At 36.6% G+C, this 144,179-nt stretch overlaps 3 protein-coding genes and 3 non-coding genes across 6 annotated transcripts; 1 reads left to right on the top strand and 5 right to left on the bottom strand.

Annotated features, from left to right (window-relative positions):
- Positions 1-13,396: 13,396 nt before the first annotated feature.
- Positions 13,397-24,395, bottom strand: LOC145788542 (uncharacterized). Its single transcript, XM_082600303.1, has 6 exons — positions 24,329-24,395; positions 22,616-22,759; positions 22,016-22,132; positions 19,719-19,837; positions 18,714-18,837; positions 13,397-14,997 (listed from the first exon to the last, which is right to left on the bottom strand). The coding sequence occupies exons 1-6, from the start codon at positions 24,393-24,395 to the stop codon at positions 14,375-14,377; spliced, it is 1,194 nt and encodes a 397-aa protein (XP_082456429.1). The 3' UTR covers positions 13,397-14,374.
- Positions 24,396-51,168: 26,773 nt separating this feature from the next.
- On the bottom strand, positions 51,169-51,241 carry Trnak-uuu (transfer RNA lysine (anticodon UUU)). Its single transcript has one exon. It is a non-coding gene; the product is annotated as a tRNA-Lys (tRNA).
- An 18,599-nt stretch (positions 51,242-69,840) lies between these two features.
- On the bottom strand, positions 69,841-140,206 carry LOC145788541 (uncharacterized). The gene is made up of 28 exons (XM_082600302.1): positions 140,107-140,206; positions 138,025-138,096; positions 131,165-131,320; positions 130,875-130,934; positions 130,195-130,286; positions 129,805-129,941; positions 129,358-129,487; positions 128,184-128,363; positions 128,001-128,091; positions 127,359-127,565; positions 126,862-126,982; positions 126,390-126,552; positions 125,948-126,079; positions 125,415-125,510; positions 123,807-123,938; positions 123,488-123,554; positions 122,850-122,954; positions 117,840-118,013; positions 90,918-91,024; positions 90,248-90,376; positions 81,689-81,773; positions 80,830-80,976; positions 80,382-80,461; positions 79,743-79,807; positions 79,241-79,407; positions 78,991-79,044; positions 72,730-74,656; positions 69,841-72,672 (listed from the first exon to the last, which is right to left on the bottom strand). The coding sequence occupies exons 1-28, from the start codon at positions 140,129-140,131 to the stop codon at positions 72,420-72,422; spliced, it is 5,154 nt and encodes a 1,717-aa protein (XP_082456428.1). The 5' UTR covers positions 140,132-140,206; the 3' UTR covers positions 69,841-72,419.
- Positions 86,154-86,225, bottom strand: Trnad-guc (transfer RNA aspartic acid (anticodon GUC)). The gene has a single exon. It is a non-coding gene; the product is annotated as a tRNA-Asp (tRNA).
- Positions 86,314-86,385, bottom strand: Trnad-guc (transfer RNA aspartic acid (anticodon GUC)). Its single transcript has one exon. It is a non-coding gene; the product is annotated as a tRNA-Asp (tRNA).
- On the top strand, positions 103,304-109,875 carry LOC145787050 (uncharacterized). Its single transcript, XM_082598767.1, has 4 exons — positions 103,304-103,543; positions 105,281-105,512; positions 107,748-107,848; positions 108,098-109,875. Exons 1-4 carry the CDS (start codon positions 103,333-103,335, stop codon positions 108,877-108,879), a joined length of 1,326 nt encoding a protein of 441 aa, XP_082454893.1. The 5' UTR covers positions 103,304-103,332; the 3' UTR covers positions 108,880-109,875.
- Positions 140,207-144,179: the final 3,973 nt, after the last annotated feature.

Raw genomic sequence — 144,179 nt, 5'->3', positions numbered from 1 at the left:
GTTGGTAAAAAGTTTACTAGTTTGCAAAGCAATGCAGTGGACCACACCTTCACCTGGCCATTCAACGTAAGTTTTCAAACACAATAAAATCAATAATCCGCTTTGCAAACCTTATCACAAATATTATCTGTTAAATTATGGATAAAAACATACAATCGGATAGTGTTGTATAACGTTAAACTTTCTTGCGTTCGTAATATCGATTAATATTTGCAAAAACAATATGGGTCTGAGCAAAAGTAGGCCTACATCATTGTCAATGTTTACAAGTGACATGACACGACTTTCCATGTGTTGTTATGTTTAGTGATTAGAGCATGGAAGTTTGTAAGCCAATACGTTCGAATACATATGAACACTTCCCAGAATCTCTATCAGATATGTAATCTTTTTCTGGAGAGTTAGTAAGTTTTTGAAACGTGTCCAATCTACACTAAATAAACAAATTGCTAGCTTGTGCATGCTCTTGCATGAAGCAATCTACTAAGCAATAACTTATTAGAAAAATATACAACCTTTTTGTTGTGAGAAAAACAACAACAAAAATTCCTTTTGCTCTTTTGGTGTAGGCAAAGTATGTTTTCTTCAAAAAGCAATGTACTGTTTGTTGTATAGTCTTCATTAAAGGTTAGGAGATCAGAAGGGTCAACGATGATGATATAATGTAGTTGTGGATGGCAGTGCTGCAACAATATGTGGTTGCTTCTGTATCGAAACATCAACAAAACTTCTTCTTGACGAATATAACAGATTTGTTTTTGAGACGTTTCATGATTTACAAAAATAAAACACTTTTTTTACCAAAGAATAACAAATTCGTTGCGATGTCATTTGATATGATTTTGGAATTATCCATGTTTGCAGCATACTGCGCTTATGTTTGAAAAAAAAAATAGAACTACGGCGTACAGCAATCATGTTGGAATCTTATTTTAGAAGTTATAATCGCTTGTTAGTTTCCCTAACATCTCATTAACGTTTGCTTCCCCATAAATATCTCATTAACGATGACTTTAAAACGTCGCCAAATCTTATTTCATCCAAAATAGAATTTAAATTAAGAAGAAAATGATCAAATAACAGGAGTTTAAGTGACACAGTAATTGTTTTTGTGAGCATCACTATTTTATAAGACCAGCAAGCACGCAACATATCCAAATCATTCTTATATTCCTAATATTAAAACGTTTTTATTGTGTTAGTTACTGCTGCATGACCGATCGATTTGGAAACATTTAGATAACAATTTGCAACTATTTTCAAACATTAGTATGCTCCAAGAAAATGAAGGGGTGTACCAACAAACATCAATAGGATTGACCCATGATACAAGAAAAGGATCCACGGAGAATGCAAACTCATATGCAAAAATAAACAAGTGAATAAAAAAATAACTTGAGAGGTTACTGTTATTTTTTATTCATTTGTTGATTTAATCATATGCTTCCTTGTTCAAATCCGGTGAAGCTTTTTATGCTTCTCATGATTGTGTCCAATATACAGACTTCACCGATAGTGCAGTGATACCAGTATATCTTTACTTTCTCAGATGTTTTAGAGTAGTAGGGTCACAATAATATTCTGAAATGCTGTAGCCTACCGAACAATAGCAACTTATCATCAGAAAAAATTCTGAGAAATTAACCATGAGATAAATGTAGGCTACTGAATTCGAGTTGAAACTTCCATACTTTAAATAAGAAACTAACTTTAAAACACAAGTTAACCAATTTTTTAAACTTAAAAACCAGTTTATGATATAAAAGAAGTACCACCGTGTTTTAAAAAAAAAATTATAAATGGCTTTTTAACCTGAAATCAAACTGTTGGTCAAAAGTTTTATGTGAACACCGTATTGTACGTTTGTCAGGAAAAGGGTTGATACGCTCATGCTTTTGAAGAATTTGTTTTTTCGTATTTTTCCGCATTCCATTCTCAAGTGTTAAATGTGTACTTTAATGGATTTTATGTTTCAATATAGTGGAGCTAATTATTAACCAAATTGTTTGATTCCTAATGCAAATCTTAAAATATTATCAAACACAAGTAATTCAATCAAGACCGTTTACATTGTGGTGAATGTAAAAAGTAAACAAATATCCGGTAAATGAAACCATAATTTTAGAAACATTTGAAAGTGAAACAGACAATATTGTTCGGTGGGACTTGAACTTTTTTATTAATGGATCGACACGGTCTTCATAACTTCAACAAAACACTGCAAGTTGGTTTGTAACAGGTTGATGCATTTGCATCTAATCCAGTGCATGTTAGAGGAACGCTTGTTTTTTGGGGAAAAATCAATTTTTTTCTCAATGGTTTTACTATTTTCCTCTTCTTTGTGGTAGTTTTTTTTTATATTTTAGCAATTGCCTTGTTTCGGTATCCTGAAATGTGATAATAGCGAGCCCGAACTATGTTTTCAACGGCCCTGTTCACTGGCACATAACTTTCGATCAAATTCAAACTTTCTTTTATTGTCAAATAAGCATAAATATCGCAACATTTTTCTTGAAATGATTTCTGTGTTGCAATAATCAGATAAATAAATAATTTATAGACAAAAACTGAAGTGTAGGCCTATTTGTGTTATTGCATTAATCGACGCGGTAGGTATATGATGCAGTTGTTTAGTCCTTGCGGTTAGTGCGAAGCGAGAAAGTCACTGGAAAATAGATTAAAAGGTGTAACCGACACGTTTCAAGCGACCTTCTGCGTTATCACAGTACCTGCCTTTTCCGGTTTTAAAGATATTGTGAAGTCCAATCATTATAATAACGTCACATAAGTTTTCTGTTTATTTTCTTTGCATGTCCCGTTTAAAGTCGTTAAGTTTATTAGATCAATCTTATTTGAATAACAAATTTTCTATCAGCTTACACAAAACGTAAAATGTCGATTTCAAGACAGTGACAATCACTTTCCTTTGACAAGATTTTTACCACCTTTTATCATTGCAAAGATCAAATTTTATTATTGCTTATTTTACGTTTTCTAACCGTCTATTTCTTCCCAATGATACCCAACAATCCGCGCTCCGTTTCAGTTTGACTTTTGCAAAAATTCAAAATTTAGTTGTGATTTTTTTTTAATTTTCTGTCAAATTGATTGTCATTTTGTCAAACGCGTCACGCTTGATTGCCTTCTATACAATTTTTGCTGATGCTTGGCGATTGTTTTTGTATAAAACCGATAAATAGCAAAACTCTCATAAAATATTAAAACGTTTGACTCACAATTTTACAAAAAACAAGCAAACCCAAGTTTTGTCTTAAAATTTATAGAGTAATAAACTGTCAGTTCCTTTTAAGGATCGCACCTCTAGATGGACGTGCAATATGCTTGATGTAAAATTTATAATGCAAGAAAATAAATTGAAACCATTTTCTATAAAAAAAGTTTCTTTTTTGAGAAACGGCAATGGTCCAGTGAGCTGTTAATAACACGCAAAATTAGAAAAATATATTTAGCCTATAGGCTGCTAAAACGGCCTCAGGTTTTTTAAGAAGCTGACCTTCTTTGTGCATTTGCTGTTGCCACAATGCAGTCAATGCTGCACCAGAAGCAGGCAAACTTGACTGAATGCGAAATTCGAATCTATGGAAAAGAATCAAACATTCGATTGTGAAAAACGCAAAATTGATCTTGCATCTTGGGCTTCAGAATACTCGGTTACAGTATTTAAGACAGCAGTCCTGGGTGACAATACACAAACTAAGAAACTCCCCTTTCCGAAAACACCCGCGATATAAATCAATGGATTGCTTCTGACTGGTGAAACATGAGGAAGCACGTAACAACCCAATTTTGAAGTGAAGATTGAAGGTATATTTGCGTAGTCTGAAGCTTTCATGAACCAATATAGGCTATAAAGAAAAGCGTTATTGCATTTAACAAGCTCACAGCGCTTTGTCATGTCGTCAGAAAGTGCAGTGAACAACTTAACGGAAATAAAATCGATTGCTTTGCTTTGAGTTGGAAACAGAAATTCTCTTGGCGAAACCGAAAGTGCTTTTTTGACATTAAGATTAAATCAACAAAATATTTATGAGTAGGCTAGATGGTTCGAGAAATGTTTCCAATCTTTCGATGTAAAAGATTGCTCTAATCCTTTTTGCAGTCGCAATTATTAACAAGGATTGAAACTAAGAAACCCTTTCTCGTATGACAAGCTCAACCAATAAGGACTTCCTTTTGCATCATTTATTTACAAGAAACACGACTCAGGAAATTCATCCAATCGGAAAGGTAGGCGTTCTTGTACAACTACAATAGGCCAATATAATCTGTGCTGCTTGCAATTATTAAATGTTTGAAAGTTTTAAATAAATTTAGGTAGTGCAACGCAGTTTGCACAAAACAAGGAATTTTCTGATTGTGCAAGTCCAGTTTCATCACAATCAATGAGTTCTTCCGGTATAAAGTGGCTGCACCATTTGTCATCTTCTACCTAGGCCTTCTACATTTTAAGAAAATTTGTACCGTGCATAAAATTGCACCCTTGTTTGTCACCCCAGAGCCGTAATAGATAATTTGATTTGATTTTTGACAAAGACCTTACTTTAACAAATTCCGTAGTTAGACCTTGTTAGCTAAATTTACCAGACCGGTCAATGTAGATATTGGCGAGGTGTTAAACTTTTTTTATACAACAAGCTATCAACGGAATTTTACATAATGAACCACTTATGTAATGTGGTTCTCCGATGAAGACTGTCACAATAAACAGGACTTGCACTGCACCTTGTAAACATGTCACTTCTCTTGCTTCGTTCTTTTTCATTTAAATATTTTATTATTTTCTACCGCTGTTTATGCATAATCTTGTCAGTACATCAAAAAAACGTGACAATGCACAAAAACCATTACTTATTCATGCCAGTTCAAGCAATTCTTTCAGAATTTTAACATTTTAAAGTCAGTGATAAATATAAAATGAAAGCTATTAAAGTTATACAATGTCAATTATTCAAGATGGTGTTTTATCAACGAGCTTTTTGTTTGGACGTGTACGAAGGTTCAAAAAGCATTAGATTGACAGAAGATTGGCACGTTTTTTCTGACATTTGACTCCATGCTTTTTGCTACAACGTGCAGAGGCAGCTTGACGCAAAGGACAGCACAATAATGAATGGGGCTGTGTGAAAATTGGTCGACAAGTTTGTTGTGGAAGTCAACGTGTCATCAAGTGTCACTACAATTATGTCGAACTCTCATTGACAATGCCCACTAGTCACTATATTAGCTACTTTGCAAATCATAACAAGTCAAGGTACGGAATGACCGTTAAAAGTACTCACTAAGAAAGGCTTGTCTGAGCATCCACTTTATCTATTATGCCGTACTGCAGCTTATGAATATCTTTTTGTATTTTTAAAGCAATTTTTAAACTTCACGTGGTTTTCGACAATGATGGATTGTGCAAGAAATCGGTAAAAATCTTCTCGAAAGAAATGCATCTTTGTAAAAATCTATCCAGAAAAACTTTACTCTGAAATATCTAGCGGAAAAATTTACTCTAATTAGTATTTCCTCAGAGAAATATTTCCCCATTAAATAGCCTACTTTCAATTTTTTATAGAAGAGGCATAAACGAGCAGTTTGCCAACGATGTAAAAAAAATAAATCTCACCACAAAGTTAACAATATAATGTCATCTCAAGAACCTTTACCTGCCAATCTTCGAGCACCACTTACCGTGCAATTGTAAACACCGGCAGCTAAGCGATCCGTTGTGTTTTTCAAAATTGTTAGGTTTGTCGGTAATTGTGCACAACAAAATAAACATTCACAAAAGCTTTATATCCGGTAAGAAGACCTCATTTATTCAGCAAAGAGATAGTGCTAAAAATTAGACTATATTTTGCATTAACCTACGCTAAACACTAAAATGCCGGTTAGGCTTTTTCGAAACAACCAGATACTTGTATGACGTCATCGGCTTATAAGTTTGACCGAGGTTCCCAACCGGCATGCATACCTGGTGCAGGTTAAGAAGAGTGAACACACCGGAAATTCAAAATCATGTCTATCAGCGTTTTTTTACCACAAAAGGTTTGAAAGGCTAATTGTTTCGTAGGAATATTGAGTCTTGTATTATTGGATTTGTAACCGGTTTAATCTAGATATTACTCACCCAGCTTCCTAACAGTTACCGCAATGACTAGCCTCGATCGCCGCTTTTCGTTGGTGCAAAGCACTTGTTTCCTGATTTTATTAGAAGCTAAAAGAATAAATTTAGATAATAATAATGATGATCATGTTTTAGCTAGCGTACATTGTGATGGCGTACAGGACACTGTGATTACATTTTTAACATAACCGACAACAGGAAGCAGCGAAGGGACACATAGTCATAAAACTCAAACCATCAAATTATATTGGAACCGATCAATGGTACTTCACTTTAAAACATGATTTGACAAGTTTACTGGACGATGGTAAATAATATTTGCCAATTCGTTTTTAGAATGAACCTGAAGAATGAAATACCTTGCAACAGTTTGATCTTCATTCCGAATAAAGCTATGTGCAATTTCGAATCGAACGTTGGTTTTTGCAATAAAAGTATAAAATCAAGTAGATCTGTGCCGAGCAGAAGGCGATGACAAAAAACAAACAAACAAACAGACATGTAGCGTGCCACACATGTTGAAATAATTATTTTATCAAGAATGTTGTACTTTTCTTATACCTGACTAAACAAAGTGCATATGTGATATCCAGAGATGTACGTATACGCCGCAAATTCTACGCCACATACTTGCGGCGTAGACTTTTTGTTTACGCTAACGCTTACGGCCACATTTTTTGATAGTTTGCGCTTGTGGCTACGCCGTAAAGTTTTCGCGGTTTTTAGCGCATAGCGTCAACGCATACTTTTTAATGTAGGCTATTTTTTTCGTTACAACACGCCAATACCTTCCGGCGCTGCAGTTGAAAGAATGTTTTCAATGGGCAAAGACATATTGGAACCAAAACACAGCAAAATGTCAGATGACCACTTTCAGATGCTTGTGTTTCTTCGTGGAAATTCAAAATAAAACTTGTTTGTTTCGAGTGGTTTATACCGTGTGAATGTTTGGCACCTAGCAAACAAAATTAATTTACGCTAGTGTATGCGCTGACGCTGACGCCGCCAACTTTTTTTTACAAGTTACGTTGACGCATACGGCGTATGGTTTTTCGAACGTTTGCGTTTGCGCTGACGGCGTCAATATTTTTTGTATGCGCGTACATCACTGGTGATATCATTCCAAGCAGGCGCTGGAAAATTTCCTAAAACAAGCGGTGGAAACAGAAGCTGTTCTACTCGGGTACTATGACAAGCCCTGCACTTGCTACTAAATCCCTGGCATAACTTCCAGAATGTTCAATTATCTCAGATCTAGCTCATAGCAAAGTCCCATTTTCCAGCGACATATTTGAGCTTATTTTCGGATCCAAGAATGTTTCCTCGTTAAAAGTTGTAGAACGTTTACCTGAGGTTGCAAATTTACAAGTTTCTGTTTGAATAAGTTTGGCTTACACCAATTGAAAATAACGTCTGGATTTTGATAGCAGCACTTTGTCACTAATATAGTTCCTATGATTGTTAACGTTCAGTTCATGTTCAGATGTTTAATCTTACTCAATTGTTTAGTGTAGCCTAAAGCTTAGTTTATATTTTAGTAAAAAAGCTTTGCTGCGACCGTCAACTCTTGAAAGAAATGACTAAGAGGGTGACTCCAACTTACGATTTTTATTTTTGCTTTCAAACTGGTGATACCTAACATCAGTCATTTACCAATTTGGTTTCAACAATGACCAGTCTAATACCATCGCTTCCCGAAAGATCCGGTGGTGATTTTTGAAAGTTAAATGTTGTTTATGCAAGATGTTAAGTAGCCTACTCCATTTAACACAGCGCAACAATTAAAGTTTTCACATTGTATAATTTTGTGCAAAGAAAATCACCACATTTACTGTCAATCACTTTCCAGGTGACAACTGCAGCTGTACGGTATTAAACAAGTTTGTTTCTTTTTTAAACATCTCAATAACAATCACTTTCAAAAAACTGATGTTGGTTTTCTTGAATAAGTGACTATCCTTTCTGTAGACCTAGTTACAGTAGTTAATGTTTCCCACGGCGATTTTATATTACACTCTACGATCAAGGCAGCAGTGGTCGAGTGGTTAGCGCGTTGGGCTCGCAGTCGAGAGCCTGCATGTTCGACTCCAGCCACCCGCACTTGTTGTTGTTTCTCTGGGCAAGAAACTTTACAATAATTGCCTCTACCCAGTGATCGATTTCGAGTAATGGGTAGTACCAAATTTAAGTCATAAGTAGAGTAGACAACGGAAACAGACATTGCCGTCGGCTGCAGCGTGTGTCAGGTGTACGTCGGAAGGCGTACACCGATGCATAGCGCTCAAGTCCGCTTTCCCGCAATGCAGGATAAAGATATGAAAAACAGATCATGCAAATGAAGAGAGCTCAGCATCCAGGCAGACATACTGTCTGACATCAGGCTTCATTCAGATTTTTCTTGCAAAAGAGTTTTTAGCACTGTTCGGTATTACCCTTTTAAAAGAAAATTAATTGAGGATTTATTAGCAAATTTATTGCAGGATTGTTAGTAGTGTATACTGTATATCTTTGCGAACTGTTGAACATGTCGATTGCTTATGTTTAAATATACTTTCTTTTCAAGGAAACTAAACCCGTTTTCTTGATAAAATCTAAGATTGAAAAAGCATTTACCTTCGGCAATTAATTCTTGAATGAAGCGTAACTAAATTGTAAATATACAACACCAATAACAATTAAGCTCTCCGCAGGAAAACACCTTGATTTTCATCAGCAAAGATTGAGCCGAAGATATATTAATTACACAATCTTGCCGAAATGCTGCACGTTGTCAAGTATAAGCGTGAGTTGAATCAGCAAAATGTGTCCCACACGTCAAGATTGTGTTTGAAAAAGGAAAAAAAAAACACTGAATAACATCAACAAACATGAATATGATTTGCCATTTTTTTTATCGTTGGCTACAGCATAGAATTAATTTGACATTAGAAATTTAACTGTTGTTGTTTTGCAATGCGTTCTCGCCTTGTGGATTGAGACTAAACAAAATAAAAATATGAAAAAGAAGGTTTTTACTGCATATACCGCCAGTAAACACATTGTTTTCTGCAAAGGTTTGCAATTACTGTTGTAATATGTTGCTTTGAGTTATTTCAGTCAACAATTTGATAGTTGCTTTGCTGGCAATGTAGCGATTTTGGAATTAACAAGCCCAGTCATGTTTTTAGCCCACAAATCTCCTGGAGAAGAACGTACCTTGTGTAGCACGAAGATGTGTCTTTTTATCCCTTTTTGTCAAGCGCTTCTCCCTTTAACAGATTGTTATAAGGTATTGAAAGAACGAAGCGATTTACAACAGGGCGTTTGAACAAATCTAGTTTTGGTGCAATTGACTCTGTATTCTGTCTGGAGGTAGACCAGTGTTTCTCAACCTTTTTTGGCCCAACGCCCCCTTCATGAACTGGCAAAATTTTACCGCCCCCCAACAAAAACGATTAATTATGAAAAGCAAAAATAAAACAAAAAGTGCTATTAATACTACAAAAAGTGCTCTATGCCAAGCAAAAAGCCAAGCAGAGCAAATTACATCAAATATAGGCTAGTTATCAGTCTCTAAAACCCTTACAGCCTGTTTTACCCTAAAAAGGGGACCATCAGAAGGTCCTTATTCAGATAGAATTCTATTTCTATTAGATTAAGGGCCTTTTGATGATTCCCTTTTAGGGTGAAACAGGCTGTAAGGGTTTTAGAGACTAATATACTATATATTTGATGAAAAGCAAATATATATTTGCGAGCATGAAAACAGTAGGCCTATAGGCCTACTGGTAGTCAGTGTGACTGTGAACCTTGGGTTTGGTGAGAAAGTGCCAGTTTCTCTACATCCGGTGTAAAACCAGTGAGAAACATTCGAAGATCACCTCTTATAGATATGTCAAGTGGGTTAATATGTAGCAGAACAACACAGCTGAATCCCTTTTCCACCAGGTATGAGGTAGGAAATGCTACCACGACGATACGAGCTCTTTGACGAAATCGTTACGCTGGGTTATAGATAGGTTAAACCAGAATGCACCCTAATTATCAAAACGCCCCCCTTAATCCGAAGTAATCATACCGCCCCCCCTGAAAAACCAAAACGCCCCCCAGGGGGCGGTACCGCCCCCGTTGAGAACCACTGAGGTAGACCAATGCGAGATAAAGACTTCGAAGAATCGCCATTTCAAAAAAATTTCCGAAATCTGCCTTTCGTTTTGCTAGTGGTCAAAAGAAATTGGGGTAAACCAAGTGAAGCAAATCACTGTAAATCTTTTTCAAGTAAATTTTCTGCAACGTTGTGAGAAAAATAAAGCTTTACAGAAAATTAAGCTTGCCACAATAAACAATGACGAATTTGTGCTCAAGCTAACTGCCTGAGTGATATTTACATATTTGTCAGTGATGGCTGTATTTTGTAAATATAGCTACACGCTTGCAAGCTTGTCTTTCATCAAGGTGGAGTCTGACGAACACAAAATACAAAGTGATAGTGAAGTCCAGAATTTGTAGTTACAACATCCGTTTGCATCAATAATACTTCAGCGTAATTATTTAACTTGTTTCTTGTAATATTGAAGGGCTTCCGTTGATTACACGAATTGTGAAGCAGTTTTCAAAGAAACTTGATTGGAAGTGAGTCATTGTGTATAGGTCGATAAATTCATAAATTTGGTCTGTATGTCACGTGACAAATTCGACTAAGCCATCCAGTGAGTTGCAGAGTATCGGGTCTTTTTGAAAAATTCGTTGTTAAATCTCGTTTAATGAGCGTCGTCGGCAAAAGAAAGTTTTTCAAAAATAGATAAATAAAAATGTGTTGTGGCAAAAGGTTTATGAAATTTCTAAAACTAAATCTGCGTAGTTAGATCGAAAAACATTTCTACCCAACAGCACCAGCCTCATTGTTTTTAAGTACTTTCTAAATACAAAATGTCCAACTTATATTGATTTCGATCTCTAAATTATATAGTAGAGAAAACAATGGGTACTGTTGTTTCAAGCAAATCTCGTTTGATTGAAACGAAACGACATTGTTACTAAAGGATCAATTCGTGATAAAACCAAAGCAAAGGAATTTCACCCAAAACAAGATTTCGAATTTTTTTTTTTTTTTTCAACGCCGATAGGCCTGCTAGAGAATCAAATTCTCTTTCAATAAGTTGTTAGTTTGATCAAAATCAAATACTAATAACAGCAGTAAAAATAGATCGTTGTCCAGATAAAATATGAGATGGCTGAATTTGAAATTTGACACATTGTATTATCGCGTTCTGGCCAAAGTTAACCTTACAAGAATCGGATACAATATTGAACAAATTTGTCATTGGTTAAAAGTAGACTAAGCTGTTCAATTTCTTAATATAGAATTTTGCTTACAACTGATACGTGTTTTCTTTGCTGAGCTCCAGGTCGTTATGCCCTAACGTGGGTCACTACAAAACACACAAACTCGCTTATGACTTACAAAAGTGCATTAACGCATTTGAGCGTCACCACTTGCATTTTAGCACTTAGAGTGTGACGTAACGGTTAAAATAGACCCCTGTGGTGCTTCATTGAAAATTGGTTTGAAACAAAATGTGTGGAGGATAAAAGCAAAATCTCGGAGGGCATCAGTTTTTATCAGTAGTGATATCTTCTCTACACCATGTAGGTGTATGACTCATTGATGGTCGTTGAAACAATGAAGCCGTTCTTTATAAAAATGCCATGGTCCGGTCTAGGCTTAGCCTAATAGATTCATATCTTTTTTATTATCCTAATCCAATGATTAACTACTTTATTGATTAGCAGCTAGTGTAGTTCAGGCTTGAATTTTCAAAAATTTAACAAATTTTTTCGCAAATCGAAAAAATTTTCAAATTCAAAAATAAACAATCCGATTATGTTTTATGTGTTACCCTGATTTGACAAACAATCAAGCGTAGCAGTTTTTGAAACGATTATGCTCTTTTGGCAAAAAAAATATAATTTTCATCAATGAAATGGAAAGCGTTCAGTTTGGATTAAATCAAACCCCACATGGACCAGGAGCAAAGACCAACCAGACCAGGGGTTCCCAATCTGGGGGCCATGGCCCCTTAGTGGACCATGAGCCTTTTTCAAGGGGGCCATGAAAAAAATTGAAAAATAATAATTTTTTTAATTTATCATCTTTAAGTCCACTCCAACACTATATAACAAAACAAGTAAATTATAATTTAATAAAAATACTAGTACATTTTGTCCAAATCTTCATGAAATGGTCTTTACCGGTTAAACTACTGCATAAACAAATTTTTTAATTAAAATGATGTTTCTTAATTTGTTCAAAAGGTTCAGAAACCAGGGGGGCCATTGATTTTTCAAAATTTTCAAAAGGGGCCACGGTGTTAACAAGGTTGGGAACCCCTGAACTTGGCATTAATTTTTCTGTTTAAGTTAAATCGATCGATTGATTGTGGGAACCTTTCTCACCGGACTAAAAATAATTCTTCAGAAACTTAACCCAGGCAGTTTCGCATAGGCCTACTTGCCAAAGCTTTCAACCACTGACGCAGGTCCGGCCAAAGAGGTGGACAGAGTAAAGTTTTGGTTTTGCTGTCGATGAAATGAAGAAGGCAAGCGGAAACAGCCAAGCTGGTCAGCTGCAAAGATAGCCAGCAGATGACGTCATTTTTCTATGGCCTTAAATATCAATGCTCTGATACTTCTTATTTATTGAAGCATGTATAGCCTAGTTTTAAAAGTACCCAAGTCTTCTTTTGGTCGATTTGACGTTAGCAGTGGGAAGAAGGTTTTTATACCAAACTTAATTTAATGCTTCCAGCTTGGAAAAGAGTCCCGAAGCTTTCTTATAACTGGCATGAGTTTATCATGCCATGTTTATCAACAATGTTTATTAACAATGTTTATCATTATTAACTTATTAACAATGTTTTAACAATTATTAACAATGTTTATCATTGAGACCGACTGCTGTATCAAAACTAATCTTTGGTGACTTATAGAGACTATTATATGTTATAAGTATAGGCTACTATACTGTATAATTTCTCTAACAACATATAAAAAAGCTCAAAGAATGCAAGGCTTAAAGAAAGGTTAGTGAAAAAAGAGTTTTAAACAATATTTTTCTCAAAAAATAGAAAGAGGTTTTCCACGCAAGTTAAACTTTATCTTAGATCCGTTTAAATGTTTTTATTTACGTAATTACGCACAAAACGTATCACACCTTGGATGATAAAGGTTTGGCAAGGAAATGAGATTTTTGTAAGTTTAGTGAGAAATAATCTTTAAGAGTTAATTAATGAATTAAACTTGAAACTTTTACATCCGCATTATCACCACTATGTAGTATGTATCCCATGTTATATGGTCATGTTTTGATTCGATAAAAGCTTATAATTGATTCATACTCGTATATTTAACACATATATAGCCTACGTTTGCTATGGCAGGTTTTTATTTCAAAAATCAAATTCACAAATAACAGTTTGTTATAAAAATACATACATGATCAATTGCCACGAAAAGTATACGTATAATTGTATATTTCAAAGTTCCACTGCAGAGTAGAAAAAAAAATCGTTTCCCAATGTTGCTTGATTTACTGCGTTAGCCTAAACAAAATCAAACTTAGATAAAATTAATGCCTTTAGTAAGCAAAAGGTGGCAAAACAGAATGCTGTATTTTATATGAAGTAAAGAGAAAGTGTAATTTCTGCTTATTTCTGCTTAAAAGGCGTGTTTTCAAAACAACGTCGTATCAAAAACAACGTATAGAAAAGAACGACCTACATGGTTGCAGTGCAGAATCTATTTGAATCCAAAAGTGGAAAATCCCTTTCGATTAATGTCAGTCATCTCCTGTCTTTGTTTATTGTTTGTTTCAAAGAGAAAAAGCCATTTCATTAACAAGGCGGTCTAAGTTTATTTTTAATTATTCTCCCAAAGACATGATTGTCGATTATTATGGGTAGTTAAATATCTGATTACATACCAGCTAGGCGACTTAGTAAAATAAAAGGAAAAGGAAACAATGATCCCATTTAAAGTAACATTGAAAAGGAGCAGATGATTTTCCGAGCAAATATGAGTGCAGTTATTGCACTGCAGTCCTGATAGATCTATCAGAGTGTTTACAGGGTGGTACAGAATTAGCGGTCATAGTGTATACCCGTCCTTGGGAGACAAGTACCACTTTGTGCTCGGTTTAAAAAAGCCTACATTCTCCTAAGATAATGCAAAGAGTTCTGTAAACAAATCGAGATAATTGCAGCATTAGTTAAACTTTCGGTAGTCTATTCTCTGTTCAGTTGTGATCTCGGGATACATTCTGGTCATTATGACAGAACAATTGTCCGCAAAAGGTGTTCGCTGCTTTTTCCTTCGCTTAAAGTAGAGTACGAGCGACACCACGAGGATTATAATTACAACAATTACCACCGCGACAGCAATCAGCGCTACTTCAGTTGTTTTTGAAGCCACCTCAACATCTCCATAGCCAGACCCAGTTTGATCCATGGCTAATGAGGTCCACGACGCTACATTTTTACCGATTGAGGGTGTCATATTGTTAGTAAATTCTGTGGTAACAAATAAAACATTTGTTGGTATTGTTGTTGTTGGTGTTGCTGCTGGTGTTGTTGTTGTTTTGTTGATTTGTTGTTTTGTTGTCACAAATGACGTGAAAGTTTGACTTGTAGTAAAATCTTTCCGCATCAGTTTCGTCGTGAAATCTTCAAGCTTTGGACCTGTTGTTCTGGCATTGTGGTGCATAGGTTGCGATGTTGCATGGTCGGTTGTCGACACTTCTGATACAAAAGTAGCTTTGGAACTTGCGACTGTTGTTCTGTCTGTAGTGGTTATCACACCAGCAGGAGCAGCGTACGGTGGATAAATTGCTGAAACAAATTAAAGCGAAATCTTTAAACAACTACCAGCGGGTGAGTCGTGGGCAGTTAGAAAAGCTGCTGAACAAGTTTGGGCAACTTCAAATATTAACAAGAGTGAAATAATAAATACTAAATTAAGGCAACCGGCTGCACCAAAAAGATCCTTTTTGCAAATAATTAAAACGTTTTTCTTACCGTTTGGGTAAAATGACTTACTTTAAATGGCTAAGCGGATAAACATAAGCAAAGTTACAATAGAAAAAGTTTGAAAACGGAAAACCCCAGAAAAATCTTTAAAAAAGGAAAAGTGAAACAAAGTGTGGTCAAAAAGCTATACAACTACTGTAGTGTATATAATTCACAGCATCAAGCTTTGATTGGAAAAATGTAGCATGCTCTTTCTCACAAGAAAAAATTCACGATAAAGGGGTTGCTATAGAGAGCTGGCTCATGTCCCAAAAATGAGACGTGGTTTTCTTGAACAGATTAAATTGGTAAAACAAATTTAGATTTGTGCATGTCCGATCAGGTTTTACTTTCGACAATGTAGCCGAGGGGGGGACTTAGACCAAAATTTTTGCTTTAATCCTCTTAAAGTATGAACCAACATGCAAAAACATCCAAAATCGTACTTTTAACACTGAAGAATAACATTTACCCCCTTGAACATGGAGTTTGAAAATTTTGGACATTTTAAAATGTTTTACTGTTTGTGGTAGCCTACCTAAACTGACTACTTTTCTGATATAATAAACAAGTGACCATTGCTTCGCTGAAGTCTTCTAGTGTCACATCAGGTTTTGATGCAATTTTTCAAGGCAGACTTGCAAATTTATTGTGTAGGTGTGAATATGGGAGTGCTGTGCATTTATTAATTATTTTAAGCTAAATTCAATGACACATGTCATTCAACAACTCAAACATATTTTTATGTTCTGGTTAATTAAAGAAAACTCTTCATATCAATAAATTAATAAAAGTAATAATGTCATTTAATATGGCAACACTGCACGAAAATATCTGTAATCACTAAGTAGTCATATCCATGGGGTACGTTCAAAGGGACAAACGACGGTCCAGAAGCATAAACTTTGACTTGTTGGAATTGTCATATCAAGGTCCATATTTTCAGCCTATTAGAGCAACGAGTGATAATTAATACAATCCTACTTTTCGCCAAAAACCCTTCTAAGCCCCACCCTAATATGAGCACATTTTATTGATATGCAAGGGATGAATGAAATTAGGATTTTCCTTCCAGAAATGATTTGAAATTGCAACCACAAAGCATATTTAGATATCTTATCATTTTTAATTTTGAAATCGTCAATCAGGAAGTATGAAAAGAAAATCCGGAATCAGAAATTGGTCTTTTTTCATAAAACACGATGATTGATGGCGATGAGGTATATCCAGTGGTGGATTTCCAGAAGATTAGCTTCCGGAGCGCTAGTTATTTAGGCTACTTTCCAAATGCGCTAGGTGCCGTAGAAGAAATTCAGAAATATGTCTTTATAAGACTTTGAAAAAACACACTTGATGTACGGTACCTAAAATGTTGCTAAAGTAATTATCATGGTCTATAAATGGTATAGCGTTGTTCAATGCAAATATTCATATTTTAGTGAAACAATAATACAAAAAAATACAAGTTATAGCCTAGAAAAAAAAAGAAGAAATTTGTTTTTAGTTTTTTTCACTTTTAATTTTTTATTTTTCAAGTTATAGCCTACAATTTTTAAGACACTTATCGTATTCAAAATCATAAAACCTCTGGCGACTTCGGGTCTCAATTGCCGGGTTACGTCCATGGCGTAATCAGGATCCAACATACTTCGCTGGTTAAAAGTTTCTCAGTGGAAGACGGATCATTCGTATAAAGAGTAGGTCTAAACTTGAAACAGTTACAGTGTGTAGAGAAGCACGGTCAGATGTCAGTATGAGGTTCATTTGTGAAAATCCGCGCTCACGCTCGCTCGATGAAATTGCAAGGGATTATAGTGACGTTTTCAAATTTTGAAGACTCTGGGATCTTTTTTTTTGTAGTTATATATTTACGAAGTCCTCTCACAGAACCTTCGCGTTCATCTAAGCGCAATCTCTTTGCCACTTCATTGATTTCGTTTTCTCCGTGTGTCATTACTGTGTCCTCTGGCCAAATAGTTGAATCAAGTATTTTTCAGCTGTTAATAAATGACAAGTTTGTTGAATTCAACAAGCAATCTTGGATGGAATTTCCTAAGTGATTATACACCCTTCTCTATTGGGTGGAAAATACTACCCTTTGGTAGGGTGGAAATGACCATCTTTCCCAATAGGCTATGGGGTGGAAATGAAAAAGTAGAAGTCGAATTTTTAGACCACCCTAGATGTGGTTAAAACTACACTTTTTGATTTACTTGTAAAAGATTCGGGGATTGATTAGCGGGCTATTTCTGCAATTGTTTACATGTAATTCTACACCTTTGAACTCTAAGTTTTCTTCAGCATCCTTAGCAATGCCATAAAGTCGTCCGGGTTCGTTCGTTCGTTCCTTGGTGTTTCAAAATAATTTTGCAAGATTATTAATTTTGTTATCTGCATCTCAAATAGTAGCCTACATGCTCTGTTTTACAGTTCAAGACTTAGGCTATTTCGGATAATTCTTGCGAGTATTCGTACATCAAAGTCAAGTCTAACAAGAAATCCGTGGATGTTGTCTTCGACAAGAGTCCTTGATATTTCGCACGTACCCGAGAATCTCTTGTGTCGCTAATAGCCCCCTTTTTGAAAAATTCGACAAGTGCTGGGAAATCATTCCAGACGGCACTAATTTTGCGGAAACTCGAGGCTACCCAACGTGTGTCCAGTAGGCCTACCCTTCCGATTTTCAACAACTGCACTTCAGCAGCCGCTGTGCATTCACCCAATTCCCTGCTATTGTTAGGAGAAGCGTGGTAAAGGCTATAGCGTTTGTCCATAAAAAATGGAAATCGATTCAAATTACTGACTGATTTTACAGCATGAAGAACCGATAGTTCCAATCTATGGTTGCATAATACCACACCACAATGTCTGGAAATTAATCACGAAGCCATTTTGCTACACCATTTTTGCGACCTATCATCACAGCCGCGCCATCGCATACAACACCAATCAAACAAGAAGATAAAAATGTTGTAGACATGCCGTATGATTTTAGGCAGCTCTTCAGGGAATCATAGATGCTATTCGTCGTAAGAATAGCGAGCTCAACAAGACAAATACATTCACAGGTTCGCTTCCGTCAAGACTGGTACGAAGATATATTATCAGAGTGAATACCCGATTTAACGTGTTCGACTTATCAAGAATTATGGATATAGGCTACTTTTACTGAACAGGGCAAAGCATAATAAGAGTATAAAACATTTGAGCTTCCGGAGCGCCGTTCCGGAGAATTCAACTTTTTGATCGAGCTTCCGGAGCGGCGCTCCGGACCGCTCCGGCTGAAATCCAACCCTGGGTATATCAAAAACTAATACGTGCTGCTTTTTCTTGGCATGAAATTTGATATGAGCCATTTCTGTTTTGACACAAATAGCTTGACCTTCAAACTGGCGGTTGAAAGGCGTTGGTTCGTTTCTCCAGTAAAGCTCGGTGTCTAATTATAATACTTTCGATTTGAAGACCAAATAGTTTTTTTTTTGTAACCTGGCACTAGAAAATGTTTAGTAATTATTTTGAAATCATTATCATCTTCTTACATCTACATTCCGCTCCCTGTCCAGTCAAAATCACTTCATCTATTAAGATATTCCCACTTTTTCCTAACTCCGTGTCAAATGCTTCAAAGATTAAGACTCCACTTGTTGGAGCAGGTAGCGGTATCTAAAAGGTAAAGTAGGAGAGTAAAAAAGTAAATTGATAAATACATCCATTGTCTTAGGCCATTGTCTTATATAGGCCATTGTCTTATGTATACATCTTATGCATACATATGTAGCCATCATCATCATATGTATACATCCAATGCAGTTATTATTGACTAAAAACCTTGATAGGCTGTTTGACCATTATTGTGATCATATCAAGGTTCTTGTTCAAATAGAAAACCATTTGATGATCCTATTGCAATAAGAACCTTCTGATGATCCTAATAAGGGTGAAACATCCTGTTGAGGTAAATAGTGATTAACAATTGCTTCATTTGATATAATTCGCTCTGCTTGGCTTTTTTTGCTTGGCATTAAGCACATTTTTATAGTAATAGGTTAATAATATTTTTTGTTTAAATTGATAAATAAATAAATAAGTTGTCGACTAGATTTGATGCTGTAACCCTCTTCTCACATGCTGCCGTAAATATTGAAATAACGATATGATAAACGGCGCCACTTTTACAAGCGAAACAAATATATTTGTCTGGACAAGATACGACCAGTTCTTCAAATTAAAGCTCATCCTCATTATTTTTAATAACTAAGAAGCGGTTTACTTTTAGTAGGGTAATATTACTTCAAAGAGGCATTTCACAAACATTAAAAATTTAAGCCGTTTTTTTTTAATGTACATTTTATAAAGTCATTACAATAATATACAGCATAGGCTACTAATTCATTACTTTTTGTAATTATAATAATAATACTTGCAACTGTGGTAATGATAATGTTATATAGCCTATTTAAATAAAAGAAATGGCTATAGTGTAGTTTGATTAGTTAAAGTGAAACAAAATGCTCTCTATGTGTAGGAATGCTTCAAGTTCTCACCGTTGCATTCTTCCAAACGTTTCCTTGGTGTCCTATAAGATTCCATAAAACTTTTGAGTTTTGTTTTATTTTTGACCTTGAACGCGCCAAATGTACCGCTAGGTGTCCCATAGTCTTTCCTATAAGGATAATATTTATTTTCATGTGATTCAACTCATGTGGCTTAAAAAATCACGTTCTATAAAAAAAAAGTATTATAAAGAGTATACATAAGAACAACAAATTGTGAAATTTTTAAATAAATATTAGCATCATTTTCGCTTAACAACCAAACCTAACATCTTGGATCGCATCGCAGCATTTAAGAGGGCCTAAGTTGGGGTGCAGGCGCTAACATGTTTTACACGACTGTCTCTGTTACTCTTTTGTCCTGGTTTACTTGAAAACTTACCAATCTCTGCATTCATCCAACCTGCTGACCTTTATAAAAAGAAAGCCGCCATATAGGCTACTTTGTTCGTCTGGTAAAAACGTTTTTGCACTTGCTTTATGTCAAACTTTACATTTCACATCAAAGAATTTTTCTGGTTACTGCTCGCGAAACATTTTGTGTTGTAGTGTTAGCTGCATTTGAATCGATACGTTTATTTAGCTATCACGACGCTAGTGTAGCACATTGGATAAGAGCATATTTGGAACGCGGTTTAATGTAGCCTACTACCGACGCCTTGCTTTATGGTGTTATACATCACATTCAACCAATGATCCAGTCAACTGGACTGGACCTGTCTTAATCTTAACCCACATAAGGCAAGTCAGTTTTTAACAAATATTTAATGAATATGTGCACTGGGTTGAAATATGAAAAAACATAGGCTATGAGTTGAAAAGAAAGTTGATCAATTCAAGTAGATTTTTAACTCAATATGAGAAGAAAAGTAGCCAACGTTTTTCCTCTGGAGAACATTATGAAGAAACTGAAATCTGATAAAAAACTTGGAAAACAGAACACTGGATGTCTGCTTGTGCAGCGTTATGATTGTCAACTGATGGGGATATGGAAATATTAATTAGGCTAAGTATAAGTGATTAATAAACAGCAAATGTATTTAAGTTTTTTAGATTGGATTCAAACGTTTCGTATTAAACCGAAACTGTTTGTAGCCCTCAAACAATCACTTACACAAATAATGTTGTAACCCCAGATGCCGCCAATTTTGGATCACCCTGGTGTACACTTGTGAGTGGTGTTATTAGAGAACTACAGATGGTGAATGGCTTGCATCGCTAAAAACAAGTGTAGGCTACATCAAAGGAACTAATTGCTAATCACACCATTTTGCCTCGTTAATGTGCCACCACACGGGGTGCATGCTATGTGCAGTTGTGCACAGACCACACGGGGTGCATGCTATGTGCAGTTGTGCACAGACTGTAGCAACACGAAACAAAGCTAACTTGAATAACAGTTTCACAAACTTTCTTTGATTTAAGAATAGGTAAGCACTCAACATGGTGAAAGACCAATTCAGAATTTCACTGAAAGTGTTTATCAGTTTCTGCTTTGGTATGAAAACTTAAATATGACATAAAACGTAGGCTACCACAAACTGAAACAACAATCAGTCAGGTTTTTGTGTTCTGTCAAGCTTTGCTAAAAATTGTTTAACAATTCAAAATTATGAAAAAAATGGCAAAGAAAAAATACTTTTTATCTTCTCTGATCATGATTAGTGTTTGGCATTGATATGTTGGTGACACAATGCACAAACTTATCTTTAAAAAGGAATTTAAATCCTCGAAATCTGAATCTACGGCTTTCAGCAAGACTGCAACAGTGATAATAACTTTGCTACTGTACCACCATGGTATAGGCATGTAGCCTACTGTTATGGTACGATGGTACCACCCGAATGTAACGTGTTTTATGCGAAATGTAGCCTACTTCATTGTTGTTTCTAATGATTTTGTGCTTGATTGCTCCTCCAACAGGATTTAATTCAGTTCAACAAGCAAGCTAATAAAGGAAGTAAACGAAACCGCTGAATATATAAATAGATGCCTGTTGCTGAACAAACAAATTGCAACCATTTTTCCCAGGCAAGGCCTGGCCTACTTTGTATGAGCTACCTGCTGGTTTGAATCTACAAAAAAACACGTGCACCACCAGTGGCTGTTAACTATTGCTTTGAAAATGGAAGTCTCATCTGATACTGAAATCGTTGAAGTGTAGTTAATATGTATCATTTCTTAAATGCATTATATTTCTGTTTACTTGGGACTTAGGCCATAAGACAGCAGCTACTTTAGTTGATAATGATGAACAGCAGTGGTAAATATTAAAGCTTTGAAAATACCTTTCATAAAATACCAAAACTTGAAACAGGACGCCACACCGGCACGAAAATACGGGCTTATCAACTTTGCCGTTCTGTTCATACTTTTTCTTGATTTGATGTACATATATCCACCACCTAAAAAGCAAACAGATATTACCGCATGTGCTTATGCAGCGTTGTACCCACTACCCATCGCAGATACCCGTTGAGCTGAGCAATTTACAAATCCTATGGAGTAAGCACAGGTGCATGGGCTTATGGAGGCTCAGTGGAGTATATTATTATCAAAATAAAACCATTCCCACAAGGCTGAGTGTCAAGCAAAAACGATACTCAGTAGACTATTTATCAACAGTAACCTATCCGAAAACTTGTTAGTGGGCTCTACGTTTGAGACTCGACTAGAAAAAAATAGATGATTTATTATCTGAAATTACGCAAATTGAACTTCTGGATGAAATGAATTGAAAAATGCAATCTAGCCTTCCAGTACAAATCAACAGATTTCAGGGACAAATTTCTCCTAAATTGTTTAGAACAACTTCGAATCCGACCCCAAAAGCAATGTCCATGTTTAAATCTGAACCATTTTCCACATTAATGATCAAGACCTTGTACCTTTGCTTCTATCGTCATTGGTTCCACTCCCTCGTTGTTTTCCATCCGATCCGGACCCCCACTTCCAATTAAAGTTATCAATACGTTCGTAGCGAAAGGCATTTTTCCAACCGCAAGCGCTGTTTTTGAAATTGCAATTAAAACCTGAAATAGGTCATATTGCATGTAAATCAGTGTTTAATTAATTCTTTTCCACATTTTGCAACTGTTTATGTTTGTGACATTGTGAATAAAATGTACATACTGTATGATGTGTTCTTCATTTGTTTTTGTTATGTTTATTGAGACGTCATCTTCTTTCCTGCGACAGGATTGTTCAGATTTTAGAGCAGGTGATGGAAAGCCAAACCTAACATCTTGTTGTTAGGAAAGTGAAAAAGGAAAGTGAAAGGGCTGGATTGAAACTCAACATCAAAAAAACAAAAATTATAACAACTGGTAAAGCAGATAACATAAACATCAAGATCGAAAATCAAGAAATTGAAACAGTGAATGAATTCATATTTTTAGGCTCAAAAATAAGCTGGGATTCTAATAACTCACCAGAGATAAGGAGAAGAATAGCGCTGGGAAGAAATGCATTTGTTGGAATGAATAGCATTTGGAAGAGCAAGGATATAAAATTAGAAACAAAAAAGAAGCTGATCAAAAGTATAATATTCCCAATTGCAACTTACGGATGCGAAACATGGACAATGAACAAAACAGACAGAAGAAAGATTGACGCATTTGAATTGTGGTGTTGGAGAAGGTTACTGCGTGTTCCTTGGACAGCCAAAATAACAAATGAGAAAATTCTTGAACAAATTAAACCGGACATATCCCTAGAAGCTAGAATCGCCAGGCAGAAACTTTCATATTTTGGCCACATAATGAGAAGCAAATCAATGGAAAAAGACATCATGCTTGGTTTGGTGAGCGGAGGAAGAGGAAGGGGGCGCCCGAAAACAAGATGGCCTGACACGATTGTAAATGACAGTGGCATGGGAGTGCATGAATTGAAGGAGGCTGCGTGGGATCGAGAGATGTGGAGAAAGATAACGTATAGAGTGACCGAGAGCCGTAAACGACTGAACGGATGATGATGATGATGATGATGATGGAAAGCCAGGCCAGTGTAGCTCCGTCCAATTCTGCGATGCCATGCATTACATTTGATGCCTTGTAAAGGGCATATACAGGAACGACATGGCCAGCAGTTTGTACCTCCGTGCCGCACTGGCAGGCCGATGAGGGAACTAAAACCCACTTGTACATATTGGCAATGGAAGAAGCCGACTCCTGTTCGAATTTTATTGAGTTAGACCCAAGTCGACCAGGGGAGGTCCATACCAGAGGGGTGCACCACTGAAACTTGAGATGCAGTCTACAATGACCGATAGCCTATACTGCATATCGTAGGTATCCAATTAAACAGCAAACAAACGAAAATAGCATCAGCAAAAAAGTCAAGCGATTTAAACCAGTTTGAATTATGCGCTGTAAAAGATCTTTGTAGTCAACGACAATTGGTTAGCCTGTTGAGAATTTCTACAGTGACCAAACTAATCAGTGATAGATGAGTATGAAACATAAGATTCAAATGTTATGCACAGCATTCTGTATCAAGTGAAGCATTTAATTTTTTGATGTTTTGGATTGAAGCGTTGTAAACGTAACAACTCTAAGAAAAGCTGTAAATCGTAGCCTATTGTGCACCAATACCCCACTTACCCCTAGGTATGTATGACTTGATCAAAACTGATCCAGAAGCATAATATGCTACAAGCACGAATAGCATGAATAAGGAAGTTAGTCTGGTTGCAGTTAAAATCGAACGCAAACGCATCTCAATATTCCAGTTAATCAAACAATGATGAGCTAAATTTGTCAAAATTTTAATTCCAGATGATATGTGGCCTATTTGACTGTTTTAAAGCAGCTTAATTAATGCAAGAGTTTTCTGCAGAAAAATAAAGCAGAAGTTTATGGCTTTTTTGTTTTGTTTGATAAGACATCTGCCATAGACTAAGACATCTGCCATAGCGTATATAAATTACAGTAAACTAAAATCAATCTCAATCAATTAAGGAAATCAAGATCTTAATTTTGCATTTTTGACTCTCTACCAAAGCTTTCAGTTTTGGATTTTGAAAGTTATATGACTCAGGCTGATTCAACGAACTTTACTGATCACTATAGTACACAGCACACTTACATTGAAAAATAAAATATTGTATGATACCTATTCAAAAAATCAGGAACTGCAAAAAGCATACACTAAGGTTGACGAAATAGGTCACGCAAAAATCAAACAACCTTGGCAATAATTATGTCCTGATAGAACAAGCTGAAAAATGATTTCCTCTGTTGTTTTTCATAGACCCCATTTTTCACTAAAAACTCGAAGTCTTGGTGACGTAGCAAGATGTCCCGGATCCGGACCGAACTGACCTTTGAACAGAACAGCCAATGTTGTGAGTGGACATAAAAAAAATAGATTAGAATAGACAGTCTTGTAATAGCACTTTTATTACTGAATCATTGAAAAACAATAAATTCAACATAGGCTACGTGTTGGTGTAGATAATTTTCTTTTGTAAAGTTACAACTTTTCTCTCTAGCTTAAACTGATTAGCCTAATGTGCTTAACCGAATGTTGAGCAGTATATTTCCCTTTGCATCCTGAACAAAATTGAGTTATCCTCCTGCTTGAACTGGACTATTTGCACTGTATTACAGTTGCTTAAATTCAATATTATCATTTATTATTTACTTTACATTTTTGCTGATGTCCTAAAACTATTCCGCAGAACTTCTGTGCTACTTTTATCTTCTCACTTATATTTGTAAAAAAGATTTATACAAGGCGCATATTTTCATAAAAAACATTCAGTAATAACTTGTGGGACAACTATTGAAGACTACAGTGCAGTCGCTGGCAATACTAAGCAATTGAGCATATTTATTATCGCATGACCTTTGCGCTGAGCTGCGCACTGCTGTTGATGAAACTGCGTTGTTTACAGCTATATAAACAGCAAGTTTGATTTTTTGCCATTTGGTAATGTTGTATCTTTGTAATAAGTTTCACTGTTTTTATCAGAGACAGTCTCATCAAGAAAAGATTACTCAGTCACTATAGTTGGAAAACCTACTTTTCAACGCAATTTAACGGCAACCAATAGATATAAAACATTATTAAAGACCGTCACTGTACATTGTACAGAGAGTAGGTACTCAAAATAAAATTCAACGAGACGAGTTTGTCAACAAGCACTTCGTAACACAAAACGGGTTTTTATTATTTAGTTCTATAAAGCAACTACCGGTACATATTCTTTGGATGATCTAACGTTTGTAAATTATTATTTCCGTATGTTCTAATAAATCCAAGACTGGCAGCGTGTACTGTATGCGGATTCAAATGAGTGATTTTTTTAAAACTAGTAGCCTAGGTGTTAAACGCTAGACGAAAATAAATTCCCGACCCAAGACAATAGGAAGGTAACTTCAATGAATCGGGAACCCTCTTTCAGAAGCGTAGCCAAGCAAAGACCAAAGGGACTATCCCTCCAAATTTCTAAGATTTTTAACTATCGATAACGTTGAGGAACAATTTTATGCTTCATTTTTGTTACATGACATCTTTCAATTAATAGTTGATAGATTTTTCACAATGATTCCAGATCTGAAGTCGGATTATGTCTACATGATCAAGACCAGTTTTTATGCAATTTGAAAATTCTGACTTTCAGTACGGCATGTATATGAGGCTGGGCAGCACACTATGCTGAAAAAATTATCTGGGTGAAGCACTTTGTGATTGTACAACGCACTTTTTATCAGTAGCCTGCAGTTGACACCGCAAGAATAAATCAATTTGTATTTCCTTTATTAACATGCATATGCACGTTCACTACACCAGAGGCCAGTAAATATAGGCGTTTTATTGTGAAAGCAAAATAATTTTTTTCTCGCAACTTGCTGCAGTAACTTTAACCTTTCATGAGTGGGAAAACAATCTCTCTTCTTACTCTGTAGTTGTCCTATGGAGTTAGATTAAAATAAACTGTCTTCCTTTCCTAATCTTTTAAAACGATTCAGTAAACTAACCAAGCAACAAAACAGCATTTGTTATGAAACAAAAAGCAAACGTTTTTGCTTAGGCCAGTGGTTCCCAACCTTTTTTATCCGGTGGACCCTTTTGGTAGTTATTCAAATCTAAATTCCCCCCCTATAAATCTATTTTGTTAAAAACTCGTTTACATTAATATTTTAATCTAAGTCTTGGAAAATAAACTAAACTTTCGCTTGTAGGGTCTAATAAGCTTTTTAGCCTGTAGTCCTACGCCTAATATTCCTTTTCATACTAAAATAATTTAATTAATGAAGAACGGTGCTGAAACGTATTTTATTCAAAGAATACACTCAAAATATAAGAGTCAATGCATTTAACAGTCTGTGTGAAGCTTGTGATTTTTGTCTTGACAACTCATGAGTGTGGTGGAAGAGTATTGGAAAGAGCATAACGAATATCATTCTCCACGTCTAATCTGCGCATTGATAAGTGAAAGAAAACCGGAGGATACTTCGAATAGCTTTCTCTGCCACTTTGGGATAGGAATTACACATTAAAGGCCAAAATCCAGTGATTGATTTTTCTTTGAATAAGTTTCTTGCGCAAGAATCCGCTTTGCGTTCTAAAAATTCATCCTGCAATTTATCGGGAAGGTTTTCCATCAACAATGTGAATGAATTTCGTATTAAATCAAGCTTATCGTCATAAACTTCAGGAAAATATCGAATGAATTCTAGTTCTAATGCTTTGAGATGTTGCAAAATCAACTCTTTTTTCAACTCTAGAAGAACTTGTTCTTTGCCGTCAACAACCAGCACCGATGATAATTCCTCAAACATGGTAACATGTTCAATTGTTCATTCTAACTTTTCTCTTTCAATTATCACGCTTGCTGGTGAAAACTTCCAAAGCATCTTTAAATGCTGAGCGGTACTGGCATCTGCTTCTTGAAGGGCCACCCAAGCCAGGCTGGTCGAAAGGTAGAGGCCAGACAAAACGTAGTCCCCCTCGACCAGGACAGCAGAGCCTTCTAAAACCTTAAGCCAATCTCCTAATAACAATGACATAAATCAATTACTCTCCTTCAACCTGCCTTGAGCCAGCATGGAAGCAGTAGCCTACGGCTTGTAAATTCACATGGTAGGCTATCAATATGTCAATGGCTCATAGATACAGATAACCCATGTTGATGCGCAACCTGCTTTGAACGGAGATGGCGATTGGATATATACCGTATATTGGTGTTTTTCCCTTGCAATGTCAGATTTAGTTTATTCATTGGTCCAAACAAATAAGCAAGGAATCTAATCCATCTGTCATCATTCAGCAATGTAACAAATTCCAATTTTATTTAAACGTCAAAAAATAAGTTAAGCTCGTGTCTGAGCTCAAGCACTTGCTTGGTTACGTTTCCTCTTGAAAGCCATCGAGTATTTGAATGAAAAAGAAGTAGGCCTACGTGATGGCCTGCATCCATGTCAGTGCACAGTTGCTTAAATAATCGGGAGTTAATCTAATAATAATTTCCTCTTTGACGCTATAATGTAAGCCAACTTACTAGGCTTAAAAGGTTTACAATCCTAAAACCAAATTCCCCTTTGAAAATTGCAAAATTCCCCCCTAGTGGGGAATTCCCCCCCGGTTGGGAACCACTGGCTTAGGCTAACCTACATCTGGTCCTTGTCAAGCTCATTGTGAACGTAATCCTCCATTGCATTGAAATTAGAAATGTTAAAAATCTCATGCTTATGAATATCATTGAACAAAGCAAAACCTCTGCTGTTTATTTTTCATTAATCTTGTAATTTTGCTAATTAAATGATTCATCCCCTCATGATCTTCTTCAATTAGATCAAATGTATTTTATTGCACTAACCAAACTGACTATTACGTCACTATAAGAGAGAGGGAGAGAGAGCGATGGGCAAAACGTGTCCAAACTACCTCAAGCTCCCCCGAGAATTTTCTTAACCACGTTATAGTTTTATGTAGGACTTGGGTATAATCTGCGGACTGTGGTACTGGTGTAGATATGGAGTTCTGGTGAAATTTGAAAAAAATTAAAGCCGTTGAAGACAAAAATTTGTACATAATTTGGGAAATTTTGAAGTCCGGTCAGAGAACAAAACCCTAACCTTAGCTTAATCATAATCCTGAGAACACATGCCACAAAACAATGCTCTTTATTGCAACCAGTGCCGTAAATATAGCCACTTCCATTTATGTGCATGACTGACCAGTTATGTCTTTAACCATTTGAAGTTGCATTTCATAAATTTTCCACATTGTTTTCACTATCACAGATTGGTAGCAATAGAAAAAAGTACTGTGCAGGGGCGCGGGAAGTAGGGGTGCTCAAGGGGCTGCAGCCCTCCCCTCCTAGAGCAAATTCAGCCCCCCCTGGAAATTTTTATAATTGCTTCAGACCCCCTACTAAATTCTGACAATTTAAGGTAGGCCTACATAACATATTTTTAGACATTTTTTCGAACAATAATTGCTACGATGAATCGAGTTCCTGTTACGTGTTGTCGCGCACATCATTCGCGATAAAGAGTCGTCAATCATAGGGAGCTATAGCCTACCTCGCAGTAGCGGTACTAGAACTAGCCACCCTCTATACTAACACGCAGTGATGTACGCGCATACAAAAATATTGACGCCGTCAGCGTTAACGCAAACGTTCGAAAAACCATACGGCGTATGCGTTAACGCAACTTGTAAAAAAGGTTGGCGGCGTTAGCGTCAGCGCATACACTAGCGTAAACTCATTTTGTTTGATAGGTGCCAAACATTTACACGGTATAAACCACTCGAAACAAACAAGTTTTATTTTGAATTTCCACGAAGAAACACAAGCATCTGAAAGTGTTCATCTGACATTTTGCTGTGTTTTGGTTCCAACATGTCTTTGCCCATTGAAAACATTCAACTGCAGCGCTGGAAGGTATTGGCGTGTTGTAGCGAAAAAAATACATTAAAAAGTATGCGTTGACGCTATGCGCTAAAAAACCGCGAAAAGTTTATGGCGTAGCCTCAAGCGCAAACTATCCAAAAAAATGTGGCCGCAAGCGTTAGCGCAAACAAAAAGTCTACGCCGCAAGTATGCGGCGTAGAATTTGCGGCGTATACGTACATCTCTGCTAACACGGCGGTCCATCGTTTATTGAACATCATTCTGCAATATTTACATTTCATGCGTACTTCTGAACATTACAGTAGAAAAATACATGATATTGCTTTGTCATGTCTGACCGACATGACAGAAGATAGTGCAATGAGAGGAGACGCACGTCCAGACATATCCGGCTTGGTTAAACAAGCACGCACTATGCGGCTTTATTTTGCGATTACTTGCAGCGGTGAAGTTTTTCAGCCTGCAGAAGCCGTGGCAAAACAGCTCTAAAACAAGAAGATCTCTGCTTCTTCAGCTTTGGAATCAATCACCATTCTCCGCGAACGGATCAAAAATCTCAGAAAAGATGAATCCGTTTCCAAGATTATGGAAGCAGCGAACGTCTTTGCGTCTGTCAATATCCTAACGACACCAAAGGATCCCCGAGTGACCAAAACTCCAGCAGCATTTCGAAACACAGAGGAATCAGATTCTTTGTCGTTTGCTTTATCGTCTGCGGGAGAAGGAGCGTGGAAACGGCAATACATCGAAGCCCTTGATTTGGTTCAACCTTAGCTTGATCGAATGTTCGACCAGGCGGATCTGCTTACAACAGCCAACAGAGAGAAGGCCATTCTGAGCTGTGCAAACGGTGAGTAAAGATCTGATACTGAGATTAGCTTATCCGATGCCATCAAAAAAGATCGCCTAAAAACGGAACTTCCTTTGCTCAGCGTTGTTGTAAGTGGAAAAACCGCAAACTCCGTTCAAAAGGTTGCTGAGATAGTATCGCAACTGAACCCTCAAACACTAGATCTTTTCAAAGAAACGTGAAGATTCGTGGAGCTCTGTCTTTGCTTCTCGGTTTCAGCTGCATCATCACAACGTTCTTTTTCTGCTCTAAGACGCCTGAAAACGTGGTTGAGAAGCTCAGTGACACAAAAAAGACTCACGGACCACGGTAGGCCTACTCATCTTGCGTTGATGCATGTCCACAAAAGCATTTTAGACACTGCTGTCGATGTCAAAGAACTCATGACACAGTTCATAGAGAAAACACCTGAGCGAAAATCAATCTTCGGAAGCGTATGAGAGCTTATTTCCACAAACTGTCGTTTTCATATCATTTTCTAATTTGTTCGTTTTCATTTTAATTTCCTGAACAGCTTTTTTGTCGTTTGCCGTTCTTCATTTGTTACAATGAACAATGTGTATGTTTTGGCGTAGTTTTTTTTTTTTACGCAGGAGAAGACCGGATGCCCACTACCAGTTGTTCAAATAATGTTCTTGCGGATAAGGGGGGTCTGGGGGGCGAAGCCCCCCAGAAGCTGACAACACTACGGCAGCTTCAGCCCCCCCCCCCCTACAGAAAAATAGTTCCCGCGCCACTTGTACTGTGGCTTTGGTAGTAATGTAATGTAAAGAGATCGGATTTTTCAATTTGACACAAGTTATAGCCTATAGGCTATGGTTTGTCTACGGCAAAAGAAATACAGAGTTAGAAATCATGAAACTATTGTCTATCGATAAACACACAAACTTCGATCTAATTTAATAAACTTATGTCATACACCATAAATCAACCTAAGCCGCCATCTAAATCACGACAAAAAAGTGAAGTCACAGTTTACAAATGGAATCATTTTAGCCTCGCAAAGTAGCCTATACAATGATCATTTTAGCACTGAAGTAGCAAATACAAACAAGACTCAAAAAGTTTTTGCATGTGAATTTTTTTCTCACACTAATGTATGTTTATGTTGCGGGGTGATATTTGTTTGTAACGTCAGTATTATGAATTTGTTGCTTACTTTAAATTGTGTTCTAATTGCAATTATGTACTCAATGTCATTCATTTAAATGAAATTTTAATAATTATGACAGTTTTCTATGATAGCTTGTTATAATGACAAATCAGAATGTTTTGTTTTCCTTCTGGGTTGTGTTGATTGATCTTGTAGGACGCATTTAGCCTCTTACAAAAAAAAGTGGCACCGCACTGCACGTAGGCTACTGAAGCTTATTGTAGGCTAACTGTTTTTTATCTAATCCTGACTCCACATGAAATAACCTAGTCTTTACCTGTCTATTGAGCTACCCTGATAGCCTGAGCACTGGTGAGCAGCTTGCGATAGACGCAATAGGCCTGTTCAGGCCAGAGCAATAGTTTCTAGACAAAAATTTGATTGGCCGTTCTTTCGGTGCTTGATTTACTTTTGAGTTACCTTTTTCTATACGAGAGTATAGCTTTTTTAATGTAACAAGGTCTTAATAAAGATTTAAGAATACAGGAAGTCAATACCGAACAATGTGTAAGAAAAGTTCTCCTCTTCGGTAGGCAATGGGCAGTTGGGCACTGTGCATTGTGTGCAACCATCGAACAATGATTTATTCTGATGTCCATTGACGTTGAATTTAGGAAAAGTCTGTTTGCAATAATGCTCAAGGAAACTAATTGCCAAAGCGTTGCTCACCCAAAAGAAAGGATATAACTACTTTCAACTACAGGCGAAAGTTTGACGACTTAGGGGTGTTAGTCAATTTATGAAAGATTGCTATTTTAGCCGAGGCTGCTCAAGATATCGGTCACATTATAAGTGGAAAAATACTAGGAAAACGGTCAAGAGGAGCTCAAAGATTCACATTTTTGCACAATTTTCAACCACATATCAAAAACCCTACTAAAATTTGGCAAGACGCACGAGATGGATCAAACTGGAACACAGGGGCGCCGGAAGCGGGGGGGCAGGGGGGGCGGATGCCCCCCTGCCCTCAAATTTTCTGCAGATGGAGGGGCAGGGGGGGCAATGGTGCCCTTTTAAAGTCATGTAAGCTACTGCACATTTTGCAATACAGTATAACAATTTCTGCTATTCGCTTTTAGCCTAATTATAATCTTTCATTTTTGCCTCAAAATAATATTTACGGCACAAAAGTTTGAAACACAGTACAGGCCTTAAAACTCGTTTTTTTTCGGCAGCCATCGTGGCCAACCGGGAGCTCCTTCTTGGCGGCCAAATCTGCGTGCTTGGAGGCCAAAATACAAAATAACGATAGCACAAGTAAATAGAATTAAGCTTGCAACAATGCTAAAATGATCACTTAGCGTTGTTGAAGTCTGGGCCTGGGCGACGTCCTGCAATAGAATTGTTGTACCACGCAATAACTGCTTTATCGGGATTGTAATCCGGTACTGCGGGACCATCTAACGACACTCTCACGAGTGTCTCCAATGTGGCTGATTTTAAACAAGTTTGCCACTCTCCTAGAATTCTTTTTAGCAACGAAAAGCAACGTTCGACATGTGTCGACGATGACGGCAAGGTAATAAAATAAGTATATCAATGATGTGAAGGACGTTACTAAAAGAAGCGTAATTTTTGCAAAATATGATCAAAAAATGTTTTCCCCTCGGATGTCAACTAACCTAGTTCTCCTTTTTAACAACGATTCAATGTCCGATAACATCGAATCGACATAAAAACGACAATATTGCCAGCCGATGTAAATTAGTACTTCGGATTAAGACTTTGTTAAAATAAACGTCGGCAATTACAAACAAGACTTACAGCGCTGGTGATCGCAGATGGATATATTCCATCAATAAAAAATATTCCCGCACAATGCAACAGTGGCGATTATGACGCGCTGTCCTAATTTTGCGTCACTTTTTGATACTACTTATTTTCGACAGTTAATCCACGATCATTCTATTGCGAAATTAAATAATAGGTTAGAATAGACCGGCGGCCAAACTTGGCCGATTGAGGAGGTAGCACCGGTGGTCATTCAAGCACTACTTAGCGGCCATGGCACCAGGCTGCTTTATTGACAGTAGGTTACATCATTATAACATAGCATGATGCCCTTCTTTGTGTACCGGACACTTGTAGGCTACCATTACTCAATACATAGTGAGCTGATAGATTAGCATTATCGCTATATTTTATCTCAAAACTTGAAAAAAAAATTGGCCTTTTAGTTAATAGTCTGGGAGCCTACGACAGAAGATTTCACCCCATAAGGTACAAAAGGTTTGACCCCTTGAAGTTACTGGGGTCAACCATGTCACTCACAAAAAGTATGGAAGATTGACCGCACCGGGTGGATCTGGACCCTAGAGCCCCCTAAAAACCCCAAAAAGGGGGTTAATTTCACCCCATAAGGTACATGGACCAAACTTGGTGAAAACGAAGTTCTATGTCAGGACATCACAAAAATATCAAATCTAACAATATTTTCGAGTGGAAAGGTGATGTAAGACTCCCCCCAAAGTGACCCCCCAGGGGGTTAATTTCACCCCATAAGGTACATGGACCAAAGTTGGTCAAAACGAAGTCTTATGTCAGGACATCACAAAAATATCAAATCTAACAATATTTTCGGGTGGAAAGGTGATGTAAGATGCCTTCAAAGTGACTTCCCTTAATGTGACCCCCTCGGAAGGTTTATTCCACCCCATAAGGTACATGGACCAAACTTGGTCAAAATGAAGTCTTATGTCAGGACATCACAAAAATATCAAATCTAACAATATTTTCGGGTGGAAAGGTGGTGTAAGATGACTTCAAAGTGACTTTCCTTAATGTGACCCCCTCGGAAGGTTTATTTCACCCCATAAAGTACATGGACCAAACTTGGTCAAAACGAAGTCTTATGTCAGGACATCACAAAAATATCAAATCTAACAATATTTTCGGGTGGAAAGGTGATGTAAGATGTCATCAAAGTGACCCCCAGAGGGTTTATTTCACCATAGAGTACATGGACCAAACGTGGTCAAAACGAAGTCTTCTAGGGCACCACAAAATATCAAATCTAACAATACTCTCAGTTGGAAAGGTGATAAAAGACCTACCCAAAAGTGAATCTCCTCCTATAGTTTAATTTACTTCATCCCTTTCTCGAACCAACCTTGGTGTAACGAAAGTGCTATGCCAGGACAGTACGAATGGATTAAATTTAAAAATATTTTTATATAGGTTTTGATGAAATACATTCACAAGCTGTCCCATGATGCATGAAATGGAACTATAGCCTACTTTACAAAAAGTTTTTGTATAAATCATATTAAGTCAATCGAAAAAAGGCAACAGGACATGACAATACATGGCTTTGTAACACCAAAAACAGAAAGTACACAAGAAGCATATAGGCTACAGTAGCCAGAAAATTGATCCAAGATCTTGATACCACCACTAAATGTGGACTTAATCGAACAGCTGACTATCCAAATCAAAACGTTTCGAAATGAATCATTTGGAACGTTAATTTAGGCAGTAATGAACATTTTCCAGCTGCTACAATAAATAACCTAATAAACCCAATGCAGTAAATTTTTATTTAATGCCATTTGCTTCATGTCTCCAATCAGTTATCGTAACTGTTCATTCATAAACAGAGATTGTTCGTGTAAATGTAAACGGTCGTTTCTTTATTCTTCATTGTCACTGCTGTCGCTTTCACTTTCTTCATCTTATTCTTCAGATTCATACAATTTTCCTGTTATATACAGAGATAAAGCAAGCTGTCTGCGATGTACCAGCCCCAAGCAATGTGGTTATCCGCACATCTGACACTGACTGTCTTGTAATTGGCTTAGGTTGCTATGGAACTTTTGATCCTTCATTAAAGATATGGATAGAAGCTGGCTTGCAAAGCAATAACACGCAGCGGTACATCAACATCAACCAGCTGCATAGGCCTACCGCACTTGGAGTGACGATTTGCAAGTGTTTACCTGCATATCATGCCTTTACAGATTCTGATTACACCTCGTCATTTAGCAGGAAAGGGAAAGTGCGGCCGCTGAAATTACTCCAAGGAAACCACGAAGCGCAGGCAGCTTTTAGCCAACTCGGACACGACAAAGAAATTAGTGAAGACACTATCATCGCCATAGAGAACTTTGTGTGTAACATGTACAAAAACAAGAAAATTAATTATGTCAACGAAGTCCGTTTACAAATGTTTTTAGACGGCTACAAACCCAAAAAAGAAAATGAAAGGATATCATGCATACCAGAAGCTACTGTAGATAGTAGTACTCTACCACTTTGTTTACGAGTACTTCTCCAGAAGACAAGGCGCACACATCTCATCACAAGATGGTGGTTATCTTCAACTAGAAGTGAACAAGCAGCAACGTTGCTGCTAGAGTATGGCTGGAAAGAAGAAGGAGGTTCTTATAAAGTGGTGTGGTTTGAAGGTAAAGGTATAAAGCATCTTTAGATGTCTCTGCGTGGAATCTGATCTCATCCAGGAAAGTCAAGAAGAAGGTAAACAGCATTGGATGTCGCTTGGGTTACCCTTTATAAATATAAAACTTTCTCCTGGTCTATCAGTCGTTTACTTTCTTACTGTAAACATTAGCCAATAACTGGCTGTAAAGTTTCGTTTTAGGAACCTATAACCAATAGTTTCTGCAATCTTGAGAAAAATGCCTGGTTGCACTAAATAACAAATAAATGTTGAACTTTTTCCAGTTAATAGTAAGTTGCAATGTTGCATTATTCGAAGAAAAATAGACGTCTGTAAAAGATAATAAAATTACTATTGTATGTTACGCATATCTGTAGTGCATAATAGCAATTGTTTCGTACAGTCTTTATTTCTCTGTATATAACAGGAGAATTGTATGAATCTGAAGAATAAGACGAAGAAAGTAAAAGCGACATCAGTGATTGATTGATTGATTGAATCTTTATCCTCGGACTGGGAAAGCTTCTTGCAGAGCTTAATCCTGGCAGTTTCGCATACTTGTAGAGGCTTTGAATCACTGGCGCAGGCCCGGTCACCGAGATTGACAGAGTGAAGTTTCCGATTGTTGAAGGCTTGTTGTCGGGGAATTATTCCATCCATTAGATGCCGCTGAATGGAGAGCAGCCCTTAACGTGCGTTGCTCAAGCGCACACCCCGAGAGTCGAACCAGCGCCGCTATTGATCTTGAAGCTTCTTCGTTCCAGAAGTGACGCGCTAACCAATTGAGTTACCGTTTACATTTACACAAACAATCTCTGTTTATGAATGAACAGTTACAATAACTGATTGGAGACATGAAGCAAATGGCATTAAACAAAAATTTACTACATTGGGTTTATTGGATTATTTATTGTAGCAGCTGGAAAATGTTCATTACTGCCTAAATTAACGTTCCAAATGATTCATTTCGAAACGTTTTGATTTGGATAGTCAGTTGTTCGATTAAGTCCACATTTAGTGGTGGTATCAAGATCTTGGATCAATTTTCTGGCTACTGTAGCCTATACCGTATGCTTCTTACGTACTTTCTGTTTTTGGTGTTACAAAGCCATGTATTGTCATGTCCTGTTGCCTTTTTTCGATTGACTTAATATGATTTATACAAAAACTTTTTGTAAAGTAGGCTATAGTTCCATTTCATGCATCATGGGACAGCTTGTGAATGTATTTCATCAAAACCTATATAAAAATATTTTTAAATTTAATCCATTCGTACTATCCTGGCATAGCACTTTCGTTACACCAAGGTTGGTTCGAGAAAGGGATGAAGTAAATTAAACTATAGGAGGAGATTCACTTTTGGGTAGGTCTTTTATCACCTTTCCAACTGAGAGTATTGTTAGATTTGATATTTTGTGGTGCCCTAGAAGACTTCGTTTTGACCACGTTTGGTCCATGTACTCTATGGTGAAATAAACCCTCTGGGGGTCACTTTGATGACATCTTACATCACCTTTCCACCCGAAAATATTGTTAGATTTGATATTTTTGTGATGTCCTGACATAAGACTTCGTTTTGACCAAGTTTGGTCCATGTACTTTACGGGGTGAAATACACCTTCCGAGGGGGTCACATTAAGGAAAGTCACTTTGAAGTCATCTTACACCACCTTTCCACCCGAAAATATTGTTAGATTTGATATTTTTGTGATGTCCTGACATAAGACTTCATTTTGACCAAGTTTGGTCCATGTACCTTATGGGGTGGAATAAACCTTCCGAGGGGGTCACATTAAGGGAAGTCACTTTGAAGGCATCTTACATCACCTTTCCACCCGAAAATATTGTTAGATTTGATATTTTTGTGATGTCCTGACATAAGACTTCATTTTGACCAAGTTTGGTCCATGTACCTTATGGGGTGGAATAAACCTTCCGAGGGGGTCACATTAAGGGAAGTCACTTTGAAGGCATCTTACATCACCTTTCCACCCGAAAATATTGTTAGATTTGATATTTTTGTGATGTCCTGACATAAGACTTCGTTTTGACCAACTTTGGTCCATGTACCTTATGGGGTGAAATTAACCCCCTGGGGGGTCACTTTGGGGGGAGTCTTACATCACCTTTCCACTCGAAAATATTGTTAGATTTGATATTTTTGTGATGTCCTGACATAGAACTTCGTTTTCACCAAGTTTGGTCCATGTACCTTATGGGGTGAAATTAACCCCCTTTTTGGGCTTTTTAGGGGGCTCTAGGGTCCAGATCCACCCGGTGCGGTCAATCTTCCATACTTTTTGTGAGTGACATGGTTGACCCCAGTAACTTCAAGGGGTCAAACCTTTTGTACCTTATGGGGTGAAATCTTCTGTCGTAGGCTCTCGGTCTATAACAAAAGTGCCCTTTTTTCGTAATCTTGCCCCCCCAGTCAAAAATCGTTCCGGCGCCCCTGCAGTGGAACATCATTGTACGTCGAGGGCTATATCAGGTACGATATCTACAGAGAGAGACTCAAGAGTCAAAATATCAACGTGTTGCTTGTAAAAACTGTATTTTTGCTTTTTAAGTCAAAAATGTTATGTAAAAAAGCTACTTGCTTTTTTGCTTACCTAAAAGGTAAACCGTCAAAGATGATAAAAAGGATTGCTATATTAGTCTATTGATGTATAGGCTAGGTCTAACATGGTGATCCTCTCCAATCTCTGCCAAGCAAAGTGTGGAAACTGGTAATTGGACTCCCGGTTTGCTCTTGTTTTGAGTCAAAAATGTTATCATTGCGTTCAACGATAATTTCTCTCAGTGGACGAAAGTGTATCAGAATTGCCAACTGATGCGTTTATTGTCCTTTTCTCCTTTCTTTCTCTGAAACTTCTATTGGGCCAAGGGCCCATCTTTTTATTTTACCATCTCAGGTTAACAATGCTTTTAGACCATCACTGAACGGCCACTAGAAAGCAACCACATTTTGATGCTGGGTGATTTCAATAACCTATCATCATCATATTTTATTTTTCGTCATTAACGCGTCCGGGACCAAAAAGACATTACTACCTGCAATAGTTGATGTGGTTGTTGTGTTGTTTACGAACAAGTTGTTTACAAACAAGTTGTTTACGAACAACTGTTTACGAAAAAACGTCGGACACCAGTTGATATAGGCCTACCAGTACGTCAATAAACGGAAAATGGTGGCAAAACCATAAAAGGTGTAAAACTTGCCTGAATAGTAGCTCATGTGGTAGGCTATAGGCTATGTCTGCAGTTAGCATGGCCACAAAATCAAAAAAAAAACAGCAAAAAATAAAACAAACAGAAGCACACATATAGTAATAAATGACAGCCTAATGAAAAGTGTTATGGATTGAATTTGCCAGTTCCATTATGGATGTGGATGACCAGTCATCAGGGCCAACAACAGGGGGGACAACCGGTGCATTGCGCCTGGGCCCAGTGAGTTCAGAGGGGGCCGTGAAATGTCTAAATTCACGCGTTAAAAAGGTTGATTTCAACGATTTTGCATAAAATATAGTTTTTATATTAGTGTCGTATCTCGCTTGCGCCCCCTCATGGGTATGCCCTTTTTTAAAACTACAGAATTTTCAATTTTGTAATTTCAGGGGTGCCCGACAAAATGTTTAAATTTGCGCGCTAAGGTAGATTTTGCATAAAAGATTGTTTTTCATATTGGTTCCGTATTTCGATTGGGTCCCTTCATGGGTATTCCCTTTTTTAAAACTACAGGGGGGAGGGCTACAAAATGTTTAAATTTGAGTGCTAAGGTCACTTTTGTATAAAAAAATTGTTTTTTATATTAGAAATAAAAAAAGTAACAAAAGTCCTAAACTTTTTACTTTCAGAGTTTTCAAAAGCAATTAAATGAATTGTGATGTCACAGAAAATTCCACAAGATAAAAAATTACAGGAAACCGGCTCAGAAAAATAAAAACAAAGATACAATTGAGCGCAATAACATATAAGGTGATTAAACTGATTATAAATAGTAGCCCATCTTTAATTGTACTTTTTATTCAGACAAACTTTGATCATATAATTTCAGTTTAAAACTGTGGTATTAAAACAAGTGCATTAGGTTAAAATGCTACGCAAATAAATAAAATGCAGGTTTGAAAAAAATGTGATCTGTTGCAGTTAATGGATTAAGTAGCCTAATTAAGGCATCAATTACTGTAAAATAGGAAAGCAAAAATAGAAAAACAAGAGAAGGAACAGCTCGAGAGGTCAAATTTTCAAAAATATTATTGTTGTGTCATAAAGTATGAACATTAGACAAAGTTTATAAAATCAGTCAGACCGAGCTGATTACATTTTCCTTCTTCTTCTTCAACAGATTGATCATGTTTGATCAGCTGTGATCTCTCTTATGAACTGCCTCCATTTTGTTCTGTCTTTTGTTTTTATTAGTGCTTCCGGCATGCTTTTCATTCCTGTAATTTGCTTGATATTGTCAAAATATTTCATTTTTTGTCGTCCTTTTGTTCGTTTGCCTTGCACCATCCCAGTCAACATTGAATTTTCCAACGAGTTGCTTCTTGCAATGTGTCCGAAATATCACAATTTTCTAAGGTTAATGTTGTTTATCAGACTCCATTTATCGTTTATTTGTTGGGAAACAAATTCATTTGTTTTTCTTTCCATCCAGCTGATACGTAATAGCCTTCTAGATCTGTGACACCACATTTCAAAACTTTTTAATGTCACGTTTTTTGCATGTCCAAATTTCACATCCATATGTGGCAATTGGGAAAACGAGAGTTCGCAGCAATCTTAATTTAGTGTTTTTACCAATTGACCTCTGTTTCCACACCGTTGTAAGTGATGTCACAGCTGTTTTTGCCATAGCATTTCGCCTTCTAATTTCCGCGCTATCATCATAAGTGTCAGTTATGACACTGCCAAGATAGCAGAAATTACTTACACTTTCAACAACATTACCACCAATGTATAAGCTTGGACAAATTTCATCTTTTTTACTTATGGCCATCACTTTTGTTTTTGTGGGATGTAATTGCAAACCATATTCTTCACTTCTCGACTTGATCCTATTCAAAAGTTCTTGCAGTTCCGTTACACTTCCACCGACCAACACTATGTCGTCAGCATATCGAAAGTTGGTTACCACTTTTCCTCCAATTTTCAAAGAGCCATCAAAATTCTCCAAAACTTTTCTCATTATGTGTTCAGTATAAAGATTGAAAAGATATGGTGACAATATGCATCCCTGTCTTACACCTTTTCCAATGGAAAACCACTCGGTGAGGCCACTTCCAGTTCTTACTGCTGCTTTTTGAGCAGTATACAGGCTTCGGATTAAATTGATCAGATGTGTAGGAAAGCCATAACCTTTCAGAATTGTCCACAATTGCTGGTGCTTCACTGAATCAAAAGCCTTTCGATAGTCTAGAAAACATAAATGAGTTGAAAGGTTCCGTTCTCTTTGTTTCTCTATCAGCATTTTAAGATTGAATATTGCGTCTTTTGTTCCTTTGCGGGGTCTATAACCAGCCTGTTCAGGAGCTAATTCGTGTTCAATTTTGTTTTCTAGTCTTTTTTTAATTATTGTTAACATTACCTTGCTGGCATGACTAATTAAAGCAATTGTTCGGTTGTTGCTGCATTCCGTTATATCGCTTTTTTTTTTCGCCTTTTTTGGTAATGGGACAAATATTGACTTTAACAATGAGTGGCGTATTGAGTGGCGTAGCGGTCAGTGGAGTGGTGCCGCACTCTACTGGCCCGCGTTCGATACTCGGTGCGTCACGGGAAGCCTCACTTAACTCTTAAACGCCACTCATTACAATTTAACATAAACTATAAGCTACAAGTAGCTTATAGTTTATGTTTAATTTTAATGGATTTTGTTAAATGCCGTGTGGTTGCTTGGTTGTATATGTCTGTGGTTGAAGAAAGTGACCTCTTTACCAAAATTGTATGTAGAGAACGATAAAGCAAACACACGAATTTGACACCAACAAAAGGAAAAGTTGTCCAAACCAAAAAGTTTAAAATATGCATCAATAAAACAGTGTTTCAAAAACATAATCTTAAAAATGCACAGCCACCAAACCTAGAAAAGAAAGCGAAAAAAGAAAACTTTTATTTTGTCGATTGTAATATAGACCTACAATTAACACTTGCAAGAGCAACAAGGGCGATTTAATACAAAAGAAATTCAAAAAGTGAGAAGTTACCCGAAGTTTTTACTTTGAGAGTCTCGCATTCAAAAACCTGGTTGTGATGTCATAAAAAACTCAGAAAAATAAAAATTGCACGAAACCGGCTCAGTGTGACCAACGAGATCTAACACAATGAGTGGAAACTCCTCTTTTTGCTCCGTTTTACGTGTCGGCCGTCACGCTTCACTACAGACACTTGCGCAGTAGATTAAACGGACATCACAAGAGTTTTAGATGGGATGTTCCTTCGATTTTATGTGCGTTGAGCTCTACCACTGAGCTATCTCACCGCCTAAGGTGCTTGGCTAATTAGTAATATAGTTTTGTACCATGGGTAAGGTGCTATCCACATGTTAGGCTATTTTCAACCTATTATTTAACATTATGTTATTGTCAGAAGCCTAAAATTAAACTCTAGTGCAGCCCTACTGTTAACCCAGCCAGGCTACTGTTTGTTTTGATGATACGAATTGAAACGTTGAAGCGTTCCCGCGCTTCAACATACGCACCAAAAAAGCATATTTGTGATAACATAAACACAAAATTCCAAGAAGCAAGCAGAGATTACTCAAGTTTCCGACTGAACATGTTATATTGCATATGAAACTGACAAGTTGATTTCTATAACATATCACTTAGGCTACGAATTACGATGCACTGTAGTTTTGTAAAATTAACGCTTTGATCTCTTTTTTGAAACAACGAAATGATAAGTTTTTTAGCCTACTTGGAACCTCTGACCAGACATGGACTTCTTGCCAAATTCTGTGTTTGATCTATTTATAAAATAGTTGTTGCTTGCTTGATATCTTGTACTATGCTGATGAATAGATGAAGCATTTGCGGGGAGGGTCGTTACTCGTTAGTCCTCACACTCGTTGGTCGACGTTGCCTTACATGCAAGAGCAGTCCCGGATTTAGGGGGGGGGCAGAGGGGGCAGTTGCCCCGAGCACCCCGACTTTTGAAGGGCCCCCCTATGACATATTCCACATTGTGGAAAAAATGTGATTTTGTGTTATTTTTTTCCTTTTGGCCTTTAAAGTTTCTGCAATATGCTGTGCAGTACTGGACTGATGCTACTGTAGACGTAGAGGTGGTTTTTCTCGCCGTAGGCGCGAAAAAAATTTTTGCACGGGGGCCCCCCAATCTAAAAGTGCCCCGGCCCCCCCATCAGCTAAATCCGGCCCTGTGCAAGAGTAGGAGCTCCCGATGTTGGGGTGCTCAGCGAAGGCAAGTCGACCCTTGTGTTCTATCAGAAACAACTTAGGTTTGTGGTAGGCTACCGTACGTAAATAGAGCAAAATCCCAAAAGCGGATTAAGCTGTTTTGCGCCACATAGTACATAACACCCCACGCAGTGTCTGCTGAGGACTGGGTTTTCCCGAGACACGCAAAGGTAGAGTGCCCTGCGTTGTTTCGAACGTCGAGGGTCACCAGCAGTGGCGGATTCAGAACGTAATTTATGGGTGGGCCTAGGAAATATTTTAGTGGCCTTCACCAATAATGCCACGGCGGGCCAGCATACAAAAACTTAGTGTCACCGGAGCTTCTACAACCTACACAAGGCGGAGTCTCCTAGGTTTCGGGTTAAAAAAGTTGATTAGCTATGTCATGATAATCCGAACTGTCAATGAGTCAGATGTCGTTCGTTATGTCGTTAGAATACATTATGAAACTAAACTAAAAAAAAACAAACTGAAAACTAAGCGCAGCAGTTTACTGAAACTAAGTTTACTGAAACTACAGTAAGTAAACTGCTGTACTGGCATAGGTAGGCGCGTAGGCCTACTGGTATCCAAAATTTATAAATATGCTGACTAGGATGCTAACTAAACGTTCGAAATTCAAAACCACCGAATACAAATTTCGACTGAGCAAAAACTGACAAAAATGACACTATAAGCTACAAAAAAAATGTTTTTATGAATGAAAACAAATGAACGAGCCGTTCGTAAAACAAGTTCGTCTATGATGTGTAGGCTATCCAGTGTTGTACGTTGACGCTGAGGCTAGCGCCGTCAATTTATTTTTCAGTTGACGGAAGTGATAGCGCCGTCAACTATTTTGCCGATTTTAAGCGTCAAGCGCTATGCGTCATTTTTTATTTTCATGGAAAAAAAATGAAAAATCTCGTTTCACAATTAGAGTTTCACCTATGGTTTCACAATGTATTCTGGCCAGCGCGACTCATCCGAATTACCGGCTTTTGCGTTGGTTGGAATGGCTCCCTGGAATACACTCGGAAGAAGTTTGCCAAATGGTGATCACTCTAGGGCCATTTCTATTTTGACCTAAAAAAAAATTTTTTGACTTTATTTTTATCAAATTTTGACTTTATTTTGACCTAACGAAATTGCTTATTTGTAAAGGTCACATTTCTTCCTTGAATTGATACTAGTTATCCAAACATAATATTTTGTCGATTTCAGACCCAAACGTAATATTTTGTCGAAAAGTCAAGGTTTTTATGGATTATAGGCCTAAAAAGTGCGTCGTGTTTTTCGGCGATAGGAAAATCTCCACAAATCTGTCTAACTTTTGCTGAAGACGATTTAGCTTGGCTATTCCTAAAATCCAAACTGTTGATTTTCGAAAAGACTACGTTTGTGAAGATGGAGCTTTTTATAAAAAATATTTAAATACGTAACAATGAATAAACAATGGGCAATTTGCGATAAAAGGTACTGCTGATCCGTCAGCATTGTGACATATTTCCTGCTTTTATAGGTTAATATGGTTTAATTGTGTCGCAGTTCCTGATTTACAATGCTTCCACGAAGATTTTGACAAAAATTACTTTCAAAAAACAAAAAAAGTTTGTCAAAAGCCATAATTTGACAAATTTTGACTTTATTGAAAATTTTGACTTTATTGTCAATTTTGACTTTATTTTGACCTATAAACTTCTTAGAAACAGTCCCCTAGGTGCTAAAAATAACTTTATTCTTGGATTCGTGGATAGACGAGGTCCTTAAAAATTTTTGACTTTATTGACTTTTGCGGGCTCTAGTGATCACCCATGTATTGAGAACGAGAGATCAGAGACAGAAAGCGAAAAATCCATGATCGGCTTCGCGGAACGTTGAAGATACTTTATTTCAAGAGCTTTATGCCTCTGAAAAGAGCGATGTTGGTGCAGTGAACCTGGTTAAAAGATTTATACATGCTAAACTATCACAGCACGTTAGGAACAGTGATACCTTTCCGAGTAAACGTTTTCAATTTATTTTTGAAATACAACACACCAATACCAACCAGCGCTGCTGTGGAACGCATGTTTTCACTTGGAAAGGACAATAGCCTAGGCTATGCGTCCCAAACGCAGCAAATTGTCAGACAAACGTTTTGAAATGCTTGCTTTTTCTGTAAGGAAATAACTAATAGGCTAAGCAGCTAATTACAATACAGTCTCAAAACATAATATCTGCTCTTTATTTTTAGCTATTGTTAGCCTAAACTTGGTTGAAATATTTCCGTTTTCTGAGACGCTGGCAAAAAATAGCGCTAGAAATTAGCGCTGACGCTGACGCCGTCAATTTCTTTAAGAGCTTACGCAGTACTTTACGCCGTAAAGTTTTTAGGCAATTCGCGCTGACGCTGACGCCGTCAATTTATTTCAATGACGCGTACAACACTGGCTATAACAATGCATGGCAATTAAGCTAGCGTAAGAGTAAGACGGACTATAGTCACTATATAGTCCGTCTTGAGCTAGCGCTATAAAGATGTGACAAGTTCGTGAATGTTTATGGGCTGTTAATATCGGTAACGCCTAGAACATCACACGCCCAGGGCGAAAGAGAAAATTGAATTGAGTCCTGTCTTTGTCATGAGTTACCATGGGGGATGGGGAGAGACAGGTTATACCTGGGACTGGTATATAAGTCCCCCCCACCCCCCTGCCCTTGGTATCTCATGACAAAGACAGGACTCAATTCAATTTTCTCTTTCGCCCTGGGCGTGTGATGTTCTAGTCTTTTCCGTTAATATCATGCTGTGAAATAATGCTGCCACAGACAATTCAGTGCCGCTTGGTTGTTCTAGTGTTAAAGATTACTATGTTTTTTTCATGAATCTGATTTTGGGTGGGCCCACTTTCAATCTGGGTGGGCCTGTACCAATCAGGCCCACCCGGTAGATCCGCCCCTGGTCACCAGTGCGAGGAGGGTGACTACTGACTAGTCCTCACACCCTTTGGTCGACGTTGCCTTACATGCGTTTTTTGATCTTTTTTTGCGTCGTTTTTTGGTCTCTGCACACTAGTGTGTATGAATGGTGGCTGACTAGATGACTGCTTTTGGTCTTTCGCTACCATCCTGATTGCGCCATAATCTAACCCAGGGGTGAGGAACCTTTTTAGTATTGCGGGCCACATAAAATGAGAAATAACACGGGCGGGTCACTAAAAATTTCGAAATTTTATTTACAGATAAAAAATGCAGCGAAGTAGACAATGATTTATTTCAATTCAATTCTATTCAATTTATTTTTCTTTGCCGGAAAACAACAGTAGGCTAATGATAAAGTTACAAATAGTGAACGGGAACAAAACCAACAAAAGGAAAAGGTGGCAAAACTACAAAAGTTTAAAACGTGCATGCGATGCAAATTTAAAGGTTACGTACACGAAAGTAAATTAAGCACGGCCACCAAACCTAACAGTTTAAAGTAGATGAATTAGTTGGAAGAACCAGTTGGCTCCACATACCTAAAGCAACTGGAGGTGTGCCAGTTGATGAAACCATGCGGGGACGACTGAACCTTACAACCAATATAAAAAAGAAAAATCAACAACACGAGCATTTAAGAATAAACAATGAACATACGGCTTATTATTACATATTAAACATATTAAAACAATGAAAACTATTAATACTACAAAAAGTGCTCAATGCCAAGCAAAAAGGCAAAGCAGAGCGAATTAAATCAAATATAGTTATTACTATCTGAAGCCTTTACAAATTGTTTCACCTAACGGATCATCAGAAGGTCTGAAAAAACATGTAAACAGTAAAGAATCGATAATTCTGAAAAGATATTAAATATTACAACTGTAATTTAATCTGCCAAAAAAATCTCTAAACCTGTACTTCCTGAGAAGATATTAAATATTACAACTGTAATTTAATCTGCAAAAAAACTTCTAAACCTGAATTCCTGAAAAGATATTAAATATTATAACCGTAATCCAATCTGCAGAAAAAAACTCCAGAATTACTAAGGACAGCCTCCATCCGCCACGATAAAGTTTCAATCAATTTGTCCCAATGGAAACCAAGCAACATGATGGCAACATCTATGACATCATTATTGACATCTAGTCTATGATCTATGACATCTATGACATCATTATTGATGTCATAGATGTTGCCATCATGTTGCTTGGTTTCCATTGGGACAAATTGATTGAAACTTTATCGTGGCGGATGGAGGCTGTCCTTAGTAATTCTGGAGTTTTTTTCTGCAGATTGGATTACGGTTATAATATTTAATATCTTTTCAGGAATTCAGGTTTAGAAGTTTTTTTTGCAGATTAAATTACAGTTGTAATATTTAATATCTTCTCAGGAAGTACAGGTTTAGAGATTTTTTTGGCAGATTAAATTACAGTTGTAATATTTAATATCTTTTCAGAATTATCGATTCTTTACTGTTTACATGTTTTTTCAGACCTTCTGATGATCCGTTAGGTGAAACAATTTGTAAAGGCTTCAGATAGTAATAACTATATTTGATTTTATTAAACATATTACATATTATTTACATATTAAACATATTACACATACAAAATACTATGTACAGTGCATCGTTTTAAGTGAAATGGAGTGTTCGCAGCAACGACAGTGGAGTGATGTTGAATAGGAATTGATAACTGATGGGTACAGGAATTTAGATTAATTAACTTTTTATTTGAGCATGATATTAAACTGATGATCATGAATGATGAAAAATGTAGTACAGATGATATGAAAATGGTCTAGATGGCATGCGGGTGACTTCGGTATCGGAGCGGGATGGAGTTTCTTTGGAGTTTTTTGAAATGAATTTCCAACCAAACTTCTGGAGAGTCATACAGCTTCATTGTTGAAGTACTCTTGTACTCTGTTGACAAGGAAGATGTTGCAACTCTCAGCTGCATTTCCATGTTTTTTATCAGCCAGTCTGGAGCGAAGCCGACTTTTTGTTAGATTCAATTTGGAAATAAAATGCTCGCAATGGTAGGTGCTTCCAAATAGGGACACATATTTCAAAGCATGTTTCCGCATGACTGGAAAATCATCAGCATTTATGTAGCGTTGATAAAAGTTGAGCAGTGGAATGTTTTGGTACATCGCTTTCAACGTACCGTCACGCTGGAGCTCTACTATTTCTTGTTGGAAGTTACTAGGAACATCAGTCGCGGGCCACATGGAACAGTCACGCGGGCCGCATTCGGGCCGCAGGTTCCCCACCCCTGATCTAACCAAACCAACAGTTGTACAATGCATTGTTTTGACGAAGTTATGCATTGTTTTGACAATTCTTAAAAAAGTCTAAGAATTTTTTTAATCTGGATGCAAATTACAACTACATGTTCATTGTACAGTAGGGGAAGGTGGGGCAAGATGATCATCGTAAGGTTAAAATCTCCATAAAATTCAAAGTTTAAAAGATGTTTACAAATTCTTAGCATTACAAAAGTATGTGTTCATCAGCGCATCTAATGGTAGCATGCTTTGCATTATAAGCTAACAGCATGAGAATCTATAGCCATTTGAAAAAATGTAGACGAAATGATCATCTTGCCCCAGTACCGGGGCAAGATGATCACACATATGGGGCAAGGTGATCATACATTTTTTGCATTCTGTGAGGTGGGGTTTATTATCAAAAATAGAATCAACTTGGTGTAGCCTCAAATTGAAGAGGCAAGCGACTGACATTATGAAAAACAGCGATTGGTGTGCAATACGTGTACTGCAAAAGAATCTTTCAAATGAACAGCAAAAAAACATTTAAACACACGGCACATTGCTCAACAGCAAGGCCATAGGTACTATAAAAGGGTAAATCATGGGGTACAATTGAAAGAAACCCAATTATTTAGTGTAGCATGCATAAATATCAAAACATCACTAATTTAGGAATGTTAATCGTTTGATTTCATGATATTCCCTATACAAAAACGTTATTTTTTATTCTGCACCCCGAACATAAATGTGCTTCCCTTATAGTTGGGCCCTGCTTGGAGAATCTTAGACAAAGTTTTTACAAATTAAATTCATACAGGTTGGCATTAAAATATAGTTGGTGTGATTTTCTCTCGCTTCCACTCCTTAAGTGAGGCGACGGCAATTTGTGAACAATATCACGTTTTGTGAATGAAGCACTATCATCTTCATCAATTGCATCTTCATCAAAGAGAAGCTTTTCAAAATTTCCTGGTAGCCTAAGCACTGCATTTTCTTCAAAAATACTCCCTCGAATTCGCCATCTTCAAAAGAGTCGATTCTCGCGATAAATGGAACTACTCTCGATTTTTCGGTAATATTTACTAGCCTACAATGAAGTCTCCTTCTACAATTTCTGTATCACTTAAATCGCTGTCACTGGAGCTATCGGCAAAAGAATTGGCATTGTATTGAAGTTCCAAAGAAGCTTTCCCATGATGAGTTTTTCGTTTATATTCCCGTAGCCTACCATAGCCTAATTCTTTCAGAAAACGTAAATATGTTATGAAGTATGGTAGGCCTTTGAAATCAAAAGATCTGCAATAAAATTATAGTAATTGATGAAGATGTCATTTTATGGAATTTCACGAGGTTAGCCAGGAACAGTGCAAGCAATTTTAACTATAAATCCACTCATTTAAATTAGTTTCAAACTAGCAGAATTATATTGTCCAAAATTATTTCAAGCGGGGCAAGGTGATCACCTTGATCAATTTGCCCCACGTGCAAGTGATCATCTTGCCCCATGCCAAACATTTTACTTTCAACTGCACTCTGTTGAAACTTAAAAATACTAACGAGCTATAAGAAGCAAGGCTAAATTATGAATTGACTCCCTACCTGATACGCATACTTTCGCTTTTCTGACATTCTTGTAAAACAACGTTATCACCTGCTTTTTGTGATTTCGCAATTTTACTTTTAGCTACCAAAATCACGTTTTTCAGCACAAGTCCTAAACGGTTTGTCTAAAATGGCTGAAAGTTACATGTAAAATGGCGCTTTGGTAGAGCTGCCACTACTTGGCAGCATTGCGTTAAAGCTTCATTTTAAAAGAAAATAAATGGGGGTGATCATCTTGCCCCCGTGATCATCTTACCCCAGTTTGCCCTAATATTCGGCCTATTTTTTCTTTTGTTAAAGAGAGAGTTTGGGCTTGTTTTGTTTAACTTCAGCTCGTGTTTACCTTACTGGCAAGTGTTGATTGTAATTGTAGCCCTATTTTTGTACCGTTTTCCTATAAAAATTTTTATCTTTCCTATCTCATTTCCAGGTTTTGTGGCTGTGCAAATTAAAAATAGTGACATCCCAACACTGTTTTTGCATATTTTAAACCTTTTGGTTTTGCCATTTTTCCTTTTTGTTGGTGCTAAATTCGTGAGTTTACTTTGCCATTTTCTTCATGTTCGCGCCAGCAATGAAAAATAAATTAAATTGAATTGACAATTACATTTACTCTGCGTGTTTGTCAATATATGGCGCTGTTAAAACAAAATAAATTGACTTGACTTTGACTTGTAGATTAAATTTAATTCAGCCTTGTGTTGTTGTAGAACTTGTAGGTAGGCTAAGTTTTGCTGCCTGCGTTTTCGCAAACGGCCAAGTGATGCCTGTGAAGTTAATTGTACTACACCACGGTAGCCTACTTGAGGAATTTTCAGAAATATTTGCGCTTTTGAAAACATGTTTGCAAAGACAAAATTTGGGCAAATGTTGTCGGCAAAACATAAATGTCGAAGCAATCCTAAAATAAGCAATAAAAAAAAACCGCCCGATAAGGGACTTGAACCCTTGACCGTTGGATTAAAAGTCCAACGCTCTACCGTCTGAGCTAACCGGGCTCGCAGACACAATGGATGCACAAAATGGTTTTCTTGCTGGTTTGTAGCTTATGAAGCAAAACAAAGCTCATGCTTTTTTCCTTTATTGTTGCGTATTCAATTTGCTTGGTTGGGGTTGGTTATTGCTGCTTCCTGGCACTTTCAATTAATTTATCTTTGAGAACTTCCAAGTAAACACACAAATTTGGCACCAAAAAAGGGAAAGATGGCAAAACCAACAAGATATGATCTACGAACATGCTTGGAAATCACTACCTTTAATTTGCACAGCCACCGATAGAAAAAAATAAACTTTTTTTGTGAAAACAAGCCTACAATTAGGCTACAATTAACAATTTATTGCAAGTACAACCAGTGGCGCCGGCAGAGGGGGAGGGGCAGGCGGGGCAGCTGCCCCCCCAATGTTTTGGGTATCATCTTTTTAATTTTTTTATATTATTACATATTGTTACTATTTTTTAAATATTTGGATGCCAACCTGAAGTCAACTCGAGCTGCAAATGGGGGGAGTAAAAGCTTCCTCTTTTATTTTAAACTTGCACTTCTTGCTGCTGTTATTATTGCGATTTTGTGATTCTATTCACGAACTTCGCCTGCTGCCTGTCACGTAACAATATTGTTACCGGCTGTTCAGCAGATTGACTCTTGCTTGGTTCTTGAGTGTTGGCAGTGCATACAGCAGTGGGTCATTCAATGTTTCAAGGATATAATGTAGATTTAACTCAACGAAGTCTACTAAAGTAATACAGTAAGTAACCAGTGGTTTGATGACTATCTCTGGCTGGTGTATTCAGAAGCTAAGGATGCCTCATTTTGCTTTCCCTGTCGAGTTTTCAACAGCTTGGTATGTTATAGTCCTGTTAATATTAGTTAAAGTTTATTCTATTAATCTGCAATTATGCTCCACTGGTGTTAAACGATTTTTTATTCTTTAATGTTTCTTTATCCTATCCACGAAAATTTCATGCGCAATATAATGACGATAAAGTTTAAAACACAAAATGAGCGAACAATATTATATTATATCCGTATTAAGATGCAAAAAATGCAGTATGACGAAATAATGCAACTAAAGTCAACATGTTCCTACGTTTATTAGACTTTAAAATACGTTTCACTTGTAGTAAAATTCTTTTCTCATTCTTTTATTTCTGAGGATATTGCGTTGCTTATTGCCTTTAAATTGGAACACTTGCGTCCCCGCGAGTAAGATTGTGCATTTTTGCATCGATTCAACGCCCTACAACGTTGAATCGATGTAAAATCAGCAGATTTTGCTGGCTGGGATTGGCGTTTTACTTGATTATTTTTACTTTCAGTGAAGCTTGTTTTTACGTCTAATAAACGTAGAAACATGTTGACTTTACCTGTATTGTTTGTCATACTGCATTTTTGGCATCTTTAATAAAAAATATAAAAATTGTTCTCTAATGTTGTGTTTTAAACTTATCATTTGATATTGTGCATTTTCCTGATGAAATCTTCGTGGATAGGAAGAAGAAATACTAAGAATAAAAAATCATTTAACACCAGCTGAGTAGGCTATTTATTGCAGTTGAACTACGCCCGGTGGCCGTCACAGTATATTTATTCCATTAACTTTTATTAGCCTCAATTCGCACAATGTCATAGGCTACTACGCAATACGCATGTGACCGCCTCTGCGTTTGATATATCTACTATGTTTTGACATCTGTATTTTCCAAGCATGGAAAAACGTTTTCACAACGTTTCAGTAGGCTACAGTATTTGATAATTTCTCTGTCAACTAACAGACTAGTCAAAATCATGAGGCATATTTAATAGGGTGAAGTGAAAAATAAAAAATCTTGATTTTTGCTCTGTAATAGCGATTAAAAGTTGTAGTGTGGCTTGACTAATTAACTTTGCAAATTTTAGCATTTTAAAATAAAGTTTACGTCTGCCGCAAGCAAGTTCAAGATTACAAGGGACATGCAGATTAAATATCACGATCTGCTTCAAAATTTTTCCCATCGCAAACCCCATCGCGTGTGACGTCATAGAGGATATTTGTTACGATTCAATTAGTCCATTCAAGCAACATAATCGTTCATGTGCCTGGGCCTGAAAAAGCCTTTGCAGCAGTTTGTATGTCTGTAGCATTTTAATGAATTACCACTGAGGTACTTAATGTATTATTTTGATGGAGTTACGTCTGCTCCACAAAGTTTTTCTGGCTCCATTGGTAAAAAACTTGAAGACTGTGACAGTTTACCAGTCGCTGAGTTTGAGGCTGTTGATATTCAACTGCCTTCAATTGATGTGAACTTAAGCACAGACCAGCAGTAGCCTACTTGTATGACATCTGTAATGCAATTAGCTCAGGGCGTTGTGATGCCAAGCTTGCCTATCGTAATCCAGGAAAGATGAATCACTCCAGATGGCTGACAACAGCCAATCGCATTTTGAAGGATACTTGCTGTCAATCATCATCATAATCCATCGTCGGTTTGTTCCCCACTAGTGGGGGTGGCCGATCTTTTCTTTTTTAGCTTTTGCTGCATTTAAATAATATTTTGGAGCATAGATTTTCCAGCCGGATGCCCTTCCTGACGCTAACCACAGTTATTGGCGGTGGGCCTAGCCTTTACTTAAAAAAGTATTTCCTGCAAGGCAGCAGGATTTCTAACAAGTTTTAGCCAACCAGTCGAGGTTGTTGCCCATGAGGTGGGACGTGGACCCACTTGTTAGTTTGGCGTGTGATCAAGACCAGTGTTCCCCGAGACCCATGGTGTAACGAACCATGGCGACTGCCCAGGGTTCAAAGGTGCTACTTGTACCACACACCTACTTCACAATCAATCAGTTCAAAGTATGAATGGAATCTCCATGACCTTGTTTTCTGGCAGCAAGTATCCTTCCAACTTTTTAACTACCGTGCTATGTTTGTCATATAATGTTTTTTTTATTGTTGTGATGGTCAGAAATAAAAACAAACTGAACTGAACTGAATTCATTAAAATGCTACAGACATACAAACTGCTGCAAAGGCTTTTTCAAGCCCAGGCATGTTAACGATTATGTTGCTTGAATGGACTAATTGAATCGTAACAAATATCCTCTATGACGTCACACGCGATGGTTTTGTCGTGGGAAAAATTTTGAAGCAGATCGTGATATTTAATCTGCATGTCCCTTGTAATCTTGAACTTGCTTGCGGCAGACGTAAACTTTATTTTAAAATGCTGAAATTTGCAAAGTTAATTAGTCAAGCCACACTACAACTTTTAATCACTATTACAGAGCAAAAATCAAGATTTTTTATTTTTCACTCCACCCTAATATTTAACTAACAGACTGTTGGATAATCAGAAAGTGCATTTGTAAAAAATGGTTTTTCAATCTGGAAAAAAGCTACGCAGAATTTCGCTAGCAATGGCAGTTGCAAGTCCCATACGGAATCAAACTGTAATTTATTTTGAATTTTATTTTTTTCAACAGATCAAAAATGTGGGACTTTTGGTTGGCTATATTGCAGTAGACCAGGAGTCACCAACCTTTTTTGCATGCGGGCCACTTTGGCACCAAGCAGCTGTGGCGGACTGCACTAATAAAATTTTAAGTAGGTTGACTTTTATGCTAGAAAAGAACGCACTTCGTACCCAGTATCCAGCGTTACATGTTGTTAATATTTATCTTAGATCACAGCAGCAAAAAAATTAGTCGAACAACGCTACTGCCAGGCCAAGCTCCTTTAACAACACTTTGACTTCTTTAACAATGCCTAATAAACGAGGCCACTTGTTTTGCGCACATATAGCGAGGCGAACGGTTTCATCAGAATATTCATCGCCAAGCAAGTGTGGTGTTGTCACTTCGCTGCACAAAAGATATCTTGCAATTAACAGTGACACATCGCAATACAGGCAACAATAGTGACCTGCAAACATATCAGCGAAAAATAGGCTCCAATAACAGAAAGAAACCAGGCACCATGAAACAAACGCTTGTGGAAATCACCGAAAAAACGTTTCTATCGTAACTCATGAACAGTGTTCCCTCTAAAAAAGCAATGAGTTGGTTTTTCATCCTTTTTGTGATAGTCTATAAAACCATCTTTCTTTGATTATTAGACAACTTTCACTTGCGGTGCTTATCAGGATGGCAAGAATTGTTGATTAACAACATTTTGCAGTACTAACTTAAGTTAAATATTTTCATAATACAATCAGAAAATGTCTTTAAATTTATATACAAATTGAGTTGGCACACCGACCTATTTTGTCAACAAAACTTGCATAAAGGACACTGCTTGTGAAACACAATAACGGTGAAACGCACAATAGTGTTTACATGACATTTACAAACTTAAAATAAGCAACCATATGCTCACAAACAATTTCGAAATTCGAAAACAGTCGTTTTAATCAACCACTAGGACAGTGCCGTTGGAGATCGCATTGGAATAACTTTAAGCTACCCCCACCTAGAACTACAATCTGATTGGTCGGTCTGTGGAATCGTATACAAAGCGAAAATATGCTTCCCAGAAAGTATTTTTTGCCTTCATGCTCTTTAACTCCTCAAGAATAGTATTTTTGGTTATACTTGTGCTTGTGCGCTGATACCTTCCGTGGGCCACAGAGAACAGTGTGGCGGGCCGCATGTGGCCCGCGGGCCGCCAGTTGGTGACCCCTGCAGTAGACAATAGCAGTAGAAAACAAGAGAAATTAAATAATATATCACTGTCTTGCATGTCTTGCACTAGTGGCGTAGCCAAGGGAGGGGGGTTTGGGGGTTGCAACCTTTCAAATTGAATTTACGGATGTTAATACATTGTTTGCAAGAAAAGCTTTAGCCTATGATGTAATTTCACGTCAAACTGTGCAAGGATGCAAGCCATCTGCAACTGCTGAGATCGCTTGTTCGATCTAGATTAACGTCTTTTAACAGCTATTCGTTATACAAAACTTGAATATATCAGAAATAAAGTAACTTCATTGTCTCAAAGCTTTTTGTTTGATACTCATCAAGATGTATGACGTCTATGACGTTACATTTTCTAAACTTGGGTTGACTTTACAGCATAAAAGTTAGTGACTTACCGGAATACGATCGCTTTTTGGATCAAACAAGGAGAAAATTGATAAATAATAAAACTGTAATAGTCTCGCAAAAAAAGCAATCAACCTATGTCTCTAAAACAAAGTTTGCCTAATTTAAACGAAACTGCATTAAAAAAGCGAGTTTTGCCAATACCAAACATTCAAATATCTCAGCCTGGAATTAGCAACAAGAAAACATAGAGACTTAGCTTTATTTCCGAAAAATGTTAAAGAAAACATGATCTTATCCTTTTGCTATGCCACCGGACCGCACCATTTTACAGGAATATTCATACCCACAATTTTGTTGAAAATGCTCTCAGAATGCACCAAACTGAAAGTAATTTTTCAAACATTTCTGGGGGAGGCCCTCCAGACCCCCCTCGCTAGGTGTCGCCTTCGGCGAACACGCCATCGGGCTTCGCCCGCCGGCCATCAACACTCCCCCTTTCAAAATTCCTGACTACGCTACTGTCTTACACTGTCAATGTTTTGCCCATCATTGTTGAAAGATCAGGCGGCGTCACTGAGTACAACAAGGCCGATTTAAACTTTAATCTACTACACACAAAAGAAATTCACAAAGTGACAAGTTTCCTCTACAGTCTACACCAGTGGCGTAGTCAAGGTGGGGGGGGTTTTGGGGGTTACAACCCCCCCCTTTGGCACGCGTGTGACGTCACGATATTGAGAATGATGCTTTCAGTCTAAAAAAAATTGCTTAATTTTAAACAAAATTGCATTAAAAGAGCAAGTTTTGCCAATACCAAACATCTTAGCCAGGAATTAGCAACAAGAAAACATAGAGACTAAGCTTTATTTCCGAAAAATGCAGAAGAAAACATGATCTTATCCTTTTGCTATGCCACCAGACACCACCATTTTACAGGAATATTCGTAACTACATTTTTGTTGAAAATGCTCTCAGAATGCACCAAATTCAAAGTAATTTTTCAAAATTTTCTGGGGGAGGCCCCCCAGACCCCCCGCCGTTGGGTCGTCAAAACCCCCCCTTTCAAAATTCCTGGCTACGCTACTGGTCTACACGTATGCGAAACTGCCAGGATTAAGCTTTGCAACAAGCTTTCCCAGTCCGAGGATAAATATTCAATCAATCCTGAAATTTTCACTGTGTGAATCTTTAAAGACATTTTAAAAATTAAATGTGGTCAACTGTCATAACACTCGGCAAGTGAAAATTACAGAAACCGGCTCAGTGTGACCACACAATTTAAAAAAATAAGTAAACATACAATAATTACAGTCCTGTCTTGATTCTTTTTCTTCTAAATTTTGTGTTCAAATAAATAAGTTTCTTGACTTGACTAGAGCATCAAGTCTGGGCTACAATTGAAAATCCTTTAGGTCTTGGGTGGTTAAAAAATTTAAGTGGGCAAAAATGCTGTTTTTCAAATTTTCTTTAGTTTACTTTCTTTACAAATTCGTCTGGCTAGGGAGATCTAACATATCTATAAAGAAAAAAAGGCTGCCGATTTCAGTAATGTTTATACTGTAGCTTGCCTAAATCCACGCTTCTCTATAAAGCAAAAAAGGCTGCCGAATAGCTTGCCTAAATCCACGCTTCTTTGAATAGCGTTTTCTTTTCGAGTTTATCACTGATTCCCTTACTCTTGGTATTAAAATGACCACAAACAAATTTTCTACTGAATTTTCCTCAAAATGGGAAGCCTTCAGACAGGGGCACCGGAAGCGGGGGGGGGGCGGATGCCCCCCTGCTCTCAATTTTTCTGCAGATGGAGGGGCAGGGGGGAAATGGTGCCCTTTTAAAGTCATGTAAGCTACTGCACATTTTGCAATATAACAATTTCTGCTATTCAATCAATCAATCAATTTATTTTTCATCATTAACGCGTCCGGACGAAAAAGATACTAACTACAAAAATCGATATAAACCGCGGAACATCTAACCTACCAGCACGTTAACGAACGGGAAAAGGTGGCAAAACCTTGAAAGGTTTAAAACGTGCCTGAATGAAAAATTATGTAGTAGGCTATATATCAGTAGTTAGCACGGCCACAAAACCCAAAAGACAAATAGCAAAAAATAAAACAAAAACAGAGAGAAGCACACATGTAGTAATGAATGACAGCCTAATGAAAAGTGTTGTGGATTAAATTTGCCAGTTCCAATATTGATGTGGATGAACAGTCATAATAATAAGACGGAGAAAGAAAACCGGACATAAAAGAAACCCATCCTCAGGCAAAAACCCGTTTCGATGTGGCCCAGGAGAGCAGGTGTTGAGCTCTTTCTATGGTTAGACTGCACATCACACAGTAGCCTATGACAATTAAGGTTTGATATCCAGTTTGATATTCAGGTTTGATGTCCAGGTTAGACTGCACATCACACAGTAGCCTACGACGATTGAGGTTTGATATCCAGTTTGATATCCAGGTTTGATATCCATTCGCTTTTAGCCTATTTATAATCTTTCATTTTTGCCTCAAAATAATATTTACGGCACAAAATTTTGCAACTGCAACACAGTACAGGCCTTAAAACTCTTTTTTTTTCGGCAGCTATCGTGGCCTACCGGGAGCTCCTTCTCGGCAGCCAAATCTGCGTGTTTGGAGGCCAAAATACAAAATAAAAATAACGATAGCCCAAGTAAATAAAATTAAACTTGCAACAATGCTAAAATGATCACTTTAGCGTTGTTGAAGTCTGGGCCTGGGCGACGTCCTACAATAGAATCGTTGCACCACGCAGTAACTGCTTTATCGGGATTGTAATCCAGTACTGCGGGAACATCTAACGACACTCGCACGAGTGTCTCCAATGCATAGCCGTACGAGACCAAACCATTTTGGGGGGGCAGAAGGTAAATTTTCCCAAATCTGCATGCTTTTATAGGAATTGCCAAAATATAATGTATGCGGTGCAAGATAACAGTGACAAACTATCATAACAAGATCACCAGCACCACCAGCTCATCGGCTGGTGAGGACCTTCTGATATTGTAGCATTTGTTATAGTTGTAATTTCTTCCTGATCATTTGAAACACAATTTTCAGTAGAATTATATATAATACTTTCTGCTTCCTGGCTTAAATCCATAACTATTGGTTTTTTTTTATAATCTCGGCAGATAATTCTTCCTCATGCAATTCATGATCTACTATTTCTACATTTCTGGCAGATGTCAAATTTACAATTGATACATGCGTGGCCTCAGTATTTTCCATGTCCTTATCAATGTTTGCTTCATTAGCAACTTCTGCAATTGCTGACTCTTCATCTGCTCTAAAGCTTGTGTCACTGCTGGAAACATTCCGAGCTCTTGTTGTACCGATACTAAACGTTAACTGCCGTTGCTTTGGATCTTCATTGACTTTGATAAATTTAATGTTACTATTCTGACTGTATATCCTCTTCAGGTGTTCTTTTTTGTAATCAGAGTAAAACCTTTTTTTGCACACTATCAACTAATATCTGTACGATCTTTTTCTAGAATTCATTGCTTATCTTAAAAATAACTTATCTGTGTTAAACACCTCATTGAGTATGCATTCTAATGCTTTAATTAATTCTCCATTGTAATGTATAATATCTATGCCAATGAGGTAATATCTAAATTAAGATAGGCATACACATCCAGATATAATGTTTTAGGTATGTTGCTCTCATAGTTAAATTTCTTTGTCAAATAGTCAAATTTCAAAAGCTTTGAAATAAATGAATATGAAATAAATGATTGGTTTGAGACTACATATTTCAGTAGTAGCATTTTAAATGTTGGTGAAATTAACATGACACAGTTGCATAAACTAACTAAATATTATTTTTTTATTTTGGGGCGCAACTGCATCATTTTAATTTGGGTAGTTTTATAAAAGTAACCAAACAAAGCTAAGCAACACCACAACAATAACATTACATTCAACAGGTATAACATTTATTTGTTAAATGTTGTGGTGTTGCTTAGCTATGTCCGTTTATGATTGAAAAAGCCTACTGCAACCTCTCACCAGAATTGTTTTATAAAAGTATTCACCAGATTTATATAAATTCATATTTTGTAGTTGCCCAAATCAAGATGATGCATTTATGGATATTATGAAAAAAATTAAAGAATTTGTAAATTTTGATGCCGAGGCAATTGCATCATGCCAATTTGGGCAGTTTTATGAATAGACTATGATCAGATAATTTCATATTTTTTTGTTGCCCAAATCTAAACGATACAGTTATGTAAGTGGGAAAAATTAATGAATTTGTTCATTTTGGGGAAAATATCTCACGTTAGTTTGTGCAGTTGTATAAACAGACTAATCAGTTTCATCAGATAATTTCATGTTTTCAGCTGCCCAAATCAAAACGATGCATTTGTGAAAATTAATAAAATTAGCTGCATAGCAAATGTTGCGTTTTGATTTGAGCAGTTTCACAAAAGTATTAGAGACATATTTTGGTGGCTGCCCAAATTGGCACGATGCAGTTGGTTGAATGCATGTCGTACTACAGTTTGATCACCACGCAATACATCAATACAGGTCTGCCAAATGAAAATTTTGCGACACATTTCTTATGCAACTAAGAGGCTGTACTTAGTTTGATAGGTAAAAGATATTAATTTATAGTTTTTCTTAATTCATGCAATTTTGTAGCTTTTCATATAGCAATATTTGCTCTAATAAATGCAAGATTTTGCCCGAATTTGCGACGTTTTGAAACAACAGGGGGGGCAGCTGCCCCCCTGGCTCGTACGGCTATGCTCCAATGTGACTGATTTTAAAGAAGTTCACCACTCCCCTAGAATTCTTTTTATCAACGAAAAACAACGTTCGAGATGTGTTGACGATGACGGTAAGGTAATAAAATAAGTATTTCAATAATGTGAAGGACATTACTAAAAGAAGCATAATTTTTGAAAAATAACTTATGATCAAAAAATTTTCCCCTCGGATGTCAACTAACCGAGTTCTCCTTTTTAACAACGATTCAATGTCCGACAACATCGAATCGACATAAAAACGACAATATTGCCAGCCGATGTAAATTAGCACTTCGGATTAAGACTTTGTTAAAATAAACGTCGGGAATTACAAACAAGACTTACAGCGCTGGTGATCGCAAATGGATATATTCAGGGCTGGATTTCAGCCGGAACGGTCCGGAGCGCCGCTCCGGAAGCTCGATCAAAAAGTTGACTTGTCCGGAACGGCGTTCCGGAAGCTCACATATATTATACTCTTATTATGCATTGCCCTGTTCAGTAAAAGTATATCTATAATAATTCTAAATGAGTCGACCACGTTAAATCGCGTATCCACTCTGATAACACTGGCCGACACAATTTTTGGTGCCGGCAGTTTTTGAATTGATTTAGACTAACTTTGGGGCGCTGATTTCGAAAATGCAATCAGTTTTTCTCCATCAGGTCAACTTTTTAAGTTACGGTACGGTGATTTTGACTTTTTTATTGTATTTGCCCTACAAAGTAGCACAAATGCAATAGTTTTAATGCTGTCATTATGGGATTACAACCTTTATTATTGCTCTTGCATTACATCCTAAAACAAACAATGAAAGCAGACAATGCCAAGACAATTGTTTTCTGTGTTAAATGCTAGTAGGTGCAAATCAAAACAGCAAAATTGTGCTTTTTTTGGGGGGGGGAATCTTGCGCGCTTATGGTTACAACATCAAGAAGACGTTGTCTCAGTAACACAAATATTTTCTGCAACATCTGTGGTGATTACGCACTAGAGCAGGGGTGGGGAACCTGCGGCCCGCGTGACTGTTCCATGTGGCCCACGTCAAAATTTCTTTACCCAAAATATATTGAAACAACAGCTCAAAAAAGAATAGGGTGTGCATTCTTGGTATTGCGAATGGCCTTTTATGACTAGTTAATCCATCATAGAAGATTAAGAATTGCAATTAAGAGTTGAGTTACAATTAAGAGTTGCAACATCTTCCGTGTCAGCAGGTATCACACGACTCAAGAAAAATAAAAGCTTTCAGCCATCCCACTAGCTGTGAAAGTGAAATAAATCATTGTCTACTAACTGTCTTCGCTGCATTTTTTATCTGTAAATAAAATTTCAAAATTTTTAGTGGCCCGCCTGTGTTATTTCTCATTTTATGTGGCCCGCAATACTAAAAAGGTTCCTCACCCCTGCACTAGAGCCTAACAGAAAACGCATCTTCTATCATCATTTAGAAAATTCGATCCAAGTTCGCTTGTTGAATTCAACAGACTTGTCATTTATTAACAGCTGCAAAATACTTCATTCAACTACTTGGCTTGAGGACACAATAATCACACACGGAGAAAACCAAATCATTGAAATGACAGAGATTGCGCTTAGATGAACGCGAAGCTGTGAGAGGACTTCGTGAATATATAACTACGAAAAGAAGATCCAAGAGTCTTCAAAATTTGATAACGTTGGCCATGGATAACGTCACGAAAATCCCTTCCAATTTCATCTAGCAGTGTGAACGCGGATTTCCACAATGAACCTCATAGCCTACTGACATCTGACCGTGTTTCTCTACACACTATGCAACTTTTCAAGTTTACTCTTTATACGAATGGTCGGTCCTCCACTGAGAAAGTTTTAACCAGCAAAGTAGGCTATGTGGGATCCTGGTTGCGCCAGGGACGTAGCCTAACCCGGCAATTGAGAGCAGAAGTCGCCAGAGGTTTTATGGTTTTGAATACGATAAATGTCTTAAAAAGATGTAGACTATAACTTGTATATTTTTTGTGTTATTGTTTCACTAAAATACGAATATTTGCATTGAACAACGCTATACCATCTATAGACCATGATATTTACTTTAGCAACGTTTTACGTACATCAAGTGTGTTGTTTCAAAGTCTTATAAGGGCATATTTCCGAATCTCTTATACGGCACCAAGCGCATTAGGAAAGTAAAAAATTAACGTTCCGGAAGCTAATCTTCTGGAAATCCACCACTGGATATATTCCATCAATAACAAATATTCCCGCACAATGCAACAGTGGCGATTATGACGCGCTGACCTAATTTTGCGTCACTCTTTGCTACTACGTATTTTCGACAGCTAATCCACAATCATTCTATTGCGAAATTAAATAATTGGCTAAAAGAGACCGGCGGCCAAACTTGGCCGATTGAGGAGGTAGCACCGGCGGTCATTCAAGCACTACTTAGCGGCCATGGCCGCAGGCTGCTTTAAGGCTTAACAGTAGGTTACATCATTATAACATAGCATGATGCCCTTCTTTGTATACTCGACACTTGTAGGCTATCATTACTCAATAGCCTACATAGTGAGCTGATAGATTAGCATTATCGCTATATCTTATCTTAAAAATTGAAAACAAATTGGCCTTTTAGTAAACAAAAGTACCCTTTTTTGTAATCTTGCCCCCCCCCCCAGTCAAAAATCGTTCCGGCGCCCCTGCCTTCAGGCCTAATTCTTACGTGGAGTTCAAATTTTACATTTAGTACAGGAGAACAAACAATTTGCAGCTGATTTTAAAAAGCGCGGGAAAAAATTGTAACCGCAGGCTGCACAGTAAAAAAGCGTAACGGTTTACCTTTTCAATTCAATTCATTTTTTGCTGCTGGCGTAAGCATGTACGAACGGCAAAGCAAACATACACAGCGAAACTCAATCAATTGCATACAAGTTTGAGACCAACAAAAAGGAAAGATGGCAAAACCTAGAGTTTTAAAGGTTTAAAACAGGGGTGGGCAACCTTTTTAACACAAGGGCCAGTTAGGAAAATGTAATGCTTATAGAGGGCCTCACATCAAATAAACACTAATTCATATTTTCAGTAATGGAGTTTATCTTATTGAAATTTTGTACAAGAACGTCATCCTCCTGCAGTGAATTCAATTCAAAGTGGATTTCTACAGGCGCAAAAGTTATTTCACAGGTAGCCTACAGGGGAGTGAAAAGACGATCATATCACTTCTTAAGCTTCGAAATTGTGTAAATCGAGATGAAAATAGCCTTATTTGAGGAAAAAAAGCTAAAAGAAGATGAAGGGTCGCACAAAAATGGAAAAGAACCGCATGCGGCCCTCGGGTTGCACGTTGTCCACCTCTGGTTTAAAATATACATCGATGAAACAGTGTTAACAATATCTTAAAATTGTACAGCCACCAAACCTAGAAGAGAGATAAAAAAAAAATTATCTAATGGCGATAGCCCTCCCCTTGGGTAAGCCACTGGACAAAGTGAAGTTTCCACTTGTGGAAATGTTGTTGCCGAGGAACTATTCCATCCACTGGGTACCGCTGAATGGAGAGCAGTCCTGAAACGCGTTGCTCAAGCACATCTCCTAGCCGAACCAGCCCCGCTTAATCTGAGTCCGGCGCTCAACCTCTGAACTAAAGGGGCGGAGTGATGACTTCTTTACTTTCGCAATTTTCTGGTGATGACACACTTTTTATTTCACTGTTGTCATCTACTAATTATTATCTCTAATGTTTTAATCAAGACAGGTTTGACCATCACTCAGTAGAAGATTTAAAAATAAAAATTGGAGGCACAGAGCTCCGTCCAAAAAACAACATATAAGAAAAAATAAAAGGTATAAAAGTTGAGTTATAAGGAAATATGAAAATAGGCTGAGATCTGGGTTTGCGCCCAGAAAAATTTCACAAAGTTTTACCTTATGTTGGTTGTTTTTGACTTAGATTTAATCTAAAAGCTTTGTTTCGAGTTTGAAGCGTTGCAAGTGCACAAAATTTATATCACACTGCGCAAACGGTCTGGTGTTATTGTGCAGTTGCGCACCTTAGAACATTATTGTTTCTTATACTTTTTTACCTCTGGGTGCACCAACTGCAGACCTCTGAAATTGAGGTGGCGCATCAGGCAAGCGAAGCAAGCTCGAAATTTTTTTTAGGCATAGGCCTATACCGTATTTGTACTGAATTGCTTGCAAGTTTTTATTGCATATAGGCCTACTGTATTTTTTCAATGAGATAAGCCAAAACCGGAAGCAAAAAAATTATAAGAAATAAAGTCTTTAATATTGTAATAATTTCAAATTATAAATATAGCCTACACAGTAGCCTTAGCCTACCCATTTTATTGCCTCAGATTCAAAGAGCACATAGTTTCTATCCCTATTTCTAAAGTAATAGGCTACGGATGATTTTTACATAACCGTTTGGTTATGTAATCTGGCCCACCTGATGTTGGCGGAAACGAATGCTTTACCGCGATTCATGACTACTTATTCTAATGCACACACTATCATTCTACCTTATGGAAATTTTGTTATGTAGTGTCTATGGTTTATAATTATGTCAACTGTAGCTAATCAATCTTGTCCAATATCATATAGGCCTATACTCACATGGCGCGCTTGTCTAAGAGTAAAAAGCATTTTGCTCGTGGTCCAAAAAGTATGCCCATCCCTGGTTTAGGGAACGTTCAAATATTACGTAACGCCTTCGAGGGGGAGAGGGGGGTTTATGCAAAGCGTTACGTTAGCGTCACATCGGGGGGGAGGGGTTCAAGCAAAACGTTACGTAACGCTTTCGAGTACGGAATGGTAGTTTTTTGTGCTGAATTCGTAGTGAAAAAGCGTTACATGGGGGAGGGGGGGATTGAAAAAAGCGTTACGTTGGCGTTACATGGGGGAGGGGGGGGGTCAAAAATTTGGAAAAAAAGCGTTACGTAATATTTGAACGTTCCCTTTAGAGTTTGAAGCAAGGTATGGAATGGAATGGAATGGAAGACGTTTTTTCCATCTTCCATCTTGAGATTTTCTTTCATTCCATCTCCATTCCATCTTAGAAATTTTCCATTCCATCTCCGAAATCTCTTCCATCTTCCATTCCACCTTCACATTTTGTGATCTCCGCGTTGAATATGCCACAAATAAATCTAAAAACCATAGGCTAAATTTAAGCTAAAAATTTAACAGCAGTATTTTCCTAAGGATTATTTTCCGTTTGGTGTTAGAAATAGAAGCATAGATTGATTCTATAAATATAGAAAGAAACAACATGTAGCAAAGTTAAAGAAACTGTAGTAGTAGTCTACGTTGGAGAAGATAAAAAAGTAATGAAAATACTTGAGAAGCAACATTACTTTTGTTCAGGTTGCAAATACTTTCAAACGTTTACTTTTGAGACATTTTTGTTTTGTTTCCTTCTGTTTTCTATCAACTTTTCCATTGTAGTTGTTAGTTTCAAAATGTACAAAAATCTATTTCGTTTAACTGTCTTCTCGAAACAAAACCCACGAGAATCTCCAAACATAGAACACAAGTGTCGTATGATGGAATGCTGTCTAACGTCAAGAAGTTTCCACCTCTTATGGGAGATGTGTGAATCGTTTATTGCTTTCTGGTTGGTCAAATATTTATCCAGAAATGCTAAAAGCACTCAATGGAGTAAGTGTCAAACGCATACACAAATTATAATGAAATTTATATGACTGGATTTATACCTGAAGAAATGAATGAAACTGTTTTTGTCAGACTACCAAAGAAATCCAAAGCAAAGAACTGCAGTGACTTTAGAACATTAAGTTTGATCAGTCATGAACTGAAAATTTTGTTGAAAATAATTTTGTTAAGAAATCGTAAAACTATTGAGAATGAGGTTAGCATGACTCAAAGTGGATTTATGACTGGTAAAGGAACACGAGAGGGTATACTTAATTTCAGAACGATTCGTGGGAGTTACAATGCAGTAAATAAAGATGTATATGCATGTTTCATTGATTATGAGAAAGCATTTGATAGAGTTAACCATGAGAAACTGATTCACTGTTTGGCCAATATTGGTATGAATGGCAAAGACTTACGTTTTACTATCAATTTATACTGGAATCAAAAAGCATTTATTCGCATGGAAAAAGATTTGTCTAAAGGAATTGATATCAAGCGTGGAGTACGCCAAGGATGTGTACTCTCTCCATGTCTTTTTAATTTGTATACAGAAATGATTTTTCGATGCATTGATGATATGAAAGGGGTAAATGTTGGCGGATTGAACATAACAAATTTACGCTATGCTGATGATACTGTTCTTTTGGCTGAATCACAAGAAGATCTTCAAAATATATTGGACAATGTTAACTCAATTGGAAAAGAATTTAATATGAAAATTAACGCTAAAAAGACTAAATCAATGATAATTGCAAAATCACCAGACACTCCAGTACTCCAAATTATAATTGACAATCAAAATATACAAAAAGTTAAATCTTTTTCTTATCTTGGACATTTGATAACTGAAGATGGGAGGTGTGAACATGAAATTCTAAGACGGATAGAAATTGCAAGAACTATATTTGGAAAAATGAAAAATGTTTTAATCAATCAAAGTTTAAATTTATCAATTCGTCAAAGAATATTAAAATGCTATGTCTGGTCAACCCTTTTATACAACTCTGAAACTTGGACAGTGTCACAAAAAATACAAAAACGGATCGATGCCTTCGAGCTCTGGTCATACAGCCAAATATTAAAAATTTCATGGAAACAAAAGATCACTAACGATGAAGTATTATCCAAATTTAATTCAAGCAAAATTCTCTTACAAATAGTCATAAGAAGAAAATTAAAGTATTTTGGACACACAATAAGGCAAACTCGTTACAAAGATCATTAATAGAAGGGAAGATAAACGGTAAAAGAAACAAAGGTAGACCAAGAATGATTTGGACATCAAACATCACTAAATGGACAAAATTAAGTTATGAAAATGCAGTACGAACAGCTCATGGTCGAGAACAATGGCGCATTGTAATCAACCCTCAATACGAGGAAGGAACGTAATGATGATGATGATTGGTCAATTCTGCTTAACGACAGTAAGCTTGACAAATACGCGTCAGGCAATAGTCCCGTTGGTTTAATACGAACCGAAAATCGAATTATTTCAGCAAGCAACGTAATATTTTGCATGTCTTGATAAAGCGTTAGAAAGTTAATGATGGAATTGGGATGGAATGATGGAAGAATGTCTTCCATCCCATCGTCAAGATCTTCCATTCCTTTATATCCTTGAAATTTTCCATCTTCCATCCCAAAATCTGTCTTCCATTCAATCCCATCCCATTTCCTGGTTTGAAGCCGACATCTAAATAGCAACTGCCAAAGTGCGTCGTAGGACTGGAAGTTTTGACTCAGCTCTTTCAAACTAGAATCCCCGCTGCTTCTGTAGCAGTTGCTCAGTTATCTAAGCCAGGGCTTCCCAAACTTTTTTGCTCGCAACCCTTTTTAATCTCCTAAAATGTTTCGCGACCCCTTACGATTAAAATTATGAACTGTGCGAAATATACATTTGTGATATTTATTGAAAAGCTTAGAACAAACGAAAACCAAACACAATTTACCGGCACTCAGTTCAGTTTGTTTTTATTTATTTCTGACCATCACAACGAAGCCTATGGGCATTAGGCAGCCTACTGGAAACAAAACAAAAAAGCAAACACATTTATTCAGGGTGATGGGTGTGACTGCTGTCTGCTACAAAGCAAGTCCACCCGTGGCTCAATGTTTTAGTTAAAGCTGGTCTCAAGACAGTTGCAATGTTGCTTAGGTTGGAACCGTAGGCGAAGTAAGAACATTTCAGATAAATCATTTTGAAATTTTGGTTTGCAGATGTTTAATGTTTTGATGAACGGATCAATTTTAGATTTCAATGCAAAAGATTGATGTTATCTCCTCATCGTCATCGGCCATGCCTGAATAAAGCGTCGGTTACCGTGGGTCTCCACGATGATCAACGAGTTATCTCATATAGGAGGGACAAATTAAATTCGTTCAGTTGTTCAAGCAAATCTGACATAATTTCAAAAGCTAGATGTTATTGCGAAAATGGTGGACCAAGAATGAATTTTATTCTGTTGGAAAAAATCACGATTTCGGTTTTCAACGCTAATTGGCTAGCCATTTTAAAGCTTTGACTTTTGAAAGCCACCTCACTTCACGATGCAGTAAAAGAGTTTTTAACTTCGATTCCATTTCACCTCATAAATTTTCAAAAATACGGGCAGCCTATTGAGTGCTCGACTCTTAATAAAGTTAATAACTGTCAAAGCATCTTGCACAGAAGTGTTAATATGCAGCACCTTGTGCAAATTGGTATACTTTCTGCGACCCCTGAAGTTCGTTACGCAACCCCTTGAGGGGTCGCGACCCCCAGTTTGGGAAGCCCTGATCTAAGCAACCTTCAGACGAAACCATTTACATTTAAACTGAAACATAAGCTAACTGGTTTTTATCCAATTGCGTGGCTGAATGTCGAGAGGGAAGGTCAGCAGAACGTAGCCTACGATGCGCTCTTGAGCACGCGTCTATGTCGTCAGCTCACTTAATGGGAGCTGCTGATTCGCAAATTGTAGCCTACCTACGGTCTTTGCGCTGCTTCCAGCTGTCTGTGTTTCACATGTGATTTGCAATGTATAATATAATTCTATTATGTTATTAGCCTATAATGGGAGTAAAATAAAATGAATAGCCTATTATTATTATTATGAAATAACACAAAGCAAAACAATACGAGCAAATACATTGTTGTTGCTTTTTTTATTGAATGAGAAAAATGGAGTACTAGGGAACAGTACATCTATCTATATTCATAAGTAGCTTACAAACAATAGGATGCGGTATCAATCGGCCCATTCTATTGCATTTACAAAGAACAACCAAGCTACAAGATAAACATAAAATGTAAAATATCAACAACTTTCATGGATTGACATAATGAGCCATGGCCAGATAACTTTGGCAGTGTTTTGCTTTTTGAAGTTACTTGAGCACAAGTATGCAGTATAGGCTACAATAATTCTATAAAAAAATTGATAAAAATTGAATATAACTGCGGAAACATTCATTTGTAAGCTAACCTATACCAGATAGTCTTTTATTTTGTAGGTGCTTGTTCCCGGTATAACTAGAGACTTGTGTCAGGAGTAAACATGGCTAAAATTAACACAAGTTTACTTTTTGACGTCATAGAAGGGCAAAACAATATGAGAGCCTAGTTTCTATAATTTGCGTTTCTGGCTGAATGTGCAACTAAAATGAAATGCATAAAATGAAAATATTTGCTCTTGGGGTTTAGCCTACTGTTGGAATACTAGTTGTGGATAAGGCGATCATCGCAATGAATAGTCTCGTCCAAGATTGGTGGGTTACGTATCGTCACAACACTTTTGCATCTCACAAAACGGAAATATTTAATTATGCTGTTTCCAAAGTTTGACTTTCTGAAATTGGTAACGTGATAAACATTTTTGTTTCAATTGGAATATAAACAATAACTCTGACACGGTTTTTAACTACTTGGACGAAAACTTCAGTTACTTTATGTACCAGAAAATTCTTTCTATTAAAAATCATGTATGAATATACCATGGCGACCTTTATACATAAGTTAGCATATTAGCGTGACATACAGTTATGTCTTGGAGCATAGGCCTGCACGATTTGAGAAAATTACAAGCTAAGCCTATTTGATTAACTAACATACTAATGCATGAAGCTGCATCATAACAAAAACGACACAATTTCAGAAAAGTAATATTCAAGTAATGTCCCATATCTAGGTTATTTGTTTGCTCCAATAAATGTAGGCTAATAGTGAGTGATTACAACTATTTTGTCTCAGAAATTAAAGGTGAGTTATCTGGGAAGCTAATGTTATAGGCGTATAGGCTACAAATACAAACTCGTTTTCAAAAAATAGTGAATCCATTGGTTTCATATTTGTTTGGTTTCGAGCTTTACAAAAGGAAAACCGATCAAATACCATTTTCATGCGATCCACACAGTAATTATCATACAACGGGTTGCAGCTTCAAAACTAAAATTACAGTTCACTACAGAACACTACATAACTTAAAAGTGGCGATAATTGGGTTAGGCTAATGGAGTTTCAAAATTCTTCACAGTAATCCCATGATTACACTTAGGTCTAACATACGTCTCGTTTCAGCCATGACAGACCGTTTAAAAAAACTTGTCCGGGAGCCAGCACAGTCAACCAAAAAGTCCATATGAAGCACTTATTCAGCCAGCACAGCCCCACAGCATACATCAGTATCATCATGCTGAAATCGGTCTTTTAGCCAACCAGATGAAGAGCAATGCATGATCATGTGACGTCATGATTAGCTGGGTGGCTAGACCAGTGATGGCTATATTGTTAGCGCATTCACTAGATCATCAGTATAGGCTTGTTTTGTTTCTTAGTAAATGTTTTCTTTCGAGAAAGGTAGCCTATGAACCCATTTATTATCAGACAAGGTTAGTTGTTTTGAAGTATCCTGGCTTTCAACGACACACGAATGGAATCCCAATCCTTAAATAGAACTTGGTAAACCATTTTCATCACTACAGCGGTAGGTGCATATTCTGATCAAAATCTATATGCAATACGATGAAGCTTGGAGCTCGCTTGCTTTCCGAGAGGACTGAAAATGTTAATACTGCCTCAGTATAACGTTTAGCTTCAAATAAAAAATCATTGTTCAGCTACAATACATTTGGAACAGGCTTCTATACTGTTAGAAAAATAGAAATTGTTACAGAAATTACTAAATTCTGAAACTAATTTTGAGCATTTCGCAGTTTAGCAAAATAATAGTCAATCAATAATTTTGGCTCAAATAAGCAGCCAACCAATTTTGAACTAAAAGTGCGATTTAATAAATTAGTTATTGCGAAAAACAAAATACTTAATGGTTATTTGAGACTGTCGAAACGTAAGTGTTTAGCAAAAACGAGTAACAGTTTAAACAGATTAAAAATAAGCTTCTAAGAGCTGCTAGGGTGCATCTACTTTTAAGCCTATAGCACCACCACCAATACTGTATAGGTCTATCGAAGCAGAGTTTACAGAAAACTTTGATATTAAAAACAATATTCACAAACTTTCAATGTAAGCTTCTGCAGTAGTCCTAGTTTTTAGCAACCACACCACCGTCTAGGAGTCATAGACTACTCGGTAAAATAACTACTGGATTGTACTTAGAAGGCTAAAGTCGAAGTTCACGGGTAAGTGATGTCTCAGGTGAAAAAGTTCATACATTCACGTTGCAACAATAATTGATTCCATAAAAATGGTATATAAAATAGGTTACAACAATTAGCAAAACAGAAGTCGTTCAAACATCAATCGCATAATATATCTTTGGTTCAGAAGACATCCAATTCTGCGAAGATCTCTTGTTGTTTAGGGTCTGGTTTGTTTGAGGCGCACGATGCTCTGCTCCATCTGGGTTGGACCTGGCGTTCGAAACAATTAGGTTCAGATGATAATAGTCGCTTGACCTCGAAGTCACAATAAAGCGGCCATCATTGCTGCAATTTGAAAGATCTGTATACATAGAGTCTACGTTTGACGATTTTGTTGGTTGCCTGTTGGGGTAAGAAGCGTTACTCCAGCGTAGTCTGTCCTGCGAATTTGGGCAAGACGGTGGTCTTCGACTCAAGTAGACGTAGTCTCCGTTGCCTTGCATGTCATCATCCACCTGTCTTTGGTAACTGGGTTTATCGCTTGTTGAAAGAATGTTTTCGTTTGAGCTGAACATATTGTATTTCTTAGCAATATGCCGGGCTCTTGTTCGACTTCGGCAAGGGTGGTGTATTTTCTCAGTATTTGTTGCAGAGTGTTCTCTAAAAGAACGTGCCGTAAGAGCTTCAACGCTTTTCGACCTCATTGACTGTAAGTTGATTGGATTGTAACTAGTTTGCCGAAATGAATTCCCATTTGTGCTTTCTTCATTCACATCTTGCAAGGACCTTCGAAGTTTTGATAAGACCTCGACAGCCTCTGCTCTGTAGCGGTCTCCAGGGGATAAGTAAACGTTTGCATTGTTTTGTTGGCTGTAGTTTGTAGATTCATCTTTTAATCTGCATATTTGGTGAGGTTTAACAGAACACAAAGATTTCGATTGTGAATCTAAAAGATTCGATCCCTGGTCCCAATCTGGGTCATTTCGCAAACTCAACCTTTTCGGATGCATGGAGTGTCTATGGTTGGTTTGACGTGTCTCTCTAGGCTCCATACGTGGCAACGGATTGAGCATCACATATTCAGATTCGATTGGAGGAGCAACCATGGACCGTGGACGCCGAGACCGGAAATTGGTGGTTTGCTTTGGAGGACAAAAGATACTTTCTGATGGTGCAGAAGTTAATTCAATAATTTTCTTTGCAAGATCTGAACTGGATCCAGTTGAATCATTGCTTGTTGTGCAGTTCGTCTGACGCCGTTTCTTGGTCGGAGAAGCGCAAGTATATCCGATTCGTTTTGAAACAGTAGTTTTTTCTTCATTGTCGTATTGCTTTGATGTCAAGTCAAGCAAGCTGGTGCACTTCAATCTTTGTGGTTGTTTATTGGTCTGGTTACACGGTATGCTGAAAGATTTTTTGCACTCGGACGGAAGAGGTTCTTTTTTATGGTTGATCTGAATTGTCTGTCCGTCGGTTACACTATGATGAATGTTAGTGTTAAAGCGGAAATGCAAATCACCACGCATGCTTTTTGGTGATGAATTAGACTTAAAAGTCGACATTGAAACATTGTGTTTGGAGCTTTTGCTGAGGTACTGAGAAGAAGTAAAGTTTTCAGTCAAACTTTTAGTTCGTCGAGGTTTATTTCTTGATTTTTTAGATAATGCATGAATTTTTTCGTTAAAGTCAGTCTTGGTGGCTTTTGGAATGTAAGTTGACATGTTGGTATTCTGATTTGTAGCAAGTAACTTTGAATAAATCTCGGCCGGCTTGATTGAAGTTAAATCTTCTGACACGACTTGGTCTATCTGATTGCTACTTTTAGACGGTTGTGAAGTAACTTTTGGTTGGAGCAAAGAAAATGCTTTGTTCAAATCTTTCACAAGCTTCTTACGATGGTCGTCCTCAACTCGTTGGGTTTTGCTTTTAACTGGAGTCGAGGTATCAACAGAGCTTAGGGTTTCTGAAAAAATTCTTTTGTTTTTGTGTGAGTTTTCATCTTCCACCGGATCAACGTGAGGTAGCAGGTCGGTAAAAGAGTTTTTCTTGGCCAGGACGATGGTCGGTTGGTACGGAGAAGAGCAAGACTTGTTTTTGTTCTTCTTCGGCGATTTCCTTGGTGTCTTTTCGATGTCTTCTACAATAGCTTCATTACTGAAATCAGTGTATCTTCGATTTGAGCGTTTCTTTCCAAGGAATTTTGAAAAATAAGACGAAAACCGCTTTGGCTTTAATTTAGCTCCAGAGTTTGCGATCAACGTCATTTTTTGTTCTTTTTTCTTTCGTCGACTAACGCTACAACAACCAAAGGATTTCGAAAAACTAGATGACTTTTCACGACAAGTAGAAGAAAGTTTACGGAACCTTTGCGGAGAATCGAGTTGATCTAAAAATAAAAGAACAGTTTAATTAGTTCTATATGTTTGTCGTAAGTTGTGCTTTACCTTTGGGCACTTAATAGCTCAAATATTGATTGAGCTTAATAAAAGGACAAGTGAAATTGCCACCCAAGACACTTTGACAAGCTGAAATAAACGTTCCAGGAAAATGAAATTATACAATTGTAAAAAAAACGACAGAAAATCTGAAGTTGATAATGCTTTATCAAAATACAAGCAATTAATATTATTTACATTCGCAACTTTCTTAATAGGCCTTCATTTAGCTTTCTTCAACCTAAATATTTCTTCTGATAAATGTGTGAGTGCAGTTTACAATAATAAAACCAGATTATTTTAATTTAAAAGAAACAGTTAAGTCTAAAAAGATGTACAATTTCACAAACGACTATCTTAGTTTTTCAACATTGGGTATGTTATCATCATCATCATGTCATCATGATTTTTTTTATTTCCGACCATCAAGCAAAAACAGCAATCTTATTTGCCATAACATAGTAGGGCTCTGGAAAGGGTGGAAGCGACAAAACACGAACGTTAAAGCGTGCTGGAGAGAGAAACGATTTAACAAATACAAGGGTTGTTATCCTTTAATGCAGCTTTGTCATAAAATCTGGTTATTATTCTCATTGCTCACTGCGAGTGTTTGTGACCAGGATTTGAAACGCAGTCATCGACTATGTACCACTGTCTTTTTGCATCTGCATGCCGCATGTTCTTATTTAATGTTTTATATTGTCTGCCTGCTTTGATTTATATCTCCATCTTTTTTTTCTAGCATTTCTTCGTCTCGGACTACCGCTATTTGAAGTATTCAATTGTTTTGTCTTGTGGCGCAGTCATCCGTTAATCTGGCAAACCACAATAAAAACACAGAAAGTAGCTGTCCTTGTTTCTTTTGCATTGCAAATTAAATCTAATTTGTCTGCCAAACTTTCTAACTACTTGTTCTTTTATCGAGTCTTCTAAACTTGAGCTTTATTACTGGTGTTATAAAACATGATGGATGTTTCCATTAGAAAACTGTGATTTCAGTGAATCATTTTTTATTTAGAAACGACGTGGCTGCTGTCTAGCTAATTCTTATTTAACACTTTGTTGCATAAGAAAAAAACAAGAAACAAGTGCAATCAACCTTCAATTTAAATCTGAACAAAAGTGTGAAATTGTAACTTATTTCTCTGCTGATCCATCTCTACAGTAAAACCAAACTGAATAATTGTATTATTTGGATTGCAAATATAACGAAAGCTTTCAGTTTTTTTGCCAGTTGTGCACGTGCGTGAACAAATAGCAATGATATTTATTCTTTATATCTACTTCTTTTTTACCACAATCTCAACAGTAAAAATGAAATACAGACTTATTCGGAGTATTCGAAACAGAAATATTTCTAAATTTAATTTTTTTATTTCGAATTAAATTTTGTAGTCAAGGGTCCAGTATAAAAATCTTTGCTCAGAGTCGTAAAAGTTTGCTTCTACTTGCATAATAAAATTCATTGCAAAATCCAACTATTTTCGCCACTAAATAAGAAGATATAGCAACTACCAGGGCACGGTGTAGGCAAGAATCGAACCAAAGCTCTACCTAGCCGTTTGGCTCTAACCCTGATCAAATCTCTTGCTAGCCAACTTTATATTTACAATAGTGTCGCTGCTTCAGCTGTGCTGGTCACTTCATCTTTTTCTATCTTGTGCCTTTTGTCTGCAACAACGATGACGCAGCCTATGCTTGAAACAAAACTTTTGTTTCATTTCCTTCATTTTTCCTTTTTTTGATGGAAACTAATGGCATACGGTAAAAAAACAAATTTTGTCTCTAAATACCACTATTCAAAAGAGTTTTGTGTTTAAATTTTGTTCGACGATTGATGAGTGCCTAGAGCACAAACCACCTGATCCAAATTAGATATCCATCAATCAATCGTGTATAATTTTTCTCTATTAGTTGGTCAACGTTTCAAGACGAAAACTCAATACAAAAATAAAATTTGTACTATTCAGCAAAGTCACCAAAGTATTAGCTGCTGGATTCTGAGTCAAACTGTTCTTTGACTTCAACATTTGCTCCATTTATTTGGCCACAGAAAAGCTGTGCTGTGCTTATCAGTTGCCATTACGTCATAGAAATAGAATAAACGCCACTCCAACGTGGCCAATTTACTCCAGAACTTAGTTTATATACAACAACCACCCAGCTAAAACAATAGCCTTTATACTAATAGAACGTTTCTAATCGTTGAATCAACGCCAACACGCTGTTTTTCAGATAGGAAAAACACGATTGCTAACTGTTGTTGAAAGAGCGATAACTTTTTAAGAAAAAGGTTGTTTTATTTTCATAGTTATAGTGTATTTCGTTTAATTATCGTATTGTTTCTCCACTAAGTAGACAGAGTAAGCTAATGTCAATGCAACTTAACGCAGTGATTGCGTTAACACTACACGTTTTAACTAGATTGCTTATTTAGTTCAGAGCTTGCAAGTTTGCTTGAAACAATAGCTCTGTTGTGTTTATCATCAATACTTTTCGCATCCAAACCACGCCCATTTCTGTTCTATTTTCTCTCTGTCTGCGTTTACTTCAGGAAATTTGAGGAGAATGGCAAACGCCTTTTTAGTAAATTGAATAAAAAAAGATAATTTTTGCTCGTTCAAGACGCATCATATGATAAAAGTTTGTTTTAGGTTGGAAACGTTTGACGACAGTAAATTAACTTCAATAACACAACATCTGTATGGGCTATTGCTAAAAAAAAGTATAATTAACAAAACTACGACATAAATGTCGTGCACTTTAGTTTTAATTTCAGGCAAAAGAAAGCGGAAAATCGGTCAAAAGTTTCTCGCTTTTGATCGAACCTCTGCTTTCGGAAAATAAAGAAATTTGTTCCTGGGATTGTCCGGTTTACAAATTGTTCAAAATCGAAACAGGAAGTTACTTTTCAATCATTCTGTCTATAGGCCTAAATATAAAAGTTAAGCTTTGCCGCAAAGCGTATCAACTGCCGAGAGACACTGTATACATCCTTGCACATAACTTTTAACATCAACCTTATCTGAACTGTGATGTTGAGATTAGTCTCATATAAAAGATTAACGAGATTGCTACGTGAAGGCTCTCAACATTGATCAACCATAGACATGCATCAACTAATACATAAACCAAACTATGCACTTTGGTGGAAAGTTAAGTGTAGGCTATGTGGGAAATTATGTAGGATACTTTTTCAATAAAACAGAGTTCAATTTGGTACATAGGCTACATCTTGAAACGTGCAAATGAAATCGTCACCAGCACATTCTTCCTAGCTTGTAAGCCGAAACACAGGGATACAATTACATTTTGACTGTATGCTTTTCATAAATTAAACCGCTTAATTAAATTACAATAATTATGAAACGCAAAAGCGTCAAAACTACATTGAAAGACAACATATAAAAATGACGTTTATTTTATATGAAATTGCATCGAACAAATGCAACATGAGCCACTTGATAGTGGTAGTGGCATAGCTTTCTATCTTACCTCTGGCATAGCTCTCTACCATGACGTAGCCACTGCTACAAAGAAAAGCGTGAAGCAATAAACAAAACAAGTGTTAATATTCTATCATTTAATGTCATTATCGATTCTGGATATAAGTTTTCTTAGATGCACAAGCAATCATTTCTTGGTGCAGACTGCAATGTGGCTTATTTCTTTTGTCGTCCCCACCTACTGATTGCTAACAGCTGTGCCACAGCACACGAGTGTGTCAAAGATATTGCTGTGTGCAGCGCAAAAAAGTAACATGATCAAGCATACAAACTGCAGTATCAATTTATTACAACTCCAGTATTTAATTTTGAATTTCTGTTGATTTCTTGCAATTACAATGTTGTGCTGTAGCCCACAAAAGGTCGAAGAACTACTAGGAAGTAGGCTAATGCTGAAATGTCAAAACACTGTTTGTCGAAATGCTTGACCTACTTAGTTTTATTTTATGTAAACTTTAGCTTGGCAAGTAAAGATATTCAATCAGTAGGCTAATCGGTTGGTATAAAAATATCGAATAAGTATTGCGTGACTTTTTTAATGTTTGGTAAAAAATCGGAACTTTAAAAGTGAAATTTGCTCTGTTGGCAACCTTGATGCACAGGTAAATGTTGTATAGGCAACGCACTTTTACCAAGCTGTGCAAAGCAGTTGCTTGCCACACAAAGTTGCAGAAAGGAAGCCAAAATCTAATTTTATCTGAGACTTTTACCAGTCAGTGTTTTTCATGTTCATTCGGCCGTCTGATTAGAACACACTGAACCATGAGCCTTGCACTTACGTTTCGTCAGGAAATTAGTAGTTTCCGTGACGTCATTTAAAGGTCGAGCGATGCCTAAACAGAAAAAACAAAATTATCTAATCAATTATGATTTTTGGTTTCTTGCAACACCAACACTGAAGGTTGGGCGCTTTACAATTGTTTAATATCGAATCATAAACGTTTACCTCAGCAGTCGATTGGAATTTCTCACAAGAAGCGCTTTTGCTTGTACTTATTGCAATTCGCAGTTGTTAGTGTTGCTACTGACCCTTTTTGTAAAGAGAACCTTTGATGTCTTGATCATGTGACTTCTCCCTGGTCGTTGGATTTTGTGTGATAACTGAGGGATTGCAAATCACTAAACGTTTTACGCTAGACGACTCGCTTGAGTCACTTTTGATGCTGTCGTTGAAGGACTTTTTTCGGTCACCAAACCTGCACAAAAATTGCAATACTTCAATGTCGATAACAATTTATGTTGTGATGTTGGTTGCAAATGTGAAAAAATTTATGTCGTTTTTCCAATGACTGGTAATGGTCTTGATTTATCGCAAAATGAAAACGGGCATTCCTGGAAAACAGAGCATTACTGGAACATTACAAACAAAAACTAGTGCATAAAAAAATATTTGGACAAAAGTCACGTAGGCCTATATTTATATAAAACTGATTGTACGTATCTGTAAAAACCACAGATTAAAGATTTAACTGAGTTTGAAAAACTTATAACTAAAGTGAGTTGTAGGCCTAAGCTACTGTGGTTTATTTACCCAAGAAACGAGGATTTCCTTTGGACCTTTGATGCAACTCTTGAGACTTTAGTCGCTTTATGAGCCTACATAAAATAGCAAAAAGTGTTGTGTAGTAAAAATGTTGAATGTTTTCCAGATTTATTTGCTTTCTTGCAATTTTCGAGAATTCATCAAACAGTGGAGCCACAGTTAGCAGAATTTGTAAAGTAGGATATGTCCAATACCTCAGACTTTTGGGTAGGCCACTCAATAGGTTATAGAGCATGAATTGGCTATTCGCCTGCACTTTAACCAAAAATATTACAAACTTAATTATTGGTTAAGCAGAGCGGTGACCAATGGGCGTAGAAGTTGGAGTTTTTGTTAGGGCACTAAAAAAAGCCAGTACATCAGCCACAGCGCAATCTATTTGCAAGGATGCTCAAAAGAAAAGTGAAACGCAGTTTGCTATAAAACAATATGTATGACACATAGATCAATGACGATTTTCAAAAGGTTAGCTTTATATTTGTTTGGCATATATGGCCACATTGGCATTCCATTTTTCCTCACTTTTTGCAATCGTTCCTTTAATTTGCCAGTGGCCTGACGCATGCAGTGTAGGCTACTTCACTCTACCGTATCTCAAATAACCATGCGAAACAGTGGCATATTTACCTCCACAGATATATACTGTTTTGATACTTTAACAAAAATAGTAGCAAAATCTTGATCAGTCAGTCGGATATGTCTGTACCCTGCAAACAAATCAGAAAAATGATATCAACACTGGTGATGCTTCTATTGTTGAATTAATTGAGAAATTAAATAAATGCAAGCTACATCGTAGCCTAAAGTATAGCTTTGATCGTATTAAGAAAACATGTCTGCTACACTAACACAACAACCTCTCTTACTTTTAAAAAAGCGTTAAGTTAATTATAAATTATTTGTCATTACAAATGTAACATAGAGTAGTAAGAAATCCACGCCATCACTTGATCTTGAAACTAACAAAACCAGGCATCATAATGCAGCTTAACAACAGCAATTGCACAGTAGCCTATTGGAAAGTTGCGAAGTCAAGTCAAGCTGTGGAAACCTAAAGTTTCTTGTACTTGCTCACCTGGGCCAATGGCTTTCAACGCAATAGTTCTCTGCCCAATGAAATCCCTTCCAATGGGATCACTATCCCACACTGTGAATCTAACAAATGCCAACTCAGGATAATAAAGGATAAATTCAAAAGTTTCGTTCCATATTGGGTTAAAACCTGCGATAACAGTAATAACAAAATAAAAAATAGTAATAATTGCAGCATTTTTACAACGCTTTATTGTAGTGAAAACCATGCTACTAGATGCTGTACAGTGCACGATCATAGCAAACAAACCCTGTTTGGAAAATTACTCGTATGACTTGTAAAATAAAACGTGCGGAAATATAATAGATGCCTCAGAAATAGAATAGAGCGAGACCTAGTTGATGTGGTAACAAAATCCCCTCTGCTTTGTAAAGCGTTGACATCAACGTATATTTGCAATAAAATACAGCGTTGTATAAAAATAAATAATCATCATTTTAAGCAAAAGTCGTTTTTTACATCGTTTTAACAGCGCTAGATGTTACAAGCATGTAAACACTGGTTGGAAATCCAGCGTACAATACCAGTTCTTTTTTGATTACCCACTGTCGCGACAAATCTGCTAAAATAGATTTCGCAAAATCGATATTATTTCTTTCTAAACCAATCAAACAATCCAGCTAAACAGACATTATTTCACAAAACGAAGCATTGATAAAAAAGTAATTCTCCAAGAAACTAGCACTCTACAGTAATATGTTGGCACAGGCCAGCAAAATCAAGCAAACTAAACTGAACAGTGCAAAAGATATCAAATAGGCGACAGCATTCAATCAAAACAAAATTTTAAATTGTTTGGCATTTGTAGCATACTGCATTGCTGAATTTTCTATTTTCTCACCGTTGTCATCAATAACAGATGTAACTTTTTTTGAAGAATCAGACACAACACCCAGAATTTCAACTTCCACAAATGGATCGATTATCTGAAAAATAACAAAAATAAGATAAATGTAGCCGAGTATGAACAACACCACCTAGAGGAAGAAGGCCATTTCATTAGAAAAAATGGCTTTTAAGCTTGCTTCATTATGTTCTTGTGTTTTGTTGTAGTAAACCAGCAATCTGCGTCCTAATGTCACACGAATGTAAGAAATTATTGTGACCCCCGTGTTTGTAAGCAACTGTAGGTAGCCTACCACAAATCAACAATAACTTTTTTTTATAAAGACAAAAAGGCAAACTTAGTCGGCATACCAATCCTGTTTACATCGATCCAACGTTTGGAGACGTTGGATCGACGTGCTAAATGAACAATTTGATTGGATTAAGTAAGGACGTTCAGTATAACATAGTGATTAATCATTCTGCAGTTCTCGTTAGTATAATGACAAGTATACTTGCGTGTCACGCGGGTGACCGCCCTTCGATTCCCCGACCGGGAGTTTTTTATTTTGTTGAAATCAAGGAATTTATCTTTAATGCTGCAATGTTCCCACAACTTTTGTGGTACTGATCATAAACCAATTATACAATTTGGGTAGAGAGGTAACTCTTTTAAACCATAAACAGACATAACTCAGCAACAACACTACATTTAACATTATAAAAACAAAAAACAAAAAGCGAACGTTTTCGGCTAGTCATATAGCCCTTTTCAAGCCTATAAGAAAATACATTATTAAAAGAAATGCTAAAGAATCATATAGTATCACAGCAAAAATATGGTCAAAGCTAAACATTTGAGAAACTGCCTCGCTCACACAAAATGATAACTGAAAATTACACAGCACAACGGGTCAAGTATTTCAGAGGTAAAATTAATTGATTGTTCAGACAAGGACTCAGGCAGATTACGCAAGAAAGACACAAGCACAAGAGATAGTGGCACAAAACAAAGTAAATGCGAGAAACACAAGACGTGATAATTCAATCAAAAAACTGCTAAAAGGTAAGAAGCTCCGCAAGCAAATAATTGCCTGTTGAGCCCTGGGTTTAAAGATTTGATGATCAATGCCTCGTGAATCTTGGTGTCGAATTCGGACAAACACTTACGAACAATTTTGAAAGACTGCAAAGACGGTTTATTGTTAGAGCACGATTGGCAGTTTCTAATATGGTCTTTAATTGCACTGTTTTTATTAAAATTAGCTAAATTCAAATGCTCTCCCACTCTCGTCACCAAATGTCGTGTGGTCATACCAACGTATGACGATCTCGCATCATGCGAGCAAGTGAACTTATACACGACGTTAGAACATAAGCGGAAAGGAGTTTTAGACTTCAACTGAAAATAATAACCAGCTTTAAATGTTTTATAAACGGGAAAAATCTTAACGTTAAACTTTAATGCAATAAATCTGGACAAACTTGTGGCAAAACGTTTGGATTCCTTGCCAACAAACGGGATTGTTAGAAAGTTTTTGAAATCAGGTTCCTCAACTGGAGACGTAGTGGAAACCGAATTCAAAAATCCTCTAAGAACCTTGTTAAAAAACCAAGTCGGATAATGATTAGCACCAAAGTATGAGCGTAATTTATTAATTTCATTGTTGAAACAGTCATTGTTCGAGCAAATGTCGCGAGCTCGCGAGATAAGGCACTTGATCAAAGCAGATTTGTAATTAGACGGGCAAACAGCGCTGAAATTGACCATATTTTTGCTGTGATACTATATGATTCTTTAGCATTTCTTTTAATAATGTATTTTCTTATAGGCTTGAAAAGGGCTATATGACTAGCCGAAAACGTTCGCTTTTTGTTTTTTGTTTTTATAATGTTAAATGTAGTGTTGTTGCTGAGTTATGTCTGTTTATAAACCAATTAATCTTTGAATTAAATGTGTCAAGTGATAAATCTTAAAATTTTCTTTCTGGTTATAAGTTCTGTATGTGACCTATATTAAATTTGCAACGTTATTTTGCTTTAATGACTTTGATTGGTATGACAAAATATTGCTTTCAATCAATTTGGAATAATTGTCAATGTGTACGACTTGGGCTACCATTATCGTACCTAAGATAACCCTTCAGTCTAGATTTAACTCATTCTTAGATATCACAACCTTTCATTTATGATAGATTTAAGGGGAAAGCAAAGCAGCAAAAGCAGAAAGTGGAGAAAAGCGGAATATTGGATTATCTAACAATCTGATATAAACAGCGCCACCATTATCGGTCGCGTTTGAGCCAGCCCCTATAGCACAGTTGGTTACGGCGTGACTTTTGTGATCAACATCAAGCTAGTTCGACTTTCTGGGTGTGCGCTTGAGCAACGCACGTTAAGAAGTGCTTTCTATTCAGCGCACTTAATGGGTGAAATAACTCCTCGGCAACAACACTTCAACAACTTTCAGAAACTTCACTCTGTCAATCTCGGTGACCTGCCTGCGTCAGTGGTTTAAAGCCTCTACATTCTACAAGAATGCGAAACTGCCAGGATTAAGCTCTCAAAGAAGCTTTCTCGGTCCGAGAATAATTATATCATGTGACACATTTCCGCGCCTAAATTTGTTGAGCTGTAGCTTATGTTGATTGTGCTGAGTTCAGTAGAAATTACAGTTTTAGCATGGTGCTCTATAAGGAGACATGTTCGAAAATGCTTCGGTATGTTTTTAACCGAGTATACCAGCACCCGTGGCTCAGTGGTTATCGCCTTCGGCTCTGGTGCTGGTAGCCCTGGGTTCGATTCCAGGTCGGGTCATACCAAAGACTTTAAAAAGGGTACCGACTGTGTTCTTTCTTGCATAATGCAGTGAGGATAAATTGGGTAATAATCTGGTGACACATCACCCTCTTCCAATCTGCCTTGAGCCAGCATGGAAGCAGTACGGCTCATAAAATCACATGGAACCCTGTCAAGTAACCAATGTTGATGCGCAATCTGCTGCAAGCGGAGATAGCGAATGATTATTGAGCAATCAACGTGTTAAAGTTGAATTAGAAGTGTTTACAACGAACACTTGAATGCAGGTTGTGCATAAGTTTTGCATCATTAACATTTTCATTTTTTTCACTTTCTTTAAAAATCACACTTTAGGGCAAAATTGAATATTGCTAAATGCTGATGGGGAAAAGAGGAACGCCGTTCTGCTATGCCGCGCGCATGGTTGCAATGTAATTAACGTTAATTTCATCGAATAGCACCAACTATAATCAAATTAAGTACCGTAATGTTATATTGATATTTTTAACAAAATTGACTAGATGACGTCATCTATCTACTGTGTTACTCCATGATCATCATCATTTTGTTCCTTTCTCGTATGGAGGGTTGGATACAATGCGACATTGTTCTCCACCATGAGCTGTGCGTAGGCTACTGCACTTTCATAAGTTAATTTTGTCCATTTTGTGATGTTTGTTGTCCAAATCTTTCTTGGTCTGCCTTTACTTCTTTTACCGTTTATCTTCCCTTTTATTAATGATCTTTGTAACGAGTTTTGCCTTATTGTGTGTCCGAAATACTTCAATTTTCTTCTTCTGACTATTTATAAGAGCATTTTGCTTGAATTAAATTTGGATAATACTTCATCGTTAGTGATCTTTTGTTTTCATGAAATTTTTAACATTTGCCTGTACGTCCAGAGCTCGAAGGCATCGATCCGTTTGTCCATTTTTTGTGACATTGTCCAAGTTTCAGAATTGTACTGTATAACAAGGTCGACCAGATATAGCATTTTAAGATCCTGAGGCGAATTGATAAATTTAAACGTTGTTTAGTTAAAATATTTTTCATTTTTTCAAATGTAGTTCTTGCAATTTCTATCCGTCTTAGAATTTCATGGCCACACCTCCCATCTTCAGTTATTAAATGTCCAAGATAAGAAAAATATTATTCTTTTTGTATAATTTCATTGTCAATTATAATTTGGAGCACTGGAGTGTCCGGTGATTTTGAGATTATCATTGATTTAGTCTTTTTAGCGTTAATTTGCATACGGTATTAAATTCTTTACCAATTGAGTTAACATTGTCCAATATTTTTTGAAGATCTTCTTGTGATTCAGCCAACAAAACAGTCTCATCAACATAGCGTAAATTTTGTTATGTTTGTAGCAAATTTGATACATTGTAGAAAAAAAACATGGTTTTATGTTTTGTTTTATGTTTTTACCTGTAAATGCTAAGCAGTTAGTAAATGAACTGCAAGCTGCTACTGTATATAAAATAAGGCATAAAAATACAACAATTACTTTTTTCGAGCAACCGAAGTTTATCACATACCAGGAACAAAGGTTCTGCTTTGCCCAAATGGTGGGGCAAAGCGGTACAAACATTTTATTTTAAAATTGTGGTATAAGATTAGTCACATAGAAAGATGAATGAATTGAATGATGGATTGAATTCCTTAATTTCAACAAAACACTCCCCGTCGGGGAATCGAACCCCGGTCTCCCGCGTGACAGGCGGGGATACTCACCACTATACTAACGAGGACCACGTTTACGAGAAACACAACTTTGTCATTTACCACACGGTTATATGCATCAATGATTAAATTCGTTGATTTCAACAAAACAAAAAACTCCCCGTCGGGGAATCGAACCCCGGTCTCCCGCGTGACAGGCGGGGATACTCACCACTATACTAACGAGGACTGCAGAGTAGAAAAATTAAAAAATAAGTAAAGAGCGGTAATCGCTTATTATTACATTTTGCTTTGTCTCATCAGTAGCCGCCTTAAACATAACAACTTTTGTAAGAGCTTGTAAGACATGAACCAATCAGAAGCTGCGTTAAGAGGCTACCGTCCAATTGTTACCTTTCTAACACAGCCAGAGAGTTGAGCAGTACTTCTAAACAATGTTTGATAAAAAAAGAAGAAAAAAAAGTTATGACCGGGGTGGGAATCGAAACTATGCTATCTAAGTCTATTCCATAGCTCTAACCCACTTGGTCGGCTCGTAGTCAGGTAGTGCTGACGCCAGAAAGATTGCTCCTTGCCTCCTTCTCGATAGCACACGCTGGCTACGACGGAACGTTCACTTAATTTACTTTTTATCAGAACTGTTTGCATTTTTTCTTTGTACTACCTATAACAGGGGTGGGGAACCTTTTTAGTATTGCGGGCCACATAAAATGAGAAATAACACAGGCGGGCCACTAAAAATTTCGAAATTTTATTTACAGATAAAAAATGCAGCGAAGTGATTTATTTCACTTTCACAGCTAGTGGGATGGCTGAAAGTTTTTATTTTGGTGAGGCGTGTGATGTTTGCTGACACGGAAGATGTTGCAACTTGCAACTCTTAACTGCATCTCCACGTTTTTATCAGTCAGTCTGGAGCGAAACCGATTTTTGTTAGATTCAATTTGGAAAAAAAATGCTCGCAACGGTAGGTGCTTCCAAACAGAGACACATATTTCAAAGCATGTTTCCGCATCACTGGAAAATCATCAGCATTTATGCAGCGTTGATAAAAGTTGAACAGTGGAATGATTTTGTACATCGCTTTCACGTAGCGTCACTCTGGAGCTCTACTATTTCATGTTGGAAGTTACTAGGAACATGTTCTGAAACATTCTGCTTTCATCATCAATCTATCTTTTCTTTCCAGAAGCCAGTATACAGCGTAAAAATTTGCTGATTTGAGAAGTAGGCTACTCTACAAAACACTTTTCACGAATAACATAACTGACCGATTAACAATAACTGGTCACATTGTGACGTACACATTGTTGATACAAATAGCCTTCTATGATGGATCAACTAGTAGAAGGCCATTCGTAATATACAGAGAATGCAGAGCCTACTCTTTTTTGAGCTGTAGTTTCAATATATTTTGGGTAAAGAAATTTTGACGCGGGCCACATGGAACAGTCACGCGGGCCGCATTCGGCCCGCGGGCCGCAGGTTCCCCACCCCTGACCTATAACTTCCATTTTCATAATGTCGTCACAGACAACGCAGCTTCTGATTGGTTCATGCTTTAGAGGCCTTACAAAAGTTGTTCTGTTAAAGAAGCTACCTGTCTGATCCCGTCTGCAGACGTTAAATCACTGTAGAAATTGACTGATTTACTGTCTGGAATCATTGATTAAAGATCTTTAGATTGACTGATATGCTTCGAACAATGACTGAAACCAATAACAAAGCATCAATATAATGTGACGATGATATTTATTCTTCGATCACATGAACAGAGTATTCGTGATTCAGAAAGTTGGTAAACCATGGCATTGCCACAAACAAAAAGTTACGGACATGCGTACAAACATATTTTTGTTAATCGAGATCCACTATTTTACGGACCTCTGACTTGACCGAAAGCAGTGCTTTCCTAAATTTGACTTGGGTCTACTCTACGCACACCTTTTTGGTCCGAAGAAAGTGGTGAATGAATATGCATTGCTTTGTACTTAAATCTAAGCACTAAGATTTATTTATTGAAAGATATTCTGCAAAATTTATACTTAGGATCATTCTTGGAAGTTTAAGTGTCCGCAAAGTTGGAAATTTTTGGAATGAGTACGTGAGTACAAAAAATGTTGGTAGGCCTAACCACTGGTGTAGAGCTAGAAGAATATTTTGAGAGTAAGTGTGTGAGAATCGTTTAGACAGCCACACCCACACTGATACAGTATTTTGGCTACTTTCAATAAAAAAATAAGCTACAAATAGTGAAAATTGCAAAAAGTGAATACAGAAAATAAAAATAGTAAAAGATTTGATAAAAAAAAATCATTCAACTTGGATTGAACACTTTTGGCTGAAAAATTTATTTTCATAAAAACACTTGCATCAAGCAATTGTAAAAATTATTGCAAAGATTACCAATAGTCAAGCAACCGTGACCCGTGAGTTTGTTGAATATTAATCACAGGTAGCGCCTATAGCCATAGTTAGGCATATTCCTTGTTGATTTGTGATGTTTTTTCTTCGTAACTTTTGTGCTTAGATACTCGAAACAAAGAAAAACGAAAAGGCTACGAAGATTTTTTTGTTTGAAAAACATATGAATCGATTCTTTCTTCTGGTGCAATTATTTTTGACAAGTCTTGCTTCTACTTGACGATGACATGGCCGAATAGTAACAGCGCCTGCACGATGCTTGAAAAGATGGCGGTTTAAAACAACCTACAAACACCTTGACGGGTTTTGATAAAACAAACAGGAAAACTAAACTAAGGACAGTCTTTTCGCTGTTGTATTACATGTGTAATTTATTGCACTGTATTTTATCACAACCAACGACAATTATTCTACATATTTACAGTAGTCCGTTCGTCCGTCAGTCTGCCATAATGTGAAAATTGGGTGATGCCTTAATGTGGGTTGTGCCTTTATTTTTGCTTCAAAAAATAAGATGATGCCGTTACGGTTTGCAATAGAAGTATCCATTTGACAAAGTACACAGCAGAGATGATTGTAAAAAATTACTTCTTTGGTTTCTGGCAAGTGTAGTTCTCGTTAGTAAGTTATAATGGTAAGTATCCCAGCCTGATAGTTATGACTTTGGTTCCAAGCGCTTATTCTGGAGATTGTTGTTTAGTTCTTTGTTTAGTAACAATACAGTAGCTGTTAGTAACGTCATTTTTTGTGAAAGTGTTTTTCTGCACTTGCAAGTATGAAAAAGACACAAGCGATGTGCATTGTTGTCCACAGAGCTACGAATTAAACTCTTGGCTTAAAAAAGGCAGCTGCTACATCCTTCTCATCAATTCAAAGAAAAATATATTGTGCTTCACTAAATCTTTTGATTCATGTATGATAGAAAACAGAAAATAAGCTTTCTTTAAAGATCCAAAACATGGAAAATTTATGTACTTTGACTTTGATTTATGACTGAAACGAGAAACGAGAACACAAAGTTTTACAAGTTAACATCAAAAGTATCGCAACCGAAAAGGATTTAAGTACCCCTGCACTAGATACATTATATGCCGTGGTGTTGCCTGTTTCACTTTCCAACTTTTCATGGTTCTTCTTCTTGCGTATAGATGGTGACAGTCACGTTTTTGCATCCAGGCGCTGTAGCCATTGAACAATTAACCCTAACCCTAAGATTAGAATTTTTCATCTGGAGGTCTGTAGATAGTGCAGTGACGGATGATGTGTCGCGCGGTCTGGAACTCTAGTCCACATACACAGAATGGCGATTCGGCAAAACCCTATTAAAACATTTTTTGCAAAACACCCCAGTCAGTAGGCTACGAAGGCGCTTGAGCTTTATCCAATCTTTCCGGGGTAGAACTGATCTTAGTGAAGGCGAGACGTTCCAGAACGACTGTCAATTACTTTTAGGTCTTGCGTTTTCATTTCAGCGCTTACTCCATATTCTTTCAAGGTTTGGAATGTACACATTGTACAGTAGCATGGCGTAAAAAGAGTCGGCGAGATTTGAGGAGTAAAAACTCTGGGCCACAAAATATTTGGACTTTCTTAGTTTAGCTGTCGAGTAGCCACGATGACTTCACCACTTTATGCACTCTTATGACATGCATCAGCTATAACCTACCTCTCCTCTGTCCCCCAATACGCTGGCAGGTGGCTTTGGCAGTTGCTGACCGCTTATAACTTGCACTGAAAGCCGCAAAACTTTTTCCTTATTCGGGTGATTGAGGGCCAATGGATTGAACGAATTATCCTAGCAAAGAAATAAAATTGCAGTTTCAGTTAGTGAATACAACATAGGCGCGAGTAAAGGTTTTAAATCATGCTCTAAAAGGTGTTTGAAAATCCTATTGTTGAGGCATGTAGGCCAATGCGCATAAAGTATAGCCAAAAGAATCTTTTATTAGGCTAGTAAAGCTAAGTAGGTTACATTTAATTACAGTCTTTCACAGTGTTTGGGCTTTACTTTTTGCCATTGTCACAAACAGAGTTCGAAGGTTATATTGGCCACCTGAGACAGGTGGTTAGTTTTTTTAATTTTATTTGACTGAAAGTCTCTTCACTTTTGCATGTGGCTTTATCCATGAATGATTTCTAACCTATCTGTCAATAATAGGTCTCCATATATGATTTGATTAGGCTCATATGTTTAACGTTACTGCACTGATAACTATAATAAGAAAATGTGACATTTAGGCCATGAACATTGAGCAATCTTTATACAACGTTAAACCCAATCTCCATTGCAACTATTTCATATTTGTGGGGCTACCATCCATAACTTGTAATCTTACCTTTATAAGGCAACTTGGTTTGAGAACATAGCCAAAACCTCCATTCAGTTGAAAGAGTGCTTCATTCAGGGCCATGTTCTTGTCTTTTGTTTGCCGGTTTAACGCAACTGAAACACAAGCAACAACAATAACAAGGGCACAGAAAATAATAATTTGAATAAATTCGCTCAATGACCTTTACAAAAGGCCTACGTTGAGCCTAACCTTCGTATTAGCAGTGGGTTCTAACTCGCACTAACAAAATGTAAGAGCAGGCAGGCTGGTAGAAAAATACTCTGAAAAAGTAAACGTGACAACACTTGGTTTTTGGTCATCCTGTGTATTTGATGCATTTAGATCTCTTTCTAAATAGTGCAGATGCGTTGCTGAAAGGTGATGCCGTCTGATCGACACTCAAGGACTTCGGTTCGTTTCTCATCGCAAGCACGCGTTTGTCTTTGTAAGACACTAGTAACAACAGCAAGACTTTATGTTGAAGACAAAAACTTAATGACTTAGGCTACTTGCAAATAAAGACAAGGGTTGAGGTATTTGCTTACAATCTACTTAATCTTAATCCAATTCACGGGTAGATTCAGAAAAGGGGAGGCAATTGGGTCGATTGCCCCCTCTCCGAAAAAAAATAATTAACTTTATTTACGGTGTATTTGCAAGGTCGGATTAATGCGTAGATTTACACATCATTGTGTTTTGTTGAAATCGACCTTCCCCCCCTAAGGCTACTTGCTGGATACGCTTCTGATTCGTTAACTATCAAGCACACGACTTACTCTAAATACGACAAAATGTAGAAGATGTTAAAAGCTTGCTCTTTGCTAAGCTTGCCATCCACTAGCAAAAACCAGGAAAATCAAGAGCGTATACCGGGGAGGGCGACTTATGACATCTTAGTTCTGAGAGTAGGGTGCGTTATGCAAAAGCGTTGCCAGATCTGCTGTAAAATTTATTGACAAAGGTGATTTTTTAATCAAATTGCTCGAAAGTAAACCAATGCTTTCCGGTCAAACCTAGCCAAACATTTGAAAAAATTGTAAACATTAATCTAATTCTAAACTAAAGTGATCTCATATAATTACATTATTGTTTTAACAGCTTAAATTTTTAAACACTGTGGCATTGATGAGCTGAAAAAATTAAAATTGTGAGCTTTTGGGAATTCTAGAATAGATTTACCACACACACAAGTGTTGATTTACGTTTGAAAAAGTCAAGAACAACATTTTTAGTAAAACTATATCTGGCAACTTCTTTAGTTAACGCACCTTCTCTGAGAAGGTGATTTCGCATCCAGCACTTGAGAAATCTCTGGCACAAAAATCCAAGTTTGTTTATATGATTTTGGTGTGAAACGTGGCAGAAACGGTGAACAAAAATGATTTCCCGACAAAATAACTTTTCAAACGACAACAGTTGGGAAAATGCTCAAAACAAAGGTAAGGCTTCTGCTTGTTGAAATGCTCGGTCTCGCAATATACATTGTTAAACAATATACATACACTGAAATGCAAAGTAGCCCTTTGCCAAAATCATTGGAAAGACGTGTTACTTGATTTACATGCTTCCGTGCATAGTCAAAGTTGAAGCTGTGTATCATGGCTTGACGTTTTGATATCAATCCAACAAATTCTAACATTTCAAGCGTTTATACTGAAGAAAAAATAATTTACACGAGTTTTTAATGAAGTGGAAATTATCACGCTGCACGGATTCCAGATTTAAGCGATTTCCGGTGACCATCATTGACTTGTAATTTCCTACTTAATGTCTAATTTGCAAAATGATGCATGCTTATCAATTTTACCAAAAGGAACTTTGCCGCATGCTTTTTGACACCTTAAAATCTAATGTGTCACTTTCTTGATTGATCACAGGAAAATGAATTTAAAAAAAGTTTTAAAACCAGCTTTTCTCAAACGGGTGATAATCTGCTGAGTGTTGCAACAATGTTAACTGATGCAATAATAATGTTTTGTTTATCTTTATCCTGCATTGCGGGAAAGCGGACTTGAGCGCTATGCATCGGTGTACGCCTTCCGACATACACCTGACCCACGCTGCAGCCGACAGCAATGTCTGTTTCCGGTTGTCTACTTAACTTATGACTTAAATTAATATCATCATCATCATCATCATCAGCCGGTCATGCCACTGCTGGCAGATGGCCTCCACATATGTTTCCACAACATTCTGTATTTTGCTGTTCTTATCCAGGTGATGCCTATCTTTTCTTCTACGTCATCTTCTTTTTGATCTCCCTCTAGTTCTTCTTTCATATCTTGGTGTCCATTCTGTGGTTATCTTGGCCCATCTGTTGTCTGTCATTCTTGCTACATGTCCCGCCCATTGCCACTTTAGGTTTGTTGCTGTTTCTATAACATCTTTGATACGGTAGCCTACAAGTTTTGTTTCTGATGACTTCATTTATAATGAATATATCAGACGCGTATTGCCAAACCGCTGAGAAGCGGCGAATTTAGAAGGGCGCTCGGTCTCATGCCTCCCTCCAAAACAATGAGAAAAACATGCAATCTTACTTTACTTCTGCAAGATTTTCCGCTTAATCCCGTTTCATTAACCTAATCAGATACATTGGTAACGTATTTCCCCTCAAAAGCTAATACATTTTTCTCGACCTTTGCTTATGTTGACGTGTATTGTTTTTGCTGTGACGGTCAGAAATAAAACAAAAACAAAAAAATTGAACTGAACTGAAGTGATGCAGTATTCCAAAGTAAACATATTGCTCTCTCAACAAGCTAATATAATATTTACATTAACCTATATCAGTGTTTATAGAGGATAGAGATAGCCTATGAGGTGAAGTGTGTCTTGTAGGCTATAGGCTATCTCGGGTAGAATTTCTAAATTTTGTAGACTGCGCAAGTGCACTACACTATGCAAAACTTTATCGACAAATCAACTATTGCAATGTGTGTGTGGTTGTAAAAAAAAAAAGTTGAAACTTAATTTTTATCTTGAACTAAATGCTGCCGCTGTAGCCTACCTTTTACAGAAATCTAATAGCACTATTTAATGAAATTGGCAAAAACGCAAAGAGTGCGCCTTGAAAAACATATGATTTGGCCACAAAATCTTCTTCTTCAACAGATTGATCATGTTTGATCAGCTGTGATCTCCCTTATGAACTGCCTCCATTTTGTTCTGTCCTTTGTTTTTATTAGTGTTTCCGGTATGCTTTTTATTCCTGTAATTTGCTTGATATTGTCAAAATATTTCATTTTTTGTCGTCCTTTTGTTCGTTTGCCTTGCACCATCCCAGTCAACATTGAATTTTCCAACGAGTTGCTTCTTGCTATGTGTCCGAAATATCTCAATTTTCTAAGGTTAATGTTATTAATCAGACTCCATTTATCGTTTATTTGTTGGGAAACAAATTCATTTGTTTTTCTTTCCATCCAGCTGATGCGTAATAGTCTTCTGTGACACCACGTTTCAAAACTTTTTAATGTCACGTTTTTTGCATGTCCAAATTTCACATCCATATGTGGCAATTGGGAAAACGAGAGTTCGCAGCAATCTTAATTTTGTGTTTTTACCAATTGACCTCTGTTTCCACACCGTTGTAAGTGATGTCACAGTTGTTTTTGCCATAGCAATTCGCCTTCTCATTTCCGTGCTATCATCATAAGTGTCAGTTATGACACTGCCAAGATAGCAGAAATTACTTACACTTTCAACAACATTACCACCAATGTATAAGTTTGGACAAATTTCATCCTTTTTACTTATGGCCATCACTTTTGTTTTTGTGGGATGTAATTGCAAACCATATTCTTCACTTCTTGACTTGACCCTATTCAAAAGTTCTTGCAGTTCCGTTACACTTCCACCGACCAACACTATGTCGTCAGCATATCGAAAGTTGGTTACCATTTTTCCTCCAATTTTCACAGAGCCATCAAAATTCTCCAAAACTTTTCTCATTATGTGTTCAGTATATAGATTGAAAAGATATGGTGACAATATGCATCCCTGTCTGACACCTTTTCCAATGGAAAACCACTCGGTGAGGTCATTTCTAGTTCTTACTGCTGCTTTTTGAGCAGTATACAGGCTTCGCATTAAATTGATCAGATGTGTAGGAAAGCCATAACCTTTCAGAATTGTCCACAATTGTTGGTGCTTCACTGAATCAAAAGCCTTTCGATAGTCTAGAAAACATAAGTGAGTTGAAAGGTTGCGTTCTCTTCGTTTCTCTATCAGCATTTTAAGATTGAATATTGCGTCTTTTGTTCCTTTGCGGGGTCTATAACCAGCCTGTTCAGGAGCTAATTCGTGTTCAATTTTGTTTTCTAATCTTTTTTTAATTATTGTTAACATTACCTTGCTGGCATGACTAATTAAAGCAATTGTTCGGTGGTTGCTGCATTCCGTTATATCGCCTTTTTTTGGTAATCGGACAAATATTGACTTTACCCAATCATCTGGCCAAATGTTGGTTTCCCATATTCTGATACAAAGTTTATGAATTGTTCTTACTGCATTTTCTCCAATATATTTCAATAGTTCGATGGGTATATCATCAGATCCGGGACTTTTTTTGTTTTTAATAGTGTTTAAGGCATTTTCTACTTCACTCAGCAGTGGTCGTGGCTCTGTATCATTTTCATCTTTGCATTGTGTAATTGGATTTGTTTGTATATTATCGATAGGGTCTTTTTCTTTGTATAATTCTTCGCAATATTCTTTCCATCTCTTTTTTACCTCCTCTTTCTGCCACAAAACTTCACCATCTTTACTTTTTATGTTGTCTAGCTTTGGTTTGAACTTATTGGTTATGCTTTTTACCGCTTGGTATAAATCACGACATGAGTTATTTGATGCGTGTTTTTCGATTTTACAACATTGTTGTTCTATATTGTCTCGTTTGTCTTTTCTCATGGCCTTTTGTACCTCTCTATTGAGCTGAGCGTACTCTTGTCTGGCCTCTTCTGAATGGGAAATGTTTGCTTTCAATTTTTTCCGTTGTTTTATTTTTATTAATGTCTCTTCTCTAATCCAGTTGTTTCGCTTCCTGTTTTTCATTGGTAATGTGTTCTTGGCTGATTTTAAAATTATTTCCTTTGTGTTATACCAAAGCTCCTGAGGTGATGATTCCTCCTCTATACCCAATAAAACCTCAAATTTGTTACTTGTTTCAATGGAATAATTTTCTGTCATATTGTCATAATCGAATTGAAGTGGGGGTAAAGAGTGTGTCATCTTTTGTAGTCGAAGCTTTAATGTTGCTTTTAGCAGTTGATGATCGGTCCCACAGTCAGCTCCAGGATAAGTTTTTACTTTTTTAATGCTGCTTCTCCATTTTTGTGAGATCATGATATAATCAATTTGATTTCGTGTTTTTCCATCGGGTGATGTCCAGGTATACAGTCGACGAGGATGCTGTGCAAATGTTGTGTTTGTTACTACAAGCTTGTTGTTTTCACAAAACTCTATTACACAAAACACAAAACTCTAAATACTGTACATATAAATCGACAAAACATGGTAAAACTTTCTAGAATAATTTCCCAAACCCTATACAGTACCAAACGATTTTATTTTTTTGCCATCGACTTTTACATTGTTTTTTTTTTCCTTTCCACTTTTAGATTGTCCCCTCAAATTTTTCTAGAGCGCTACAGCTACTCCGTATGCTACTTTCTCTACTACTCTTACACAGGCCCGGATTTAGGGGGGAGCAGAGGGTGCAGGTGCCCCGGGTCCCCCTTTTGAAGGGGGCCCCCGACGTGGAAAAAATGTGATTTTGTGTGATTTTTTTCTTTTAGCCTTTGAAGTTTCTACAAAATGCTGTGCAGTGCAGGATTAATGCTACTGTAGACGTAGAAGTAGTTTTTGCACGGGGGGGCCCCCGATGTAAAAGTGCTCCGGGCCCCCCATCAGCTAAATCTGGCCCTGCTCTTACATGCATTCAAAACATGATGTCGGACGTAACCAGAGGTGTACAGGATCCGGACCGGACCCGCATCTTACAGTTTTGCAGCGGATCCGGATCAGATCTGGATCCTAAATGCGTACGCCTTTTCGAAATTTTGAAAAAAAAAGGAAATTTTAAATAAGCTCTTGTCAACATTTTTCAGGCTCGAAGATAGTGTTGAACCATGGCGTTTGTGTGCGTTACTGCCTAAAACGGACATGATATGCCTTCGCCTAGGTGTGTGTTCTGTGCAATCAGTCGTGACCTACAGTAACTTTGACAGGGGAGTACAGGTAGTACTTTTGGAACCAGGGTGATTTTAAGTGCCGCAATCTTTTCAAGGGCTCGAGAACTTGAAGAACTGAGATTGTGATCAGGTTAAAAGTTGAGTTTGAAGATAATTCTTTTTTTCTAATTATTAATTTTGCTTGTTGTATGTGCTGTTTACTACATTTTAGCTATGTATTCAAAACATTTTAGATTAGAGAGATAAACATGCGGGAGTTAGAGTGTAGTTTACAGGTTAAAAGCTGCTACATCGAGTTGACAAATTGTAACTGATGGCCTGGTTGAAGAGTTTACTAATGAACCTACTTTACTTGATTATTTTAATCTACATGCTTCAGTTGTTGCTTTGCTATTAGTTAATGTTTTCTGTAATTAGCTGAATGTTTCAGGATGGACGCGACAATAGTTAACGAACTAACTGCAGGTGCATTTATCAAAGTCCCAAGTGAACGAAAGAGTGATGTGATGTTCTCCTTGTTAGATAATAAAATATTTGTAAATAAATTTTCAGAAGTAAAACTAATTCAGATCTGTATCTGAGACATCCAAGAATTGTCCGATCCGGATTGGAACTCAAAGAGCAAAAGATGGGTTGTATCAAGATCCTAAAATTCTTGGATCCGTACATCTCTGGACGTAACTTCACGTTCATACTTAGAACATATTTCTTTCTTGTGTTTTTGAGTTATCAAGAATTTTTCTTGAACAAAGTTTTTGACAGTTGCTTGTTTATTTGTTTGTACCGTTGATAGTTTATTTTCTTTGTATCGTTACAATTGGGGATAGGTTGATTTTTAAACTTTATATGCTGATTGTTTTGTTTTCTTATGTCTCACAACGTGATTTCAGTGTACCAAAATACCTTGATAACAATGTTCACCTACATGTTTAAAGAATCAAATTTTTGGAGTCATTGTTTCAGGACTGATTATTTTTACGCTTATAATAAAATTTAAGCAAAAATGTAATAAGCACATTAATGATTTTACTCTTGCAAAAAGATTACAAAAAATTAATTAACTTTTTATACGTCTTCTAGCACGTTTTCTGCCAATATAGCTGGTTTATGTCAACTGTTTACGCTGATTCGAGTTTTGTTTAGTTAATCAAAAATTATCATTTCCAGGGCAAGTTGCCAAAAATTGTGTCATATCACGACAGGCGTCATACACAAACAACTCATACTAATTTTTGCAGCTCTTCCGACATATTTAAGCAGTTTGAAACGGAACAGATACATTTCTTCGTAAAAGATTAGACTACTTCTATTTTATATTTCAGATGTACAAAATGCAGTTTCCATGGATTGTGCCAAATATATCTCTTATGACGCGATAGAAAAGCATTTGGAAGTCACAAGATGAACCAACCCAACGCACCTCCAGTGCCTGTTTCGACAAATTAATATAACATTAATAATCAAGATGTGTGACTGTGATAGCCTATGTAGGTTTTTAAATATAAAAATTATTGTAAAGAGAGGAGAATGCTCTCCTTATCGTTCACTATAGCCTTTGCTTAAAGTCGAGCTCACAAATTCCCAATATAAATGGTCGTTCATCTATACAAAATAGCCTACACAAAATCTAGACTACCTAAAGCAGAAGTTCGAAATTTATTGGTTTGGAAGCCACTTTGAGACGTCACTACCTCTAATCAAACAAAATGTTAAAATACGCTGTGTCTTGCTTGAAATACCCCTAAATGAAAGCTGTCAGTAGGCTGTATCTTAAATATAATGCATGGTGCTTTTTGCATTGTATGATTCTCATGCATTAGCATTTTTTTCAAACCCAAAAGTAACATTTCAAAGTAAAATTAAATTTGTTTATGTTAGCGAATTGTCCCAACAAGCCAAAACTGTTGCCTACCGAAAATTAGGCTATAGCCATTGGCAAACAACATACCGGTTATTCAAGCGGGTGGTTGGGCTAGGTCCATAATACCCTAGTTTTGTTTCAAGCAGCCCTACTAGGCTTATAATTTATAAACAACAAAAACAAGTAAAAAATATAAAATTTGGTTCCAGCTACCCAATCGTTTACGTTTTTGTTCCGTCACAGATAATCTCTTGCCTATCACAACAACCATACGTGTTTACCAAACTCGATTTGCACAAACAACATACGAAGTTACGTTTGTGAAAAAAATTTGAAAATAATGCATTAAATAAAGCCATGATAGCAATGAAATATCAAGCTCAATGGAGAAGGTTTGACCTCAAACCTGTTTTAACCCAACAACCTCAAAACCCGGAATATCTCGACAAAAATAATTAGAAAACTAATCCTCTTGAAATGTGGTGTTTTCAAAAAATGCGAAATAGCCTAGTACATGGCTGACAAGAAAGACAAACAAAAAAGTTTTGCAGCAAATAAATGAAACCAGATCTCTGTAGTCTAGAATCTAGACCAGTGGTTTTCAACCAGGGTTCCACGAAACCCTACGGTTCCGCCAGTAAGTATAGGGTTTCCGCAAGTTTACATTCAAATCCGAGAGTTTATTTTATTATTATATGCATATTGTTTAAATATAATCAAATATTAATTAGGTTTGCCACTATTAATAAATATGCTACACCTTAACACGTTCGCTGCGATCCCGAATTTTCGTTGTTTTCTTGTGGTGCGATTACCTTTAACTTTCTGCTTTCCCGTCAAATTTCGTCGACATGTTTTCTTCGCTTCAAAGACTTCTTTCAAACAGTTTAATCGTTTGTACACTGTTGGGTCAAATCGCCGTGAACGTGTTAGAGATCATTTTGTTTTGCCAGTATTAAGTTTGTTTTTACATATTATATTTAAAAACACACCACACAACATTAAAGATTTGTGCAAGAAACACCAGGCTCAAGTTTCTCATTGAATTTTCTGTGAGAATAAATGTAATTTTTTACAGTTTGTATTTTTATTGTACATAAATGAATCTGAACATGAGTATTTTAATTTAATTAATCAAACGATGTTTTTTGCTTAAAGCAATTAAATTATTGAACATGGGTTCCTCGAGCTTTTGGAATGTTTCATTGGGTTCCGTTCCACCAAAAAGGTTAAAAACCACTGCTCTAGACAAATGTCAAAATCAGACAATAGCAATTTCTCGGCCATTACACAAGGAAGCAAAAAACAGAACATTTCTCTTTCATTGGTAAAATTATCGGGAAGCAGGCACATTGCAAACAAAGACAAACTCATCTGAAACAATTTAATGACAAATCAAAAACATTTATTTCTATTTAAAAGAAAAACTTGAACCAAACATTCATCTGAGGTCGTAGATGCCAGGTTTAGGCAAGACAAAGGAGTCTGATTGCTGTGCCAACTATGTAAAGCTGCCCCACTCAACACCATGAGCATTTCTCCAACCTCATACGTTTTGCTTTAACGCTGTATATGTCTATACTCTAGATACGTCAACAGCATATCTAGCATTAGCTGTGAAGGCGGAGAAACATGAAATTTTAATGTTTCAATTGGCCACTGAAAACGCTGTGGTGTCATACGTAGCAGTGCCAGTCTTTGGGGTGTGCTAACCGTGCGATCGCACTGGGCCCGCAAATTAGGGGGCCCGCAATTTACTCAGAAAATGCAGTAATTTTGTCATTTCCAATGGAAAAATGCAACAAGTGAATTCAACAAAGGAATTAGCAACAAGAAAACATAGAGACTCAACGAGTGCAACCTATTTCGTCCCCTGAGCATTTCGTACCCTGAAAAGATCGAGCCATCAACATAGAGACATAGCTTTATTTCCGAAAAATGCCAAAGAAAGCATGATCTTATCCTTTTGCTATGCCACCGGACAGCACCATTTTACAGTAATATTCATACCCAAATTTTTGTTGAACATGCTCTCAGAATGCCTCAAATTCAAAGTAATTTTTCAAAATTTTCTAGGGGAGGCCCCCTACACCCCCCGCCGCTGGCTATCGCCTAATGGCGTCTAAACGTTGCATAGAGAAAGAGCTTCCACATAGCCAACGGTAAGTGAAATGAGTGTAAAAAAACAACTAAAAAACAGTGAAATGAATCATTCAGAACGTTTGTTGATGCATCTCCGGGTTTTGGACAGGAAGTTTTCAAAACGAATCGCTGATCTCACGTTTAATTTTCCATCAAAATTTTAGTTGTGAAGCATCAACATTTTTATTTGATAAAGTTTTGTCAAAGTAGGCTATAGTGAAAGCTTGAATTAAAGTGTTTTGGATTTGGATTAGAAACTAGTTAGCGTTACAAAAGTTTTGCATGTACTGTATGTATTTAAGCACTGTTTGGGCTGTGGACGTTAACATATTGAGAACACTGTTGTCATTTTTACGTGGTGAGATTTTGTAGCTACATGACAGGAATCGCTCGTGATGTGAATAAAACATGACATTTCAGTAACAAGTGGAGGCAGTGGGAAGTTTCCTTTCATTTCGCTGCATATTTAAAGAGACTGGAGGGACAAGCTACAATATAAGATGCACTGCTATGCCAAGGAATGAGAAAAGTGACCAAAACTGTTACATATAGGTTTGTTTGAGAAATAAGGTGCATGGTTGTATTCAGAAGCTCATGGGCTACTCAGTAAAACAACATTTGAATACAAACAACAAAGCATTTATTGTGCTTCAAGAAAGTTTGAAACATGAAAAAAAAACATTAAATCAACCTCGACGGAGCAAACCAAAGCCACTTTACATGCAACTACTGAATTCATTCACTTTTTTAAGATTGCTCGCCTAAAGTTTATCCACTGATGATGTGACTGCCAACTTCTTTAGCGAGTATGACTATAATGACGTCAAAACTTGCAGTGTGTCAAGCTAGTCACGGAAATTCATTGCACGATCAGCTGAAAAATATAGACGCTATACGCTTTAATCTTCAAATCAGAAGTAAGTAAAGCACGTATCCAAACGTTGTCAGCTTGAATAGTAAACAGCAGGTTAAAAAGAAGCAGTAATTTAAAAACCAGAATAGTTTCTGACAGAAAAAGAGTAGGCTACTCTTTTCTCTCATTGTCAGATTTGTAAGGAAAAGTTACACAAATAACAGTCCAGCAGACTAATACAAATGATACAAGATTTTCAGATATGACTTACTACTAGTTTAGTCAATCTTGATTTTTAAATACTGTTTTTCAATTTTAAATGCCAAATTATCTTGAATACTCTTATGTAACAAACTCTGTAGAATTCAGTGGCGTAGCGTGACGATTTTTGGATGTTCACTTTTTCAGTAACCTTCAAGCATTTAGTCTACTTGTATTTAAAAGCAAGAAAAAACGGTGGAGCTGGCTCGATTGAACAGCACCAAGGGATTTTTTAAATACAAGTAGACTAAAGTTTGTTGAAAAAAGTAAACATTTAAAAAAGTGGTCTCGCTACTCCACAAATAGAATTACCATAATAGCTACATACCCAACTAACAAAATTCGTCCTATTTACATTGCTTGATTTAACTTCCGCAAACTTTGAGCCAAAGGGAAAAAATGGTATTTTCCCAGCTGCATTGGGCTTAAACTTACTAATGCATTAATATATTGCTTCGGTCAAATGGATACAGCTGGAAGATGGTCTCTCCAAAAATTGTAATGAAAAACCAAACTGCTAAGCACGTGATCAACTGCACAATTGACCCAGCCTTAAATGCGCTCACGATCGCTTGATTGGAATGACAAACTAATGCAATGGTTGGGCGGTACCTGTCCCTGACATTTGTTCCAGGCCTCGGGAAGTAATACATGCAGCTTCTCAGCATTTGGATTGGCAAAGAGTATTCATCCGAAAAAGAAGACACCTTTCATGAATTACTTAACGAGAGAGTAAACAGTGCGACATTTCAAATCAGGCATAAAAATCTCTGAACTAGAATACTAACTTATGCTAGAACAGGCAATTGCTTATTTCAAGTAGGCCTGATATGTTTCACATTGATGTGCTTTTGCATGGAGTGAAACATTTATGAAGTAGCATTCGGATGTAAACTACAAAATACATGCTTAAATAATGTTTTTTAACGGCTTAGTTGGTTAAAATAACGTCATTCAAGTATCCTGGTTTATTATAAGCAACAGAATTTAACCAATGAAATCAACTTTTCATAAAACACAGGTCTAAAAAGATATACATAAATTTGAGTAATAAAAATAGATTTTGTATTAGCGTAGAGAAAGATGCATTGCTGGACAGCATGTCTTTTATGGATGTTGTCAATTTATGTGGTCGTTGAGAGCGAGAAAGTAATTATTGAAAGTGAAGATCCCCTTCAATGTGCTGCCATCATAAAGAGCTGCCAATCACAATGCGGTGCACAGTCAAACAGATACGGAGGTCCATTTGTTCGCTGGATGGTGGATTTACAAAGTAGTCATTTGTCGTGCAGAAGACACAGCGCAACAGCTACTCCAAAGAAAAGTAAGAAATTCCACTTTTACCTCATTATTGCAAAGTTTTAATTCATGACATCGGCGATACAATTTTTCACAACAAACGCCATGCGGAGGCTAAATAATTTCACAAAAAGATTTTTTTCATAAAGCCAAGCTTCTTCGCTTCTGTTACATGTCACAGGAATGCTCTGAATTCGGCTATCATTCACCACCGCATAGCAGGCTAATTGTGTGGTTTTCGTGGTGCAATGCTACGGCTGTGTCATGTTGCTAGAATTAAATAAAACGTTCATTTTAATGGTAAAAAACTTGAAATTCAATCAATGAATGAAGAGTCTAACATGTAGAAACTAGACTCATGTTCAGCAAACGATGTTTGTTGTACATGAGTTTAGTTTCTACATTTTAGGCTCTTTATCTTTTGATTAGTTTAACTATAGGCCTTCCAACCATTTTGCTACTAACCAGTGGCGTAGCCATGGAATGTACCGGAATGTGCCGCTCGGAGCGGATTCAGATTTTGCCGCCCCTTCAAGAAAAAGCATGTGAAAATGAAATGCGATTTTTTTATCAGATTATAATCAGAATCAAAAATCGTAGTCTAAAAGTGCCGCCCCCCCCCCCCCCCCCCTAGCTACGCCACTGCTACTAACTCGAAATTTTTCTCCAATTTTCATATTAAAGGTAAATTTTTATGCAATAAATGAAAGAACGTGTTCGGACTTTTTGTTTGTTTATTTGTCGGTCTTACTCTTTTGTGGTTATTGTGCAGGCTAGTGATATATCCAAACTACTAACAGTGATTAAATTGTGTAGGCTCATGGCCACTAGTATGGTCATGGTAGGCTATGTAGGAAAGCAAATGCGGTTTAACTTGGCTTTTCCTGTAAGCAGAGATGTGAATTTTGATTCGTTTGGTTATAGCCTATACGTTTAGATTTCACTGTGATCCCATAAAATGTATCTCCACCAAAATAATTTATACCTTTTATGTTCTATGATCTATATTGCTTCTTTGTATCAAAGTAATATTTATGATACGATCTTCAACTTTTAAAAGTGTAGACAAATTAAATAGTTCATGTTCGTGTGATTCTTGCGTCTAGCGCTGAGCTGGAACGTTAATTTTTTGACTTTAGCTTTGAGAAAGCCTATTTTAACCTCGGTTTGGTTTCTCTTGTCTGTATGGAAATAGATAATGAAGCGAAACAAGAAGTTGAAAACAAAGCAACTGAACTAAGGATCTCCATTACAAGTGCTTTGATTGTTTTGCCAAAACCTATTGCGCATTTGCCAAAAACGAAATATAAAATCACTGATATCGTTTTCACGTCGTCATTGATGTTGATTTTTATGGCTGTATTAAGTTTTAAGCAAGGTTGTACAAAAATAGTTGTAGGGTATAATCGAACTATAGTAATAGCGCATTAGCTCAATGAACAGTTAATAGAACAGTTCTAAATTATAAGCCAGTACCCGATGTATTTGTAGAAAGGGGTAATTTCGCTACTAGTTTAAACTTTTAATTTTTAAAGATACATTTAACTCCAGAAAATCACCAATGATGGCTTTTCTCACCGCACTGTGACTACTATGAGTGAAAGAACTGATGTAAAAATAGCCTACTTAAGTTTAAAAACAATTATAAAATAGCAAAATTCTAAATTAAAAAGATTGGACAGTCAATTAACTTTCTTTCTGGTACCATTTTAATAAGTAACATCAAGACAGGACAAAACCTTTACATTTCTTGTTATTTCAGGTCCGGAAAACACCGCACTGAAATTTACTTTTGATGTTTTCTGCTGTGAAAGAAATACACCGCAAGAGCGCACGCTTTCCTCAACGAAATCAAACAGTGGAACACCACAAGAAATACAGTGTGTTGATCAAAAGAAATTAGACACTTTGTTTGTTCTTGGAGTGGCAACACTGGGAAGCATATTACTGATGTGTGTCTTTGTGTTCTTGGGACTAATTTTGTATAAACGAAGGTACGTTTTATTTTATTTAGAAGAATAATAGACATCTAATTCAACATTTTGTCATTTTACGCAGCAGGCAATTTACATTGATTTCAAATTACACTCGAAAAAATATATTTAAAATAGCCTTACTGATTGTGATTGATTCTTTTCACACCAACAGTTAAGATAATAGGCTAACACATTGTCAACAACAAAAAATATAACAAATACCACTTCATTCTTCAATGATCTCTGTTAAAGAGGACAAATGAAATTTGCATCAACAAATTAATCAATAATAAGTGTTGATTTTCAAACTGGTTACAAAATTTGTCACCACTCAGACATGTGTCAAGCAACAAAACCGATTCTTTCTTGCACCAGTAACGAGTACTTTTTGCTCGTGAGCCAACGAGCTGTTTTCTTATCATTCCAGAAATGATTCCTAAGACTCACGCTATCGGGTATTTTGGTAACAAACTTATCTTATCCACATTATTTGCGCCCAAATGTACGCAGGCTACCGGTGTAATACGCCAAACAAAAAGGGAAGAAATGTAGCATAGATTTACGTGTTCAAACTGAGATATAAGAAAAATTACACCTAAAATTTAGGCAAGATGTAGCCTATCAAGTCATTTTACGAATATAACAATTAGTAATTGATATTCCATGATATGACATCACAATGCGTCATTGGTTTCGTTAATTCCTCTTCCTGTGTTCACCAATATGGGTAAACACTCGTTCGCAAAAGAACAACTCTAATAAACAATCGACGTATAGTAGGATGCATAGTAGTTAAAACTATTGCAGTTACGCAGTTGACTACTTGGTAAGTACAAAGACAATTCAAATTTACTATGAAAGCATTAATCTTGTTTAAATAATGATGATAAATCTTTTATTGGAAACCAGCGCCAATAATTCCTGAAGGTCGAAATCAACAATAAATAAAAAAATAAACGCAGATTATATCGTTATATCATTTTGTGATGCATTCACTCATGTACGCCAAAAAGAGGCATCATTCCACCAAATTAGGCCTTTTTCACATGTTTTAACATTCACAACGAATGCAAACGTTGAATCAATGGAAAAAAACGCCTGATTTTCCGTGTGAGCATGCTTTCCGTTAGTTATTGATCAATGTTAATACGCATTAGTCTTATGCAATGAATCTTATACAATCAAGCAAAACTTTTCTTTGCAATCACCTAATTGCAGAACTGCACGTAGTCCCGAAAAATTACCCGGTCTTGCCAACATTATCTTTAATATACTGTATGCTGTCCAACAATTCAAGCGTCACCTGATTGCAATCACGCTGCAGAAGCGTGATTAACCCTCAGCTGGCTAAGCAAAGGCCACCAACTAACCATTCTTACTTTATCTTTCATCAGTCTTGCCAAAATGAACTATCGACCAGCAAAGTTATTTTTTATGATGAATGATTGCATATGAACGTAGCAGCGTTGAGACGCTGAATAGCCTGTTTCTACATTTCCAATGCTGGAAATAGCATCTAAGAGAAAATTGTTTAGAGGAGTGATTCCATCTCAATATTTAGCCGTTTTCTGTTTTTTCTGACGGAACTTTATACTTTGTAGCTTATTTGTAAACGCAAACGCGATTTTAAGAAAGAAAACAGGACAACCCAAATAAGCAAACGGCTAAGCAACATCACAAAATGCAAGCTTCTTTCTAGTGATACAAAACTTAACATTTAAACTTTGTCTTGAAACGATTTCCTTCAGTGTTTGTTATCGGGTGGGGGGACCACTCGGCATGCGGCAACTCGGCAAGTGCTTCAACCCAGCAAGAAGTATATTCTAGAGTAGCTACTGTTCAAGTCAGCAAATAAAATTTTCACCTAACATCGAACTTGCTTAGTCATAGCTTGTTAAACTGAATTTTCTGACTTGTGACATGCCAAGTTTCGAATCGCTCAGTTTCATCATTTGCCAATGTCAGCCACTTGCTGAAATGTTGCTCTTTGCTCTTGCCCAACTGCCATTAACTCAATTTACAACTGCTGACTTACAGAAGACTTGTGATGGAGAAGTGCTTTGCAAACTCCAGCAGCTACGCGGAAGCGCTTTGACAATGCATTCGTGTTGTAAGCTACTTCTTCTTTGTTAGTCTACTTTCAGTGCCCGAAACCTTTCACCCTGTCCTCTCTTATCTCCAAGATCTTTTGCAAATGGTCAAATTTTTGAATCAATAAAGAATAATACTTTAATTTTCTTCAATCTACTGTAGAACAAGATACTACAACTATGAACGACCAACAAATGTAGAGGAGAGTCAAAGTTTGGTAAAAGAATCGGAAAAGAACACTAGCGCTTACATAACAATGACGGGTAAGTAAGTTTACTGCGACTGATGCGCTCGTTTACCTGTACGGATGTACAATACATTACACCCAGATGTTCAAAAATCGTGTTTTATCTATATTCTAAATGGGTGGTGATGCAGCAGAAATAGTACTGGTAAAACCTTTCTATCAGCACAATATTTTTGAAATATATCTGTGATAATAAATGAAAGTGATTTAGAATTTTGTAAAGTTTTATTTAATCGACACTTTAACGAGTTTATATACATTTCAGATTTTGGAAACAATAAATCTGGATGCAATAGTCCTGATAAATTCATAGAAACCCCGCCAAAGTATTTCAGTGCAAAGACGACTTCATCCAACTCAAGCAGATCAAGCAAAAGTGAGCCTGAAAGCAGATATGTCAATGGCGATGTGATTTCTGCAAATAAACCTACAATTCTGAAAGGCAGCAAGATGAGCCAAGGTGGTTTGGTGCCAACAGTAATTATGAGTAAAGATTCTTTGGCAGAAGATAATCAAAAAGCAATCGAACGCAATGAAACAAAACAGTTGTCTGGCGGAATAGATATAGGTGGTGAATACGAAATTCGTGGTGGATTTATAAGGCCTATCAATAGGAATGTGGAACCAAGAAGTATGAAGTTCCTTACATCCGTCGAGACTGAAAATAGTCAAGAACAAACACCTGAGCCAATCATTAGCCTGTCTGAAATAGCATCACAGACTCTGGCAATAAAAAGCAAATCAAGCGAAGCCGTTGAAGACCCGTATGTACAAGCACCGCCATTAAAGAGCCTCAGAAGTCAACAAAAAACAGAAGAAGATTCTTACCAGAAACTTATTCCAAGTAATTCCACGCAGAAACATGAGACTGGAGACTACAATATGCTCTTGCACAACTCTGCTGCAGGTAACAACAGCGACGCGAAACACTTTTTAATTCTAAATAACAATTCTAAGCCAAGTGCCTGCAGTAGCGGAGATAAGAGCGAAGTGATATTGAAATCAGCACCACCTTCCACTTCAATGGCGGTCGGGGTGGCAAGCTGAAGAAAAATTTTGAAATTACATCAAGTTTTTTAGATGAAGTGACAAACTTGCTGGCCAGACGAACGTCTGACTGATGAGACTGAAAGCAGCTCAGCAAAGACACTTGAGAGTGAGAGACAAAGAGAATAACTTTATTTGCCAATCAGACAGCACAGTGATGGCCCAATCATGGCGCCTTACAATAATTGTAAAGATAGGTAGAAAAACGATAAATCGCATGCTGAGGCAAATTGACGTGAGTTGATCTTAAGTTGATTGTGATTTGAACTTTATTGAGGTATTTCGCATACGACACAATTTGGCCATATTGACTAAAAGTTAAATTTTAAAACGTTATTACTTTTATATTGAACTGTTGACTGTAGTTTGATGCTCATTAATAGTGTAAAGAGAGTCTGATAAATACAACCTTTGGTAAGCGCCAACACAGAGTTAATCCAAATGGGCGTGTCACAGCTCGAATTCAGTTGATTCTTCAGTGTTTAACATGGGGAGTTTCCTGATAATGAGTAACCCGAAAAGGCGCTGATTTGCATAGCAAAGTCCAGCTTATTTATGATGCAACGGATATTGTGATAAAAATAGATTAAACTGTATTTTCCTGCTACTACAAATTTCTATCTGCAGAGTGTCATTTTGGTACATGCGATGTAATGTGAGTCGGAAAAAAGATAACTTAAAAATGCATTCATTTATTGATGTCGTCTGCAGTTGTCATCATTACGTTGGTGGTTTTTGATGAAATGATTAATTTGATTCGTAAACTGTTGTTAATTTTGTCCTTGGACCATACTGTAATTTGCATTTTAAAAAGTTATGTTAAAACTGTGGCGAATGTAAGAAATCATATTTATTTTCTGTAGTTGATGCATGTATTCAACATTGCCTAGTTATCACGTTGATCTCGTAAATTTAAATGTAAATCAATGAAATTGATAAAAATACATGATTGCCTGATTATTTTCGAAATATTATTTCAGCATACAAGTAAAAAGTCTGTATACAGAATTCAGACTTTAAACCAAAAAGAGTGAATGACTTTTTAAAGAATAGTACACGAAGGTTCTTAGCCAGTTTAAGACTTCGACTTCAAAAGGGACAATCAAGTTGCGAGGAATGGGGGCGGGAAAACCGTATAAAAGGCAAATATTAAATATACGTCATCTCAAATTTGTTTTATTCAACTTTTAATCTCAAGAAGATGAGTAGTTGCTTTCAGGAGTATGTTCCATGAAATTTTATACAGTAACGAACAAAATTCGTATTTAGCTATGTTAGAGAACTTTCTGAAAAATAAATATCGCCTTCTGATGATATCTTCTATCTAGAGCCGTAACTAACAGGAAGCAGAAAAAAAATTTCCATTTTCCTAGTTGGGTGTAAATACGGAATTATTGGTCAATACGCAGTTTGATTCAAATGTACTAAACATGATTGTATCTTGTAATGCAGGCCTGACCAGAACCGCATGCGCCTTTTTTTGCCATTTCATACGGCTCTTACGCACACTAGCCTATAACTCACCCAAGTCGATTTTCTCAAGATAGGCCTAAGTGGTATTTAAAATATTGAATTTGCATAACGTCATGAAGCCTGTGATAGAAATCGTCAACTACGTGCGCACTCAAGCGCTCAATCACCAGCAATTTAAGAATCTTATCATTGAATTGGATCAAGAACTGCCAGGTGACCTGCCGCTGCAGTGTGCTCTAAAATGGCAGTCAAAAAGCCGGGTACTTTCTTGCTTTTTTTAGCTTTGAGATGTCGTGAAACTGTTCATCACAAAAAACAAGAACTATTCCAAGCCCTTCCGAATCTCAATGGATTATGAATCTGATCATTTTGATAGACCGAGGACTAAGTCAACATGAATTTTCCAGGATAAGGTAAAAATGCTACCTGACCGAGCGTAAAGCGTGTTTGTGTTTGCAATAAACTGAAGCTGTTCAAAGGACATATTCAAAATGGACATTTATCACATTTTATCACTCCAGTAAAAGCCAGTAAGAAATTCATTAACATGCAACATTGTTTGAAACCTTTCAAGAATGCTGTTTGCTCCGATTCCTTGATCTGCAACAAAACAAGCCAAGCATTTTCTTCACCGTCGACCCGTTTAATTCTCTGAGGGATTTATTGAAAGTCCTGTTGGTCTCAGATGAGGCTACAGCTGAGTTGGGCATGATTTGTCGTTGTAATGAGAATTAACTTAAACCTGTTTTAAAGGAATGAACCATTGAGTTATGGATAAATGTGCCAATGGAAAAATACCTCAAGAACCAGCGAATTGCACTTTAGTTACTGTTAGTATTCGGGTCAACGTACGTCTGTAAGTCTGTGCTTTCTACCTTAAAACACATGACGTCAAGGCATTGAGACACTCATGTGAACGAGTTACTTCGATTGGCAACAACAAAATATAAACAAGATTTGAAAAAGATTATTCGAGACAAGGATAAAACGTCCCATTGAGTATTGCAACATGCATAACAATAAATGGCCTGTCTATTTCAGTCATTTTCATGTTTGTGTGTGACATGTACCGTTAATCCAGCTGAGCCAAGATATATGTTTCAGAGAAGAAAAAAGCAAGGTGTCCACGTGCACTGTGCAGGATACTAGTGTGGCTGTTTACGGTCTCCAAAATAAGCATGATGAAGCTCTTGGCCTCTGACTGGTTGGTCACCCTTGTTGTGATGCATCCAACTGTATGAGTGTTTGACATCAAACGAAATTGTGCACCAAGACATTTGCAATTACTTGAAACGAAAGGAAATGAAACCAAGTTATTTTTTTTTTATCGAAACGAAATCGAGTTTATGAATCATTTATTTGCTGAACCATCATAAGCTCGAAGTATTTTCGTTTTCATTTCACAAAAAAACATTGTATTGTAGGAGCAATAAATATTTTAAAAGTGTTTTCGTTTTCATTTCACAAAAAAACTAAATAGCATTTCTTCAAAACAAACCGAAATCAAGACAATAAAATTTTCATCAAAATGGAGAACCGCGTTTCAAAACATTTTTGTTTTGTACGGTTCTACGCAGTTGCCTCAACTAAGGCAGGCTACATTTGCCTGCTTTGGGATAATGTTTCTGCACACAGCACTATTTATCATATGAACCACAAGATGAATATTCTAATGCTTTCTAAACTAGTCACGTAGTGTTGTTTGTTGCTAGATCTGAAAGATCAGCACAACACGAAAATAGATATGACATGGCATAAATTAGAGCAGTTTTCATTAGGTACTCTCACTAAATTTACAACTACTGTCCATCAGATACCTCATATAGTGCTCTGTAAAAGATCTACACGAAATCATGTAAAGAATTTCTACTGTTAAAAGTAATACTTAAAATAAATGACTTTAGTAGCATTTTTTTGCATTGGCTTAGACTTTCTAAAAGATTTAGTTCATGTTCTTTTACATGGCCCTGATGATGTTCAAAGTATATAAATAGAAATGAAAATCCAAGTTAACTACTGCCCAACCTACGGTGGACGAATGTCGTTTCTTCAAAATTACAGTTTAGAAAAGTTTAAGAAGAAAATCCTCACTGGTTGACCGTAAAAAAAACTATTCTTCACTTTACCTCATTTTACAAGACCAATCGTTCGAGTTTGGAATATTCACAACTTGAGACTTATTTCGTTAGCAAAATAAGTATTGCAAGCGATCAAAAGTGGGAAGAACTAACTGGAAAAGGTGATCTGGTACTATGACACTTCCTCAAATGGGCGATCTACCTAATACAGAAAGCATATCACTAAGAAAACAAATCAATAGCTTTTTTTCCCTAAAGTCTGAACCTTAATTCATTTGTCCAGGCAAACACTCACAATAGTATTTCAATAAAATTTAAAATTTAATTTATGTCGTGGAACCGGTTTTCGTTCATTAGAACTCTTCAGCACAACTGGATCGAAACAAAATTACTTGAAACAAAAATTAGCCTACAAAATTAATAGATGTCACTGTCAGCATAACTGTACCAAAACGAACGAAAATTTACATACGGTATTAATTAGATAAAATGTTCATGTCTTCCATGTTCTTTTCTTTTTTTCTTTTCCTTTTCTTCATTTTTTAGCAAAAACGCAACTTTCGAATACTATAATTTGACCTAGCTTGATTAAGTAAAGGCAAACAGTTGAAAATTCAAATAAAATTTACTAATCAGGAGGATAACAGAAATGCTTTGTCGGTGAAAGCTAGAACAAACGCTTCTATTACATCATCATGCAAAACTAGCATACGCAAAAGGTTAAGCATTCAATGCGGCAGAAATAGGTGACAAGGGAATGGAAAAACTAAAAAAACCGTATCTATGAAGATCAAAAGTGGGAAGAACTAACTGGAAAAGGTGATCTGGTACTATGACACTTCCTCAAATGGGCGATCTACCTAATACAGAAAGCATATCACTAAGAAAACAAATCAATAGCTTTTTTTCCCTAAAGTCTGAACCTTAATTCATTTGTCCAGGCAATAAAATGATTGCTTTATTCTTGGTGTTCAAAATACAGTGAGATAGACTTTTCATTCAATGAAGTCACTGCAGTGGATAAATATTGCTAACAACACTTTTTTACATGCAAAAGTTCACACGGTTACCAGGTGAGTGGGCTTCAACCAGTGATTAAAAAATTCTACAAGTAGGCTATGCCTAACTTTCAGGTTTAAGATTTAAAACGAGGTTTTTAGTCCAAAAATAGCAGTCGGTATCCAATATTATCAATTTAATTTTTATGTTATAGTAGCAACAACAAAATTACAACCGATGAATTGACTTGACTGATAACAACGACTAGTCACGGACTGGTGGTGTATGTGCCACCACTCTCAAGTATAAACACAACAATCGAACTTTTTCAAAACATAACTAACTATTTTTCTATTTGAATAAAAGTACTGATAAAGCCGCCTTTGCAGCGGCGAAAGCTCTACAAATACATTTTATTTAGTTACCAAATCTGCTTGTTTTTGTTACGGACAATTTTCAAATCAAACGTCATATAAAACCGTTCAGGTCTACTGAATCTTAGGGTATTACGTCATGGAATTTTTCCTAAAAATGATGCAAGATTGCACCATCGTGCGTAAGACCTGATGAAACATTGCATCATCGCCTTTGAACACCTGCTGAGAATTGCTTCACAATTCCTTTCATTATTGCGTCACATTAACTGCTTATGTACGTTTGAGATATTGCCATGTATTCTGATCATTCTTAAAATTGTTACTTGGAAGTTGGTCGCAAATTTAACTGTTTTGCTTATTGCTTGCTAGCTGGACAAAATTTCCGTCTTTTATCTAAGTAGTTTGGATTGTAGTGACAAGTTTTTAGTGGTGTATCGCGTTGCACCCCATTTTCGATAGCCGCGGGCTAATTTTACAGAAATACACTTTTTGAAAAGACGTTTCTAAAGAGTGTTTCTTTCGGTCATTGCATACAGACGAACGGACACGGGAATCTTATGTTACAATTTTCCCACGAAGAGATTATGGTTTACCGCTGTGACCATTTTTATTTATTTATGTGATTAATAACTAAAGTTTGAATTTTCTTTATTGTGAGTTTTGAATTTACAGTAAAAAAGTTATTGTGGAGTAAGGTAACTTATATCGCTTTTGTTTTTACAAATTCAATCTGGAGAAAAAATTAGTACAGGCCGACTGACGTACAAAATTTCCATTAAAAAAAACAACATAACAACACAACATTTGATATCTCAATTAATCAATATTAAACTCACTTATTATTCAGCTTTTATCTGTCTTTCCTATTAAATCATGATTACTACAAAAAGAGTATGAAAATTTCTCTATATGCAAAGCAGGAACAATTGCAAACTAAGGTTGATAAGTTCAATCTAGTCATTTGATTGTCCAGAATCAGCCATTTAAAAAAAATGTAGCTCAGCTTTTGTTTAAATTAGAAATCACCGAGTTGTGATCAGTGAACCTGATCCAGCCGTGGTAACCAAACGTTTGGTGACCCACAATTGAACTCAAAAAGAAAACAACTCCGCAATAGTGACGTCACTCTAAACATGACGTTGCAATGACAAACAGTGGTGGCTTTAAGGTTTTGTGGGCCCTGGGCAAGAAGTAATATGAGGGCCCCACACAGCCCGGTATCGACAAATTAAAGTAAGCAAACTAAAATAACCATAAATTACAATAACACAAAAAGGAATTAACATGATACAACAACAAACAGCAATGGTAAGCGAGAAAGGTGATCTGTGATTGCAGTGTACTGTATATTGCAAATAAAATGGGCGCAAATAAAAACACGATTGTTATTACTATTATTAAAGGTGTATTTTATGCTGTGATATTTTCACATCACTCTGATGCTATGTTGTACCACCACACCCAGTGCCCTTCTAATCCTACATCACCCGTCTGCAGCACTTACACAAAATGCACCTTTCTAGTTTTTATTGCGGCAAACTCTTTAATAAGAGAAGCATTGTCCAATGTTCTGCCTACGTTGTGCTCAATTGAAACAACAGCTAGTCCAACCAAGTGTTCTTGGCTCATTCTAGAGCGAAGGTAATTTTTTATCAACTTTAGCTTAGAGAATGATTTTTCTCCTGAAGCTACAGTAACTGGCACAGTAAGAAATAGCCCTAGTAACAAACACAAGGTAGGGTACACAACGTTCAGTTTGTTTTGATACAGATACAACTGTGGTTTCTTTTGTTTTCAATGGTGAATATATTCTTGTAAAGCTATGCACTTCAGTGAAAAATTCTTCACTGTCAAGGTCTCCAGCAAATTTTGGGGATACTTCAAACTATTTTTTTTAACAGATTTTCTGCTGTGATGGGGGTCGGCAAACAAATATCACACACAAAACCTTTACTTTTTTTGGAACTCCATGATTTTTTCAAACATATCATCCATCTTGGTAATAGCTTCATCTAGGAGAGCATTGAAAAAGTCTATTCTAAATGCTTCCCTTGCTGCTTCTGTTGCTTTCAGCATCCTCATCTGTATCTTCAAACAAGAATCTCTTGTGTTTCCGTCGACGTGCTTCTAGAAAGGAAGCTCGCACAGGGTCATCATAAGCGCGGTGCCCATAAATTTGCGGGTCCTGGGCGGTTTACCAGTTTGCTCACCCCAAAGGCCACCACTGATGACAAACTGCTTGATCACTCTGTAAAACTGTCAACCGACCCTCGAGCAGCTGTCGGTTCGTATCCCAATGAAAGCGCTTGACTGTGTAAAGTAAACACGAGTCGGGACATGCTTGGATACAGACAAAAAGATTGTCTTTTCTAAAATTTGATTGAATTTAACCTTGACTAGCTAGCAAGCGTGAACACAAGAAATGTCAAAACTTTCTGAACTTCAACAAGATCCTTATTCTGCTGAAAATTTAATGGAGCTGGTACGTTTGTATCAACAAAATACTGTGAGTTGCTAATAAAACAGTTGCAAGTCGTATACAAGAACGGATTTTCTTCAGCTTGACATGTATGATTCTAAAAACTATAGCTTACATTTTTGGTCATCATCAGTTTTAGCCTGTGGCAGCTCACTACAGAGCAAAGGCCTTCCCTTTTCTGTATTGGCAAGAAAGGGGGAATTACCACACACTGAAAATGATGATGATATTTTTGTTATGCTTAATTCGAAGATTGTCAAACTGTTAAAAATCGAATCATTTTATTTAGTCTACAGGCCTACACAGTAGACGTGGGGTTGATATCATTAAATGTCATTTCATTTATAGATGTGTGTGGATATGATTCATAAAAAACTTCTTTACTAACCAAGCATTATTTTAGTGATGAACGTGAATTGAGCGCGCTGATTGTTCCAAATTTACTAACATTCCAAGTCTTGACTTACGCAATAGCTACAAACGATGTCAATAACAAAAGGCATCGATTACTCAGCAAATTTCGTGAGTTGCATGAAATATTTTTGCTTGTGTAAATTGTAACAACATGACCTCCAAGGAAACAATCGTTGCAACTGTCAGTACATTGCATGGAAAAGAGTCGAACAATCATACTCTCCATTTTAGAATTTTCCTAAAATAAACAACTTTTGGTTCTTTTGCATTTGGCATTGTGTGGAAGACCTTTTACGTTCTTCTTACTGATTTGGCTTTCTAATTAAAGTTAAAAGCGATTGCCAAAACACGGTGGCAACTTTCCAAAAGGTACCATAAAAAAATTCCCTACTTTGAAATTTGACGATCAGAATCGCCCTGGTTAGGGTAGGCACTTTAACACTTTAACATTTATTAGTTTGAACTTTGTTTGGTAATTACGAAAGAAAAAAGAGCAATAGCAGTGGTGGGAATCGAGCTAACATCAATGAAATGACTACCATTGCCCAAACCCTCTGCGCCAAGTCAGCCGATGACTTAATTTAGCTAGGATTTGCGTTTTTTCCTTTGTTCTTCCGAAGTTTCAATATAGGAAATTTTTTATGGTATTTTTTGGAAAGTTGCAACCCGGTGCTAAAAGTGACTCACACTTTAGTTAAAATATTAATTGAAGGTAGGCTATGGTCAAAGTGGCGTCAAATTCGGATGCAAACAAACTGCACCATTTTACATAAAAATAAATTTGTAATAAATTAAAAACGTTTTAAAGCGCAGTGAAGCCTCCAAAACTAATCTTTCTTTTCAGTGTTCTATGTCAGCAACAAAATGGTTCATATGTCGTCATTTTGTATTTGTCGTCATTTTGTAAATAATAATTTTTCCTGGCTCCGATAGACTACTATGTTTGTGACTCGTCGTCAGTGTCGCGCTCGTTAAGATGATAAGAAAACAAAGAAAAAAATGAAACTAATAAAATAGTCTCATTCTACTGTATAATGACATGATATCTATGAAACATAGTGTTTATCGTACCCAAGGAAATTATTGCTCAAAAATGCTTGAGCTAATTGTAAGCTATACCGCATGCAGTTATGCACTTACCCAGTTGGCAACCTGCATTCCAGTAGTAAACTGGATTGAAATTTCCTGACCGCACGCGAATAGACCTGGGGTAGATACGACTCATTTGACTCCGGTTTACTTTGATCATGTCCATCGGTCTAGATGAGACTAGACTGTGGGCTTTTGTTTCACTGAAAGACCAAACCGAGAAACCTGAAGAAAATGAAAAACACTTAATTTTTAACTTGTACATGTAACTAAAAAACTCACCGCTTCTGGTATGGGTTTGAAGTTAAGAGTGTCTATCTTTAAGATTGTCTGCAACATGCCATTTGATATTGTTCAAGTAAAATATTATTGTTTTTATTGTCGCGCCACAACTGCTAATGTCGTTTATCGATAGGGCTCATTTTTAATTTTGTATCTGGTTTACGATGTTATCACATTATTACCAACTTATTCTCACTGCGCTATGCAAGAAAGAATGTCAAAGTCTTCGATTTGGCCCTACCAGGAATCGATCTAAGATCTATACGAGCATCAGAGCCAAAGGCAAAACTACTCGGCTACTGCACTGGTTTGTTGTTCAACTGTGAGAACAAAAGCAATTAGTCTAAAAAAATGTCTGAGTGATTCAAATATCTCGAGCATGAATTTGTTTACATGAGAGATAGGAGTCCAGTTCTAAATTGTAAACAACTTTTGACAGCTGCAGCGATGAGCCACCGTTCAATGAAATGCAATGTAGTTTATAGTTGTGTAGCTCCAGCCCAAAGGAATAATTTCCACAAACAATCCAAGTTCTTTTTGTGCCACTCACAGTTTTTTTTAATCAGATTATTTCTAAATATTATGGCACTGTTTTCAAGATTAGTACAGAAACAAAGACGTGTTACAATTTTTCCTTTCTATATCCCCCTCACAATGCAACTCCAAGATATTAATGTTTGTCGTTAACCTTTTCTCTAGAGACATTTTTTCATTGCAGTACGCGCTGAACAATCTGTTTGGTTAGGCTGTCAATTCCATTGCTTCAATGCAAACCTGCCAAACTTAAAAAACGTACACAAGGACGCAACAAGAAAAGTTGTTGTTTGTTCCGCATAAAAACGTGTTCTAACGTTTTCATAAAGTGACAATCGGATAATGGATATTATTCAGATAGAAAGAAAAACCCATCGTCCTAAAGGTAACAGCCGTAGAAGCGTACCCAGGGACGTGGGAAAAAAATCCTGGTATCAGGGCCTGGTATCAATGAAACGGGCGTCAAATTAAAACACTTTTAGGAAAATAACACTGCAGTATATCCAAAGAATACGCGATGGTTTTGTCAAGTTTTTGGGCCACTTAAATCATCCCGGGGTCCGGGTTAAAAGTACTCCTTGTACCCTTTCCCTCGTCAACACTACTGATCGTACCACACTATTTCAGTGTTGTAGCCTATTAAAAAAAGTTATCCATACTTTTTTTAAATCGAATTAATTAACCACAAATTGTTACTACAGAATGTAATTGTCAATATATTTGAATTATTACGCGGCCGCCTGTTGACTGCGGGCCGCATATTGTACAGGCCTGTTTTAATGACTTAACACAGAAAAATGTTAATTTAGTATTTGGTATTTTCATAGCACAAACAACTTTAATAAATAGATGCCAAATTGCTCCAAAAACAAACAAGCATCGAAATTCTGTATGTAAAGTTTCATTGCTACTTTCAAACAAGTTTGTCAGGCTCATCGTACATCAGGCCTACAATGTTGACAATGTAAACGTGGCGTCCCTGTTTATTTGGCATCGAATCATTTTTCAAGGCTTTAACGGAGGACATGTTTTTTGAGTCATGTTGAACTAATCATATGATTTATAGCATGAAAAATTTGCCAAAGATCACGGGCTATATTTAACAACCAGCCAAATGCCAAACAACACGAATTGGAATGCGGCATTTTTGTTAGTATTTTTTAACTGCACCCTTGCCAAAACTTGTACTGTAAAGATAAAAGTCACTTCTCGTAAACTGACATTGCCAAACTGTTATAGTGGTGAGTAGATCAGGAAATTTAAATTGTATACCTTCCTAGCCATTTAATCAGTCATTTTTACATTGACTCAACGCATAGTTAGATGAATCAGCGCAAAGCATTCTTTATTGCTGGCTGGGTTGCTGATTTCTACATAAAGTCAACATATTTGTGCTGGAACCATTTTTATTCCAGGCAGATATTTGTTTTCACTTCTTTTTTACACCACAAAGTTTATATGCTAAGTCTACTTTTTGAACTATCATTTTCGATTGTATGTTTGATCAATAAAATAAAAGTATTTGCATACACAAGCAATCAGAATTTCTCATTTTACTTATATCCTATTCTTTAAAGTAACATTTTTATATGGACTGTACAGGAAAAGATGTTTTTTAAAGTTTTGGCTTATACTGGTAGTACGCCTATTATGATGGTCATGATAATCCTTTAGGCTGGTTTGTTTTTCCAACAGTTAGGCTATAGGTTTCTGCTATGCAAAGCTTGGTCTTGAATTTGGTTTGTGGCCAACTACATTTTGCAGAAGATCTGCACTAAGAAGTAACTTCGATGACCTTAAATAACTTCGTCACCAAGCTGGTCCACGTCATCAATATACAGTTTCAAATGTCATGAAGGCAAGTAGCTGCGATTCAAGAGCATGAGCCGGAAATGACACTTTACGACTGAGACGATTGATAGGTGCTTAACTGGTCTTACTGCTCAAAACAAAACATGTTTTGGCCAAATTTGATCCTTATATGGTTTGGTGCATTTTGAAAACTGAGCCATTTCACTGGACGATTTACGAAGTGTCTCTTTCGACCATATTTGTGTAAAATAAATTCGGTTGCAAGAGCAAATAAAAATAGCAAGAAACGACTGATTTTACCCATTGAAAGGATAATTTGGGCCCGGTACCAGTAAGATTCTCGGGTCCCAAATCAAGAAACTTTTAAAATCATCCCAGATCCTGGCCTAAAAATATCCTCCCGACTTCTCTCTCAACGTTATTGCCCGTAGGAAAGGCAATTGTAGTCTATCATCTTTTATAGTGAAAAGTGAGTTGAAATTTTTGACAAATGTTTTTTCAGCTCCATTTTTTATTCATCTCAGATAACAAGTGGTAGCAGCTAAGTACACACAATTATACAAACATAACTTTGTTTGTCACAAAGTAAATTGTATTGAACGTTTTAAAAACCACCTCTTCCTCGTGGTATTTCATACCATTCGTCAAATTGGCATGCTTTTGCTCTTTCTGCAATGTTGCTGCGAACACAACCGTTCTTTAGGTATTTACCAACTAACAAACTAGCATTTATTTTCATTAATTTAACGTCGGTGTGCATTGAATCAATGCAATAAGGGCAAGGACACACGCCACCGGACGGTTGTGCACTATTTGTGAAGGTGAGTTTTTGAGCTAATTTAAACAAAAAAGTGTCGGCTGCATAGCCGAGTGGTGCGAGCCCTGGAACGGCAATCGAAAGGGCGCCGGTTCGACACCGCTCAAGAGCATGTGGCTGTGTCTTTAACAGGACACTTAAAGGCATGCCTGAAGGTGGACATGAAGATTGGCTCCCTTACCTTCACGTCCACTTAATCTAAATCTTCAACCACCAGGTGTAAGCCTGGATACGACAAAAAAAAAGTAAAATAAATAAAAAAAACTGTGCAAGTTGCCAAACAAAGGCTCAAGATTATAACTTCTTTTGTGGATGCGTGGGAGTCCATGGCTAATCGCAGCTAAGACGTCAAGCGTTGTATTGATTGTTTTTTGTTTGAAGCTAGGAAAAAAAGCCACTGCGACAACGAATGGACATTGTTGACATGTACGTAATAAACATGCAAAATTGCAGGCAAACTTAAAGTCGGTGAAAAGAACTAAACTGTAGCAGAGATCCAAAAACACATCATATAGCCTACAAGGTGTGTCGTAAAATATTGTCAGCAACGAATGTTTTCTGGCAGGTACATCTTGCATAGTTTCTGTACAAGGCAAGTTATGTTTGATATCGTCTGCGCGTGAAGTGATGGTAGTTACATAATTTTAACTTAGAACTCGGCTTCATGAAGCGTCAGACGCCATACTATTGATCAGGTTCTAAACAATAGTTTTTGTGGTTGTTCTTTTGGTTGAAGTGCGAATCCATTCCACACTGTAGTTAACATTTTTTTTTGTCTCGTGCAAAAAAGGAAAAAACAACCAATCTGTGCAAAACAACAATGGAAAGTTTCTGCAATAAAGCTCAGCACACTGCGTATCTGGCTGCGTGTCACAATCAATCACGAGCTTTTTACACGAACAGCATCTTGTTGATGTAATGCAGGCGTGACGTGCAGATGCCAGGTGATGACTTCTTTGCCTTAATTGCTTGTATGCGTAGATGATCTTTGCTGTATGTAGATTAACTTTTGTGGTCTATATGATTAAGACCAGTTAATTAATTGGGAAAATGTGTTAACTTGCCTACCCTTTTTTCATAATGGAAAAGGAAAACCCCTTTAATTTTCTAAATTTATCAGTTACACGACACGAAAAACACCGCTTTATTGGTGACTCAAAACAAGCTGAATAAAAAAAAAAACAGTTCAATGTACTGGCTCTATATACGTTTCGAAAGCTAAACGTGCGTTATCTCAGACTATGTGAAATCAGTACTTAATCTTCGAAACGTTTTCTAAACCATGAATTTTTTTTTTGATTTTGAGCTCTGTTTTTTTTATTAAAATTTCCCCCCGCATGATTAAAAAAGACTGGTTGAATATTTAGCTTTTTTCTATCTTTACAAAGCAACTTAAAGTATGGCACGTGACATATTACAAATGCCGGATATCTGGTAGATCAATTAGTTTTACCACGGAGATCATTTCAGTTTAGGCTACTGACTGTCTTGCAGTCGCACATTAATAATTCAAAACATAGAACAACTGTCAATAGTGATATACGTCTATGAAAAGTATACATCTAGGTTTTGGTGTTAGTTTAGTTTGCATCACTTAAACAAGTAGCAACAGTCACCTTCAGAGATAGCGTCAAAACCTGGGAATTCAATCGATCTTGTGAAGACTACCAAATCCGATAGGTGACGTGAGAGGACACGGCGCTGTCTTATGCTCTTCTGATCTTCACCTTTGCAAAGGAGAACAAAATCACGTCAATAAAATCAGTATAAATTTATGCGATTGTCAAAGTAACGAGCAGCCCGTAACGTTTCTAGAGTGTTGAAACTGTGGTCAAGTATGTGTCTTTAATGCAATGTCAATTCAATTTTTGCGAAAATACAGACATTTTTTAACTCTTCAGAGTCCAAGAAATAGGCCCATCCCTCAAACGGATAAAAAGGCACTGTTAGTTACGTTTCTTGCTTATTCTGATTATACTATTTCTGAATTTTGTTTGCATATGGCCCTCCATAATATGATATCAGGTAATTTCTTTATGCAAAATATTTAAACATTTTTGTAATGCATTAACTAAAAGGTCACAGATTACCAATAAAAGTTAGGCAATGCGGTGACAAAATATCTGAAAGATCAGCACAATTTTTATGATGGCTTTTTCACACATATGGTCTAAGTTATTTCTTGAAATTCTACTGATAATAATCTAGAACTAAACATCACAATTGACGTTTGAATGATCAAAACATTTCTTACCTTCCCCATTCACAGGAGAGTTGCTGGAAGTTTTGCTAGAAGAGTTATATCGTTTTCTCATTGTCCACTAAAAGAATACCAAACTTTATTCTCTTTATAAACCACGAGCATATAGTCCAACCTGACAACCACACTCATGTCAGGTGCACGTTAACAGCAGCCAGCAATACAGAAAACGCTCATTAACTTCAGACATTGACACCTTGACCGCAAACGTTAGTAATTGGTAACCATAAGAACCATTGCTTTATAACTTAGTTATTCTCTGATCTGTCGAGTATCAAAACAACAAGAAATTCACGCTGAAAGCTTATCTTACACTTTTTGCAAAAGACATTTTTCTCCTTCGGGAACAATGTGGTTTTGATGATGTTACGTCAATTGAGGAAGAAGCTCTTGCAGCAGGAAGTAAAGTCTCCGACCTAGATGTATCTAAAGATCTGCTCCGACCCTGCAAAGCGGAATCACAAAAAAATTGCAATAAGTGTTGTCTACAGAGAAATATTTGTCTCATCGAACATTCCTATACTGAACTATGCGGTTGTGCATGGAGTCAAGTTTTAAGAGTGGTAGTTAGGAATTAAACCAGATGGAAGCAAAGAAAGTCAATCTGCGTGTCCACCAAGTGTACTGTCAAGTGTTATCCTAAGCGACAGTTTGCACAGAGTTTCCAGCGTCAATTAGCACGCAGTTACTCGTGAGCCACGCAGCCTACATTACGCAATGGATAAAGCAATATGACAGGTTACTTTTTTTAATCATAAACTAACATAGCTGAGCAACACCGCAACATTTAACTTTATCCAATAAAAAAAAAAATAGCGATCATTACGCACTACAAAGGGTCAAGTATTTGATGAGGAAAATTCTCCTCAGAACTTAGCTTTTCCTCTATCAAGTACTTGACCCGTCGTGCTACGTAATCATTTTGTATGTGAGCAGAATAAGTAGTTTTTCAATGCTTAGATTAAACTATATTTTTGTTGTTATGCTGTATGTTTCTCTAGTATTTCTTGTACCATGTAAAATTATTCTTTGTTTAATGGCTTGAAAAGGAATAATATATGCACCGTTGAAAACGTTTGCTATTTTATTTTTGTTTGTTATAATGTTAAATGTTGTGGTGCTGCTACGTTTGTTTATGGAAAAAGTAATATCAGTTTCTAAATATTATAATTGAAAAATTTCAACAACTTGTGATGTTGAATTGACATAACAAAGACAGTGTTTGCTGTCTGAACAAAGCCTTTCTTGTGCTTAAATACATTTTACCATTGTTACGTGTAAATGTCAAGACCAAAAGTCGAAGAAAACTGTTTACCATACATCTAATGTCAAATATGATAGCCTCGTTCTTTTAATGTAATTAAGCAAAACTATCTCAAAATGTTAAACGTGAATATCTACATGTATTCCGACCACTCGTTAATCAGAGAAAGTTCTTAATGGTTATGATTGCTGTTGTGGCAAGTAAATAAAGTATTTTACACATCCATCCGTTTGTAAATAAAAATAAAAAGGAGATGGTGCTTGATACTCATGAAAACCATTGTCAGGAGAAATTTTAATGATGCAAGAAATGTCATTCACGTATCTTAAACAGCGTCTAGTAAGCTTATCCTAGAAACTAAGTTCCAATTTTGACATTTCTTGCAAAAAAACACGCCATTTCAGTTGAAAATGTGGTCAGTGGATTCATTTCACTTATGTTTGCTTCTTTTTAAAACAAACCTTGGGCTTAACCATTCCAACGGATGCAACAATAAAATGCAACATCCTTTAAGAAAGTGGTGAATCATTCGTTCGTTTGAGCACTTAAAGTGTAAAGCTCCCAGCTTTTTTAGATATTGAGTTTTTTCTGCAGCATGTACGCGTAGATTACCAAAGCAGTGTGGTATATTGTTACACTGTGTTGGAACCTACTTACTTCTTCCCCTTTGACTAATGATGACTTTAAAACATTCTTTCTTAAAGATCTTCTTATAATTGCAGGCCATTTGAAACGAGGTGAAGCAACTTCTTTCTGCAAACAAAAAAGTTTTCCACCATTTAACAGGTGAGTGGGATGTAGGATGTTTATCAAATAATCATTTTTTTTACACAGCTTTTAAAATTTACATTCAATAGTATTGTCTCTGAGGATGAGCGCTATTATGCTGCTCAAAATTGATTTGAACAACCAATTTACTATATAAAGCAATACACAGAAAAAAGTCAACTTAGTAATGATGGTACTGCTATTTTAGTATGATAGTATGATAATTTTATTGCTAACCCTGATACGTTAGTACACCACTTAGCCTACTAAAGTTAATTAGTTCAAGTAAATTCTTGTGCGGTCATTGGAACAAGAGTGATTAACTATTAGTTAGAATATCAAAATAAATCAAACTTTGAATTCTGTATTTTCATATCTACAGCATCCTAAAGTTACATTTCCCAAATTTTAAGCAAACTTGCTTTTGAAGTGTCAAGGCAAAGGCTGTCTTTATTTTTAGACGTTTCTTCACTTTCGTATTCTTCCTCGCTATTTTCGGTGCTCACCTCTCCTTCCATTGTGTTGGGATCAATACTTTTGGATAGTTTCTTGCACTGAGAAAATGGCGTTTGTTAATTCCATTGTGTAATTCCATAACAAAAAAGATTGGTTATTTTTTATGTGTTGAAGGCAATGCTATGGAAAGCGTGGTTTCCTTCGGTGATGAGTCTATTTTTTATTTCCCTTCCTTGTTTGTGCCACAGTTGATGCTTTTAAACAAATAATTACTTACCTTCATTTTTTTTAATGTTGGGTCCTAGGCTTACCTCATTTTGAAGTCAAAACGTTTCTCCCTTTCTTTTAACTTATTTCTCGTAACTGTTTAGATGTGTTTATTTATTTTATAATTATTTATATCTTTACCTTTATCAGTATTTTTTTTTTAAGGAGATCTGGGGAAGGAAGAGTTTGTACGTCATCAGATTCGACGTTTAATTTGTCTCCGAATATTTCTTTCATTATTTCCGCCATACGTCGCTGTTGTTCAAGCCCACAGTGGTTTTCAATCGATAAAATGACAGGATATCTGCCAAAAGTCAAAACTTTGATGAAAAAGGAAAAGAGAGGACGCAGTACTAGTAACAGCACGACCAAGATTTAAATAGAAGTTATCTTAACACGCAGTGATGGAGCAGCGAACCTGCTGTATGCCATTTCAAAAATATTAAAGTTGTGTCTTGGTGACTTGACATCTAAGATGATGTCAGATGTCAGATGCTTCTTATTGTTAGAAAAGCACATCTACGTTTTCAATGCAAGTTTACTAGACAATACCACTTCAGTTGCCAATCAATGCGTGAATTATTCTTACATCTTTTTTTGACAGTAAACTTACGGGTTATCAGTGAACGCATGTTGATTGATAACTTTTATAACATCACAAAACAATATTTTGGATGTAAACGTGTAGCCATGGTGAATAATTGGTTCTCCTGTTGGGCCATCCCAGCAATCCACTAAAAAGAAACAGATAGGAAGTATTAGGCATTAACAAAACTTTAACTTAGCCTACGCCCTACAGTATTATCTATCATTAGTTGATGTTGAGTATGTTTTAGGATGCTAGCTAAAGATGCTATTCTGACTCTTTTAATTTACACCAAAGAAGGAATGAGGAACTTATTTCATTGTCATTACGTTATAATAAGTTCCTATGAAAGAAATCATTCCGGACATCTTTAACACAGAGCAGCGTCTGGATATTTTGTTTTAACTTGCCCTGGCGTCACGGAATTGTAGTGAAACAAAAAGGACGTCATTTTCGCCATTGCATTGCAAGCAATTTGTAGGAACAGCTCTACGGCTATCAGCACTAGCAGAAAGTAAACTCACACTCCACGCATCTACAGCCGTCCTTGAGAGCCTTGATGTACTCTACACACGAGCTTTGGCTTGTCAACTGATCGCCTTCAAGGTAGGTGTTGTGGGAAGAGTTGATAAAATAGTTGGAGAGAGGTTTCGTCATATTCTCTGGTTGGTTTTTCAATTGATGTTGGTCAATAATGTCAGAATGGGAGCTGACAAGAAAGTTTGCAAACCCTAAAAGTTTTAGCAGGCGTCAAAATTTTCGCAAAAATTAAACAAAAAAACTTTCATTCTGATACTGAGAAAACCTCTGCAGAGGCTTATTGGTTTTACTGTACATCGGCGTACTGGTGAGGGACTTCAACCACTGACTCAAACTCTCAAAACTACTTGTTAGGTTCTATGTTGAAAGTTATAAAATGCCGACGATCAATTATTCCATATACTGATACTTTGTCATCATACATAGTCTACTCTATAGTAAAACTATGTGTAAAGTTTCACCAAAGAATGTCTTAATTATCAAAATTGAAACGTATCTCTTTGTTTGCTTGCGGACCGGGTTGATATTTTTGATAAATTAAATATCCATTAAAAGTGCAATACAAGCAGGTAATGAATTCATACTTTCAGATCTTCAATTGCTTGTTTAAACTTAATTAGTGATACCTTCAGCTCCAAACTGACATTTTTCTTTGTTTGCATCATCCGGTTCGTATTCCAAGATTAATTTCCGACAGAAATCTTCTGAGACATCAGTCTGAAATCAAAATCAGTAAAAATTATAAGATGAAGAATTTTTATGGATTTTGTAATTAAGAAGTCTTAAGCAAAATAATAAAAATGCCTCACCATTTCTTGTTCTGTGTGTAAGAACGTGAGCAATTGCGGAACAGCCATCACATTCTTGTTCTCTGACAATTTGGCAATCAGTGAGACGAGCTCCTTCCGCACTGCCACCTTGCGGTAGAAATTTATGAATTCATCGAACACTAGATACCCATCACAATCTTCAATTGTTGAGTCTGCTTCCTGAAATTTATAACTTTGTCATCAAATTTAAAAGCAAGTAGTTTTTGCAAAGTAATGCTTGGTATATGACACATTTCATACCACGTATTGGGAAAATGCTACAGGTCTTTTTTTTGATTTTCAACCAGAAAAACATTGGACTTCAAAAACTCGTTGTCTTGGTTAGTCGACAACTTTAATTTTATCAGCAATTAAAAACTACGCAGATCTTCTTTTCGTTGCAGATTAACTGCAAAATTTCTAAACAGTTTCATAGATTCATTCACATTTTTTTGCAAAATGGTTATAACTTTCAAGTTAATTCTTTAAAGTTAAACCAACTTAATTGAAATGTTAAACCTATTCTCTGGACCTAATCCTTCAACTGCAAAGTAAACATTCACCTGCAACCATTGTCTGAACGACACCGAGAACAGATTAACATCCATTGTCTGAGAAAATATACGTCACAATAAAATGAACGACAAATAAAACACATCACACACAATAGCATCTAGCATGCATTAAAAAGAAAACAACAGTTATAAACGAAATATAAGTTACTTACATACAGCTTATGATGCACGATATATGTCAAGCTCTATCCAAAACAATGTAGAATATGATCAACTAACACATGCTTCAATTCATGGCACAAAACCATAAAACATAAGCCAACATTTGTACGACACCAATTACGATGTTGCAAAACCAAAATGCGACGATGCAGAAGAATCGCAGACATTTCGAAGTACAAAATGCTGAAACGTAATGAGTTTGTTCATCATCATTTTATCAAAGTCAAATATCCAAGTTTTACGTTTTAGCTTTCTTCAGCAACTTGTAGATTTCTAAAATGTCAAATTCCACCTACGATGGATTGCAAAATGCAAATTGCAAGAAGACTTAAAATGTTCATTCCACATGAATGTCACATAACTTTTGTGTAGATTGTGCATAAAGCGGTAAGCTAGAAAGTTTTCTTTTAGGTTTTTAAAAGGACAATTTTTTTTACCTTGAACAATTTTTTTGCGTTACTCTTTGATAGGTTGATATTAAGTTTTCTTAACAGCGACAAAATTTCATCAAAATTCAATTTTCCATCACCGTTTTTATCAGCCTGGTAAAAAGTGTGCCGAATCCAACTGTAAAACAAAAACACATCAACAAATACCACTACACATGATTGTATTAGCTTGTAATAGTACATTGTAGGCTACAGAGTATGTCGCTATGAAGTGGTCGTCACATTCTTTGTAAAAGCAATAAAATCTAGTCACAGGGAACCATTTTGTCACACTGACAGAACATCAAAAAACTGAAAATAATGTAGTAACAATTACTGCCAAATCGTTTATTTACGCCTAATGATGTCATATGGCGTTACTCAATGACAAAACACAAGATATAGTTCTGCACTCTGTCGAAGGGATTCAAGTAAAGATTACTAACAAGTACCCACCTTTCTTTTGATATGTTTGTTGGGATCGGTGTTGAATTTTCTATACTAGGCTTGCTACAAATTATAAGATGCTGTATTCCCGTCAACCAAACACGGGCAGTGCGACAACACTCCGTCATAAAAAAGATACGTTGGCGCTGTAATAAAGCAATGGAATTGGAATATGGACCATTTAATTAAATAAAAAAAGCTACGTTTATTCAAACATTGTAAAAATAGCCTTATCAGTATCTCAAACAACAAATCAGTCGTTTTTTTACTGATGAATCAATATAAAAATTGACAGATTTGCTAGTGGTTTTAGACGAGAATAGCCATGAATGCAGTTCTTGAACTCAATAGAATCAGTTTTCATTTTTTTAACGTGAAGCTAATAAAACATTTCCTCACCGTTTCCCTACAAGCAATGCTGAAGCAACAATTTTCTCCAAGATTTTCCAGCTGATTTTCATCTCTGATATCCTCAATTGAAGAAATAAAAACTAAAATAAAGAAACGAATGCTTGCGATCACTCGATCTCTGTCATGCATAGACCATTAATTGTTATAGTTTTTCCCATCACTAAAACTTACAATTATCTAACTTACAATCATAACTGTCGTGCATACGATAGGACAAATCAATCGGACAACACAAAATATGAATTTCTTTAAGAGTTTGGTATAATTTTTGAGATGTTTCACCTTTTTGCAACTTTTAACAATTTGTGCAATCCCATGAACTATTCGGACTATTCCAAGTTATTATGTTTTGCAGGCTATCACTCAAAAAACTTTAGTTTGAAAGTGTGCAAAAAATTTGTATTGTTTGTTTTCTTTTTTGCATTGTAGAATAAATAATGTATAGAACGTACAATTTTCTATCAACAAATAAAAATGTAAATACAGAAAAAGACTGTTCACCAGGTATTTGATACATAAAATGACTCGCTTTCTTCTGGTGACTATATTAGGTTACCACCTGATTTTCAGAATGATAGGCTACACAGCTTTTAATTCAGACATTTCTTCAATCAGCCCCACTGACTTCATCAAGGGGGATGAAACAGGTACAGTAAGCACTACGCTACCTGTTTCAGCTCCCTTGATGAAGTCAGTCCTGCTGACTGGCGTAACGTCCAAAATAAAAGCTGCGTATCATTCTCAAAATCAGGTGATAACCTTGTACAGTCATCAGAAGAACGCAAATCATTTTATTTATAAATACAAATATTGTACGCGTCAAAATTACTTCATCATCGTCCGTTGAAAAACTATGACATCTTTATTTCTGGAGTAGCCTAATTTATTCAGCATTTATTTTTTATATCACTTGGTTTAATAATCACAAATTCAAAGAAACAACATAATTTTTAATTACTTGAAATAGATCCTTTTCGTTTTTTCTCTTTGGATTTTGTTTTTAACTCCTTTTCCTTTGCATCAAGATAATACCAGATCTTCTTAAAACCTTTCTTAGAGTCGAATGAAACAAGAAAATTGGCACCATTTTTCATCTCTTGAACGCATTTTTCCGCTGCAAAAAGAAATCCGTTGATTTGGGTCTGATGAGGTAACGTACATTGATAACACGGTTAAAATACCACCATGCTGTAGTAGCCTATGTAAGTTTCATAACCTCAAAAAGCGAAAAGCTATGTCTGACATCGACTCAGTTGGTTCCCTGATGATGATGACGGTTTCGAAACATTTATTTGCAAACTGAATGCAAAAACAAGGAAGTCAATTTTTCTGACCTCTTTCTGGCAAGTAATTAAAAGTGTCTTGTAAAGTCAAAGCCGAATGTTCAAAGCTTGGATTAAACCAACAACTTCCAAAGCTTGTGTTGTTATTCACGCAGCAAATAGCTGGTGGTAATTTGTTTCTGTTTGATTTGATTGACATGTGCTGTAGTTTTCACCGCAGCATTACACAATCCCCCCGATTGGAACTGACACCGCAGTGCGGTGCCATGATACTTGGTGAGATTTTACCATGACGTGGTGAAGCTATATAGATCATCATTCAAAACGATTTGCTTCTAAGAAATAACCCCTTTCATTTTAATAAATTCAATAAAAAATGGCCACATTTCTTTTATCTGTTTCTTCACATATAATCATAACTAATAGGTATTTCACATGGTGCTTTTGATTGTTGTTCAACAATATTCAAAGTCAAGTATTATTTAAGATAAAACATGATATTGTGTTTAAAAAAACGTAATTTGCATATAACTTCATGTTCAGGCTCAGGGCCGGATTAAGACGAAACTGGGCCTGATGCTGCAGCGCAAAAACAGGCCTATTTTTTCTAGGCATTGGTACATATGCATTCGACACTCTGACTCCACCGTACACGCGTAATCAGACCGACCAAAGAGCCTTTATTGCTTTCGACGCAGTCAGCCAAATTTTAATGAACATGAACAATAATAACGACGTGTTATCGTAAAAACTCGAGAGTAACATCAGGCTATGTAACACCAACACAATTCAATACCAATATTGCCTGAAAAGCGGAGTTAATGAAGAAAAGGCTAATCCAGATCAACTTAACGTTGGCATATTGTCAATGCTGCGCTAGTGCTGCTTACTTATACTACTGTTTTTCGAGCCTTAGCAAGCGCGAAATCTTCGATCATGTCAGTGCAGTCAAGGCTGCTCAGCACCTCATGTTCAATGCTCATAAGCGCCAGCATGTTTAGCCTTTCCTCCCTCATCGAGGACCGCAGCTCTCCTTTGACTATTCCCAGTTTTGAGAAGCTCCGCTCGCCGGAGGCATTAGACACCATCAAGCACAGATAGATGCGCAAAGCAATCTCGACGTTTGGAAATGTTTGAGAAAGGTTCAACGACGACAAAAGCTTGTACATGGTAAGCTCTGCTGACTCGTTCACACTCACCGATTTCTGGGTGCGCATAAATGCAGCAAACTGTATGAGCTCAGCCACCAGCGTGTCTTCCAAGTCATCTGGATACGAGGAAACGAGATTTTGAGCTTTATTCTCGATCTGCTTTATGCTCAATGACGTTAGCTCCGAAAGAAATCCGAATGTTGTAGATATATCCTCATACGCCTTCATTCGCTTTTCCAGTTCAGCTAACAGTCTGTCGATCATGACCAGATATATATGGGTTTTGAATGTTTCCCTAGGGGTGAGGTTTTCTTCGTTTGCAGCTCCTTCATCAGGCATTCGCTTTCGCTTACGGCCTCGACGTTCTTCAGCCTTGTATTCGCCGTGAGGAACCTTTTCGATCGCCATCTGCTCATACACGTCAAATCTGTCCCGTGCAAATTGAATCGTGTCGACCAGTGATGCCAATAAACTAGTTGCCGTATTCAGACTGACTGTAGGGTCTTGGAGGCTAATGCTCGTACTGTTGAGACGGCATAGGATATCGTTCCAGGCAGTCGCCATAACTGCTGTCTCAAGTTCGTCCATCCTGCGCGAAAATCCGTCGGCCTGGTTTCTCGTATCGGCCTTCTGCTCCTTATCTGCCGCAAGCTCATCCAGGACTTCTTGAATGCTCTTCCACCCTTCTACTAGCGCTTTGACAGCATCTGCACGTTCACACCATCGGGTTCCAGACAAACCTTTGAGCGTTAATGTGCAGCGATTCTTCAGTTTCTGCCAGCGATATGTCGATTCAGACAGGAAAACGTATAGTCCATTGACAAAATGAAAAAACCTGGTACAGCCAGCGCAGCTATTAACAGCCTGGTCTCCTACCAGGTTTAAACTGTGGTTGCAGCATGGAATAAAAGCAGCATATTTACATTCTCGCTTCACAATTGCCTGGACACCGTTGTACCGTCCTGACATGTTTGACGCATTGTCATACGACTGGCCTCTGCAGTTAGTAACATCCAAGCCATTTTCCTTCAGAATAGGAAAATGGCGGGTAGTGAAAATCCGGGTAGTGAACAATCGTCACGGCCCTAATGTTTGGTGTGCTCCCAAATTCTGCCAAATGACGTTATGAAACCTTCTAAAGTTGTTCGTCACTTTCATTCAAAGCACAACAATCTTGAAGGCAAGCCACTTGAATATTTTGGACGAATATTCTCTGATATGAACGATTAAAAAAAGCAAATGAAAAGATGACGACTACCGAAAAATCCTTTCTTCATGAATCCTATCTAGTTTCTCTACGAATAGTTAAAACCAAAAAAAGCATACACGATTGGGGAAGAGTTAATAAAGCCGTGCATCTTATCTGCGGCTGAAGTAATGAAGGGCCCTGAAACAGCTCGAAAAGTGTTATAATTTTTCATCTTAAATAAGTAGTCTATGCCAAAATCTTGCTTTATCTTACGTGCCTAGGCGTAACACTGTGCCTAGGCGTGCGAAAGTCGGACTACAAATTTCATAATAAGAATTATTTGTGGGTTAATTAGGCAAAGGAAAACTGTTCAGCGTCCGGAAAATTCACGTCTGTTTTCGTCTGGGCCTATTTCAGGAATGGGCCTAATGCTGCAGCATCAATAGCATCCACCTTAATCCTGCACTGTAATCAGGCTTGCGCCCGGTGGTTGACGATTTAGATTTAGTGAACGGGAAGACAAGGAAGCGAATCTTTGTGAATATCTTCAAGTGTTCTGCCGAGGACATAACAGCATGCTCGTAAGCGGTATCGATCTCACGCCCTTTCGAGCGTTGCACAAAGGTTCTCACCACTCGGCTATACACAAAGTGATGCAAAAAACGTTTGTATTGAAAAAAACAAAGACACAATAGTTTAATATTCCTTGATGCTCATTTGGGGTGAAGCTTCAGTTTTTCAGGCAAAACGCTGAATTAATCGATGGATCATTTACCAGCTAACCCGCAAAGCTTCTTTGGAAGTTTAATCCTGATGAGGAGGCTTTAAATCTCTTTGATGTATTTGAAAAATTAGTTTTTGAGCTTCAGCTGCGATTTAAAGTGAATTTCACTCCCGACATAGATGCTTGGTCTTGTCTAATATAGGGCGCACACATGCACATGTTGACAGGATAAATATGCAGAAACGTCATTGCAAAGTAGTTTGTTTTTTGAGTCGAAGTGCAGCCTAACAAGAGTCTGCGTTTTACGTTAAGCAGGTCAGAGAGGTCATTTAACCACCCAGCTCCCTGACAGTTTGGTTTCTGCTCTATTACACTTGATATCGATTTTTCGGCTTGAATAAAAATGACCCTTAATGATATAAATCAATATCTACTTAAACATGATTGAATTGGCTTAAACATTTTTTTGCATTACAAGACGTGCTCTTCTGTTTCATTTTTTTAGACTCCTGCAATGTTACTGCAAGGCAATGTATAATGTTCGCTTTGTTGGTCAGAAATAAAATGAAGCTAACGTGAATTACAAGACGTGTAGGAAAATATATTGGAAACTGGAAAGGAGAAAGCTGAGATCACATGACGGATTCGACGATAGATGGTAAAATTCAAAAGACTAATTGTTCCGTGACAACACAAATTATTTCTCGATCGATTTCTGTCACATCTGGTCTCAGAAAATGCATTTCAAAAAAATGTATAGGAAATCTGTAGCGAAAAAAATTAACCGCATTGATTTTAATGTCTGGTTATTGGAAATGAACATTGCAATGTTTATTAATCATAGCATTAATCGATCACACAGTGATTAAGTCAAAAACGTTCTGAGTGACTGACAGCTTCCAACAAAACCAATCATGCGTGTCCAACCATGTCAATGCTAACCAAACGATGAAAGGTTATGACAGCGTCAATCTAATTATTTTACAAAGAAAATTATAATGATTAAATGACAAAGTTGATGTTTGGTGAGTATGGTGTGACGAAGCTACGCTGGGCTTTTAATCAAAAGATGTTGTGTCCGAGGTCATGGTGGGCTGCGTCCGTTTTATTCTTGACCAGATTCTTTTGTTAGTTGCTTGTCTTAAACAAAACAAACGAACCTGATCTAACTCTTTACTTTTTCAGTATTTTTACTTTCTAGCCAATTACTCTTTTAATTAAATAATTAAATGATTTAAATAATTTTACTTAAATGATTTATCTCTGAAAATAAAATTAATCGCTGCTTGGGTTATTCGTAATTAATTCGAAACAAGGTGAAAATAATTTATAGTCCATAAAAATATAGTCCAATATAATCAACCAAAATAAAATTATTTTCAAAAAAAGTAACTTAAAAATAAGACAAAGAAATTTTGCTGTTCCATTTTATTTCAAACGTTGGTTGATTGGTTTTTGAATATTTATCCTTGGACTGACAAAGCCTTGATAGGTTATTCCTGGTAGTTTCGCATACTTGTAGAGGCTCTTGACGCAGGTCCGGCAACTCCGGTTAACGAAATTGGCAGAGTGAAGTTTTGGATTGTTGAAATGTTGTTGCCGGCGAATCATTTCATCTACTAGGTGCCGCTGAATGGAGAGCAGTGCTAAAATGCGTTGTAATTTTTAGAAAAGCTTAAGGCACACAACCACAACGGAGCAAAGCCGAAAAGAATCACGGCTTTAGAAGACAGATACTGACAGGCCACCAACTCATACTTACCTGACGGGGGTCTACTCTTCACCGTGATCACGTAGGCGGAGGGCCCAGGGCAAGACTTTGCAAAAAAATAGAAAAGCTTTTGCTTTTTTAAGTTGTAAGGCTCTAATTTTCAAATTGTAAATTTGCAATGCATTTATTTATTACGAGTTCATTTATTAATTTGTACTGTAAATGTAATAACTTATACTTTTTTAAGAATATGGCTCAATTTAAATTGTCATATGTTTTTTTCGTAGGAGGATTTTACTTTGGGTTAGCAACAAAACACATTTCCATGTGTCACCAAGCAAAGAGAAGAAAATTCTTTGGCCAGAAATTCAAAATAAAGTCAAGCGAAACGATATCAAGATACAGAATTTGTTTTTTTAGATTCGAAATACTTATTTCGGAACAGCACTAATTATAAATAAGTTAAAAATTTAGTTAAGTTGAAACTTTTATTGCATAGCAATGTTGAAAGTTTACAAAAGTTTTCTGGATAAAAATGGACTTTTTTAAAGAAGTTTGGCGTGTTTAAGTTCCTATACCGAAATTTATTATTATTCCCCATCTGTTGCACGTTTTGTTGTGGACTTACAACCCAGTTAGCCTCCATAAAACTTCAAAGAGCAGTCCTATTTAGAACAGTGATTGCCGCGTATGGCCGTTGAAAAGATAATTTTAACCCAGTTCCAAATACAGACATGATACTTTTAAAAAAAATAACATTGTACACAAAATGCGATATGATTTTCTTAGCAGGCCTGATGTAAAGATTTTGGACCTGTGTTAAAACGTATCCCTTGATCCCCTATCAACACTGCTTTTGTTTCATTTAAACGGCTATTTCAAGATTTAAAATCAATTTGAACTAAGTAGTCTTCTTGAAGGTGTGGCATTAAAACAAATTATTGTTAGAATCCTGGTAAGGAGTTTGAAAGCGTGCTGAAAAGTACCTATAAATAGCACAAAAATAAAGATATATATGAAATGATGAAAAGTAGGCCATATTTACAAATTTGCTTTAGGGTGTATTTCATTAAGTTATGCGAAAATGAGTCGAAAATTCCTTGTAAAAAGGTAGTTTCAAACTTTGGTGAGGCAGCAGTTTAGAAAAGTATATTATCGTCTTTCTAATTAAACTGGATACTGAAAAGTTTGGGTGTTCATCAAGCTAGTTCACCAGTGCTAGAAACGATTATTATCGTCTTTCCGCAAGTTGCAAAATTTTCTTTCAAAATACTTTAACACGAGAAATAGCATTTTACTTGAAGAAACTACTTCATACAAGATTCATAAGGTGTTTAAACCTAATTTTAAACATGCACAAAAACAGAAAAGTTCTAAGTTGTATGTAAAAAAAGTTGTAGGCGCTACCTATATCGTAATTTCCATTCTGTTTGTTTTGAAACCCACAACCAATAGCATATTCACTGATAGCATCTTTGAAGGCCAAGCAACTTTTAATCTGCAGTACTAATACATAAACCAAACCCCATTACAGAAAAGAACGCTTTTCTACAGCCTGATTGATACAAGCAGTTGTTAAAATCTGACAGACCATAGCACGCTCCCACCATCAATTGCGTGATCTCAGATCTATGATGCCAGCTTTGTACTGTTAAGCTGGAGTGGTTACATGCTGATGGCTGATGTATAATGTACCACAAGTCTACGGTTAAATGTTTTTCAAGGCCGATAAGTGCAACGATAATTACTACATAACTGACCTTGTAAAGTATTAGCTGCATCCGACTGTAGTTCATCTTCATGACATTGTGAAGATGGCGAATCATGTAGATCTGAAACAAAACATTATCTGTCATCGTAACACAGCTTTCCGACTTTCGACCACTTGTTTTTTTACCTCATAAATGTCTGTGTGCTTATTGAATTAAATTATTTATGTAAAACTGGAAAGTTGCGTCACTAGGTCACAAAGTCCAGAGTTTCTTCTGTTAAAAGGTTTTTATTTGATCTTATCGCTTATTTTTGTTCAAATTAAAGAGATGATCAAATTGAGGGGGTATATTGGAAGAAATTATTATGAAGTATAGTTGCATTTTCTGGCCAAAAAGCTTATTTAAAGTGAATTTTTAAATTATATTTATTCAGCTAATGACAATGTAAATTTTCTTGATAATAATAAACTTTTTAACATTGAGGCACCACTCTTTTTTGCAATTCCGTTCAACAAAGCCTACCACAGTAAGCCATAGCAAGGATATTGCTTGTTCTATTGACTGTACAGTACAGGCATGTGCAAGCTATTTTAATAGCGGGTTAAATACGAAACTTCGAGTGATAACGCGGCAGCATCAACTTTTTTAAAAGAAAATTTAGATTTATCTTCTTATGAAAGTAAGTTATTGCGTAAAAACTAGCAAGTAAATCTGAAAAAACAAGCCTAAAATACGCAGATCAAAAGAAATTGGTGGTTTTTGGCAAATTCAAAAAATGATCTTTGAAAAACATTTTACCAACGTCATTTTCACGTGTATGAACTATTGTAATGTAAGATAATCTATAGCGACGTCTACACAAATGAACAAGCTGCAGGTCTTCGCCTTAAGAAAATGTTTTATCTACGCCTTGTTTTGTCATTACAATTTTTATTCTCAAAGACCAGAAAACTTTCCTAAAACAATAATGCCATGCTCTCTGCACTGCAATAGCAATACTTTAATAATAATAATGCTATGGTTTTATTTATTGTAGCTCTACAACAGCTAAAATCTTTTAACTACAGGGCTCATTTTTAATTCTACATCAGGTTTACGATGTCATCACATTGTTGCCCGACTTATTCTCATTGCGTCATGCAAGAAAAAACACAATCGGTAACCGTCTTTAAACTGTTCGGTGTGATCCGACCTAGAATCAAGCTAAGATCTATCAGCACTAGAGGCAAAAGCGAAACCATTCGGCCACTGAGCTGGTCAGCAATACTGTGACGTGTTTTCACCGGGGATTTAGTGAGCTCACTTAGTCTACTTACTGCGCTCCCGGTTTTCACGCAACTATTATTATCATGAAAACAAGAAAAAAATGAAAAATGGAAGAACATTGACAATAGCAAAACAAAACGCATAGCATAGCAAAACTAAAAAAAAATAAAAGCCCAAGTTTACGGAAAAACCACAAGGTTGGTAATACTGTTCAATGCACTTCTAAGTGCTAAACTTGCATTGTAAAATTGCAAGGCAGCATTAATGTATCACAAAGCTTCAGCGCAATATTACATAGCGCGCGAAAATTTGCTCTTGATGTGAACATTAGGTGCAATTTACAAACATGTTACGATTTGTTGCTGGCCTTCCTCAATCCGATTTTACGCCAATGCTGGAAACAATGAGATATAATGATAGCTAGTATACTACAGAATACAATTTCAGTAATATTCTGAGTACCACGAGGGCCGCGGAGAACAACTTGGCGCGCCGCAGTGCGGCACGCGGGCGCCGGTTGCACATGTTTGGTTGAGTACATAGAGGAGACCTAATAAATTAACTGTGAGAAAGTGCAATGTTATGAAAATCTAAAATATTTTACAAAAGACGCACTGTTTTCGCTCTTTGCCAGAAGCGGAACTACAAAAAATTGGCAGGGGTGGGCAAGGTATTTAATAAACCAAGTCTGAAGTAACTGTTGAATCTCCGACAAAGAAATAAGAATCAGAACTTCTCATCGAATTCGCTATTTTGCAAAAGTTTTAACTTCAGTCTGTGCATCAAAACGTTAAAACATGTCGAAAAGTCGTTAGTTCAAAATAGAAAAAGCTCAGAACTTTGTATACAACAGTTAAAAGCTACCTTCATTTGTGATAATTCGTTCCATTGGTGCTGAAATAAAATTGATGACCAAGTCACCTTAGTTCATGTTTTGACTCCCTCGTGTGACCTTTTCTGTGTTTCCGAGATCAACATGCAGTAATGCAAATCACTTAGTTGTTAGAAAGGTTTTAATCGAAAAAATAGAAAAAACTGTAATCCATAAACAGCTAATAAAATCAAGCATTTTCTGGTCTGCTTGTGTTTAAATTTAACCTTCCCTTTAACAACTCCACACACATTATGGTAAGAGTAACGCTTGAACTTTGTTGAAAGGCTCTCATTGACTTCGAGATAGAGCTTGGTCATTTTACAAGAACACATGTGGAGCACTTTCATAAAATGCTTTGCTGTAGGCGTATTACAAGAAAAAATAAAGGATTAAGCTATAGTATATATTGATGGTGAAGAGTTCGTGCTGTGTATTAAAGGCTGCACATCAATAATAACAAATTAATCAATACAAGAAATTATAAATAAATATATATAATCATTTGGCACAACATAGAACCAAGGATAAACGTTGTGCCATAGAAAAACCAAACAATAGTTTGCTCATACTTCAACGAGCACTTTTATAAAAAAAGAAAAACTACAAGAGCTTTGTGCATATTTTAGACTTTAGACGAAGAGTGTTACACTTCTTTTCAATTGTTATGGGTCCTTGTGTCCTCTTTTTAACTACCGGTTTCTTTTGATAACTGTTTTGCTGCTGTGTTAGGGTAAATATACAGTACATGCTTGCTTCTGCGGTGGCAGCGTTATTGAAACATTGGCAAAACACTTGACACCATCAGAAACTCTGAAGCAGCTATGCTTCCTAGACAGCCACTATCTGGTCCAGATCTGGCAAAGGTCTGGTCCAGATCTGGCAAAGGTCTGGTCCAGATCTGGCAAAGGTCTAGTCAGATCCCTACACGGTCTGATAAATATCTGGACTAGACAAATTGGTTGTCTGGGTTATTTTCTTTGCATATAAAAATCCATTCAATCCGCATCATGAATATAGCGTATAAGATTTGTTCACTTGTTGCAAAGGCACGGCCACAGATAGCCTATCCGACGTGAATAACGTGGCAGAAAAGTTTATATGGAGGCATCGACTTAACAAGTCATAATCGCGCTACGTTTATAACCACGTGTTATAAATATATCTTTCATGTATTGTTGAGGGATCTCGTTGGTGCGTAAATGGATAATCGGTGACAAAGGAAAAATTTCTCACACTTTTAGACGCATATTTTAAGCGATTTTTTATCTTTGTTTCTTCATCTTATTCTGTCTAAAGCATCCTCCCCTTCAGTCCGACCTTGTCTGCATCATCCTTCACTTGCTTTCTCCATATTCTTTCCATGGTTTCCTTTTCCCAGCCACATTCAAAGCTTAAGCCTTCTTAAATTTCCTTTTTCTCTCTTTGGTAGCCTGAGTACTCATACTATCTTACTCTATTCGCTTTTGCATTTTTAGGTTGTTCTGCAGGCTATATAGTTTCATTTTATTTTAGTTCTTCGATAAAACGAAAATTATTAAAAAGTCTGTGTGGACTTAGCATTGTACCGACTCGACCTTGTACTTCTTTTCATATTGAACCTATTCACCTTTTGTGTCTTTTTTATAACATCAACCGACTATATCCCAAGAGGCTTTTTCAAAACTCATCAATTGTTCCGCTTTATACTCGAATAAAAATGAAGACAAATTCGAAAGGATTATATCTTAGAAACTAACTAAATCTTTTGACATCGTCTTTGAACAAGTAAAAAACAATAAAAATTAAAATCAATAAATATACGAAAAGAAGAAACGTATTAGGCTTATGGCTTTTAATCTGATAACAACCGTGCACGCTAAGTCTCTTCAAGAAAAATGTTAAATTCCAGAAAAATACAAAATTACAAATTGTTTTCAAATCTTTTGTTTACCACCTTGTTTTTGCCTCGTATTGGCTGCTGAAGAGAAATCAAAACTGAAACCGTTTTTTTTCACAAATTAGTTTTTCTCTAAAAAAAACAATTTAACTTTAATACAACGTTTCTTTGTATAATTTTATTCAAGTATTAAACATATTTTCTCCGCCAAAATTGTTTCTGTCTTTCTAAAACTTTTATGTCTGGCTTCATTACTAGAAAATTTCGAATTGGAGGCTATTTAAAAGCAGCCTATACTCAACAAGAAGTTCAATAAAAAAAAATGTGTAAAAACTCAAACCGATAAGTTAGATTATTACAGTAAATCAAAAAACACGTCAATTACAAGAATAAAACAGCATGGCTTTCAAGTTGATGAAAAACATTCAAGCATAATATCTCAAAAAAAAGGGAAATTAATTTAGAGACCGATTAAATGACAAATGCATCTAATTTTGGAAAATACATCAAATACAACCAGAACACCACGAGACAAAAAGTAATCCACTATTTTTTATAACGTAGATTATCTGATAGAATTAATCATGAATGGACTGTCCGCTGTCCGTCTTATACGATCCGGCATTTGCTGCGGCAAAAGTACAAATTTAAATTATCATACTAATTGCGTCATAAGGACATAAAACCTATTAAAACGTAGCATGATATCTTTTGTATTTTGCGTTCTTAGTGGCATATTTATTTCGCCATATACAAAGCCTCTATTGTTATTCACTAGGCTTCTATTTCATAGTTTTCTTTTCTTCCAGTAACTTCCAACTTTTTTGTAGTCATAGACTGCAGCAAGTCTGTGGACTCTTAAGTTTCTGAGATTGACTCTGAGTGAAAACGCTGCAAAATCACTCGTAAGTTTAAATGTATGAAGTTTAGCGTGTAACCTTGACCACGTTTTTCAAAGTAAACGTATTCACGGATCTCAAGTTAAAAATCGCCTACAAATGTTTCTCTCAGTTTTGCTTGTATAAATGTTCAACTAATATAAGCTATTGTAATTATGTCTTTCATTTTCTTGCGCCAACGGGTTGTAATCAATACTGAAGCCATTAATTCTTACTCTGACTTTATTCTGCAACTGTTTTTTACTTTTGTCGAAACTCCGATGCTTCTCTCAATTTTTTTTTTCTTTATAATTAGCTAGCCTACTGCTTGCACTGAGCTTATTGTACCAATTCCTCTTCTCCTCCTCCATACCGATACTCGGTTGGATCACTACTCTACAGGAATAACTACAAAAGCAAATCCGGATAAGCTTATTCATTACCTTTTCATTCGTGATACTTATACAAAAGGAAAAAATACTTGTTGCGTTGTTTTTTGCAATAAAAACAGGTGCAAAACAGCATAGATCAATATTTTTAACACCTAAACAGATTTTGTGTTTGAATCAATAAACATCACGATATAAAATACACCTGAAAGCTTAAACCAAGTGCTTCACGTTGATGCAACACAAGCTCGAAACTATTTGTTAAATGAAAAAATTCATGCAGACCAGTTCATGTTGCTAACGACCATTAGGGAAAATAATCTTTCTTTTTACATCGACTTAACATTGAATCAATTATAACTTTTTTAAGGGTCATGCTCAAGCATTAATTGCTTATCTTTTTTGCTATTGTGCAGGCAAAGGAGTCATCAACGAAGACAGCTCGCCATCTCAATGTCACTAGCTATCTACAGTATCTCTGGCATCAAGCCTTACGAAACGAAGCAACTATAGCCTACTTTCAAACGTTCAAGTTCATTAGTTCAGTTCCTATACTGCAAGATTACAACCTTTTTACGTTGATTTGATGTTAAAAGATGTACGAATGATGTCTCGTTCACATGACAGCTATTTGTCGACATGTAGCAGGCCATGCATTATTTAATTTCAAAGCATACCTTGTAGCTTATAATTGGTAAAAGTAGCTGAAGACCATTTCATAATATCGTTATGTATAAGTACAGTGGCAAGAAATCAACATAAATGCGTTTTGTTTGTTCTATGTTGTAATTTGAAGCCATATAAGAGTCTTTCTCGAACCATGGGCCGCGGTCAAACTGAGCTAAGGAAAAGTTAGACTTGTGACTCAAAGCCGTTGATCTATCAGACGGAACGCCTTAAAGATTTGACAGTGTCAAAGT

Source organism: Aplidium turbinatum, chromosome 2 (genome assembly GCF_918807975.1).
Source record: "Aplidium turbinatum chromosome 2, kaAplTurb1.1, whole genome shotgun sequence".
NCBI lineage: Eukaryota > Metazoa > Chordata > Ascidiacea > Aplousobranchia > Polyclinidae > Aplidium > Aplidium turbinatum.
This window is presented reverse-complemented; position numbering and strand designations above follow the sequence as displayed.

Bases quoted from the DNA above. Each gene is read 5' to 3' on its own strand.
- LOC145787050 (XM_082598767.1), top strand. From the start codon at position 103,333: ATGTTGTCAATTTATGTGGTCGTTGAGAGCGAGAAAGTAATTATTGAA. The intron at 103,544-105,280 runs GTAAGAAATTCC...TTGTTATTTCAG, and splicing joins AACAGCTACTCCAAAGAAAA to GTCCGGAAAACACCGCACTG. The intron at 107,849-108,097 runs GTAAGTAAGTTT...TATACATTTCAG, and splicing joins CGCTTACATAACAATGACGG to ATTTTGGAAACAATAAATCT.
- LOC145788542 (XM_082600303.1), bottom strand. From the start codon at position 24,395: ATGCTATTCGTGCTTGTAGCATATTATGCTTCTGGATCAGTTTTGATC. The intron at 19,838-22,015 runs GTATTTTCAAAG...TTATCCTTATAG, and splicing joins GTTTTGGTATTTTATGAAAG to GAAAGACTATGGGACACCTA. The intron at 14,998-18,713 runs GTAAGAAGATGA...AATTTGTTTCAG, and splicing joins ACAGGGAGCGGAATGTAGAT to CAATTTATCCACCGTACGCT.
- LOC145788541 (XM_082600302.1), bottom strand. From the start codon at position 140,131: ATGGAACGAATTATCACAAATGAAG. The intron at 126,983-127,358 runs GTGAGTTTACTT...GTTTCTTTTTAG, and splicing joins CGGCTGTAGATGCGTGGAGT to TGGATTGCTGGGATGGCCCA. The intron at 72,673-72,729 runs GTCTTGCCCAAA...TTACCCCAACAG, and splicing joins TACTTGAGTCGAAGACCACC to GCAACCAACAAAATCGTCAA.